This window comes from Pristiophorus japonicus, chromosome 20 (assembly GCF_044704955.1).
Source record: "Pristiophorus japonicus isolate sPriJap1 chromosome 20, sPriJap1.hap1, whole genome shotgun sequence".
Taxonomy (NCBI): Eukaryota; Metazoa; Chordata; class Chondrichthyes; family Pristiophoridae; genus Pristiophorus; species Pristiophorus japonicus.
Window position 1 is genome coordinate 95193911 of NC_091996.1, and position 142619 is coordinate 95336529.

At 51.0% G+C, this 142619-nt stretch overlaps 4 protein-coding genes across 7 annotated transcripts in view; 1 reads left to right on the forward strand and 3 right to left on the reverse strand.

The window, feature by feature from the left end:
- The window catches only part of slc16a13 (solute carrier family 16 member 13), a 23372-nt gene extending 17419 nt beyond the window's left edge, over positions 1 to 5953 (forward strand). For all 3 annotated transcript variants that reach the window (XM_070863207.1, XM_070863208.1, XM_070863209.1), the window contains 2 exons: positions 1 to 551; positions 3761 to 5953. The exon at positions 1 to 551 is cut by the window's left edge and continues 217 nt beyond it. In XM_070863207.1, the coding sequence (XP_070719308.1) occupies positions 1 to 551; positions 3761 to 4119 (910 nt within the window). In that variant the 3' untranslated portion in view covers positions 4120 to 5953. The remainder of the gene's footprint in view (positions 552 to 3760) is intronic.
- Positions 5954 to 25119: 19166 nt separating this feature from the next.
- LOC139233020 (monocarboxylate transporter 13-like) lies at positions 25120 to 42184 on the reverse strand. The gene is made up of 5 exons (XM_070863525.1): positions 41969 to 42184; positions 35885 to 36107; positions 33888 to 34031; positions 30479 to 31267; positions 25120 to 25398 (listed from the first exon to the last, which is right to left on the reverse strand). Exons 1-5 carry the CDS (start codon positions 42179 to 42181, stop codon positions 25199 to 25201), a joined length of 1569 nt encoding a protein of 522 aa, XP_070719626.1. The 5' UTR covers positions 42182 to 42184; the 3' UTR covers positions 25120 to 25198.
- A 32090-nt stretch (positions 42185 to 74274) lies between these two features.
- On the reverse strand, positions 74275 to 102448 carry LOC139232838 (monocarboxylate transporter 13-like). Its single transcript, XM_070863330.1, has 4 exons — positions 102237 to 102448; positions 99364 to 99418; positions 87897 to 88119; positions 74275 to 75152 (listed from the first exon to the last, which is right to left on the reverse strand). Exons 1-4 carry the CDS (start codon positions 102446 to 102448, stop codon positions 74275 to 74277), a joined length of 1368 nt encoding a protein of 455 aa, XP_070719431.1.
- Positions 102449 to 106652: 4204 nt separating this feature from the next.
- Positions 106653 to 142619, reverse strand: part of acap1 (ArfGAP with coiled-coil, ankyrin repeat and PH domains 1) — a 164448-nt gene continuing 128481 nt past the window's right edge. For both annotated transcript variants that reach the window (XM_070863210.1, XM_070863211.1), the window contains exons 13-23: positions 141831 to 141931; positions 128438 to 128546; positions 125474 to 125673; positions 123264 to 123333; positions 121845 to 121939; positions 121526 to 121725; positions 118682 to 118881; positions 115231 to 115340; positions 112472 to 112582; positions 110574 to 110635; positions 106653 to 107483 (exon numbers count right to left, since the gene is read on the reverse strand). In XM_070863210.1, coding sequence (XP_070719311.1) covers positions 107377 to 107483; positions 110574 to 110635; positions 112472 to 112582; positions 115231 to 115340; positions 118682 to 118881; positions 121526 to 121725; positions 121845 to 121939; positions 123264 to 123333; positions 125474 to 125673; positions 128438 to 128546; positions 141831 to 141931 — 1365 coding nt within the window. In that variant the 3' untranslated portion in view covers positions 106653 to 107376. The remainder of the gene's footprint in view (positions 107484 to 110573; positions 110636 to 112471; positions 112583 to 115230; positions 115341 to 118681; positions 118882 to 121525; positions 121726 to 121844; positions 121940 to 123263; positions 123334 to 125473; positions 125674 to 128437; positions 128547 to 141830; positions 141932 to 142619) is intronic.

A 142619-nucleotide genomic window follows, 5' to 3' on the forward strand; every position in this document is an offset into this window, starting at 1 on the left:
GCTGATCCGGCCCCTGACCCTGAGGGAGGACCTGGCGGCGTCGCCGGGGGAGGGCCACTCCCGGTGCGGCGCCTTCTTGGACCTGCTGGACCTGCCCCTGCTCCAGCACCGACCATTCCTCACCTTCGTGCTGGCCATCACCCTCATCAACACTGGCTACTTCGTGCCCTATGTCCACCTTGTGGCCCACGCCCGCTCCGCCGGCTTCGACGAGTACCAGGCGGCCTTCCTGATGTCGGCGGCCGCCGTCACCGACCTGGTGGCCCGCCTCCTCTCCGGCTGGTTCGCCGACCTCCGCCGGGTGAGGCTCGTCCACCTGCTGGCCTTCTGGACCTCGCTCACCGGCCTCAGCCTGGTGGCCATTCCCTTCGGCCACACCTACCCCGCCCTGATGTCGGTCGCCATCGCCTACGGCTTCTTCTCCGGCGCCCTGACGCCCGTGGTCTTCTCCCTGCTGCCCGAGATCGTGGGGATCGGCAGGATCTACGGAGCGCTGGGACTGTTGCAGATGCTGGAGAGCGTGGGGGGCCTGCTGGGAGCGCCCATGTCAGGTATGGCCAATTCTCTCTCCCCCCCCCCCCCCCCCCCCCCCACAACCCGGGCTTCGGGAGCTTCTCTTCGGAGCTGTAACAACAACTTATATTTATAGAGCGCCTTTAACGATCTTCGATGCTGGGGATGTTGGCCTGGTCGAGGACGCTAACGTTGGTGCGTCTGTCCTCCCGGGGGATTTGTAGGATCTTGCGGAGGCATCGGTGGTGGTATTTCTCCTGCCCCCAGAGCTGGCAAGATAGGAGTCCTGATCTCGCGTGAATTGAGGTGAAACATGAACAGCATTATATAAGATAAGAATCAGGAGCAGGAGTAGGCCGTTCGGCCCCTCGAGCCTGCTCCGCCATTTAATGCAATCGTGGCTGATCTGATCATGGACTCAGCTCCACTTCCCCGCCCCCTCCCCATAACCCTTTATCGTTTAAGAAACTGTCTATCTCTGTCTTAAATATATTCAATGTCCCAGCTTCCACAGCTCTCTGAGGCAGCGAATTCCACAGATTTACAACCCTCTGAGAGAAGAAATTCCTCCTCATCTCAGTTTTAAATGGGCAGCCCCTTATTCTAAGACCATGCCCCCTAGTTCTAGTCTCCCCCATCAGTGGAAACATCCTCTCTGCATCCACCTTGTCAAGCCCCCTCATAATCTTATACGTTTCAATAAGATCACCTCTCATTCTTCTGAATTCCAATGAGTAGAGGCCCAACCTACTCAACCTTTCCTCATAAGTCAAACTCCCTCATCTCCGGAATCAACCGAGTGAACCTTCTCTGAACTGCCTCCAAAGTATATCCTTTTCGTAAATATGGAAACCAAAACTGCACGCAGTATTCCAGGTGTGGCCTCACCAATACCCTGTATAACTGCAGGGTATGGGTGGGGAGGAGGGTTGTGGGGCTGGAAGAGATTAGAGAGATAGGGATGGGGGGAGAGGCCATGGAGGGATTTGAAAATAAGGATGAGAATTTTTTGTCGCGGCATTGCATAACCAGAAGCCAATGTAACTCGGCGAGCACAGGGGGTGATGGGTGAGTGGGACTTGGTGCGAGTTAGGACACGGGGGCAGCGAGCACAGGGGGTGATGGGTGAGTGGGACTTGGTGCGAGTTAGGACACGGGTCAGCGAGCACAGGGGGTGATGGGTGAGTGGGACTCGGTGCGAGTTAGGACATGGGGCAGCGAGCACAGGGGGTGATGGGTGAGCGGGACTCGGTGCGAGTTAGGACACGGGTCAGCGAGCACAGCGGGTGATGGGTGAGCGGAACTCGGTGCGAGTTAGGACATGGGGCAGCGGGTGATGGGTGAGCGGGACTCGGTGCGAGTTAGGACACGGGGGCAGCGAGCACAGGGGGTGATGGGTGAGTGGGACTTGGTGCGAGTTAGGACATGGGTCAGCGAGCACAGGGGGTGATGGGTGAGTGGGACTCGGTGCGAGTTAGGACATGGGGCAGCGAGCACAGGGGGTGATGGGTGAGCGGGACTCGGTGCGAGTTAGGACACGGGTCAGCGAGCACAGCGGGTGATGGGTGAGCGGAACTCGGTGCGAGTTAGGACATGGGGCAGCGGGTGATGGGTGAGCGGGACTCGGTGCGAGTTAGGACACGGGGCAGCGAGCACAGGGGGTGATGGGTGAGCGGGACTTGGTGCGAGTTAGGACATGGGGCAGCGAGCACAGCGGGTGATGGGTGAGCGGGACTCGGTGCGAGTTAGGACATGGGGCAGCGAGCACAGGGGGTGATGGGTGAGCGGGGCTCGGTGCGAGTTAGGACATGGGGCAGCGAGCACAGCGGGTGATGGGTGAGCGGGACTCAGTGCGAGTTAGGACACGGGGCAGCGAGCACGGGGTGATGGGTGAGCGGGACTCGGTGCGAGTTAGGACATGGGGCAGCGAGCACAGGGGGTGATGGGTGAGCGGGACTCGGTGCGAGTTAGGACATGGGGCAGCGAGCACAGGGGTGATGGGTGAGTGGGACTCGGTGTGAGTTAGGACATGGGGCAGCGAGCACAGGGGGTGATGGGTGAGTGGGACTCGGTGCGAGTTAGGACACGGGGCAGCGAGCACAGGGGCTGATGGAAGAGCGGGACTCGGTGCAGCCGAGTTTTGATCACCAAAACCAGGTACAGGAGTTGTGTGTGGCACGGGTATCAAGGGATGGCGAGCAAAGGCGGGTTACGGTCACAAGTTAGCCCTGATCTGATTGGATGGTGGAGCAGGCTCGAGGGGCCGAATGGCCGCCTCCTGCTCCTAATGAGGAGGCCCTAAGGCCCCTCGAGCCTGCTGTGCCGTTTAATTAGATCAGGGCTGAACTGCAAGTCAACTCCATTTATTCCTTCCTTGCTCCACAGCCCTTGAAGCCCTTACCCAGTTTTAAAAAAACCTTTCCATCTTTGTCTTGAAAGCTCCAATTAACCCCCAGCCTCAACAACCCTTTGGGGGAGAGAGTTCCACATTTCCACTCCCCTTTGTGTGAAGAAGTGCTCCCTGACATCAGTCTGTGCAACCTGCCCTTGTAATTTAACCCTTTCAGCCACAGTCATCATAGGCAGTCCCTCAGAGTCGAGGAAGACTCGCTTCCACTCAAAGTGAGTCCTTCGGTGGCTGAACAGTCCAATACGAGAGTCACAGTCCCTGTCACAGGTGGGACAGATAGACGTTGAGGGAAGGGGAGGGTGGGACTGGTTTGCCGCACGCTCCTTCCGCTGCCTGCGCTTGGTTTCTGCACGCTCTCCCTGATGCACTTCCTCCACTTAGGGCGGACTGGTCTTTGGCCAGGGACCTCCCAGGTGTTGGTGGGGATGTTGCACTTTATCAGGGAGGCTTTGAGGGTGGTCCCTTGTAACGTTTCCTCTGCCCACTTTTGGCTTGTTTGCCGTGAAGGAGTTCCGAGTAGAGCGCTTGCTTTGGGAGTCTCGTGTCTGGGGGATATGCGGACAATGTGGCCCTGCCCAGCGGAGCTGGTCGAGTGTGGTCAGTGCTTCGATGCTGGGGATGTTGGGCCTGGTCGAGGACGCTAACGTTGGTGCGTCTGTCCTCCCGGGGGATTTGTAGGACCCAGCGGAGACATCGTTGGTGGTGTCTCTCCGGCGACTTGAGGTGTCTGCTGTACACGGTCCACGTCTCTGAGCCATGTACAGTAGGACACCAAGTCACCGGTGCCCGAGGCAGATGTGCACTGATCTAACCCTTTCGTGTCGTTTCACTCCCCAGGCTGGCTGCACGACGCGACTGGCAATTATACGGCTTCGTTCGTGGTGGCGGGCGTCTTCCTGCTGCTGGGGAGCCTGGTCCTCTTTGCTCTCCCCAACGCCTGGTCCTGCTCCCTGCACCTGCCTGCCAGCCAGTCCCGGACGCAGGAGGCGGCGGAGGAACGCAAGCTCATGGCCGTCACCAAGGGGTCCGGTTTGGAGCTGCCGAGCCCCCCCACCGAGCCCGGCGCGTTGTCTCAGCCAACGCAGAGATTGCCCGAGCGTAGGGACGACCCGGATGCTGACGGCGGGAGTATCAGGGTGATGCCGAAATCGAGCTCGCTCCCCAACTCGAACCACGCCGCTGTGGCTGCCGATTGAGGCGGGACTTACGGCAAACAGTCTATTTAAACGGAGCCGCCGCCAACTACCACAAAAAACCGAGCCCGTGGCCAAAACTACAGCCAAGTCTCCCAATAAAAGCAGGCTTATTTCTCCCCACGGTACATCATCAGCGTAGGCAATTGCTCGGGGGTTGGGGATGACAAACTTCCACACTAAAAATGGGTACTCGGGTGACTGACTGAACTCATTTTAAGCGGTGGAAGATGCCTGTGCGTGGATTTTTTTTTTTTTTTTAAACGTGGGATAGCCCGTTGCACACCAGCCCCCACACGGGCTTGACGGAGCGAGGTCTGGGTCTTGTGGCAAGGGGGCGGGGCGGGGAGGGGGAAGTGAGTTACAGAATACACAATGATGTGCGTAAATCGATCCCACGTGCGATCTCCGGGGGAGGTGTGCCGAGGGGAGTAACCCCGGTCGTCTTCATTCTGGCCGGGACTTGCGGCGTTACGATCGGCCGCCAATGAAAAATGACCGACTCTTTCTCCCTCACCCCTCTTCTCGTGCCTTTTCTCTTCCCCCCCCCCCCCCCCTCCCCCCCAAAGCAACATCTCTTGTCAATCGCACGGGGCTGTGTTTGAGCGATGCCTTGGCTTTTATCGAGGGACGGTGTTAAGTGGCCCGGGCAGCCCACGGCCTGTCTGTGTGAGTCAGCTGGTCTCGGCCCACTCAGTGGGGCGTGTGTAGACCCCCCCCCCCCCAAGATCCCACCTCCCACCCACCCCACACTAGCAGCAGCCTTTGATGTAAATGCTGCTGGTTGGGTGTGTTTGAGCAGTGTAGTGTTGCCAAGCAATGACCTCCTGCCCCAAGGCCATGCCATGTTACCTCCTGCGCGTTCCACTCCCAGTTTGTGTTCAGGAATGTGCTTCAATGCCTGTGCTCTTCGAGAAACAGGACAGTCCACCCCTTTTTTTTTTTTATTGCTGTCATTCAGCTAAACCACCGCCCCCGCCCCTTGGCTCTCCCGACGACGATATCTCTTTGCTCGGGGAGGGGGGGCTCCCCCGAGCTAAGACACCAGCCGACACTGCCAACCCGTGCCAGAGTCTGCTGAACATCACCCTCCCCTCCCTCTCCCAGTCACAGAGAAACCATGAAATAACAATGCAGAAACTGGAATCTGGGAATCTCCTTTCGTTTTAATCCAAAGGTCCATTTTTTTTTTTCCTCGCTATTTTGACCCGCGCGCTCGTTCAAGACCAGAGATGTGAATTTGGGCGTCTAACATAATAGGAGCAGGAGCAGGCCATACGGCCCCTCGAGCCTGCTCCGCCATTTAATACGATCATGGCTGATCTGATCATGGACTCGGCTCCACTTCCCCGCCCGCTCCCCTTATCCCCTTGTCGTTTAAGAAACTCTCTCTCTATCAGTCTTAAATTTATTCAATGTTCCGGCTTCCACAGCTCTCCGAGGCAGAAAATTCCACAGATTTACAACCCTCGGAGAAGAAATTCCTCCTCATCTCCGGAGAGAGCGGGCATGACGGCTGGAGATGAGACCTTGCTTCCTGGGACCTCACCAGTGTTCAGGTTCTCTCTCTCTCTCTCTCTCTCTCTCTCTCTCTCACACTCCAGACTGCCGCTGGCTTTGTGCATTGGAACTCCGGAGTCGGGTTGAACTGTGACTTGGGCGGAGGGGGAGGGGGAGGGGGGGGATGGAGCTGATTTCAAAAGGGGCTTTTAGGTGGCCCCTCACAGTGCACTCTCAGGAATTTCCCCTGCTCCTGACCACCTCCCCCAAAAAATCCTGCCAGTTTGTTGCTGCATTTCACCAAAACTGAGAATGTTGAAAGAATTAAAAGAATGTTTGAATAGACTCGTCTCTCTCTCTCTCTCTCTCTCTCTGTTGAAACTTGGGCTGCTGCCACCCAACAAGGCCCCGGGTCTGACCGGGTCAGTTCGTCGAGGCCAGGGTGCCTCAATTGATCCTGGCGCAGCCGGGCCATGGGAAGAACAACCAGAGCTCCTGGCCGCTGCCCAGAGACGTGAAGACTGGCTACTTGGGTGAGGTTGCTGTCAGGGAGCTGTCCTGTGCCCCTGGGGTTCAAGTACAGGACCGGCGCGATCGAATCGAATGGCGGGATAGGCACGAGGGGCTGAACGGCCTCCCCCACTCCAGCGATGTGAGCACATAACCTAGATTGATAGTGCGGGGCTCCCTCAGCACTGCATGTGTCGAAGGGGCAGTACTGAGGGAGCGCCGCACTGTCGGAGGGGCCGTACTGAGGGAGCGCCGCACTGTCGGAGGGGCAGTACAGAGGGAGCGCCGCACTGTCGGAGGGGCAGTACAGAGGGAGCGCCGCACTGTCGGAGGGGCAGTACTGAGGGAGCGCCGCACTGTCGGAGGGGCGGCACTGAGGGAGCCCCGCACTGAGGGAACGCCGCACTGTCGGAGGGGCAGTACTGAGGGAGCCCCGCACTGTTGGAGGGGCAGTACTGAGGGAGCTCCGCACTGTCGGAGGGGCAGTACTGAGGGAGCGCCGCACTGTTGGAGGGGCAGTACTGAGGGAGCTCCGCACTGTCGGAGGGGCGGTACTGATTGAGCGCCGCACTGTCGGAGGTTCAGGTGAGACGTTAAACCGAGGCCCCGTCTGCCCTCTCAGGTGGACGTAAAAGATCCCATGGCCAATATTGGAAGAGGGAGTTCTCCCTGGTGTCCTTGACCAACATTAATCCCTCAACCACCATCACTAAAACAGGTGGGGCATATTGTGTTCCTAACACAGGGAGGTTAAAGTAACAGTGACCTCAGTCTTTAATAAGACACTCCAGAGTGAGGAACAGGCCTTACAGGGGATGAGCTCCCTGGTGGCGGAACATGGGAGTGCATGCTTTACAGATACACAACAGGGCACACACGATCTCCAGCGACCCAGGGCAATGGTTTACCCCAGCTACCGTTCACCCAGCACTCCGGCTGACTGCCTCGTGAATGGTCAGGATCCCTAATTACTTAATTACTTACCATTGCTTAATACCCTTTACCCAACAAAAATAAATTGATTTCAGTCTTGACAGCTTCAATTGACCCCCGGCCTCAGCAGCTTTTTGGGGGAGAGAGTTCCAGATTCCCACGGCCCTTTGTGTGAAGAAGTGCTTCCTGACATCACCCTGAACGGCCTGGCTCTCATTTTAAGGTGACGCCCCCCTTGTTCTGGACTCCCCCCACCAGAGGAATAGGTTCTCTGTATCGAACTTTCACGGGTAGTTTCCACGGTTACTGACTCATGTTGGGGAATGGGAAGGGGGCATAAAAGAAAGACTTGGATTTATATAGCACCTTTCACGACCACCGGATGTTCTGAAGCATTTTACAGCCAATGAAGTCCTTTTGGAGTGTAGTCACTGTTGTAATGTGGGAAACGCGACAGCCAATTTGTGCACAGCAAGCTCCCACACACAGCAATATGATAATGACCAGATAATCGACGAGATTCAACACCGCCTCAGTGTGCCAGTGAAGCCTTCAGCCGCCTGAGGAAAAGAGTGTTTGAAGACCAGGCCCTCAAATCTACCACCAAGCTCATGGTCTACAGGGCTGTAGTGATACCCGCCCTCCTGTATGGCTCAGAGACGTGGACCATGTACAGTAGACACCAAGTCGCTGGAGAAATATCACCAACGATGTCTCCGCAAGATCGAACAAATCCGCTGGGAGGACAGACGCACCAACGTTAGCGTCCTCGACCAGGCCAACATCCCCAGCATTGAAGCACTGACCACACTTGATCAGCTCCGCTGGGCGGGCCACATTGTTCACATGCCCAACACGAGACTCCCAAAGCAAGCGCTCTACTCAGAACTCCTTCACGGCAAACGAGCCAAAGGTGGGCAGAGGAAACGTTGCAAGGACACCCTCAAAGCCTCTCTGATAAAGTGCAACATCCCCACCGACACCTGGGAGTCCCTGGCCAAAGACTGCCCTAAGTGGAGGAAGTGCATCCGGGAGGGCGCTGAGCACCTCAAGTCTTGTCGCCGAGAGCATGCAGAAATCAAGCGCAGGCAGCGGAAGGAGCGTGCGGCAAACCTGTCCCACCCACCCCTTCCCTCAACCACTGTCTGTCCCACCTGTGACAGGGACTGTGGTTCTCGTATTGGACTGTTCAGCCACCTAAGGACTAATTTTTAGAGTGGAAGCAAGTCTTCCTCGATTCCGTGCAGCAGAGCTGGTCTCCAGTCGTCCTGGCTAACCCTTGCCACTGGACCAAGACCTCACTCTGTCAAGCCCGTGTGGTGGCTGGTGTGCAACGGCCACCCCACGTTAAAACAATCCACCCACAGGCATCTTCCACCCTTCAGGATGTAGTTTGGGATCCGGAATATTAGGTCCTTCATTGAAACACCTGTGAACTCATCCCTTTTTTGGCATGGAAGCAAGTCATCCTCGCTTCCAGGGACTGCCTCCGATGATGATATTTTTGTTATGTTGAATGAGAACATAAGAACATAAGAAATAGGAGCAGGAGTAGGCCATACGGCCCCTCGAACCTGCTCCGCCATTCAATAAGATCATGGCTGATCTGATCATGGACTCAGCGTCCCATAACCCCTTATCCCCTTATCGTTTAAGAAACTCTCTATCTCTGTCTTAATTTTATTCAATGTCCCGGCTTCCACAGCTCCCCGAGGCAGCAAATTCCACAGATTTACAACCCTCAGAGAAGAAATTTCTCCTCATCTCAGTTTTAAATGGGCGGCCCCTTATTCTAAGATTATGCCCCCTAGTTCTAGTCTCCCCCATCAGTGGAAACATCCTCTCTGCATCCACCTTGTCAAGCTCTCTCATCTTATACGTTTCGATAAGATCAATTCTCATTCTTCTGAATTCCAATGAGTAGAGGCCCAACCTCCTCAACCTTTCCTCAGAAGACAACCCCCTCATCCCCGGAATTAACCGAGTGAACCTTCTCTGAACTGCCTCCAAAGCAAGTATATCCTTTCGAAAATATGGAAACCAAAACTGCACGCAGTGTTCCATGTTTGGCCTCACCAATACCCTGTATAGCTGTAGCAAGACTTCCCTGCTTTTATACTCCATCCCCTTTGCAATAAAGGCTAAGATTCCATTGGCCTTCCTGATCACTTGCTGTACCTGCATACTATCATTTTGTGTTTCATGCACAAGTACCCCCAGGTCCCGCTGTACTGCAGCACTTTGTAATCTTTCTCCATTTAAATAATAACTTGCTCTTTGATTTTTTTCTGCCAAATTGCATGACCTCACACTTTCCAACATTATACTCCATCTGTCAAATTTTTGCCCACTCACTGAGCCTGTCTATGTCCTTTTGCAGATTTTTTGTGTCCTCCTCACACATTGCTTCTCCTCCCATCTTTGTATCGTCTGCAAACTTGGCTACGTTACACTCTGTTCTCTGTTAGTTAGCCAATCCTCTATCCATGCTAATATATTACCCCCAACCCCGTGAACTTTTATGAGTAACTTTTTATGTGGCACCTTGTCAAATGCCTTCTGGAAGTCCAAATACACCACATCGACTGGTTCCCCTTTATCCACCCTGTTCGTTACATCCTCAAAGAATTCCAGCAAATTAGTCAATCTACATGAACTAGCACACGGGGCTAGGGTTTAATGTCTCTTCGAAGAACGCCACTTCTGACAATGCAGCACTCACTCCAAGAGTGGGAATGTCGTTCCCACAACCTTCGCCCGACACATCAGAGTGCTGCCAACTGGGTACGGTTGACATGATACACAACCTCCCCCATATCAGCTCTGTTCCAGCGCATTCCATTTATCGGGATTACAGCCCAAGTAATAAAACACTGCAGATTGGCGAGTGCAAAGGTGCTTTTTCAAGGATAATATTTGCAGTGAAAAATATAGTTCCTCACTTTAAAAAAAAAACACCTTCCTCAGCTCTTCAATGGAACATCTGGGGAAGGTACAGCACAAGGGTTAGATACAGAGTAAAGCTCCCTCTACAGTGTCCCATCAAACACTCCCAGGGCAGGTACAGGGGGTTAGATACAGAGTAAAGCTCCCTCTACACTGTCCCATCACACACTCCCAGGGCAGGTACAGCATGGGGTTAGATACAGAGTAAAGCTTCCTCTATGTAAAGTCCTGTCCCCTCAGTACAGATTCACATGAGGCATGTAGTGAAGTCAAGGTCACTCTGGATCTGCACCTTTATTTCACAGCTCTGGAATGCTGCACTTGCCTGAGACCCGTCCTTATATACCTGTCTCTTGCAAGTGCACCCCTGGTGGTAAGGTATGCTGGTGGTTATAGGTCATATCTTATTACAGTCATGTATAGCATGTTAGGATACAGTTCTATATAATAATGTAAGATACATGACATCGCCCTCCCCCAAGGTCTTATTGTCTTTATAGGTTCAGTCTCTCAGGTGGTCTACGCTCTCGCATGGAGCGTCTGAGTTGTGGTTCAGTTATTTGCCTTGGTGTGGTTGTTGGTATCTCGCCTGGGCTGTCTGTTTCGATTGGTGTGATTGTTGTTGACTCGCCTGGGCTGTCTGTTGGGATTGCCCTTTCCTCAGGTTGTTCCCTCTGTCTGTCCACCAGGTTTGGTGCGAGTTCCACATTGTAGTCTGCCTCTGGTTCCGCAGTGTTGTTGGTAAATCTGCTTTTGACTTGGTCTACATGCCTCCAGCAGGTTTTGCCATTGTCTATTTGTACTATCAGTAGCCTGTTTCCTTCCTTGCCCATTACTGTCCCTGCAAGCCATTTGGGACCCCTGCCATAGTTTAGTACAAACACTTTGTCCCCTATCTCATTCCATCTCCCCCTCGAATTTCTGTCATGGTACTCAGTCAGCTTACGGCGCTTTGCCTCAATGATTTCGTGCATGTCTGGGAGGATTAATGAGAGCCTTGTTTTTAAAGTCCTTTTCATCAACAGTTACGCGGGGGGATCCCAGTCAATGAGTGCGGTCGAGATCTGTATGCCAGCAGCAGTCGCGACAGGCGACCCTGCAGCATGGGACCTTGGATTTTAAGCATGCCTTGTTTAATGATTTGCACTGGTCTCTCCGCCTGGCCGTTGGAGGCCGGCTTGAACGGTGCCGTCTTGACGTGATTTATGCCGTGGTCAATTATAAAGTCTTGGAATTCTGCGCTGGTGAAGCACGGACCATTGTCACTGACCAATGTGTCAGGGATTCCGTGCGTTGCAAACATGGTTGCGAGGCTCTCCACAGTGGTGGAGGTTGTGCTCGAGTTTAAAATGGTGTATTCGATCCACTTTGAAAATGCATCTACAACTACGAGGAACATTTTGCCCATGAATGGGCCCGCATAGTCTACGTGCACCCGCGACCACGGTTTGGTAGGCCAGGGCCAGGGGCTCAGTGGAGCCTCCCTGGGGGCATTGCTGAGTTGGGCACAAATGGTGCACCTTTGGACGCAGAGCTCCAAGTCCGCGTCAATACCAGGCCACCAGACGTGGGATCTGGCTATGGCCTTCATGAGAACGATCCCCGGGTGCTCGCAGTGGAGCTCCCGGACAAATGCCTCTCTGCCTCGCAGAGGCATGACTACTCGGCTGCCCCACATCAGGCAGTCTGCTTGTAGTGATAGCTCATGCATGCGCCTGTGAAAGGGTTTTAATTCCTCGGGGCAGGCATCGCGAGCCTCTGCCCAATCACCGGTTAGGACACATCTTTTTACTAAGGATAACGTGGGGTCACTGGCCGTCCAGGCTCTGATTTGGCGAGCCGTCATGGGCGAACCTGTGGACTCAAAGGCATTGATTGCCATGACTATATCTCAGTCCTGTTCGTCAGACCCTTCCGTGGTTGCCAGGGGTAGCCTGCTGAGCGCGTCGGCACAGTTGTCTGTGCCTGGTCTGTGCCTTATGGTATAGTCATAGGATGCCAGCATGAGTGCCCACCGTTGAATTCGCGCTGAGGCGTTGGCGTTTATTGACTTGCTCTCGGATAGGAGGGACATGAGGGGCTTGTGGTCGGTTTCTAACGCGAACTTGGCCCCGAAAAGGTATTGGTGCATCTTTTTGACACAGTACACGCACGCGAGCGCCTCCTTCCCTACCATTCTGTACCCGCGCTCCGCCCGCGAAAGTGACCTGGAGGCATAAGCTATGGGTTGTAATTTGCCCGCACTATTGACATGTTGCAAAACGCACCGACCCCATGCGCTGACGCATCACATGTGAGAACTAGCTTTTTACCTGGGTCAAAGAAAGTCAAAACACTGTTGGAACACAGAAGGTTGCGTGCCTTATTGAAGGCGCGTTCCTGGGCGTCCCCCCAAAACCAATCGCACCCCTTCCTGAGTAGCACGTGGAGAGGCTCCAGCAGCGTGCTTAAGTTCTGCATAAAGTTCCCAAAGTAATTGAGTAGCCCGAGAAAGGCGCGTAGTTCTGAGACATTCCGGGGCCTGGGTGCCAGGCGAATTGCTTCTGTTTTGGATTCTGTTGGTCGGATTCCATCAGCGGCAATCCTTCTGCCCAAAAATTCAACCTTGGGTGCGAGAAACAGGCACTTGGATTTCTTGACTCGTAGGCCTACCCGATCCATCTGCTTTAGTACTTCCTCCAAATTACGGAGATGGGAGTCAGTGTCCCTGCCCGTGATAAGTATGTCGTCTTGAAATACAACCGTCCCCAGGATGGACTTGAGCAGCCTCTCCATGTTGCGCTGGAATATGGCAGCTGCTGACCTGATGCCGAATGGGCATCGATTGTACATGAAAAGGCCTCGATGTGTGTTGATGGTGGTGAGTAGCTTGGATTCCTCGGTCAATACTTGCGTCATATACGCAGATGTGAGGTCTAATTTTGAGAAAAGTTTACCTGCAGCAAAATGTGGCAAATAAGTCCTCCGCTCTTGGCAGCGGGTACTGGTCCTGTAGGGAGACTCTGTTTATGGTAGATTTGTAGTCCCCACAGATTCGTACGGATCCATCAGGCTTCATGACTGGGACGATGGGACTTGCCCAGTCGCTAAATTCCTTCCCGCAGAAGCTAGTTCGTGTTCAATCTTTTCTCTCATCACATAGGGTACAGCTCTGGCCTTATGATGGACCAGTCTAGCATCCTGTGTGATGTAGATTTTGACTTTGGCCCCTTTGAAAGTGCCCACACCTGGCTGAAAGAGATGTTCAAATCGCTTTATAACTGTTGAGCAGGAGGTCCGTTCCTCTAATGACATGGCATGGACATCATCCCATTTCCGGTTTAGTTTTGCCAGCCAGCTTCTCCCCAGCAGTGCTGGGGGATCTCCGGGGACAATCCACAGGGGAAGTCGGTTCACTGTCCCTTTGTGTGTGACAGAGAGCATGGCGCTGCCGAGGACTGGTACGATTTCTTTGGTATAGGTCCTTAGTTTGGTGTCGACCCTTGTGAGTTTTGGTCTGTCTCTTTTATGCGGCCACAGTTGTTCAATTTGTTGAGCGCCCATGAGAGATTGACTCGCTCCCGTATCCAGCTCCATGTTGACAGATATCCCGTTGAGTAGGACCCTCATCATTATAGGAGGTGTCCTGTTGTAGGAGTAGCGGCCATTGATCGTGTTGACCCGCTGTACACCGGTGTCCCGGGTACTGTCCCCACCATCTTCTGGTCCGCTTTCCGACCCATCCGATTTGTATACCAGCCGAGCTGCCGTTTTTTTGCACATGCGGGCCAAATGCCCTGTATATTCACAATTTCTGCAAACAGCCTGCTGAAATCAACATCCCCTCGACCAGTGCCCACCCCCAAAACTCCAGCACAGACCTGTTCCATTGTTCAAAGTGTTTCCAAAGAATGAGCTGCATCTGGCTGATCTCTCTTGAGCTTCTCTCAGTTTGTAGTTGATTGCTCGCATTGTGGGTTGATGAGGTGTGAACGGCCATTCCTGTGGCCCTTGATGGCTTCTGTCTGCTATCGAGAACCTGTTCTCCCGGTTTTGTCTGTGTGTGGGGGTAGCAGCTTGTTTAGTGCTGTGAACTTCTTGTTCCAATATTTCATTAGTTGTCGTACCTGCATAGTAAATCAACCTCGTTTCTTCTTCCCCTACCAAGAATGTCTGTGCAACCAGTGCTGCTGCCTCTAAGGTCAGGTTCTTGGTCTCTATGAACTTTTGGAATATGCCTGCATGGCCTATTCCTTCAATGAAAAAGTCTCTCAGCATTTCTCTCCTCAGTTCATCGGAGAACTCACATAAACTAGCCAACCTCCGAAGTTCCGCCACGAAGTCGGGTATGCTCTGGCCCACACAGCGTCTGTAGTTGTAGAACCTGTGTCTGGCCACGTGTAGGCTGCTCGCTGGCTTCAGGTGGTCTCTTACCAGTGTGCTCAATTCTTCAAACGACTTGCTTGCTGGTTTCTCGGGTGCCAACAGATCCTTCATTAAAGCGTATGTTTTCGAGCCACAGCTGGTCAAGAGATGGGCTCTTCTCTTGTCTGCCTTATCGTCGCCTAACCAGTCTTTGGTTACAAAGCTTTGCTGGAGCCTTTCTATAAAGTCCTCCCAATTGTCTCCCGCATTGTACTTTTCATCTGTTCGCCATTCTGTGGATTCTGTAATCCCGTAACTTGTCGCCACTGTAAAGTCCTGTCCCCTCAGTACAGATTCACACGAGGCATGTAGTGAAGTCAAGGTCACTCTGGACCTGCACCTTTATTTCACAGCTCAGGAATGCTGCACTTGCCTGAGACCTGTCCTTATATACTTGTCTCTTGCAAGTGCACCCCTGGTGGTAAGGTATGCTGGTGGTTACAGGTCATATCTCATTACAGTCATGTACAGCATCTTAGGATACAGTTATATATAATAATGTAAGATACATGACACTCTACACTGTCCCATCACACACTCCCAGGGCAGGTACAGCATGGGGTTAAATACAGAGTAAAGCTCCCTCTACACTGTCCCATCAAACACTCCCAGGGCAGGTACAGCACGGGTTAGATACAGAGTAAAGCTCCCTCTACACTGTCCCCATCAAACTCTCCCAGGGCAGATACAGGGGGTTAGATACAGAGTAAAGCTCCCTCTACCCTGTCCCATCAAACACTCCCAGGGCAGGTACAGGGGGTTAGATACAGAGTAAAGCTCCCTCTACACTGTCCCATCAAACACTCCCAGGGCAGGTACAGCACAGGGTTAGATACAGAGTAAAGCTCCCTCTACACTGTCCCCATCAAACTCTCCCAGGGCAGATACAGGGGGTTAGATACAGAGTAAAGCTCCCTCTACACTGTCCCATCAAACACTCCCAGGGCAGGTACAGCACAGGGTTAGATACAGAGTAAAGCTCCCTCTACACTGTCCCATCAAACACTCCCAGGGCAGATACAGGGGGTTAGATACAGAGTAAAGCTCCTTCTACACTGTCCCATCAAACTCTCCCAGGGCAGATACAGGGGGTTAGATACAGAGTAAAGCTCCCTCTACACTGTTAGTCTGCCAATGATGGACACTGCTGTCTTCACGATCCTGTCCGTGTTGCTGTGGGGGATTGAGTTCCCAACACTCCAGGATTGCACTGGAATCTCCAGGAATTAGAAATGAAGGTCCAGGAAATTGCCAAGAGCAAAAACCCGAGAGAAAAACCACCGTGGCACTAAATACTGTGTTGTATTTTGTTAATTGTAAAAATATCAGACAATTGAGGGGGGTGGGGCGTGGAGGAAGGGATGTGTCACTGAGGGTCAAGAGTCAGCTAATGAGGCTGTTCGACTTCCGATTGGCCGCAGGAAGGCGGGATGCTGCGAGGGTGGGCGCGTCGGCCAATGGCGGGAGAGTGGGACGGAGGGGCGGTTGGAGGCAGGAGGTCACGTGATGAAACCTCCAGGAGTATGTCCGACCAGAGTTGGGGACCCAGTGGGGGCACTGAGCCCAATTCATCTGCACCACCCCGACTCCACCCCCTGCCCCGATCCCAGATCCATCCTCAGTGCCCTGCACTTGTTTTAATATTGCCGGTGCGGGACCCAGCACCCCAGGGTGCTGCCAAGCTCTGCAGAGGCTGATCCTCGCTGCCTGGAAGAGTGGTGGATGCAGAAACCCTCACCACTTTTAAGAGATGGTTGGATGGGGACTTAAAGTGCAGTAACCTGCAGGGTTACAGACCTAGAGCTGGTAATTGGGATTCGACTGGATGACCTTTTGTTGGACGGATCAGATATAATGCTAAGTAATTCAGGGAATAGAATACGGCCAGGGTGATCTCCTGGACTAGTGTCAATCACCTAGATGGTTCGGAGAGGAATTTTCCCAGATTTTGTCTCCCCAAATTGGCCTGGGTTTTTATCTGGTTTTGGCCTCTCCCAGGAGATCACATGGCTCCGGTTGGGGTGAAGTGTAGAATGTTTCAGTATAAGGGTTGTCGCAGTTGTGTGAGGCGGACTGGTTGGGCCGGGTGCTCTTTGCCTTTCCACCATTGTTCATTGTTCGTAGGTTTATATGTAACCTTCAGGGCCGCTGACCGAGGGCCGTGTGGCTCTTTGTCGGCCGGCGCGGACACCATGGGCCGGAATGGCCTCCTTCTGCGCTGTAAATTTCTATGTTTCTATCCAGGGCCTGTTGGTCGGAAGCCCCTGCCTCATGGGCCTCGGGCTGTCAGAAGACTGCAGTCACAAAAGGGGAGGTTTAATAGGGGCATTCAAAATCATGAGGGGGGGGGGGGGTCTTGAAAATAGTAAATAAGGACTGTTCCCGGGGCAGGAGGGTCGGTAACCAGAGGGACACAGATTGACGATAATCGGCGATGGAACCAGAGGGGGAGATGAGGAGAACGTTTTGACGCAGCGAGTTGTTGTGATCGGGAACGCGCTGCCTGAAAGGGCGGTGGGAGCAGATTCAATAGTAACTTTCAAACCGGGAATTGGATCAATACTTGACGGGGAAACATTCACCGGGCTGTGGGGAGAGAGCAGGGGGAGTGGGACTGATGGGATTGCCGTCACTCAGATGAGACACTAAACCGAGGCCCCGTCTGCTCTCAGGTGGATGTAAAAGATCCCACGGCCACTATTTGGAAGAAGAGCAGGGGGAGTTCTCCCCGGTGTCCTGGGGCCAATATTTATCCCTCAATCAATGTAACAAAACCAGATGATCCGGGTCATTAGCACATTGCTGTTTGTGGGAGCTTGCTGTGCGCAAGTTGGCTGCCGCGTTTCCCACATTACAACAGTGACTACACTCCAAAAGTACTTCATTGGCTGTAAAGCGCTTTGAGAGGTCCAGTGGTCGTGAAAGGCGCTATATAAATGCAAGTCTTTTTCTATAAATTTAATTTAATGCTAATTAACAAGGAGAGATTACACAGACAAGGTTTGTACTCCCTGGAATTTAGATGGTTAAGGGGTGATCTGATTGAAGTTTTCAGGATATTACGGGGAACAGAGAGGGTAGATAAGAGAGAGACTCTTCCCGCTGGTTGGGGAGTCTGGGACTAGGGTCCTGGTCTAGAAATTAGAGCCAGACCTTTCAGGAGTGAAATCGGGAAACACTTCTACACACACAGGGTAGTAGACGTTTGGAACTCTGTTGATACCAGAGCAGTTGCTACTGTTAAATCTGACATTGATCGATTTCTGTTAATCAAAGGTATTAAGGGATATGGGCCCAAGGCGGGTGGATGGAGTTAGGTCACAGGTCAGCCGCAATCTCACTGAATGGCGGAACAGGCTCATTCTTTCTCTTTCAAGGAGCCGGCATAGGCACGATGGGCTGAATGGCCTCCTCCTGTGCTCTCTCATTCCACGATGCAATGATTGTGAAGGGGAGGAGAGAATATACGGGCATCACAGCCTCCAAAGACAAGAGCAAGCTCCGAGTCGGGCAAAACCCGCTCCCTCTGTTTGATTTAGCCCGGAAAGCTTCCTGCAGTTGAAGCGGGGTTGAACATTAAACTGGCAGTGAGTGAGTTTGATGTTTTGTTTGAGGTTGTTGGGTGAGACAGGCAGCTCCTGGGCTCCACCTACAGGTGGATGGTGGTAGAGGCACTTATAGGAACATAAGAAATAGGAGCAGGAGTCGACCATACGGCCCCTCGAGTCTGCTCCGCCATTTAATACGATCATGGCTGATCTGATCATGGACTCAGCTCCACTTCCCCGCTCGCTCCCCATAACCCCTTATTGTTTAAGAACCCTGTCTATTTCTGTCTTAAATATATTCAATGTCCCAGCCTCCACAGCTCTCTGAGGCAGCGAATTCCACAGATTTACAACCCTCAGAGAAGAAATTTCTCCTCATCTCAGTTTTAAATGGGCGGCCCCTTATTCTAAGACCATGCCCCTAGTTCTAGTCTCCCCCATCAGTGGAAACATCCTCTCTGCATCCACCTTGTCAAGCCCCCTCATAATCTTACACGTTTCGATAAGATCACCTCTCATTCTTCTGAATTCCAATGAGTAGAGGCCCAACCTCCTCAACACTTAGAGTTAGCATCGGTGCCACTTGGCAGGGGGAGGGAGAGGAGAGATCAGCCTGCTCCTTGGTGACAGAGGTCGGAGTGGTGAGGGAAACGCTGGAGAACCCTGGACCGCAGGCTTTCTGAGAGGGATTCGCGCACTGCCTGTGCTTAAGCATTTTGACTTCCAGACATTTGACAAGGGGTCCTCATTGTGTGAGGCCACACCTGGAGTACTGCGTGCAGTTTTGGTTTCCGTATTTACGAAAGGATATACTTGCTTTGGAGGCAGTTCAGAGAAGGGTCACTCGGTTGATTCCGGGGATGAGGGGGTTGACTTATGAGGAAAGGTTGAGGAGGTTGGGCCTCTACTCATTGGAATTCAGAAGAATGGGAGGTGATCTTATCGAAACGTATCAGATTATGAGGGGGCTTGACAAGGTGGATGCAGAGAGGATGTTTCCACTGATGGGGGAGACTAGAACTAGGGGGCGTAATCTCAGAATAAGGGGCTGACCATTTAATTCTGAGATGAGGAGGAATTTCTTCTCTCGGAGGGTTGTAAATCTGTGGAATTCGCTGCCTCAGAGAGCTGTGGAAGCTGGGACATTGAATATATTTAAGACAGTGATAGACAGTTTCTTAAACAATAAGGGCATAAGGGAGCGGGCGGGGAAGTGGAGCTGAGTCCATGATCGGATCAGCCATGATCGTATTAAATGGCAGAGCAGGCTCGAGGGGCCAAATGGCCGACTCCTGCTCCTATTTCTTATGTTCTAAAGGAAGGTTCGGGGCCATGGAATAGTTGTTGTGTTGTCTACTAAAAGGACCTGCATTTCTATAGCACCTTTCACGACCTCAGTACGTCCTAAAGCGATTTACAGCCAATGAAGTACTTTTGAACTGCAGTCACTGTTGCAATGTGGGAAACGCAGCAGCCAACTTGCGCACAGCAAACTCCCACAAATAGCCATGTGACAATGACCCGGATAATCCGTGTTCAGGTGTTGGTCGAGGGGCAATTGGCCTGGGACACGAGGGAGAACTCCCCCTGCTCTTCTTCGAATAATGCCGCGGGATCTTTTACATCCACCTGAGGGGGCAGACAGCTCCTCGGTTTCACGCCTCAGTCGGGGAGATGGAGTAGCAGTACAACAACAACTTGTATTCATATAGCGCCTTTAAATTAGTGAAATGTCCCAAGGCGCTTCACAGTACAGGGGATCACAGCGAGTGTACCGCACAGGAAGAGGCCATTGGGCCCCACCGCTCCGTGCCGGGGTTTATGCTCCACACCAGCCCCCTCCCACCCCTCTACATCTCACTCCATCACCATATCCTTCTATTCCTGTCTCCCTCATGTGTTTATCCAGCTTCCCCTTAAATACATCGATACTATTCGCCTCAACCCCTCCCTGTGGCAGCGAGTTCCACATTCTCACCGCTCTCTGGGTAAAGAAGTTTCTCCTGAATTCCCCATTGGATTTATTGATGACTGTCTTAATTTGATGGTCCCTAGATAAATACCCCCCCACTAGTGGAAACATCTTCTCTATGTCTACCCTATCGAACCCTTTCAGAATTTTAAAGACCTCGATAGGGTCACCCCTCATCCTTCTCTTTTCAAGAAAAATGAGCCTGGGTCCTGTTCACCCTTTCCTGATCCACTCAGTTTCAATGTGGGTTAGAGCTCGGTTAACACTACACAGGGATTTATCCCTCAATCAACATCACTAAAACAGATTATCTGCTCATTGTCACATTGCTGTTTGTGGGAGCTTGCTGTGCGCAAATTATTTCCCACATTACACCAGTGACTACACCCCAAAAGTACTTCACCGTAAAGCGCTTTGAGACGTCCTAAGGCCTTTAAAGGCGCTACAGAAATGCAAGTTGTTTCTTTACTTTACTGAGGCCACGATAGAATAATCGGACATGATTGTAATAGACAGACCTGGAGTCTGGATGGAGTGCGATAGATGGGCCGAATGGCCTCATCTCACTCTGGATTTTTACTATCACTCACTTTGTGGGAACATCACACTTCCTTCCTGCCACACTTACTTCCGGCCGCACTTACTTCCTGTCACACTTACTTCCGGACATACTCACTTCCTGTCACACTTGCGTCCGGACACACTTACCCCCGGACACATTTATTTCCAGACACACTTATTTCCGGACACACGTACTTCCTGACATATTTACTTCCGGACACACATACTTCTCGCCACACTTACTTCCTGTCACACTTACCTCATGTTGTCAACTTCCTGTCACACTTACTTATGGTCACACTTACTTCCTGTTGTCAACTTCCTGTCACACTTACTTATGGTCGCACTTACTTCCTGTCACATTTACTTCTGGTCGCACTTACTTCCTGTCCGCACTTACTTCCTGTTAGTTACTTCCCGTCGCACTTACTTCCGGACACACTTACTTCCCGCCGCACTTAATTCCTGTCACTTTTATTTCCCGTCGCACTTACTTCCTGTCACTTTTATTTCCCGTCGCACTTACTTCCCATTGCACTTACTCCCGGACACATTTACTTCCGGACACATTTACTTCCGGACACATTTACTTCCTGTCACACTTACTTCTGGACATATTTACTTCCGGACACACATACTTCTTGGCACACTTAATTCCCGTCACACTTAATTCGGGACACACTTACTTCCTGTTGGCTACTTCCTGTCACACTTACTTATGGTCGCACTTACTTCCGGTCACTTTTACTTCCCGTTGCACTTACTTCTGGTCGCACTTACTTCCTGTCACATTTACTTCCGGTCACACTTACTTCCTGTTAGTTACTTCGCGTCACACTTACTTCCCGTCACACTTACTTCCTGTCACTTTTATTTCCTGTCGCACTTACTTCCGGATGCACTTGCTCCACGTTGGCTACTTCCTGTCACACTTACTTCCTGTCACACTTACTTCCTATCATGATTTATTTCCTGTCACACTTACTTCCCGCCGTACTTACTTCCGGTCACTTTTACTTCCCGTTGCACTTACTTCTGGTCGCACTTACTTCCTGTCACATTTACTTCCGGTCACACTTACTTCCTGTTAGTTACTTCGCGTCACACTTACTTCCCGTCACACTTACTTCCTGTCACTTTTATTTCCTGTCGCACTTACTTCCGGATGCACTTGCTCCACGTTGGCTACTTCCTGTCGCACTTACTTCCTGTCACACTTACTTCCTGTCACACTTACTTCCTGTCATGATTTATTTCCTGTCACACTTACTTCCCGCCGTACTTACTTCCGGTCACTTTTACTTCCCGTTGCACTTACTTCTGGTCGCACTTACTTCCTGTCACATTTACTTCCGGTCACACTTACTTCCTGTTAGTTACTTCGCGTCACACTTACTTCCCGTCACACTTACTTCCTGTCACTTTTATTTCCTGTCGCACTTACTTCCGGATGCACTTGCTCCACGTTGGCTACTTCCTGTCGCACTTACTTCCTGTCGCACTTACTTCCTGTCGCACTTACTTCCTGTCACACTTACTTCCTGTCACACTTACTTCCTGTCATGATTTATTTCCTGTCACACTTACTTCCCGCCGTACTTACTTCCGGTCACTTTTACTTCCTGTTGCACTTACTTCTGGACACACTGACTTCCCATCGCACTTACTTCCGGACACACTTGCTTCCTGTCACACTTGCTTCTGGCTGCACTTGCATCCTGTCACATTTAATTCCTGTCACACTTACTTCCTGTCGCACCGTGTTAATTTGACAGAGCAAAATTTGATTAGCAAAAGCGAAATACTGCGGATGCTGGAATCTGAAATAAAAACAGAAAAAGCTGGAAGTCTCAGTGGGTCAGGCAGCATCTGTGGAGAGAGAAGCAGAGTTAACGTTTCAGGTCGATGACCCCGCCCCAATGTTTTTTCTCTGTTATTTCCTCTTTTTCCCACGGCATCGGTTGATGATTTTCCATTTACACCCTATCTAGACTGATCTTTTGTTTCTTTACGTGTCCCGTTACCAACTCCCTTTGCCTCGCACCATCACTGCTTTTGTCTCTCAAACTTTCCCGCCTTCCACCCCATCACAGGTCTTCCCTTTAGTTCCCGCCCCCCGCCCCCTGCCCCTGCCACTTGCTTAAACACCAGTTCCATCTCTAACATTTTCCAGTTCCGACGAAGGGTCATCGACCTGAAATGTTAACTCTGTTTCTCTCTCCAGTGCCACAGCTCAGTGGGCAGCACACTCGCCTCTGAGTCAGAAGCTTGATAAAGTTAGGCTGACACTCCAGTGCAGTACTGAGGGAGCGCCGCACTGTTGGAGGGGCAGTACTGAGGGAGCGCCACACTGTCGGAGGGGCAGTACTGAGGGAGTGCCGCACTGTCGGAGGGGCAGTACTGAGGGAGCTCCGCACTGCCGGAGGGGCAGTACTGAGGGAGTGCCGCACTGTCGGAGGGGCAGTACTGAGGGAGCGCCTGCACTGTCGGAGGGGCAGTACTGAGGGAGCGCCGCACTGTTGGAGGGGCAGTACTGAGGGAGCGCCACACTGTCGGAGGGGCAGTACTGAGGCAACGCCGCACTGTCGGAGGGGCAGTACTGAGGGAGCGCCGCACTGTCGGAAGGGCAGCACTGAGGGAGTGCCGCACTGTCGGAGGGACAGTACTGAGGGAGCTCCGCACTGTCGGAGGGGCAGTACTGAGGGAGCGCCGCACTGTCGGAGGGGCAGTACTGAGGGAGCGCCGCACTGTCGGAGGGGCAGTACTGAGGGAGCGCCACACTGTCAGAGGGGCAGTACTGAGGGAGCGCCGCACTGTCGGAGGGGCAGTACTGAGGGAGCGCCGCACTGTCGGAGGGGCTGTACTGAGGGAGCGCCGCACTGTCGGAGGGGCTGTACTAAGGGAGCGCCACACTGTCGGAGGGGCAGTACTGAGGGAGTGCCGCACTGTCGGAGGGACAGTACTGAGGAAGCGCCGCACTGTTGGAGGGGCAGTACTGAGGGAGCGCCGCACTGTCGGAGGGGCAGTACTGAGGGAGTGCCGCACTGTCGGAGGGACAGTACTGAGGAAGCGCCGCACTGTTGGAGCGGCAGTACTGAGGGAGCGCCGCACTGTCGGAGGTGTAATTTTTCAAATGAGACATTAAACCGAGGCCCCGCCTGCTCTCTCAGGTGGATGTAAAAGATCCCATGGCACTATTGCGAAGGAGAGCAGGGGGAGTTCTCCCCGGTGTCCTGGGGTCAATATTTATCCCTCAATCAACATCACTAAAACAGATTATCTGTTCATTATTACATTGCTGTTTATGGGAGCTTGCTGTGCGCAAATTGGCTACCGCGTTTCCTAAATTACAACAGTGACTACACCCCAAAAAGTATTTGGCTGTAAAGTTCACTGAGACGTCTGATGGTCATGAAAGGCGTCTTTCTTTCTTTATGTTCGCATGATGCTGCCTGACCCGCTGAGTGTATCCAACGTTTTCAGAATTTGATTGGCTCGTTGATTTGCTGCATCCTCACTGTGAGCAATGCCAGGGGAGGTCTGCTTGTTATATAACATAAGCGAACAAACAGGCTCGCTGCTTGGGTCCCGGGCCGGCAAGCAGGGGCGAGCGACCTTGATCGATTACCCACTTCTCTGTTGCAAGTGTCTCATCATCGTAGGCAGTCCCTCCGAGTCGAGGAAGACTTGCTTCCACTCTAAAAATTAGTCCTTCGGTGGCTGAACAGTCCAATACGAGAGCCACAGTCCCTGTCACAGGTGGGACAGACAGTGGTTGAGGGAAGGGGAGGGTGGGACTGGTTTGCCGCACGCTCCTTCCGCTGCCTGCGCTTGGTTTCTGCACGCTCTCAGCGACGAGACTCGAAGAGCTCAGCACCCCCCCGGATGCACTTCCTCCACTTAGGGCGGAATGGTCTTTGGCCAGGGACTCCCAGGTGTCGGTGGGGATGCTGCACTTTATCAGGGAGGCTTTGAGAGTGGTCCCTTGTAACGTTTCCTCTGCCCACCTTTGGCTCGTTTGCCGTGAAGGAGTTCCGAGTAGAGCGCTTGCTTTGGGAGTCTCGTGTCGGGCATGTGAACAATGTGGCCCTGCCCAGCGGAGCTGGTCGAGTGTGGTCAGTGCTTCGATGCTGGGGATGTTGGCCTGGTCGAGGACGCTAACGTTGGTGCGTCTGTCCTCCCAGGGGATTTGCAGGATCTTGCGGGGACAGCGTTGGTGGTATTTCTCCAGCGACTTGAGGTGTCTACTGTACATGGTCCATGTCTCTGAACCATACAGGAGGGCGGGTATCACTACAGCCCTGTAGACCATGAGCTCGGTGGTGGATTTGAGGGCCTGGTCTTCGAACACTCTTTTCCTCAGGCGGCCGAAGGCTGCACTGGCGCACTGGAGGCGGTGTTGAATCTTGTCGTCTATGTCTGCCCTTGTTGATAAGAGGCTCCCGAGGTATGGGAAATGGTCCACGTTGTCCAGGGCCGCGCCGTGTCTGGTGTGGTGAGGGCCCCGGGGTGCCACACGGGATAAAATGAGGCCCCCCTGGACGTCGCAGGGAGCTTTCTAACGCGCGGGAATGTGGGAACGTGGGACCGGGAGTCCTCCAGCTGCCTTCCCGAATTGGCAAATGATCGCTGCCCCTCAAGCCCCCGCCCCCCCCCCCCTGCTCCCCCTTCTCCCCACACACAGCCCCCTATGGCCGGGTCCATCGGATCAGCTTCGGTCTGTCTCCAGAGCGGGGCGATCTCCGCTGGCCTGGCCGCTGGCGGGGTCGCCAGTCCGTCGCCCCGAGAATGTCGTCGCGCAGACGAAGAAGCTCGGCAGCAAGAGCAGGACCAGAGCTCCCGCCAGGATGAAGCCTCCCGCGGTCAGGAAGGAGACGTCGTAACTTCCCGTCAGGTCCTCCAGGAACCCTGCGTGGGGAGAGACGAGACACAATCACGAGAAGTCAGCACATTCACTGCTCAGACTTACCCGGAGGGGCAGTACCGAGGGAGCGCCGCACTGTCGGAGGGGCAGTACTGAGGGAGCGCCGCACTGTCGGAGGGGCAGTACTGAGGGAGCGCCGCACTGTCGGAGGGGCAGTACTGAGGGAGCGCCGCACTGTCGGAGGGGCAGTACTGAGGGAGCGCCGCACTGTCGGAGGGGCAGTACTGAGGGAGCACCGCACTGTCGGAGGGGCAGTACCGAGGGAGCGCCGCACTGTCGGAGGGGCAGTACCGAGGGAGCGCCGCACTGTCGGAGGGGCAGTACTGAGGGAGCGCCGCACTGTCGGAGGGGCAGTACTGAGGGAGCGCCGCACTGTCGGAGGGGCAGTACTGAGGGAGCGCCGCACTGTCGGAGGGGCAGTACTGAGGGAGCGCCGCACTGTCGGAGGGGCAGTACTGAGGGAGCGCCGCACTGTCGGAGGGGAAGTACTGAGGGAGCGCCGCACTGTCGGAGGGGCAGTACTGAGGGAGCATCGCACTGACGGAGGGGCAGTACTGAGGGAGCGCGCACTGTGCTGTCGGAGGGGCAGTACTGACAGAGCGCCGCACTGTCGGAGGGTCAGTACTGAGGGAGCGCCGCACTGTCGGAGGGATGGTACTAAGGGAGCGCCGCACTGTCGGAGGGGCAGTACTGAGGGAGCAACGCACTGTCGGAGGGACGGTACTGAGGGAGCGCCGCACTGTCCGAGGGGCAGTACTGAGGGAGCGCCGCACTGTCGGAGGGCCGGTACTGAGGGAACGCTGCACTGTCGGAGGGGCGGTACTGAGGGAACGCTGCACTGTCGGAGGGGCAGTACTGAGGGAGCGCCACACTGTCGGAGGGGCAGTACTGAGGGAGCGCCGCACTGTCGGAGGGGCAGTACTGAGGGAGTGCCGCACTGTCGGAGGGGCAGTACTGTGGGAGCCCCGCACTGTCGTAGGGGCAGTACTGTGGGAGCCCCGCACTGTCGGAGGGGCAGTACTGAGGGAGCGCCGCACTGTCGGAGGGGCAGTACTGAGGGAGTGCCGCACTGTCGGAGGGGCAGTACTGAGGGAACGCCGCACTGTCGGAGGGGCAGTACTGAGGGAACGCCGCACTGTCGGAGGGGCAGTACTGAGGGAGCGCCGCACTGTCGGAGGGGCAGTACTGAGGGAGCGCCGCACTGTCGAGGTGCCATCTTTCAGAGGAGACCTTAAATTGAGTTCTCGTCTGCTCCCTTAGGTGGATGCAAAAGATCCCATGGCCACTATTCCAGAGAAGAGCAGGGGAGTGCTCCCCGGTGTCCTGGGGCCAATATTTATCCCTCAATCAACATCACTAAGACAGATGATCTGGGTCATTATCACATTACTGTTTGTGGAAGCTTGCTGTGCGCAAATTAGCTTAAAAAAGGACTTCATTGGCTTTAAGTGTTTTGGGAGGTTGTGAAAGACACTGTAGAAATGCAGGTCTTATTTTTCACAGCGTACACTTCCCACAAAGTGCCACTGGACAGAGAACAAATGCAGTGATATCTGCCCCTCTCCCCTAACCTATGAGGAAACCCAGAACAATTATTGCAGGACAAAACAGGGATGGAACTGACAGCGTCCCCCTTGATGGCTCCGAGCTGCTCCTATTAAAGGCAGTGCGGGATCCATAGCTTTATAAACAGAGACACAAACAAGGAAGTGACGGTGTACAGTGCTGGTCACCACATTACAGGAAAGATGAGATCGCACTGGAGAGGTTACAGAGGAGATTTCCGAGGATGTTGCCTGGACTGGAGAATTTTAGCGATGAGAAAAGATTGGATAGGCTGAACAGCGATTTAATTGAGGTGTATACAATTTGAGGGGCCGAGGTAGAGTGGATGGGAAGGACCTAGTTCCCTTAGCAGGGGGTTCAACAAACCAGGGGGCATAGATTTAAAGTAATTGGTACAGGTTGAGCGTCCGAAATCTGGAAACCTCAGGACCGAGTCCGTTCCGGATTCCTGGTATTTCCGGATTTTTGGAACGCCTTTGCCTGGGCTGAGGTATGTGGAGTCTGGCAGCCGAGGCAAGGGGGAGTGGGGGGAGAGCCAGGGCTGGCCGGGGGGGGGGGGGGGGGGGAGGAGAAGGGGGGAACCAGGGCCGGGGGGGGGGGCGAAGTTGGGCCGGGGCGAGGTCGGGCCGCCGAGGCGTGGGGGAGTCCAGATTTCGGAACATTTCCTGGTTGCCGGATAACCCCGCCACGGATCGACCCGGTGTCCGGATTCCGAAACATTCCGAATTTTGGAACTCTGGATTTCGGACGTTCAACCTGTAGAAAGTATGGAGGGGATTTGAGGAGAAATTTCTTCACCCAGAGGGTGGTGGGGGTCTGGAACTCACGGCCTGAAAGGGTGGTCGAGGCAGAAACCCTCCCCACATTTAAAAAGTACCTGGATGTGCACCTGAAGTGCCGTAACCCACAGGGCTACGGACCGAGAGCTGGAGAGTGGGATTAGGCTGGGTGGCTCTTGGTCGGCCGGTGCGGACACGATGGGCCGAAATGGCCTCCTTCTGTGCTGTAAATTTATATTAAGTTATGGTAAATCTTTATAAAACAGTGGTTCGGCCTCAACTGGACTATTGTGGCCAATTCTGGGCACCGTACTTTAGGAAGGATGTCAAGGCCTTGGAGAGGGTGCGGAGGAGATTGACCAGAATGGTCCCCGGGGGATGAGGAACGACAGTGAGGTGGAGAGACTGGAGAAGCTGGGGTTGTTCTCCTCGGAGCAGAGAAGGTTAAGGAGAGATTTAATCGAGGTGTTCGGAATCACGAGGGGCTTTGATCGAGTAAATAAGGAGAGACTGTTCCCCGGGGCAGGAGGGTCGGTAACCAGAGGGACACAGATTGACGATAATCGGCGATGGAACCAGAGGGGGAGATGGGGAGTGCCATGTATCTTACATTATTATATATAACTGTATCCTAACATGCTATACATGACTGTAATAAGATATGACCTGTAACCACCAGCATACCTTACCACCAGGGGTGCACTTGCCTGAGACTTAACCTTATATACCTGTCTCAGGCAAGTGCACCCCTGGTGATAAGGTATGCTGGTGGTTACAGGTCATATCTTATTACAGTCATGTATAGCATGTTAGGATACAGTTATATATAATAATGTAAGATACATGACAGGGAGAGTATTTTTACGCAGCGAGTTGTTGTGATCGGGAACGCGCTGCTTGAAAGGGCGGTGGGAGCAGATTCAATAGTAACTTTCAAACCGGGAATTGGATAAATACTTGAAGGGGAAACATTCACTGGGCTGTGGGGAAAGGGCAGGGTGGGTGGGACTGATGGGATCGCTCGCTCACAGAGCCGGCACAGGAGAAATTAGCACGGGTGACCAAAAGCTTGGGCAAAGAGGTCGGTTTTAAGGAGCGTCTTAAGGGAGCAGAGAGAGGCGGAGAAATTTAGGGAGGGAGTTCCAGAGCTTGGGGCCCAGGCAACAGAAGACACGGCCACCGATGGTTGAGCGATTATAATCAGGGATGGTCAGGAGGGCAGAATTAGAGGAGTGCAGACATCCAGGGGGGGTTGTGGGGCTGGAGGAGATTACAGAGATAGGGAGGGGCGAGAGCCATGGAGGGATTTGTAAACAAGGATGAGAATTTTAAAATCGAGATGTTGCCGGACCAAGAGCCAATGTAGGTCAGTGAGCACAGGGGTGATGGGTGAGCGGGACTGGGTGTGAGTTAGGACACGGGGCAGTGAGCACAGTGGGTGATGGGTGAGCGGGACTGGGTGTGAGTTAGGACACGGGGCAGCGAACACAGGGCGTGATGGGTGAGTGGGACTCGGTGCGAGTTAGGACATGGGGGCAGCGAGCACAGCGGGTGATGGGTGAGCGGGACTGGGTGTGAGTTAGGACACGGGCAGCGAACACAGGGCGTGATGGGTGAGTGGGACTCGGTGCGAGTTAGGACACGGGGCAGTGAGCACAGGGGGTGATGGGTGAGCGGGACTCGGTGCGAGTTAGGACATGGGGGCAGCGAGCACAGCGGGTGATGGGTGAGCGGGACTCGGTGCGAGTTAGGACACGGGGCAGCGAGCACAGTGGGTGATGGGTGAGTGGGACTGGGTGTGAGTTAGGACACGGGGCAGCGAACACAGGGCGTGATGGGTGAGTGGGACTCGGTGCGAGTTAGGACACGGGGCAGCGAGCACAGCGGGTGATGGGTGAGCGGGACTCGGTGCGAGTTAGGACACGGGGCAGTGAGCACAGGGGGTGATGGGTGAGCGGGACTGGGTGTGAGTTAGGACACGGGGCAGCGAACACAGGGCGTGATGGGTGAGTGGGACTCGGTGCGAGTTAGGACACGGGGCAGTGAGCACAGGGGCTGATGGGTGAGCGGGACTCGGTGCGAGTTAGGACATGGGGGCAGCGAGCACAGCGGGTGATGGGTGAGCGGGACTCGGTGCGAGTTAGGACACGGGGCAGCGAGCACAGTGGGTGATGGGTGAGTGGGACTTGGTGCGAGTTAGGACACGGGGCCGTGTGCACAAGGGGGTGATGGGCGAGTGGGATTTGGTGCGAGTTAGGACACGGGGCAGTGTGCACAGGGGGTGATAGGTGAGTGGGACTCGGCGCGAGTTAGGACACGGGGCAGCCGAGTTTTGAATGACCCCAAGTTCACGTAGGGTAGAATGTGGGAGGCCAGCCAGGAGTGCGTTGGAATAGTCAAGTCTAGAGGTAGCAAAAGCATCGAATAGGGTTTCAGCAGCGGATGAGCTGAGGCAGGGGCGGAGACGGGCGATGTTCCCAGAGATGGAAATAGGCGGTCTTGGCGACGGTGCGGACATGTGGCCGGAAGTTCATCTCGGGGTCGAGTTTGCGAACAGTCTGGTTCATCCTCACGCAGTTACCAGGGAGTCATTGGCCAGGGAACGCAGTTTGTGGCGGGGACCGAAGCCAATGGCTTCGAGTCAACGTTGCCGTGGAAGATGGAAATAAGAGCGAGAGGAGGTGAAGAAAATACTAAACGAGAGCATTTTTTTTTTTACCTGATAGGGGAGGGCCGAGCAGTCCGCCAATACTCAGGCACATCAGAAAGAGCCCGGTGGCGTTGAGAATCCGGCCGATCCCTACGATGTCCGGGAGAGTGGAGAAGAAGAGTGGGGGAAGGGCTCCAGAGCAGAAGCCATAAAAGAGACCGAGCCCCATTAGACTGGCATAGGTCTGGCCCAGAGGAATGAGGAGAAGGCTGAATCCGGTGAGAACGCTCCAGAGGAATAACATGTGGATTGCCCGGATCAGCTTGAGATCAGCCACCCAGCCAGAAAACAGCCGCGCAACAATATCCGAGATGGCGGTGACAGACAACAGGAAGGCGGCTTCATAATCGCTCAATCCGAGGTTCTTTCCATGAGCCACCAGATGCACGTAGGGGACAAAGTAGCCCGTGGTCATCAGCGTCACGGCAAAAGTGTACACCATAAAGCCGCGGTGCAGGAAAAGGGTCAAATCAAAGGCCGAGGTCACTTTGCCCCAACACTCAGCGCCTTTCCGTCCGTCATTCGGACGCCCCCCTGAGGCAACGAGAAGGTCCTCTCGGAGCGTGATGGGTCTGAGCAGGGCCGCACAGACGCAGAGGTTCAACATCATCGCGGACAGGATCTGCAGGGCCCCGCGCCAACCATACTCGTCGATCAGGAGCTGAAACAGTGGGGAGAAGAAGAAAGACGCGACGCCCACTCCGGTAAAGGCCAAACCCGTCGCCAGGGCTCGGCGTCTCTTGAAGTATCTGGCGATGGTGGCCATTGTGGGGGCGAAGACCAAAGCCCAACCAAAACCTGGGGAGCAAAACAAGGGACAATGAAGGAGATGTTCTCCCTCAGTGTGAGGTCATTTCACGGCCTTCTACTCTAAACTTGCCAGGATCACAAGACTGGAACTTCTCACCTTCCTCGAACAAGCTACAGGGCATTTAAAATCCAATCACTGCTGTCCGATCTATTCCACCTTCTCAACATATCCGCAGCAGAGGGTTGTGGGGATCTGGAACTCGCTGCCTGGAAGAGTGGTGGATGCAGAAACCCTCACCACTTTTAAGAGATGGTTGGATGGGCACTTAAAGTGCAGTAACTGCAGGGTTACGGACCTAGAGCTGGTAATTGGGATTAGACTGGATGACCTTTTGATGGACGGAGCAGATATAATGGTAAGTACTGCAGGGAATCGAATACGGCCAGGGTGATGATCTGGAGTAGTGTCGATCGTCTAGATGGGTCGGAGAGGAATTTTCCCAGATTTTTTTCTCCCTAAATTGGCCGGGGTTTTTATCTTGTTTTGGCCTCTCCCAGGAGATCACATGGTTCCGGTTGGGGTGGAGTGTAGAATGTTTCAGTATAAGGGGTGTGTCGCAGTTGTGAGGCGGACTGGTTGGGCTGGATGCTCTTTGCCTTTCCGCCATTGTTCATTGTTCGTAGGTTTATATGTAACCTTCAGGGCTGTTGACCGAGGGCCGTGCGGCTCTTTGTCGGCCGGCGTGGACACGATGGGCCGGAATGGCCTCCTTCTGCGCTGTAAATTTCTATGTTTCTGTTTCCATAACTAAGACCGCCTATTTCCACCTCTGTAACATCGCCCGTCTCCACCCCCGCCTCAGCTCATCTGCTGCTGAAACCCTCATTTGTGCCTTTGTTACCTCCAGACTTGACTATTCCAACGTACTCCTGGCTGGCCTCCCACTTTCTACCCTACGTAAACTAGAGGTGATCCAAAACTCAGCTGCCCCGTGTCCTAACTCGCACCGAGTCCCGCTCACCCATCGCCCCCTGTGCTCGCTGCCCCGTGTCCTAACTCGCACCAAGTCCCGCTCACCCATCACCCCGTGCTCGCTGCCCCGTGTCCTAACTCGCACCGAGTCCCGCTCACCCATCACCCCGTGCTCGCTGCCCCGTGTCCTAACTCGCACCGAGTCCCGCTCACCCATCACCCCCTGTGCTCGCTGACCCCGTGTCCTAACTCGCACCGAGTCCCGCTCACCCATCACCCCCTGTGCTCACTGCCCCGTGTCCTAACTCGCACCGAGTCCCGCTCACCCATCACCCCCTGTGCTCGCTGCCCCGTGTCCTAACTCGCACCGAGTCCCGCTCACCCATCACCCCCTGTGCTCGCTGCCCCGTGTCCTAACTCGCACCGAGTCCCGCTCACCCATCACCCTGTGCTCACTGCCCCGTGTCCTAACTCGCACCAAGTCCCGTTCACCCATCACCTCCTGTGCTCACTGCCCCGTGTCCTAACTCGCACCGAGTCCCGCTCACCCATCACCCCGTGCTCGCTGCCCCGTGTCCTAACTCGCACTGAGTCCCGCTCACCCATCACCCCCTGTGCTCACTGCCCTGTGTCCTAACTCGCACCGAGTCCCGCTCACCCATCACCCCCTGTGCTCACTGCCCCGTGTCCTAACTCACACCCAGTCCCGCTCACCCATCACCCCCTGTGCTCACTGCCCCGTGTCCTAACTCGCACTGAGTCCCGCTCACCCATCACCCTCTGTGCTCGCTGCCCCGTGTCCTAACTCGCACCCAGTCCCGCTCACCCTGTGCTCGCTGCCCCGTGTCCTAACTTGCACCCAGTCCCGCTCACCCATCACCCCCTGTGCTCACTGGCCTACATTGGCTCCCGGTTAAGCAACGCGACCGAAGGCTGCGCTGGCGCACTGGAGGCGGTGTTGGACCTCGTTGTCGATGTGTGCCCTTGTTGACAGTAGGCTCCCGAGGTATGGAAAATGGTCCACGTTGTCCAAGGCCTCGTCGTGGATTTTGATAATCGGGGGGCAGTGCTGTGTGGCAGGGGCAGATTGGTAGAGGACCTTTATCTTGAATATACTCAAAGACTGAGCCTCCACAGCCCTCTGGGGCAGAGAATTCCAGAGATACACAACCCTCTGAGTGAAGAAGTTTCTCCTCATCTCAGTCCTAAATGGCCGACCCCTTATCCTGAGACTGTGACCCCTGGTTCGAGATTCCTCAGCCCGGGAGAAACACCTTCTCCTCATTGGGCAATCCCCCCATCCCTGGAATCAGTCTGGTGAACCTTCGGTGCACTCCCTCTATGGTAAGTATATCCTTCCTTAGGGAAGGAGACCCCAACTGTACACAATACTCCAGGTGTGGTCTCACCAGGGCCCTGTATAATTGCAGTAAGACGTCTTTACTCTTATACTCAAATCCTCTTGCAATAAAGGCCAACATACCATTTGCTTTCTTGATTGCTTGCTGTACCTGCACGTTAACTTTCAGTGATTGGTGTACAAGGACACCCAGGTCCCTCTGAACACCAACATTTCCCAATCTCTCACCGTTTGAAAAATACTCTGCTTTTCTATTTTTCCTGCCAAAATGGATAACATTCATCGAAGTTTCAAAGATTGAAAAGAAGGCCTTATATGAAACCCATTGGGCTGACCTGTCAGGAGTCCGATGGAGAGATACATGTGCAGAAGGCTCTGTCCGAACGAGGCAGTGAGCATCCCCAGGGAGGATAAAACCCCTCCGACCATCACCACCGGGCGGGCTCCATAGTGCATCCCAAATACACTCCCCACTGGACCTGTCAACACAAACAAAATGACAACTCTGGTCACTAAAACCTTGGCAGAAAAAATCAAAGAGCAAGTTATTATTTAAATGGAGAAAGATTGCAAAGTGCTGCAGTACAGCGGGACCTGGGGGTACTGGTGCATGAAACACAAAAGGTTAGTATGCAGGTACAGCAAGTGATCAGGAAGGCCAATGGAATCTTGGCCTTTATTGCAAAGGGGATGGAGTATAAAAGCAGGGAAGTCTTGCTACAGTTATACAGGGTATTGGTGAGGCCACACCTGGAATACTGTGTGCAGTTTTGGTTTCCGTATTTACGAAAGGATATACTTGCTTTGGAGGCAGTTCAGAGAAGGTGGGTTGACTTATGAGGAAAGATTGAGGAGGTTGGGCCTCTACTCATTGGAATTCAAAAGAATGAGAGGTGATCTTATCGAAACGTGTAAGATTATGAGGGGGCTTGACAAGGTGGATGCAGAGAGGATGTTTCCACTGATGGGGGCGACTAGAACTAGGGGCATGGTCTTAGAATAAGGGGTCGCCCATTTAAAACTGAGATGAGGAGGAATTTCTTCTCTTCGAGGGTTGTAAATCTGTGGAATTCACTGCCTCAGAGAGCTGTGGAAGCTGGGACATTGAATAAATTTAAGACAGAGATAGACAGTTTCTTAAACGATAAGGGAATAAGGGGGCGGGCGGGGAAGTGGACCCGAGTCCATGATTGGATCAACCATGATAGTATTAAATGGCGGAGCAGGCTCGAGGGGCCGTATGGCCTACTCCTGTTCCTATTTCTTATGTTCTTCTGTTCTAAAACCTTGTGAACAGATACAAAAAAATAATGAATAGGGCTGATGGATTGTTGGTCTTTATCTCGAGGGCTGGAATACACAGGGAAGGAGGTGATGTTACAGTTTATATAAAGCTCGGGTCAGACCCCGTCTGGAGTGAGGCACAAGCATGGTGGGAAGCCTTTTATACTGGTCCCTGCACACCTAGGCAGGTGACCCTCAGGTCTCCCACCGCAGTGCCCTTTGGTGATACACCTTATGTGACTATATAGTTAGTATACATGGTCTACATACAAGACAGGGGCAGACCAGAGCAAGCGGGCAGAACCTTACATTACAGAGCTTTCAAAACTGAAATTGGTAGTTATTTGTTGGGTGTAATGTCTGCCCGGTGAGCATGCTCACAGGTTTGTAAAGCTGTTGCATTGTGAGTGGCTTAGCCAGTCACGTGACGTTCACAAGACTCAATAAAACCCCAGCCAGTTGGGTTCGGGGGATCCACGATGGGGGCAGATGGTTGTGAGCCTGGTGGATGAACCGGTAATGTGTCGTGTGATTGTTAAACCTTTTGCTAATAAACCAACTAGTTCTTAATAGCAATGTGTTGCTATGGATTCTTAAGCAAAGAACCCGGGAAGCAAATACATTACCTTGGGTAAGGTTATTAAGGGTTACGGAATCAAGGTGGGTAAATGTAGTTAAGATACATTGAATAAATTTAAGACAGAGATAGACAGCTTCTTAACCGATAAGGGATTAAGGGGTTGTGGGGAGCGGGCGGAGAAGTGGACCCGAGTCCATGATCGGATCAGCCATGATCGTATTAAATGGCGGAGCAGGCTCGAGGGGTCATGTGGCCTACTCCTGCTCCTATTTCTTATGATACAGATCAGCCATGATCTCATTGAATGGCGGAGCAGGCTCGAGGAGCTGAATGGCCTCCTCCTGTTCCTATCTGTACCTCTGGACCACACTGATTGGGCCAATTTTTTCTCCGGCCCCACTTGGGAGGAGATGTTCTTCAACAATTCAGTTAACTTGGAGAGCAGCAAGATAGAAAACGGGAACTAACTGGCGAACTGTTGCATCGCCATGGCGATGGAGGAGATCCAGGAGACACGGCTGGACGACTCCTGGAAGTATTGGGTGAAGTGGATGAAGAAAACGCCGAAGGACCGGGTGACACCGACCAAAAGGCAGTTGTTGAGGAATCCGGCCAGGACCACCATCCACCCCCAGCCCCCGTCGGGCTGCACGCTGAAGACCGGCTCGGCCATCGCAGGCCGCGGCGAGACCTGCAGAGACAAGACAACACTGACCGGGTTAACAGGGAGACCCCTCAGGGCCATCGGTGTCCTGACCAGCAAATCACATTGTAGTATATGCAAGCAGTCTAATAATGACTCCACGAGATAAGGGTATAGTCCTTGAACTGTAGTGACCTTTGTCCTTTATTGCAGCTCCTAGAGTGAGGACACCAAGGGGTGAGCTCCCTTTTACACTGGGTTACCTGCAGTGTGCAGGTGACCCTTAGGTCTCCGGCAGTAGCACCCTCTGGTGGTACAGGTAAGGTGTATACAGGGTGAAGGTACATTCAGTGGTCTAGTGTCACAGGACATACATTAACATGCAGAATTACACGTCTTAATACTCTCCTCATAAACAACAAGAACTTGTATTTATAAAGCGCCTTTAACGTAGTGAATTGTTGGAAAATGTGAGGTCATCCACCTTGGGGAAAAAAAACAGTATAAGGGAATATTATTTGAATGGGGAGAAATTACAACATGCTGTGGTGCAGAGGGACCTGGGGGTCCTTGTGCATGAATCCCAAAAAGTTAGTTTGCGGCTGCAGCAGGTAATCAGGAAGGCGAATGGAATGTTGGCCTTCATTGCGAGAGGGATGGAGTACAAAAGCAGGGAGGTCCTGCTGCAACTGTATAGGGTATTGGTGAGGCCGCACCTGGAGTACTGCGTGCAGTTTTGGTCGCCTTACTTAAGGAAGGATATACTGGCTTTGGAGGGGGTACAGAGACGATTTACTAGGCTGATTCCGGAGATGAGAGGGTTACCTTATGATGATAGATTGAGTAGACTGGGTCTTTACTCGTTGGAGTTCAGAAGGATGAGGGGTGATCTTATAGAAACATTTAAAATAATGAAAGGGATAGACAAGATAGAGGCAGAGAGGTTGTTTCCACTGGTCGGGGAGACTAGAACTAGGGGGCACAGCCTCAAAATACGGGGGAGCCAATTTAAAACCGAGTTGAGAAGGAATTTCTTCTCCCAGAGGGTTGTGAATCTGTGGAATTCTCTGCCCAAGGAAGCAGTTGAGGCTAGCTCATTGAATGTATTCAAGTCACAGAGAGATAGATTTTTAACTAATAAGGGAATTAAGGGTTACGGGGAGCGGGCGGGTAAGTGGAGCTGAGTCCACGGCCAGATCAGCCATGATCTTGTTGAATGGCGGAGCAGGCTCGAGGGGCTAGATAGCCTACTCCTGTTCCTAATTCTTATGTTCTTATGTAAAGCGCTTCTTCATAGGAGTATTATGCGATAAAAATTTGACACCAAGCTGCATAAGTAGAAATGACGGCAGGTGACCAAAAAGAGGTCGGTTTTAAAGAACGTCTTAAAGGGGGAAAGAGAGGTGGGGAGGTTTAGGGAGGGAGTTCCAGAGCTTGGGACCCAGGCAGCTGAAGGCACGCCACCGATGGTGGAGTGATTATAATCAGGGATGGTCAGGAGGGCAGAATTAGAGGAGCGCAGACATGTCGGGGGGTTGTGGGACTGCAGGAGATTACAGAGATAGGGAGGGGCGAGGGCCATGGAGGGATTTGTAAACAAGGATGAGAATTTTGAAATCGAGGCATTACTTAACTGGGAGCCAATGTAGGTCAGCAAGGACAGGGGATGATGGGTGAGCGGGACTTGGTGCAAGTTAGGACACGGGGCAGTGAGCACAGGGGGTAATGGGTGAGCGGGACTCGGTGTGAGTTAGGACACGGGGCAGCGAGCACAGGGGGCGATGGGTGAGTGGGACTCGGTGCAAGTTAGGACACGGGGGCGGCGAGCACAGGGGGTAATGGGTGAGCGGGACTCGGTGCGAGTTAGGACACGGGGCAGCGAGCACAGGGGGTGATGGGTGAGCGGGACTCGGTGTGAGTTAGGACACGGGGGCAGCGAGCACAGGGGGCGATGGGTGAGCTGGACTGGGTGCGAGTTAGGACACGGGGCAGCGAGCTCAGGGGGCGATGGGTGAGCGGGACTCGGTGCGAGTTAGGACACGGGGCAGCGAGCACAGTGGGTGATGGGTGAGCGGGACTCGGTGCGAGTTAGGACACGGGGCAGCGAGTACAGGGGGTGATGGGTGAGCGGGACTCGGTGCGAGTTAGGACACGGGGCAGCCGGGTTTTGAATCACATATAGTTTACGTCGGGTAGAATGTGGGAGGCCAGCCAGGAGTGTGTTGAAATAGTCAAGTCTAGAACGCTCCAAACATCACTGGCCGGTTACTGAGTTGAATGCACGTCTTGTTCTGGGGTTAGGGATTAAAGGGCCGTGACCCCGGAGTACGCGGTTCAAAGGCCATGACCCCAAAGTACGGGGTTAAAAGGCCGTGACTCCGGAGTATGGGGTTAAAGGGCCGTGACCCCGGAGTATGGGATTAAAGGACCGTGACCCCGGAGTATGGGGTTAAAGGGCCATGACCCTGGAGTACGGGGTTAAAGGGCCGTGACCCCGGAGTACGGGGTTAAAGGGCCGTGACCCCGGAGTATGGGGTTATTGACCCCGGAGTATGGGGTTAAAGGGCCGTGGCCCTGGAGTATGGGGTTAAAGGGCCGTGACTCCGGAGTATGGGGTTAAAGGGCCGTGACCCCGGAGTACGGGGTTAAAGGGCCGTGACCCCGGAGTACGGGGTTAAAGGGCCGTGACCCCGGAGTACGGGGTTAAAGGGCCGTGACCCCGGAGTACGGGGTTAAAGGGCCGTGACCCCGGAGTACGGGGTTAAAGGGCCGTGGCCCCGGAGTACGGGGTTAAAGGGCCGTGGCCCCGGAGTACGGGGTTAAAGGGCCGTGACCCCGGAGTATGGGGTTAAAGGGCTGTGACCCCGGAGTACGGGGTTCCATCCCCAGTCTGAGCCGTGTTGACTGTGCTCAGCCTTGGGCTGCAGTCGGGACTACAACTGCCCTGACTGGGCCTGGGCTGGAGATGGGTTTCCTGCTCATGACCAATATCTAGGAGCCCGGCGGGAAAGTATGTGGGGGTGATGACATCGCTTGAGGGCGGGATTAGGCTGGCCTGCGATGCATCATCATCATCATAGCCAATCCCTCGAAACGAGGATGACTTGCTTCCACGCTGAAAAGGGATGAGTTCGCAGGACCTAATATTCCGGATCCCGAACTACATCCTGAAGGGTGGAAGATGCCTGTGCGTGGATTGTTTTAACGTGGGGTGACCGTTGCACACCAGCCACCACACGGGCTTGACAGAGCGAGTTCTTGGTCCAGTGGTAAAGGTTACTCAAGATGACTGGAGACCTGCTCACACATATCGCAGTCGAATATACTACGTCGGGATTTCGGGCGTGCTTTGGTAGTATGTCCCCAGAATCCCGATTCCCATCCAAACAGATGACATTCCTCAAATGTAAGGGCAATTATTGCTAATGCCTTTAGGAGCCAGCTCACAGTGTACGGACAAACGGACAATGACGGACAGGTAAAGACCCTCTGATCCATCCAGCCTGTCCCACACAATCGCCATACCTTGTGTATCACAACATATACACTCCACCCCACCCGGAACCATGTGATCTCCTGGGAGAGGCAAAAAAACAGATGAAAGAAACCTAGGAAGGGGGAAAAAATCTGGGAAATTCCTTTCCGACCTATCTAGGCGTTCGAAACGAGCCCAGGAGATCACTCTGGCCCTGAATTCCCTGCAGTACCTACCTTCTGCAAGAGGTGATCTTCGCCCCAGCCAGAAACAGGTCTAGCTCTCGCTCGAAAAAATTCAGCGAATCAGCGTCCACCGTACGAGACAGCAGCCTGTTCCAGCCTGACCTAGGTACCCAGTTAATCATTATTATTGGTGACATTGGTTCAGGGAGCAATGATGACCAGGATAGCGGGAGAACTCCCTGCTCTTCTTCAAATAGTGCCGTGTGATCTTTAACATCCACCTGCATACGCGGACCACATGGACCATTTCCCATACCTCGGGAGCCTCTTGTTAACAAGGGCAGACATTGACGATGAGATTCAACACCGCCTCCAGTGCGCCAGTGCAGCCTTCGGCCGCCTGAGGAAAAGAGTGTTCGAAGACCAGACCCTCAAATCCACCACCAAGCTCATGGTCTACAGGGCTGTAGTAATACCCGCCCTCCTGTATGGCTCAGAGACATGGACCATGTACAGCAGACACCCTCAAGTTGCTGGAGAAATACCACCAACGATGTCTCCGCAAGATTCTGCAAATCCCCCGGGAGGACAGACGCACCAACGTTAGCGTCCTCGACCAGGCCAACATCCCCAGCATTGAAGCACTGACCACACTCGACCAGCTCCGCTGGGCAGGGCCATATTGTCTGCATGCCAGACACGAGACTCCCAAAGCAAGCGCTCTACTCGGAACTCCTTCACAGCAAACGAGCCAAAGGTGGGCAGAGGAAACGTTACAAGGGACACCCTCAAAGCCTCCCTGATAAAATGCAACATCCCCACCGACACCTGGGAGTCCCTGGCCAAAGACCATTCCGCCCTAAGTGGAGGAAGTGCATCCGGGAGGGCGCTGAGCACCTCGAGTCTCGTCGCCGAGAGCATGAAGCCCAGGCTGGCCCCAGACCAAACTCAGACCATCAGACAGACCTCAGACACTTCGATCAGCCCCATGCTGAAATCAGACTAACTCCAGACTGGCATCAGACAGAGCTGGCCAATCTCAGACCAGCCTCAATCTGAGCATAATGAAGTCAATGGATAATCGGGTTTTAATAATAATTGTCGGTGTCACAGTCTACATCGTGAACAACGAGGAAAAAACCATTGTGCGGCAAAATAAATTCTAATTTTAGGTACAGGGCAAAGAGTCAATTAATTTGTAATCTTCATTGATTGTACTTTTTAAAAGTAATTGGAGGGAGGTTTAGAGGGGATTTGAGGAGAACTTTCTTCACCCAGAGGGTGGTGGGGGTCTGGAACTCACTGCCTGAAAGGGTGGTAGAGGCAGAAACCCTCACCACAGTTAAAACATACTTGGATATGCATCACTCCCTCAGTACTGCCCCTCCGACGGTGCGGCACTCCCTCAGTGCTGCCCCTCCGACAGTGCGGCACTCCCTCAGTGCTGCCCCTCCGACAGTGCGGCGTTCCCTCACTACTGCCCCTCCGACAGTGCGGCGCTCCCTCAGTACTGCCCCTCCGACAGTGCGGCGCTCTCTCAGTACTGCCCCTCTGACAGTGCGGCGCTCCCTCAGTACTGCTCCTCCGACAGTGCGGCACTCCCTCTGTACCGTCCCTCCGACAGTGCGGCGCTCCCTCAGTACTGCCCCTCCGACAGTGCGGCGCTCCCTCAGCACTGCCCCTCCGACAGTGCGCCGCTCCCTCAGTACCGTCCCTCCGACAGTGCGGCGCTCCCTCAGTACTGCCCCTCCGACAGTGCGGCGCTCCCTCAGTACTACTCCTCCGACAGTGCGGCGCTCCCTCAGTACTGCCCCTCCGACAGTGCGGCGCTCCCTCAGTACTGTCCCTCCGACAGTGCGGCGCTCCCTCAGTACTGCCCCTCCGACAGTGCGGCGCTCCCTCAGTACTGCTCCTCCGACAGTGCGGCACTCCCTCAGCACTGGCACCGGGGGGGTGTCGGCCTGGGTTTTTGTGCTCGGGGCCCTGGAGTGGAGACTCGAAGCCACAACTTTCTGACCCAGAGGCGAGGGTGCAACACACTGAGCTGCGGCCGACAGAGTAAATCGCTAAAGGGCCATTATTTGTGAGGAGATTGAGAGACACCCTGGCATTACCTGAAGCGGAGGTAATGCAAGGACTGCGAGCGGACCCTCTCCAAGCTCTCGCTGTGTTTTGGATTGGTGACAAGACACTTGAAAAGAAAACTAAAGACGGCAGCTGGTTGCGATGAACTTGTTCAAACTCCTTACCGATTGCAGTCCGGGAGCAGGGCTAGAATCAGCGAGACAGACAGCCTGAGAGTGCTGCGCTAACAGGCACCGTAAGCACAAGTGCTTTTGACAACAAACACGGGGAAACTGTTCCAAGGACGAGCAGAATGTGTCAATAGATTTTTGGTTGGGCGGAATAACCTGAATAAAGCTCAGGTTTAGGGAGCGTGTCCAAATCACTTCCATCATCATAGGCAGTCCCTTGGAATCGAGGAAGACTTGCTTCCACTCTAAAACTGAGTCCTTAGTGGCTGAACAGTCCAATACGAGAGCCACAGTCCCTGTCACAGGTGGGACAGACAGTGGTTGAGGGAAGGGGAGGGTGGGACTGGTTTGCCGCACGCTCCTTCTGCTGCCTGCGCTTGATTTCTGCACGCTCTCGGCGACGAGACTCGAGGTGCTCAGCGCCCTCCCGGATGCACTTCCTCCACTTAGGGCGGACTGGTCTTTGGCCAGGGACTCCCGGGTGTCGGTGGGGATGTTGCACTTTATCAGGGAGGCTTTGAGGGTGTCCCTTGTAACGTTTCCTCTGCCCACATTTGTCTCGTTTGCCGAGAAGGAGTTCCGAGTAGAGCGCTTGCTTTGGGAGTCTCGTGTCTGGGGGGCATGCGGACAATGTGGCCCTGCCCAGCGGAGCTGATCGAGTGTGGTCAGTGCTTCAATGCTGGGGCTTCAAAGCGAGGGTCTATGGAGCATCCTCTTCCGTTTCGGCTACCTCCAAAAGTTTGTCAACTTCCTCCGCCTGCTCCACGACAACATGCAGGCCGTGATCCTTACCAGCTGATCCATTGCAGACCCAATCCACGTCCGGACCGGGGTCAAACAGGGCTGCGTCATCGCCCCAACCCTCTTCTCAATCTTCCTCGCTGACATGCTCCACCCCCAAATCACCTCCACTGATACCGTGAGACGGGGAAATGAAAAATATTGAGGGTCGGAAGTGTGATCGATCAGTTCCGTGCCTCCTGTACTCGCCTTTCCCTTCCTCCATCCCCTAATTGCCCCGTGAGAAGGTGGTGGTGAGCCGCCTTCTTGAACCGCTGCAGTCCGTGTGGTGAAGGTGCTCCCACAGTGCTGTTCGGGAGGGAGTTCCAGGATTGTGACCCAGCGACGATGAAGGAACGGCCGATATATTTCCCCAGTCGGGACGGTGTGTGACTGGGAGGGGAACGTGGAGGTGGTGGTGTTCCCATGGGCCTGCTGCCCTTGTCCTTCTAGGCGGTAGAGGTCGCGGGTTTGGGAGGTGCTGCCGAAGAAGCCTTGGCGAGTTGCCGCGGGGCATCTGCTGAAGAAGAAGAATGGACATTTGGGTGAGGTCTAAGAGGGGCGGAGGATTATAGGAGGGTGGGGGAGGGGGTATTGGAGGGGGTATCGGAGGGTGGAGGATGGGTTATTGGGGGGGGGAGGTGTAATGAGAGGGCGGGGCAGTCACTCCCCCCACCCCCCCCACCGTTCCTCCAATCACACAATCATTCTCCCCCCCCCCCACCCCCGCGCTCCTCCAATCACAGTCACTCTTCCCCCCCCTCCTCCAATCACAGAATCACTCTCCCCCGCGCTCCTCCAATCACAGTCACTCTTTCCCCCTCCCCTCCTCCAATCACAGAGTCACTCTCCCCCGCGCTCCTCCAATTACAGTCACTCTTCCCCCCCTCCTCCAATCACAGTCACTCTTTCCCCCTCCCCTCCTCCAATCACAGAGTCACTCTCCCCCACGCTCTTCCAATCACAGTCACTCTTCCCCCCCCTCCTCCAATCACAGAATCACTCTCCCCCGCGTTCCTCCAATCACAGTCACTCTTTCCCCCCCCCCCTCCTCCAATCACAAAGTCACTCTCCCCCGCGCTCCTCCAATTACAGTCACTCTTCCCCCCCTCCTCCAATCACAGTCACTCTTTCCCCCTCCCCTCCTCCAATCACAGAGTCACTCTCCCCCGCGTTCCTCCAATCACAGTCACTCTTTCCCCCCCCCCTCCTCCAATCACAAAGTCACTCTCCCCCGCGCTCCTCCAATCACAGTCACTCTTTCCCCCCCCTCCTCCAATCACAGATTCACTCTCCCCCGCGTTCCTCCAATCACAGTCACTCTTTCCCCCTCCCCTCCTCCAATCACAGAGTCACTCTCCCCCGCGCTCCTCCAATTACAGTCACTCTTCCCCCCCCCCCTCTCCTCCAATCACAGAGTCACTCTCCCCCGCGCTCCTCCAATCACGGCGTGGCTTTGTTCCCGCGCCCTCCCCTGGCTCGAGCGTTTGCCGTTGAACTTGGCGGCTGGGCTCGCGCATGCCCCCTGGGTCCACTTGGCGCGCGGGGAGGCGGGGCTTAGCGCGCGCGGGGAGGAGGCGGGGCTTGGCGCGCGGGGAGGCGGGGCTTAGCGCGCGCGGGGAGGAGGCGGGGCTTGGCGCGCGGGGAGGCGGGGCTTAGCCCGCGCGGGGAGGAGGCGGGGCTTGGCGCGCGGGGCGGGCGCCGCTCCATCGGCCGTCCCGCCACAGCCCGGGGCAGTCCCGAGGTGGGGAAAGCTCGAGGGACCGGATCCCGGGGAGAGGTCCCGCTTCGGCCCCCGCCTCAAAAACAAAGGGAGCAAAACACCAATGTGAAGGAAAGAAAGAAAAAAACTGAGGGGGGAAAAAACAAGATGGAAAGCTGGTGGAGTGAAGCAGGACTGGGATGTGGAGCAAAGTGACAGCGAGCTTCCTCTCTTGTGACCCAATCCCGGGACCCCTGAGACCCAGAGACCGAATCCAGGGACCCCTGAGACCCAGAGACCGGATCCCGGGACCCCTGAGACCCAGAGACCGAATCCCGGGACCCCTGAGACCCAGAGACTGAATCCCAGGACCCCTGAGACCCAGAGACCGAATCCCGGGACCAGTGAGACCCAGAGACCGAATCCCGGGACCATTTATACCCAGACACCGAATCCCGGGACCATTTACACCCAGAGACCGAATCCTGGGACCCTGAGACCCAGAGACCGAATCCCGGGACCATTTACACCCAGAGACCGAATCACGGGACCATTTACACCCAGAGACCGAATCCCGGGACCCCTGAGACCCAGAGACCGAATCCCGGGACCCCTGAGACCCAGAGACCGAATCCCGGGACCCCTGAGACCCAGAGACCGAATCCCGGGACCCCTGAGAACCAGAGACCAAATCCCGGGACCATTTACACCCAGAGACCGAATCCCGGGACCAGTGAGACCCAGAGACCGAATTCCGGGACCCCTGAGACCCAGAGACCGAATCCCGGGACCCCTGAGAACCAGAGACCAAATCCCGGGACCATTTACACCCAGACACCGAATCCCGGACCCCTGAGACCCAGACACCGAATCCCGGGACCATTTACACCCAGAGACCGAATCCCGGGATCCCGGGACCCCTGAGAACCAGAGACCGAATCCCGGGACCCCTGAGACCCAGAGACCAAATCCCGGGACCATTTACACCCAGAGACCCAATCCCGGGACCCCTGAGACCCAGAGACTGAATCCCAGGACCCCTGAGACCCAGAGACCGAATCCCAGCCTTAGACTGACTCTGAGATGGGAATGGGAGAGCCTCAGTCTGGGGAATAGTCAACGCGGTGTAACCAGCTCCAGTGAACGCCAACGGTGGGCGATGGTGAAGATGTGACGGTGAAATCGGATGGCGACTGTTTGGGGCCTGGAGAGCGGTTATTGCCCGAAGCCTTTGCCAGGCACGGCCAATGATTTGGATGGACGTAGCGCAACACCCGGACCCGCCACAGTCCCGAAGTCCAATATCCGTGGTGTCCTTTTCCCGTGGAAGAAATCGGGCCGGGAGGAAGGATCCCAGAATGAACCAATTAGGAAGCCTTGTGATTGGTCTGTGCGGTAAGAGAAGCGACGGAGGATGCGCCTCGGGACAATGGTGTCGTCAATAGTGGTTCCAAAATTTGACCCTCAACGATCGAACTACTGGCCCCAGATCCTAATGCTAATCTCAAACTACAACCAGTAACTCCAACCCTAATCCTAACCCCAAAGGCTAACACCCTGACCCTAACCTCTAACCCCTGACCCCAACTCTAACCCCAATTTCTAACTCCGAACCCCATGCTAATCTCAAACTACAACCAGTAACTCCAACCCTAATCCTAACCCCAAAGGCTAACACCCTGACCCTAACCTCTAACCCCTGACCACAACTCTAACCCCAATTTCTAACTCCGAACCCCAACCTCTAACCCCTGACCCCAACCTCTAGCACCCTAACCCCAACCTCTAACCTCTGACCCCAACCTCTAACCCCAACCTCTAACGCCGAACCCCAATCACTAACCCCGAACCCTAACCCCAACCTCTAACCCCTGACCCCAAACCCTAACCTCTAAACCCTGACCCCAACCTCTAACCCTGAACCCCAAGCTCTAACCACTGACCCCGAACCCTAACCTCTAAACCCTGACCCAACCTCTAACCACTAACCCTGAACTCCAACCAGTAACCCTGAACCTCAATCCTAACCCCAATCATTAACCCCCCCAACCCCAATCCTAACCTTGGTGCAAAAAGGCTGCTTCCCGATGGGTGAATTTTGACCGACATTCCAGGCCAAGAAAGGCTGATGCTGAAATCAGCTTTGTCCATCGGCACAGGAAGAAGGGAGCGACGACCAGGGACTTTGCCGGCCCGATCTCGATCAAACCAACGGAACCCACGGGGCAGATGCGGCCCACAGGCTGCATTTTCAATGTCCCCATGTTTCAGGTTATAATGCCCCTGTCGTTATACAACAGTGAACCTCCCCTGAAGATTCAATTGGGTAGGCGTTCGATAAGGTGCCACATTGTTCACATGCCAGACACGAGACTCCCAAAGCAAAGCAAGCGCTCTACTCGGAACTCCTTCACGGCAAATGAGCCAAAGGTGGGCAGAGGAAATGTTACAAGGACACCCTCAAAGCCTCCCTGATAAAGTGCAACATCCCCACCGACACCTGGGAGTCCCTGGCCAAAGACCACCCTAAGTGGAGGAAGTGTATCCGGGAGGGCGCTGAGCACCTCGAGTCTCATCGCCGAGAGCATGCAGAAACCAAGCGCAGGCAGCGGAAGGAGCGTGCGGCAAACCAGTCCCACCCTCCCCTTTCCTCAACCACTGTCTGTCCCACCTGTGACAGGGACTGTGGTTCCTGTATCGGACTGTTCAGTCACCTAAGAACTTATTTTTAGAGTGGAAGCAAGTCTTCCTCGATTCCGAGGGACTGCCGATGATGATGTGTTTTGTTCCTGGCCTTTTCTCTGGTGTTGTTTCCATGACTACCTGTCACTCATCGAATATCTGCTTTGTGCGCACGCATTTAGCGCTTCGGAAACTGGCCTTCTGTCTAGTCTAGCGCTATCATGGACCTCGCTGTGTTCAGTATTGGTGATTACATTTCTACAAAGGTTTGGTCGGTATCAGTGTTTACAATGTCCACTAAAGATTTCTTACAGGCAGCATCCTTTCCATTGTGTTCTGTTTCTGTTCTGATTACAGTTTGTGTGGTTTTACATTTCCACAAAAGGTTTCTCAACAGTCTATATTGCTTCTGTTGTGTGGGGGTTTCTAGCACAGATTAACATTAAGCATTTTAAACAGGAGTCTCCAGGAGTTCTTGCATCTTACAGGAAGTTAGTATTTACAGCTTTGGTGTGTTACGCATTTTATACAGAATGTTTCAAAAGGTTAATCACAGAGTTCGATTTCATGGGCCTTACACTGGGTTCAAGCCCTACTAGGTACAGCAAGCAATTAAGAATGGAAATGTTATGTTGGCCTTTATTACAAGAGGATTTCAGTATACGAGTAAAGTCATCATACTGCAATTATACAGGGCCCTGGTGAGACCGCAGCTGGAGTATTGTGCACAGTTTGGGTCTCCTTACCTAAGGAAGGATATACTTGCCACAGAGGGAATGCAACGAAGGTTCACCAGACTGATTCCTGGGATGGGGGGATTGTCCTATGAGGAGAGATTGAGCAGACTAGGCCGATATTCTCTAGAGTTTAGAAGAAGGAGAGGTGATCTTATTGAAACATACAAAATTATTACAGGACTTGACAAGGTAGATGCAGGGAGGATGTTTCCCCCGGGCTGGGGAGTCTAGAACCAGGGGTCACAGTCTGAGGATAAGGGGTTGGCCATTTAGGACTGAGATGAGGAGGAATTTCTTCACTCAGAGGGTGGTGAATGTTTGGAATTCTCTGCCCCAGAGGGCTGTGGAGGCTCGGTCGTTGAGTATATTCAAGACAGAGATTAATCGATTTTTGGATATTAAGGGAATCGAGGGATATGGGGACGGTGCAGGAAAGTGGAGTTGAGGTTGAAGATCAGCCATGATCTCATTGAATGGCGGAGCAGGCTCGAGGGGCCGAATGGCCGACTCGTGCTCCTAATTCATATGTTCTTAACCTTAAAGTTAGAGCCTGGCCTTTCAGGAGTGAAATCAGAAGCACTTACACAAAGTTTAGTGGCTATCTGGAGCCGACTCCCTCCCAGGGCTGTGGACGCTGGGTGTCAATTGAAATGTTTAAGAGTGAGGTAGAATTTTGTCGAGTAAGGGTATCGGGGTATACGGATCAAAGGCGGATCGATGGAGTTAAGCTACAGATCAGCCAACATCGCATTGAATGGCGGGGAAAGCTCGAGGGGCTGAATGGTCTCCTATTCTGATAACCACTGAGCCTAACCCCAACACTGAACCCTGACCAACAACACTGAACCAGTCGCGGTGTCGATAGTTCCGGTGACATCACTGGTAAGGCCAATCCGCCAAGTTTATTGTTTTATTCATTCTCGGGACGTGGGCATTGCTGGAGGACGGCATTTATTGCCCATCCCTAATTGCCCCTTGAGAAAGTGGTGGTGAGCTGCCTTCTTGAACCGCTGCAGTCCTTTGTAGCGGTTTGGCACAACGGAGTGGCTTGTGAGGCCATTTCAGAGGGAGTTAAGCGTCAACCACATTGCTGTGGGTCTGGAGTCACGTATCGGCCAGACCGGGTAAGGGCGGCAGATTTCCTTCCCTAAAGGACATCAGTGAACCGGATGGGTTTTATGACAATCCCGTAGTTTCATGCTCACCATCACTGACACTAGCTTTTTATTCCAGATTTATTTAATGAACTAAATTTAAATTACAACAGTGACCACACTTCAAAAAGTACTTCATTGGCTGTGAAGCACTTTAGGATGTCCGGAGGTCGTGAAAGGCGCTATTTAAATGCAAATCTTTCTTCAATTCCCCAGCTGCCGTAGTGGGATTTGAACTCCTGTCTCCGGATCATTATACCAGGCCACTGGGTTACTGTTCCAGTAACATAACCGCTGTGCTACCATACGTAGCCCCTTGTATTGTCAATAGTCTCTCCAAATCGGGGAGCAGGTCAACCAAAGAAACCTTAAAGGGAAATACTTTATTTGATCAGTAAAGGTTACAGAGCAAAGCACTTGGGTTGCTATGGGAAAGAAGGGCTCCTCTTTTCCCCGCTTCTTGCAGTTTTCCACCTCACTGTGGAGTCCCTGGAGAGAATGCTTACACACGGACTTGCTCAGTCAGTTCGTATTATCGGGCAATCCGACCACGATTTCGTGAGTTTTCTCCGATTTCCTCCGCTCCTTCTGAAGGTTACGGTTGAAGGAATGTTTGCCAGAACGCCGGGAGAACTGCCTGCTCTTCTATTAATACAGCCATGGGATATTTAAAAAAGGAAATAACTTGCATTTATATAGCACCTTTAAGATCCTTGGGATGTTCCAAAGCATTTTCCGCCAATGATGTATTTTTTGAAGTGCAGTCACTGTTGCACTGCTGTAGAAAATTGAAGACAAAATCTAGGCTGACACTCTCAGTGCAGTACTGAGGAAACGATGCACTGTCAGAGGGGCAGTACTGAGGGAGCGCCGCACTGTCGGAGGGGCAGTACTGAGGAAACGCCGCACTGTCAGAGGGGCAGTACTGAGGGAGCGCCGCACTGTTGCAGGGGCAGTACTGAGGGAGCGCCGCACTGTCGGAGGGGCAGTACTGAGGGAGCGCCGCACTGTCAGAGGGGCAGTACTGAGGGAGCGCCGCACTGTCAGAGGGGCAGTACTGAGGGAGCGCCGCACTGTCAGAGGGGCAGTACTGAGGGAGCACAGCACTGTCGAAGGGGCAGTACTGAGCGAGTGCTGCACTGTCGAAGGGGCAGTACCGAGGGAGTGCCGCACTGTCGGAGGGGCAGCATTGAGGGACGCCGCACTGTCGGAGGGGCAGTACTGAGGGAGCGCCGCACTGTCGGAGGGGCAGTGCTGAGGGAGTGCCGCACTGTCGGAGGGGCAGTACTGAGGGAGTGCCGCACTGTCGGAGGTCGAGTCTTATGGAAGAAAATGGGTTGAACCGTGGTCCTGTCTGTTCTGTCAGGCGGATGTAAATGATCCCAGGGCGCTATTTTGACGAAGAGTAGGGAAGTCCTCCCTGGGGCCAATATTTATCCCTCAATCAACATAACAAAAACAGATTATCTGGGTCATTATCACATCGCTGTGTGTGGGAGCTTGCAGTGCGCAAATGTCTACTGTGTTTCCCACATTACAACAGTGACTACACTTCTAAAAGTACTTCATTGGCTGTAAGGTGCTTTGGGATGTCCTGAGGTTGTAGAAATGCAAGTCCTTTCTTATTTTTCCTTTAGATACAAGCTGTTGTTGGGTTCGGTCGGTGTCACTCCGGCACCTGCTTCAGCAGAGCTGCCTTCTCTCCACCAGATGGCAGTCTCCACCACAGATAGACTTTGAGCAGCATTTGTTCCGTGTTTATATTCATTTCGAATCATTCCTGGTTTTTGTCTGATGTACGGCAAGAACTGGCCACTTATCCTCAATTATACGGGTATAGAATATGGGAAAAAAAGCATACAGCATCCTGAGCTTCATAAATAGAGGCTGAGACTACAAAAGTGTGGGAATTATGATGAACCTGTATAAAACACTGGTTCGGCCTCAACTGGAGTATTGTGTCCAATTCTGGGCCCCGCACTTTAGGAAGGATGTGAAGGCCTTAGAGAGGTTACAGAAAAGATTTACGAGAATGGTTCCAGGGATGAGAGACTTCAGTTACGGGGATAGACTGGAGAAGCTGGGGTTGTTCTCCTCGTAGCAGAGAAGGTTGAGAGGAGATTTGATCGAGGTGTTCAAAATCATGAGGGGTCTGAACAGAGTAGATCGAGAGAAACTGTTCCCATTGGTGGAAGGGTCGGGAACCAGAGGGACACAGATTTAAGGCAATTGGCAGAAGAACCAAAGGCGCTATGAGGAAAAACGTTTTACGTAGCGAGTGGTTAGGATCTGGAATGCGCTGCCTGAGAGGGGGTGGAGACAGACTCAATCGTGGCTTTCAAAAGGGAATTGGATTAGTACCTGAAGGAAAAGAATTAGCAGGGCTATGGGGAAAGGGCGGGGGAGTGGGACTGGCTGAGGTGCTCTGGCAGAGAGCCGGCACGGGCTCAACGGGCCGAATGGCCTCCTGTGCTGTAACCGTTCTGTGATTCTATTGATTACCTTCCAGTGGAGAACAGGTTAAGTGGGGTGTTAATACGGATTCTTTTTCCCTCAATCTGTTTCAGCGAATACACTGACGCGAACACCTCTTTGCCTTTTCTGTAAAAGACCTTTATTGAAGATTCTCCGGCCGGGACTTGTCAAGACAAAGGGACACTCTCAATCAGAGCCTGTTTACCTTCCCCTGGACAAGTCCCTTTACAGTGCGAAAAGCACAGTAGTTATACATTTTCAAAACAGAACACATTTGATTAGCACTTGGTCTATCCAATCCCTTTCTTCCTCCTCCCCCGAGTATGTCCAATGGCAGGCAAGGAGGTCTCCTAATTAGAGCTGGCCCCGAGGTCAGCTTGTTTATAGCCTCATTAAATTCTTCTTCTTTATCAGTAAAACTTATTTCCCTCTTATCAGTAAAAAGCATTACGCTATTCTCCCCTCCTATCTAGGATTGCTTTCTTTCTTTGTGCTGCCTTGTGTCTTTCTCATGACCCATGTTTAACCTCAACTTCAACTCTTGGTAACCCCTTTTTTTTCTGTTGATTCTGCAGTTGTCTGCATCTTGACATTTCTTTAGCTATTTTCCCATGATTCCCTATCTCCATCCTTTTGCCACATTCTCTATCCATCTACCACATTCGCAACTCTTCTTTACACATTCTCATTCCCCCCTTTTATCATTCCATGATAACCCTGGTGCTTATTCCAGGAGTATCGCGTTTAGCCGTGCACATTCTCTTTCCTGATCCTCCTTGTTGTCTGTGAGTCCGCCTCGAACCTCTTCGCAAGGTCTTATCAATGTCTGTTTAGGTTCTCACATCGAATCCTGTCGGAATATTATTGAATTGATAACTTCTGGAGCCTTGGTACAAGGCCAAAGAGAGGCCTTTTACCTCCTTATGGGCCAGTGCAGGAACCAGCACTTTAACCCTTGTCCCGCTGGTACCCCTAATGCCAAATTTCTCTTAGAATTCCCCCCTTTTGGGCCTCGGCTATACACCAAGCTGGCCATATTTCCCAATAACTATCTCCCTGTAGGCAAGTTCCAGATAGGTTCGTTCACCTGGGTGGACATCTCCCAAGCTTCGGGACCTCCTGAAACCTTCCCACAGAGTTATATAAGGTAAGTCCTTCCTGTCGGACTGCTTAAATTTTCATCCCTTATGGCCTTAATCATAGTGCGTGCCCTGACTTATCGTTTGGCCTGTTTAATTCGTGCACATGTTAATCCCATCATGACTATCAGAACCAGACCCTGTATTACTACAAGTACATGTGATATTATTCTTATCCATGGGTGAATTTGAATATTAAGTCCAATGTCCCACAGCTTTGAGTACCAGGGCTGATCAGCCAGCATTACGTTAGTGTCTCTCTGTAAGTTGTCTATTTCTTCCATCAGCCGGACATACTGTCGTCTTTGATTCTGGATTCCTTGCACCAAACGTAATTGTTCCTCATTTAGTTCCGGTATCTGTTTGCCTTGCGGTTCCCATACCGCCTCTTCATACCCTTCTCGGAGGGTATCCGTGATTGTTCCGTGGATGATTTCCGTTGTCTCGGGATATATGTGGTATCCATTTACATCTATTTTTCCCATGGGCCTGAAACACAAGTTAGGGTTGGTGATGACAGAGGGGGTGACTCCTCCCCTGGTCTTAATCGTCGGGTTGGCTGCTCCTGAGCTCCATTCCCTTGTGGAGCAGCGATTGTTTCGGAATCGTGTTTGAGAGGAGTGATACTCAGCATGCATCCGTTTGTTTGGTGGAATCTGCAATCATCATTCGTCATTCGTGGCGTACCTCGACATAAAACCACTTGGTTAATTTTATAGCAGTCAGTTATATCAAAGACTTTGGTACTATTAATTTTAATCACCCGTCTGGCAGGCTGATGGTAATGTAACCGAGTTTGGTTTCTTACTTCACCAATATTATCGATCTGATATAAGGGGTCTCCCTTTGTTACATCATACTGTGGTATGGACAACACAAATCCGATCATATTCACCCGCCCAGTAATACATCTGAATTTCGGCACCCATGCGTGACTATTCCTTCGTACCTCGCATGTGTTATTCATTTTTTTATCTAGAGTCCAATTGTTAAGTATGTTGTTCGGAATCCAATCTGGTATGTCTCCATTCTGGAGTTGCTCCAAATTATGTTGTACCTCACTTAATATCCAGGCCCCATACCCGGAGCAAACTATCTCAGCCTATAATCGTTTACTTATATCTTACCCCATTGCATGGATCAATTTTATTGTCTTGGCATTTCGGCAATGTATGGACCACTTGTAACAGTTCCCCTTCCGCGCCATCTCCCAACCGCGCTTGTAGGGCTTGGTTATCCAAGTCCCTCCACACTAAACTACTCAAGACTACGCCATTAAGTTGTTAACCCGGTCGTATATTGCATACAGGCCTATGGAATTCATCGTCATAACCCCTGCCGCATAACCCGTGCCTAGTGTTTCTCGACCTTGCCCTGTTCCATTTCTGACATTAAATCTCAGGGTAGTGGGTTCCGGGCCTTCAAAGATCAGTTGTGCCAGGTTCTGGTATAGACTTATAGTTTAATTCCCGCAGAAGCTAGGAAAAATGATATCCATTAGGTTTAGGATAAGTAATCGCTGACGCACCCCAAATTATATCCTTTCTTTAGATTCTTTTATTACTAGCCCCCCTTTTTAGGTTGTATTCCTTCTTGTTTGCGCTGCGCATGATCAATACCGGCTTCTCCGTGTTATAACCGTGTCACGCTTCAGGACATACATCTTATATTCCAGAGACCTCCCTTGGTCTTTATTTTATCCCACTGGCCAGTTTCCCTAAACATTCTGGGGTCCCACCCCCTTTTTGCTCCGTTCTGTTCCCACCCTTCTGTTTCTCTTGCGGGGTGGATTTGGCTGCTTGTTTGCAGCTTGGTCCGCCCAGGCATGAGCTTCTAGAACTGAAATTCCGTCCAGTTGGATTTCTGCGCCCTTCCCCTTTTGGTCCTATGAACTTGCTCCTGTCCTCGGAATCTACTGGCGCCCATGGCATCGGCAGCCTGCTGCATTACAATCTTACTTAATACACTATACATAGCCATGCGTTAAAATAAGTTCTGTCCTTGCTCCAGCCCTTGGCTGCTGGGTTGCATATTTCGGCAGTCAAATTAAACCAAGCTAGTTCATGTAGTTGTGTCTTTCCTGCGTGTGCTATATCTCTCGTAGTCCATCTGTGTTATCCAGTGCTTGCGTGGGCCTTAAGGTTCCCAGTATCCTGAGTCTCCAGAGTCGAAGTAGCCGCTGCGGTCCCATCTCGGTAAGTGTTTTATCTGCAAATTTTAAACAGATAGCCTGGTCGTCACCAGGTGTTAGGTTCTGGTCTACTCCTCTTTTATCCATGCATGTTGCGGTCACTCTGTGAAATCGGAGGTAAAGTTAGGTTGGGTTTGTAGACTACACTTACCCACCGTGGGGTACATTGGCTCTATTGCCATAGGTGATGGTGCTATGGCTGCGCACTGCACTATCCGTCTGGCCCCATTTTAAAAAAAAAAAATCTCTTCCAACTTATTTATCTTAGCTTTTAACTCTTGAATTTGTTTTGTTTGAGTATCTTTCTTTTATTTGTATCAGGCGAGTGTTATTACATAGGCTAGTTCTGTTTTTATTTTTATTCTGACTATCGCACCATTTCCTCTGTTAGGTGAGTCTTTTTTATTCTATTAAGAAATCCAAATTAATAATGTCCAGTATAAAACAGCTGTAAATGGAAAGGGTTAATTCCTTTACAGGTTTGTAAGAAAGCCTGATGTCATTACGTGACTTCACGTAATCATCCGAAAAATTCTTTTTTTTTAAGTCTTTGTGCCTTCAAAACTTGCTTAGAAATTAGGAATCCGTTAAAACAGCAGAAATCCATTAGTAAAGCCGTCATAATAAAAGTCAGGAAAGACGGCATTTTAGAGTAAACTCCAATGTTTTCTTAACTTCTAATTGCCAAAGATTTTTTTTTGATTGATTTAAAACGAGACCACACATTTTTAATACTATTTTGTTTACTGAAATCCAATTTTCACACGCTGTGTACATTCTAACATTTCGTTTTATTTTACGGTCCCGTTCACTGGGCAAATCTTGTGTTTTTTTTACTCTCTCAGCATAAAATCTAAACATCCGTGCCAGTTCCATTTTCTATAAGAATGTTAACATTTATTAAGATTCTCTAATTCCCAGTTCTTTCTGTGCTGAGTTCGCATAGCTTAGATCTTTTCTCCTCGTTATTTTCAAAACCCTCCTGCTTGTTTAGACTGTTCGGGACTTTTCTTGATAAACAACGTCCATTTTGGAAATCTTTCAAACTGGAGTGAAACTTTCTCGTAATTTAAAATCATTATCAATGGAGAGTGTCTTTTACTACTTCAAATTCTTTTTTTCAATTAAACCAATATCTTTTTCACAGCCAATATCAACTAGTATTTAGTAAGTTATGTCTTTTTCCATCGCAAACACCCCCTTTTTTTTGTCAGCACCTATTTAGTACGTTACGTCTTTTTTTTGCAGATCTCCTTTCTTCAAATTAGGTTTTGTATCTTACACAGAGGGCTCGTGACTCCATAAATTTGTTAATTTAAAATCATTTGTTTACTTTCAAAGTGGCGTCTTTATCTTTTTCTTTTCTCCATAACTAGAATGGAGTCCAGCAATTAGGCTTTGAGGGCTGCTTTTCGTTATCTCAAAATGCTCCAGTTTCAAAGTCGTTAAAATGTCTCTTCTAAACTGCTAAAGCTTGCTGTTTTTAACATTTTTCAAAAGTCCCTTTTACACCTTCGCAGATAGCTCGCCACTCGCCCAGGAGTTTGACCTGATCCCTGAAGGTATTTCTAGATTGTTTCCAAGCCTTTTAGTTTTATATTTCCTTTTTTCTTTAAGAGATCAGATTTAATTTAATAATTTTTTTTTTGAATCCACCTCAGTATTTTGCTGTGCCTTCTCTGAATATCTCAAAATCCCAATTCAAGCTTTGTAATTTCAATCTTTATTTAAAACTTTTTTTTTTGAGCTAGAAGCTTTTTTTAAAAGGCATTCTTTATCTCATTCCGTGACTAAATTTATGTCTTTCAACCCAATGTAATCAATCATTGCATGTTTTCTTTCGACAAGTAAGTGAGCGTGTCAAATAAATTCTTTTTTTTTCAACCACCGGGACCATGTATTTTTTATCTTTTACTCAACAAACCTATCCTTTGTGCATTTCCTAGCTCCGTAACTTATCATCCGAATAAAACCACACCTGCGTTTCTAACTTAAAATGTCTTAAAACTTCCCACATACAGGACAACACTACAAAGGGTTGAAAAAACTTTCACTCTGTTTGGAGAAGTGGGTGGAGCTAAAATAAACAAACAGCTGCTCCACTTCTCCAAACAGGCTTTTTAAAAAAACATGAAAACATAAAAATTCATTCCGCAGTCAAAAAAATCACACAAGTACTCTCATTCAAAAACAGACATTCACAAAAGTCTCTTCATTCAACAAAGCTTATTAATTAATTTTTTTCTTTGGCCGGCTCTATTTTTGGATCCATGATTGCCCATTCCCGCATCGCCCCGCGGTAAAGAAATATTTTATCCTTACACAATTCCTTTTATCCTTACACAATTCCTCGCGTCGCCCCGTGATTTAGTTCTACACAATTCCTCGCGTCGCCCCACGATTTAGTTTTACACAATTTCCCTTTTCTTCCGTGTCGCCCCGCGGTTTTCCTATTCGCGTCGCCGCGCGATTGTCTATTTCCCTATCCCTCCGCGTCGCCGCATGGTTCGCGTCGCCGCGTGATTTAAGTCCAATCAGTGCCTAGACGGACTAAGTGCTATACAAAGTCAACGTCGTACCTGACTTGGACACTTATTTCCTAAGTTAAAAGGTATTCGCCAGATTGACCTGGATCTCGTTCAGATGCTACCTGAGAACCAGCGAGTGGCCAAACTTTCCTCAGACTTTTGGAACTGAAGGAAACTGAAGTGGTATTTTAAAGGGTACTCACTCCAGTGGCCACTTTCCTCCCGTCTCGTCCAAGGCTAGTCTGGCTCTTAATTCGAAAGCTTTCGGCAGCCGTCCGTTGAGATCCCACTTCTGACACCAAATGTTAATACGGATTTTTTTCCCCTCAATTTGTTTCAGCGAATACACTGACGCGAACACCTCTTTGCCTTTTCTGTAAAAGACCTTTATTGAAGATTCTCCCGCCGGGACTTGTCAAGACAAAGGGACACTCTCAATCAGAGCCTGTTTACCTTCCCCTGGACAAGTCCCTTTACAGTGCGAAAAGCACAGTAGTTATACATTTTCAAAACAGAACACATTTGATTAGCACTTGGTCTATCCAATCCTTTTCTTCCTCCTCCCCCGAGTATGTCCAATGGCAGGCAAGGAGGTCTCCTAATTAGAGCTGGCCCCGAGGTCAGCTTGTTTATAGCCTCATTAAATTCTTCTTCTTTATCAGTAGAACCTATTTCCCTCTTATCAGTAAAAAGCATTACGCTATTCTCCCCTCCTATCTAGGATTGCTTTCTTTCTTTGTGCTGCCTTGCGTCTTTCTCATGACCCATGTTTAACCTCAACTTCAACTCTTGGTAACCCCTTTTTTTTCTGTTGATTCTGCAGTTGTCTGCATCTTGACATTTCTTTAGCTATTTTCCCATGATTCCCTATCTCCATCCTTTTGCCACATTCTCTATCCATCTACCACATTCGCAACTCTTCTTTACACATTCTCAGGGGTATTTATGGTTTGGCTCCTGGAGTGGGCATGTTTCAGCTAAGCCCCCCCACTGTGTGTCAGAGTCTGAAGCTTGATATCTGTTGATGATTCACCAGCCCGCGGGTTCAATACCAGCACTAGGGCTGCTGAAACTCTCATCCATGCATTGTTGGCAGCTGTGACTCAGTGGGTAGCACCCTTGCCTCTGGGTCAGGGGGTTGTGGCTCCGGAGACTAAATCTATTCCACAGCCAACATCACTGAAAACAGATCATCAGCTCATTATCACATTTGCAGGATCTTGAACTACTTCAAAAAGTACTTCATTGGCTGTAAAGCGCTTTGGGACGTCCCGGGGTGCTACAGCAATGAAAGTCTTTCATTCTTCTTTGTTACCTCTAGACTCAAACTATTTCTATGTTCTCCCGACCGGACTCCCATCTTCCCCCCTCCTTAAACTTGAGCTCATCCAATACCCCGCTGCTCATATCCTAACTCGCACCGAGTCCCCTTCACCCATCACCCCCTGTGCCCTGACCTGCATTGCCTCCCAGTCCCTGAACTCCCCCATTTTAAAATACTCTTGTTTGTGTTCAAATCCCTCCATGGCCTCGCCCCTCCATATCTCTGTCACCTTCTCCAGCCCCACACCCCTCCGAGATCTCTGCGTTTCTCCAGCTCTTTAACCATTGCCCACCATCGGCGGCCATGCCTTCAGCTGCCTGGGCCGTAAGCTCTGGAATTTTCTCCCTAAACCTCTCCACCTCTCTCCTCATTTTAAGATGCTCCTTAAAACCTACCTCTTTGACCAAGCTTTGGCCACCTGTCGTAATATCTCCTTATGCTGCTCGGTATCAATTTTTGTTTGATTGTGCTCCCGTGGAGCGCGGTGGGACATTTGTCTACCTTGTGCATGAAACAAAAGGTTAGTATGCAGGTACAGTAAGTGATCAATGGAATCTTGGCCTTTATTGCAAAGGGGTTGGAGTATAAAAGCAGGGAAGTCTTGCTACAGTAATACAGGGTATTGGTGAGGCCACACCTGGAATACTGTGTGCAGTTTTGATTTCCATATTTATGAAAGGATATACTTGCTTTGGAGGCAATTCAGAGAAGGTTCACTCGGTTGATTCCGGGGATGAGGGGGTTGACTTATGAGGAAAGGTTGAGTAGGTTGGGCCTCTACTCTTTGGAATTCAGAAGAATGGGAGGTGATTTTATCGTAATGTATAAGATTATGAGGGGGTTTGACAAGGTGGATGCAGAGAGGATGTTTCCACTGATGGGGGAGACTAGAACTAGAGGGCATGATCTTAGAATAAGGGGCTGTCCATTTAAAACTGAGATGAGGAGAAATTTCTTCTCTCAGAGGGTTGTAAATCTGTGGAATTTGCTGCCTCGGGGAGCTGTGGAAGCTGAGACATTGAATAAAATTAAGATAGAAATAGAGAGTTTCTTAAATGATAAGGGGTTATGGGGAGCGGGCGGGGAAGTGGAGCAGAGTCCATGATCGGATCAGCCATGATCGTATTGAATGGTGGAGCAGGCTCGAGGGGCCGTATGGCCTACTCCTGCTCCTATTTCTTATGTTCTTAGGTTAAAGGCACTGTGTAAATGCAGGTTGTTGTTGCAGACTAGTCAGTGGGGGCTGGGATTCTGTGCACCAGATTCCAGACAATGCTGTTGGCCAGTGTGTCTGGTGTTCCTGGCTGGGCAAGCATCGGGAAGCTTCCTAGGGCTCAGTGATGGGAGTCGGCTGGTATTTGTTGGTTAAGCTCCAGTAGCACGCCTGCACACACTTGGGGCCTCTACACCTTGATCCTGCTAACCTGTGCCTATGCTGCCTGGATTTCATTAAATGGGGTTAAGAAAAGAAAGAACTTGCATTTATATAGCGCCTTTCACGACTGCAGATTGTCCCAAAGCACCTTACAGCCAATGAAGTACCTTTTTGGAGTGTAGTCACTGTTGTAATGTAAGGAACGTGGCAGCCACATTTTACACAGTCAGCACCCGCAAACTACAATGTGATAATGACCTGATCCCCTGCTCTTTGAAAAGTGGCTATGGGATCTTTTACTCACTCCTGAGAGGGCAGTCAGGGCCTCGGTTTAACGTCTCATCTGAAAAACGGCTCCTTCGACAGTGCGGCACTCCCTCAGTACTGCCCCTCCGACAGTGCGGCACTCCCTCAGTACTGCCCCTCCGACAGTGCGACGCTCCCTCAGTACTGCCCCTCCGACAGTGCGGCACTCCCTCAGTACTGGCCCCCCGACAGTGTGGCGCTCCCTCAGTACTGCCCCCCCGACAGTGTGGCGCTCCCTCAGTACTGCCCCTCCGACAGTGCGGGGCTCCCTCAGTACTGCCCCTCCCTCAGTACTGCCCCTCCGACAGTGCGGGGCTCCCTCAGTACTGCCCCTCCGACAGTGCGGCGCTCCCTCAGTACTGCCCCTCCGACAGTGCGGCGCTCCCTCAGTACTGCCCCTCCGACAGTGCGGCGCTCCCTCAGTACTGCCCCTCCGACAGTGCGGCGCTCCCTCAGTACTGCCCCTCCAACAGCGCGCCGCTCCCTCAGTACTTAGAAGTTGCAGCCTAGATTTTTTTGCTCGTCTTTGGAGTGGGGACCTGAACCCACAACCTTCTGACTCAGAGGCTAGGGTGCTACCCACTGAGTCACGGCGGACATCCTGCAAGAGACCGGTGTGCACTGTAATGGAACAGGGCCTGTCCCTTTGCGCTTCTCCCACTGCAATGTTTCAAAGTCTTGCAAACATCGGGAGGTTATTTCCACATCAGACAGGTGACTGATCAATGGTTTAATCATTTACATGAGGACTCACCCAACAGCTGTTGCGTGATGTGAGGGAGAGGTCAGAGCTGAGAGACCGTAAGAGAAAGGAAGGTCATCAAAAACAGAATGTGGATCAAGGATCTGGCCCTAATATGTCAGTTCAGCCGTGGCTCAGTGGGCAGCACTCTCGCCTCTGAGTCTGAAGATTGTGGGTTCAAGTCCCACTCCAGAGACTTGAGCAGAAAATCTAGGCTGCACTCCCAGTGCCAGGTCTGAGGGGGCGCCGCACTGTCGGAGATGCAGTACTGAGGGAGCGCCGCACTGTCGGAGGGGCAGTACTGAGGGAGCGCCGCACTGTCGGAGGGGCAGTACTGAGGGGGCGCCGCATTGTCGGAGGGCCAGTACTGAGGGGGCGCCGCACTATCGGAGGGGCAGTACTGAGGGAGCGCTGCGCTGTCGGAGGGGCAGTACTGAGGGAGTGCCGCACTGCGGAGATGCAGTACTGAGGGAGCGCCGCACTGTCGGAGATGCAGTACTGAGGGAGTGCCGCAATGCGGAGATGCAGTACTGAGGGAGCGCCGCACTGTCGTAGATGCAGTACTGAGGGGGCGCCGCATTGTTGGAGGGCCAGTACTGAGGGAGGGGCAGTACTGAGGGAGCGCTGCGCTGTCGGAGGGGCAGTACTGAGAGAGCGCTGCGCTGTCGGAGGGGCAGTACTGAGGGAGTGCCGCACTGCGGAGACGCTGTCTTTCGGATGAGATGTTAAAATGAAGCCCCGTCTGCCCCCTCAGGTGGATGTAAAAGATCCTATGGCACTACTTTGAAGACGAGCAGGGGAATTTTCCCGGTGCCCTGGGGCCAATATTTATCTCTTAATCAACATCACAAAAACAGATTATCTGGTCATTATCACATTGATGTTTATGGAAGTTGCTGTGCCCAAAAATGGCCACCACGTTTCCCACATTACAACAGTGACTACATTTCAAAATGTATATCATTGGCTGTAAAGTGCTTTAAGACGTCCGGTGGCCGTGAAAGGCGCTATATAAATACAAATCTTTCATAAGCCACTTGGAGTAGATGACATGGCCGGGCTGCGATCACCCCATTCCTGAAATAGGGGTACATTAAATTTCCCCACAAATCCCCTCTAAACCTTCTACCAATTACTTTAAATTTATGCCCCCTGGTTGTTGATCCCTCTGCTATGGGAAACAGGTCCGTCCTATCCACTCTATCCAGGTCCCTCATAATTGTATACACCCCAATGAGGTCTCCCCTCAGCCTCCTCTGTTCCAAGGAAAACAACCCCAACCTGTCCAATCTGTCCTCATCGCTAAAATTCTCCACTCCCGGCAACATCCTGGTAAATCTCCTCTGTACCCTCTCCAGTGCAATCACATCTTTCCTGTAATGTGGTGACCAGAACTGCACGGAGTACTCCAACTGTGGCCTAACCAGTGTTTTATACAGTTCAAGCATAACCTCCCTGCTCTTGTATTCTATGCCTCAGCTAATAAAGGCAAGTATTCCGTATGCCTTCTTAACCACCTTATCCACCTGGCCTGCTACTTTCAGGGATCTGTAGACCTACACTCCAAGGTCCCCTTGTTCCTCTACACTTCTCAGTGTCCTACCATTTAATGTGTATTCCCTTTCCTTGTTAGCCCTCCCCAAATGCATTTCCTCACACTTCAACCATTACCCTTTGCTTCCTGCCTTTGAACAAATTTTGGATCCAACTTGTCACTTTGCCCTGGATCCCATGGGCTTTTACTTTCGTGACCAGTCTGCCATGTGGGACCTTATCAAAGGCCTTGCTAAAATCCATATACACTACATCAAATTCATTACCCTCATCGACACTTCTTGTTACCTTCTCAAAAAATTCAATCAAGTTCAGTGTGTGAGACAAGGCAGCGCAGCCATTACTAAAGGCGAGGGTCTACTGCCGTGGCCGCCATCTTTTTTTTGTCAGCCGACTGCCAGTTTGGGCCGACAATTATGCCTCCGGGTTCAGCCGGGCCTACAACAGTTAGCCTGGCACCCCCTCTTGGGTGCCAGGCCGCGGGCCCGGCCGAAACCGTTCCTGGTGACCCAGTGGACCGAAGTTTTAAAATAGCGAAGGCTCTCCCCTTTAAGTGAAGGGGGGGGAGGGGGGGAACTGTGGTGACGCACACGCGCAGTGACATCATCACCGTTCCGCTGATGATTGACAGCGGCGGTGACTCTGCCCAGCCTCCACTTCCGCCCCTCTTGTGGTCAATCTTCTGCTCGCCGCCCCAATTCCGTCCCCGTTATGACCGACTTACATAAGAAATAAAAACATAAGAAATAGGAGCAGGAGTCGGCCATTCGGCCCCTCGAGCCTGCTCCGCCATTTAATATGATCATGGCTGATCCCATCATGGACTCAGCTCCACTTCCCTGCCCGCTCCCCATAACCCCTTATCGTTTAAGAAACTGTTTATCTCTGTCTTAAATATATTTAATGACCCAGCTTCTCTGAGGCAGCGAATTCCACAGATTTACAACTCTCTGAGAGAAGAAATTCCTCCTCATCTCAGTTTTAAATGGGCGGCCCCTTATTCTAAGATCATGCCCCCTAGTTCTAGTCTCCCCCATCAGTGGAAACATCCTCTCTGCATCCACCTTGTCAAGCCCCCTCATAATCTTATACGTTTTGATAAGATCACCTCTCATTCTTCTGAACTCCAATGAGTAGAGGCCCAACCTCCTCAACCTTTCCTCATAAGTCAAGCCCCTCATCCCCAGAATCAACCGAGTGAACTTGCGGTCCGCCTGGAAAAAAATTACACAGAGCTAAATTTCACAAAAGAGGACACCTCATGCAGCGCAAAGAGAAAAAAACTGTTAAAAACGGTAGGCGCCCCAGCTTTCTGGTGGGCCAGAATTTCTACCCTGAGATCCGTTAAATTGAGCAGAAGTGCTTTGTGTCAATTTGTTTAATCCAGATTTCTATGGTATGAATGTAGGGATCAGGGCAGGGAAGGAAAGATGGAAAAAATGGAAGAATGGATGAGGGCAGGAGTGTCGGACAGCATGGATTACTGTAAGCTGGGGATTCAAGTTTGCCAAGTGAGGACAGGAACACGTGAGAGGCCACCATGGTTGAACAGTACGTTGTCTTGACGCATACTGGCCACTTGGGCTGGCCATCCCTCGCGTACTGCACTGTGCTATGAGCTAGTTTCTTCAGGAGCGACAGAGAGGAAATTGAGGGGAGGGCAGGGGGATTAAGGATGAGACGGCAATCAAAAGGGGATGGAGTATAAAAACGGAGAAGTCTTGCTACAGTTATACAGGGTATTGGCGAGGCCACACCTGGAATACTGCGTGCAGTTTTGGTTTCCATATTTACGAAAGGATATACTTGCTTTGGAGGCAGTTCAGAGAAGGTTCACTCGGTTGATTCTGGGGATGAGGGGGTTGACTTATGAGGAAAGGTTGAGTAAGTTGGGCCTTTACTTATTGGAATTCAGAAGAATGAGAAGTGATCTTATCGAAATGTGTAAGATTATGAGGGGGCTTGACAAGGTGGATGCAGCAAGGATGTTTCCACTGATGGGGGAGACTAGAACTAGGGGGCGTGATCTTAGAATAAGGGGTCGCCCATTTAAAATTGAGATGAGGAGGAATTTCTTCTCTGAGGGTTGTAAATCTGCGGAATTTTCTGCTTCGGAAAGCTGTGGAAGCTGGGTCATTGAATAAATTTAGGACAGAAATAGACAGCTTGTTAACCGATAAGGGAATAAAGGGTTATGGGGAGCGGGCAGGTAAGTGAACCTGAGTCCGTGATCGGATCAGCCATGATCGTATTAAATGGCGGAGCAGGCTCGAGGGGCCGTATGGCCTACTCCTGCTCCTATTTCTTATGTGAGGGGGATTGTTTAAATGGACAGGGTATATTCATCCTCAGAACCCCATCAATCGACTGTTGCCTCAGGCTAGACTTAGTTCATACTCCAACATTAAGGGAACTTTTATCTAACTGTGATCATAATCAATCTTCCCTTTCATTTTTTTTGGATGTCTGGTCCCTTTAATTGTCTGCATGGCTCATTGAAATTTCCATGCCTGCGTGGTTTCTTCCGATGAAATCATAGGCAGTCCCTCGGAATTGAGGAAGACTTGCTTCCACTCTAAAAATGAGTTCTCAGGTGGCTGAACAGTCCAATACGAGAGCCACAGTCCCTGTCACAGGTGGGACAGATAGTGGTTGAGGGAAGGGGTGGGTGGGACTGGTTTGCCGCACGCTCCTTCTGCTGCCTGCACTTGGTTTCTGCATGCTCTCGGCGATGAGACTCAAGGTGTTCAGTGCCCTCCCGGATGCACTTCCTCCACTTAGGGCGGACTGGTCTTTGGCCAGGGACTCCCAGGTGTCGGTGGGGATATTGCACTTTATCGGGGAGGCTTTGAGGGTGTCCTTGTAATGTTTCCTCTGCCCACCTTTGGCTCGTTTACCATGAAGGAGTTCCGAGTAGAGCGCTTGCTTTGGGAGTCTCATGTCTGGCATGCGGACGATGTGACCCGCCCAGCAGAGCTGATCAAGTGTGGTCAGTACTTCGATGCTGGGGATGTTGGCCTAGTCGAGGACGCTAACGTTGGTGCGTCTGTCCTCCCAGGAGATTTGCAGGATCTTGCGGAGACATCGTTGGTGTAGTAATACCTGCCCTCCTGTATGGCCCAGAGACATGGACCATATACAGTAGACACTGGAGAAATACCACCAACAATGTCTCCGCAAGATCCCGCAAACGGGATGAGAGAGACTGACAACAGCAAACTGGTTAAGCAGGTTGGGCCTGTACTCATTAGCGTTTAGAAGAATGAGAGGTGATCTTATTGAAACATATAAGATTCTGAGGGGGCTAATCAGGGTAGATGTAGAGAGGATGTTTCCCCTCGTGGGGAAATCTAGAACTAGGGGTTATAGTCCCAGAATAAGAGGTCGTCCATTTAAATCGGAAATGAGGAAGAATTTCTTCTCAGTGGGTTGTGAATCTAGAATTCTCTGCCCCAGAGAGCTATGGAGGCTGGGTCATTGAATATATTTAAGGTGGAGATAGACAGATTTTTGAACGATAAGGGAGTCGAGGGTTATGGGGAGTGGGCGGGGAAGTGGAGTTGAGTCCATGATCAGATCAGCCATGATCTCATTGAATGGCGGATCGGGCTCGAGGGGCCGAATGGCTGATTCCTGCTCCTATTTCTTATAGCAATGTGTTGCTATGATTCCTGAAGCAAAGAACCCATGAAGCAAACACATTGCAGGCTCTACTTACCAAATAAAACAACCACGGTCGACAAAAGAGGTAAAAGATAACATAAAACTAAAGGAGAAAGTGCAAAGAATAGTGTAGTGTAGATCCAGGGGACGGGGAGATATACGCAGTGAGTTGTTGTGATCGGGAACGCGCTGCCTGAAAGGGCGGTGGGAGCAGATTCAATAGTAACTTTCAAACCGGGAATTGAATAAATACTTGACGGGAAAACATTCACAGGGTTGTGGGGAAAGAGCAGGGGGAGTGGGACTGATTGGATCGCTCGCTCACAGAGCCGGCACAGGCTCGATGGGCCCAACGGCCTCCTCCTGCGCTGTGTCATTCTATTAACTGCAGGGACTGTTATGATCGCGGAAAACACAGTGGGCAGCACTCTCGACACTGAGTCAGAAAGTTGTGGGTTCAAGTCCTGCTCGAGAGGTATTTCTCCCCGGTGTCCTGGGGCCAACATTTATCTCTCAAGCAACGTCACTAAAAAACAGATAATCTTGTCATTGCTGTATGTGGGAGCTTGTGTGTTTATTGGTTGCCGTGTTTCCTACATTACAACAGTGACTACATTTCAAAAACAGTGTTTCATTAACAGCACTGGCCTCTTGCATGCACCTGTAGCCAAGATGCAGACAACTGATGGCGGTTGATGAATATTCTGTCACCTGAGGGCTTGTGTGTCTGAGAACGTTCTGAGAATCAACTGGAGAAATCGAGCAAAAGGAGGACTTGGCAGTGCCAAAGGGTCCAATCTTCAACTTCTCACTCCTCATCTTCTGAAAGCACTTGCTGCTTGCTGCGACACAGTCCTGCAGACACCCTCCAGTTCTACACCGCGACTTTTACTCCGGCATGAGCCGGGACGGTGTGCTGTCATGCTGGTCGGCCATGGAATGCATCACACAAGAGCCTGATTCCATCCACAACCAACCTCCATAGAAGTGCAAGTTCCAGCAGGAATCAACGAGAGTGATCAGGAGCTTGGAACCCTCTCTAACCCAGGTGTCACTGGGCAGTGATCAGGAGCAGGAACCCTCTCTAACCCAGGGGTCACTGGGCAGTGATCGGGAGCAGGAACCCTCTCTAACCCAGGTGTCACTGGGCAGTGATCAGGAGCAGGAACCCTCTCTAACCCAGGGGTCACTGGGCAGTGATCAGGAGCAGGAACCCTCTCTAACCCAGGGGTCAGTGGGCAGTGATCAGGAGCTTGGAACCCTCTCTAACCCAGGTGTCACTGGGCAGTGATCAGGAGCAGGAACCCTCTCTAACCCAGGGGTCACTGGGCAGTGATCAGGAGCAGGAACCCTCTCTAACCCAGGGGTCAGTGGGCAGTGATCAGGATCAGGAACCCTCTCTAACCCAGGGGTCACTGGGCAGTGATCAGGAGCTTGGAACCCTCTCTAACCCAGGTGTCACTGGGCAGTGATCAGGAGCAGGAACCCTCTCTAACCCAGGGGTCACTGGGCAGTGATCAGGAGCAGGAACCCTCTCTAACCCAGGGGTCACTGGGCAGTGATCGGGTGCAGGAACCCTCTCTAACCCAGGGGTCACTGGGCAGTGATCGGGAGCAGGAACCCTCTCTAACCCAGGGGTCACTGGGCAGTGATCAGGAGCAGGAACCCTCTCTAACTCAGGTGTCACTGGGCAGTGAATTGGAGCAGGATCCCTCTCTAACCCAGGGGTCACTGGGCAGTGATCGAGAGCAGGAACCCTCTCTAACCCAGGGGTCACTGGGCAATGATTTGGAGCAGGAACCCTCTCTAACCCAGGGGTCACTGGGCAGTGAATTGGAGCAGGAACCCTCTCTAAACCAGGGGTCACTGGGCAGTGATCGAGAGCAGGAACCCTCTCTAACCCAGGGGTCACTGGGCAGTGATCAGGAGCAGGAACCCTCTCTAACCAAGGGGTCACTGGGCAGTGATCAGGAGCAGGAACCCTCTCTAACCCAGGGGTCACTGGGCAGTGATCGGGAACAAGAACCCTCTCTAACCCAGAGGTCACTGGGTTGTGATCGGGAGCAGGAACCCTCTCTAACCCAGGGGTCACTGGGCAGTGATCGGGAGCAGGAACCCTCTCTAACCCAGGGGTCACTGGGCAGTGATCGGGAGCAGGAACCCTCTCTAACCCAGGGGTCACTGGGCAGTGATCAGGAGCAGAAACCCTCTCTAACCCAGGGGTCACTGGGCAGTGATCGGGAGCAGGGACCCTCTCTAACCCAGGGGTCACTGGGCAGTGATCAGGAGCAGGAACCCTCTCTAACCCAGGGGTCAGTGGGCAGTGATCAGGAGCAGGAACCCTCTCTAACCCAGGGGTCACTGGGCAGTGATCAGGAGCAGGAACCCTCTCTAACCCAGGGGTCACTGGGCAGTGATCAGGAGCAGGAACCCTCTCTAACTCCAAGTTTGGAGATGGCACTAAGCTGGGTGGCAGTGTGAGCTGTGAGGAGAAGGCTAAAAGGCTAAAAGGCTGCAGGGTGACTTGGACAGGTTAGGTGAGTGGGCAAACGCGTGGCAGATGCAGTATAATGTGGATAAATGTGAGGTTATCCACTTTGGTGGCAAAAACATGAAGGCAGAATATTATCTGAATGGCGGCAGATTAGGAAAAGGAGATGCAACGAGACCTGGGTGTCATGGTGCATCAGTCATTGAAAGTTGGCATGCGGGTACAGCAGGCGGTGAAGAAGACAAATGATATGTTGGCCTTCATAGTTAGGGGATTTGAGTATAGGAACAGGGAGGTCTTACTACAGTTGTACAGGGCCTTAGTGAGGCCTCACCTGGAATATTGTGTTCAGTTTTGGTCTCCTAATCTGAGGAAGGATGTTCTTGCTATTGAAGGAGTGCAGCGAATGTTCACCAGATTGATTTCCGGGATGGCAGGACTGACATATGAGGAGAGACTGGATCGACTGAGTCTGTATTCACTGGAGTTCAGAAGGATGAGAGGGGATCTCATAGAAACATATAAAATTCTGACGGGACTGGACAGGTTAGATGCAGGAAGAATGTTCCCAATTTTGGGGAAGTCCAGGACCAGGGGACATGGTCTAAGGATAAGGGGTAAGCCATTTAGGACTGAGATGAGGAGAAACTTCTTCACTCAGAGAGTTGTTAACCTGTGGAATTGCCTACTGCAGAGAGTTGTTGATGCCAGTTCATTGGATATGTTCAAGAGGGAGTTAGATATGGCCCTTAAGGCTAAAGGGATCAAGGGGTATGGAGAGAAAGCAGGAAAGGGGTACTGAGGTGAATGATCAGCCATGATCTTATTGAATGATGGTGCAGACTCGAAGGGCCGAATGGCCTACTCCTGCACCTATTTTCTATGTTTCTAACCCAGGGGTCACTGGGCAGTGATCAGGAGCAGGAACCCTCTCTAACCCAGGGGTCACTGGGCAGTGATCAGGAGCAGGAACCCTCTCTAACCCAGGGGTCATTGGGCGATGATCAGGAGCAGTAACCCTCTCTAACCAAGGGGTCACTGGGCAGTGATCAGGAGCAGGAACCCTCTCTACCCCAGGGGTCACTGGGCAGTGATCAGGAGCAGGAACCCTCTCTAACCCAGGGGTCAGTGGGCAGTGATCAGGAGCAGGAACCCTCTCTAACCCAGGGGTCACTGGGCAGTGATCAGGAGCAGGAACCCTCTCTAACCCAGGGGTCATTGGGCAGTGATCAGGAGCAGGAACCCTCTCTAACCCAGGGGTTACTGGCCAGTGATCAGGAGCAGGAACCCTCTCTAACCCAGGGGTCACTGGGCGGTGATCAGGAGCAGTAACCCTCTCTAACCAAGGGGTCACTGGGCAGTGATCAGGAGCAGGAACCCTCTCTACCCCAGGGGTCACTGGGTAGTGATCAGGAGCAGGAACCCTCTCTAACCCAGGGGTCAGTGGGCAGTGATCAGGAGCAGGAACCCTCTCTAACCCAGGGGTCAGTGGGCAGTGATCAGGAGCAGGAACCCTCTCTAACCCAGGGGTCACTGGGCAGTGATCAGGAGCAGGAACCCTCTCTAACCCAGGGGTCAGTGGGCAGTGATCAGGAGCAGGAACCCTCTCTAACCCAGGGGTCAGTGGGCAGTGATCAGGAAGTTTCAAAAGGGAATTGGATAAATACTTGAAGGGGAAAATGTATAGGCACGGTGGGATGAATGGCCTCCTGTGCTGTATCATTCTACGATTCCATGAACGAGTACAGGGATCATATCACCATCATAGGCAGTCCCTCGGAATCGAGGAAGACTTGCTTCCACTCTAAAAATGAGTCCTTAGCTGGCTGAACAGTCCAATACGAGAACCACAGTCCCTGTCACAGGTGGGACAGATAGTCGTTGAGGGAAGGGGTGGGTGGGACTTGTTTGTCGCACGCTCCTTCCGCTGCCTGCGCTTGGTTTCTGCATGCTCTCGGTGACGAGACTCGAGGTGCTCAGCTCCTTCCCAGATGCACTTCCTCCACTTAGGGTGGTCTTTGGCCAGGGACTCCCAGGTGTCAGTGGGGATGCTGAACTTTATCAGGGAGGCTTTGAGGGTGTCCTTGTAATGTTTCCTCTGCCCACCTTTGGCTCATTTGCCGTGAAGGAGTTCTGAGTAGAGTGCTTGCTTTGGGAGTCTCGTGTCTGGCATGCGGACAATGTGGCCTGCCCAGCGGAGCTGGTCGAGTGTAGTCATTGCTTCAATGCTGGGGATGTTGGCCTGGTCGAGGACGCTAACATTGGTGTGACTGTCCTCCCAGGGGATTTGTAGGTTGGAGCCTGTAACCTCCCATTCCAAGGTGAGCGAATCGACGGACTGTGACACCGCAACACGCTCAGTGCTCTCGATGGGGGGAGGCCACCTGTGCATAGCAGTCACTATCCCAACGTTCCTATGGTCCGCTGCTCAGCTCCTTCCCTACCTGTTTGCCGGACACGAGACCTTGATTCTCTGGAGCAGGGTGCTCTCCGTCCATTCCGTGTCCGTCAGTAGCTTTGCCAGTCCTCCACTCAGAAAGGGTCATCGAGCGGACAAAGAAGCTCGGCAAGAAGAGGAGGACGAGAGCTCCCGCCAGGATGAAGCTGCCTGCGGTCAGAAAGGAGATGGTGTAACTTCCCGTTCGATCCTCCAGAAACCCTGAGTGGGAAGAGATGAAACAGTGACTTAAATATTTATTTCACTCCCAGAGCTCCAGCTGTAGTAAATTACTTTCTTGCAATTAATATTCACATCATCATCATCATAGGCAGTCCCTCGAACGAGGATGACTTGCTTCCATGCCAAAAAGGGATGAGTTCACAGGTGTTTCAATGAAGGATCTAATATTCCAGATCCCGAACTACATCCTGAAGGGTGGAAGATGGCTGTGCGTGGATTTTTTAACGTGGGGTGGCCGTTACACACCAGCCACCACACGGGCTTGACAGAGCGAGGTCTTGGTCCAGTGGCAAGGGTTAACCAGGACGACTGGAGACCAGCTCTGCTGCACGGACCCAGTGCGCGCTCACATATCACAGTGTGGGCCCGTGCTGCCCCTGGGCCCTTGCCTCTTCTGGGCCCCGAATTCACGCCTCCCCTGATCACGACCCACTACGATCTCGCCGCTCCTTCGCCCCGACCCCGCCGCTCCTGCTGTATCTGCCCATGCTCCAACCATGACCTTGATGAAGTCCCTCTTCGCTGCCGTCGCCCTCCTGCACCAGCTCGCGCTGTACCTTGCCGTGGTACACTGCCGTGCTGACCAGGGGCCGCCGCTCGCCGCTCCGTCTATGCCCCCGACCTGCCGCTGATGGCCTCTCGCAGGTCGGCATCCATTCTCTTAATTTTGCAATTTAACGACAAGTCGCCCCGCTTCAGGGGCCAGGCCTGTGTAATGAAAGGATTGACGATCTTTGGCACGATCCGAGAGTCCACTAGTCACAGGTTCTCCATGAGAATTTTTGTTGCTTTCTCTTTCCCCGAGCTTCAATCTCTGACATGTCAGAACTCTTGGCTCCTTTCCATTGACTGTCAATAAAGGAATATTGGCACAAACCAGTCAGCCCAGCAAAGTTGTGAAATGTTCTATTTTACCAAGCAGGACCCAATCTATGGTTTCAAGTTAGGCTACGACTTTATGATGGCATCCCATCTTTTGAGTGGCCCATTTATTATTATTAGCAGAAAACTGAGCGATGCACTGATAGGAGTGAACACTTTCTATTTCAGGCATGCTGTGTCAGCATCACAAAACAACACATTCAACAACAACTTGCATTTATATAGTGTCTTTAACGTAGTAACACATCCCAGGTGCTTCACAGGAGCGATTATCAGACAATATTTGCCACCGAGCCACATAAGGAGATATTAGAGCAGGTGACCAAAAGCTGGGTCACAGAGGTCGGTTTTAAGGAGCGTCTTAAAGGTGGAGAGAGAGGCAGAGAGGTTTAGGGAGGGAGTTCCAGAGCTTGGGGCCCAGGCAACAGAAGGCACGGCCACCAACAGTGGAGCGATTATAATCGGGGAGGTGCAAGAGGGCAGAATTGGAGGAACGCAGAGATCTCAGAGGTTGTTGGGCTGGAGGAGATTACAGAGATAGGGAGGGGCGAGACCGTGAAGGTACAATTGTGTCAACATTGTTATTTTTATTCACTCATGAGATGTGGGCGTCGGTGGCAAGGCTGGCATTTATTGCCCATCCCCTGATTGCCCATGAGAAGGTGGTGGTGAGCTGCCTTCTTGTGTTGACAACTGAGTGGCTTGCCAGGCCATTTCAGAGGGCAGTTGAGGGTCTTGGTGAGACCGCACCTGGAGTATTGTATGCAGTTTTGGTCTCCTTACCTAACAAAGGATATACTTGCCATAGAGGGAGTGCAGCGAAGGTTCACCAGACTGATTCCTGGGATGGCAGGATTGTCGTATGAGGAGAGATTGGGTCGACTGGGCCTGTATTCACTAGAGTTTAGAAGAATGAGAGGGGATCTCATTGAAACATATAAAATTCTGACGGGGTTGGACAGACTGGATGCGGGGAGGATGTTTCCCCAGGCTGGGAAGTCTAGAACAAGGCATCACAGTCTCAGGATACGGGGTAGGAAATTTAGGACCGAGATGAGGAGAAATGTTTTCACTCGGAGGGTGGTGAACCTGTGGAATTCTCTACCACAGAAGGCTGTGGAGGCCAAGTCACTGAATATATTTAAGAGGAAGATAGCTAGATTTCTAGAAACAAAAGGCATCAAGGGGTATGGGGAAAAAGCAGGAATATCGTGTTGAGATAGAGGATCAGCCATGAGTCCTCGAGTCACATATAGGCCAGACCGGGTAAGGACGGCAGAGTTCTTTCCATAAAGGACATTAGTGAACCAGATGTTTTTTTTAAACAACAATCCAGTAATTCCATGGTCACCACATTCCTGATACTAGCCTTTTATTCCAAGTTTATTTAATGAACTGAATTTAAATTCCTCAGCTGGCATGGTGGGATTTGAACTCATCTTTCTGGATCATGAGCCCAGGTCTCTGGATTACTAGCCCAGTAACATAACCACTATGCTATTGCACCTTGTTGGACCACATTGTTCCGCTCTACTTCACAGAGCCTTCAATACTTTTCTGACTGCAATCTTTCAGATGAGACGTTAAACCGAGGCCTCATCTGCTCTCTCAGGTGGTCGTAGAAGATCCCACGGCACGATTTCGAAGAAGAGCAAGGAAGTTATCCCTGGTGTCCTGGGGCCAATATTTATACCTCAATCAACATAACAAAAACAGATTATCTGGGTCATTATCACATTGCTGTTTGTGGGAGCTTGCTGTGCGCAAATTGCCTGCCGCGTTTCTTGCATTACAACAGTGACTACACTCCAAAAGTACTTCATTGGCTGTAAAGCACTTTTGAGACATCTGGTGGTCGTAAAAGGCGCTATATAAATGCAAGTCTTTCTTTATATCTAATCCAGTAGATGGTAGCCTACATTACCTGATAGGGGAGGCCCGAATAGTGCGCCAATACTCAGGCACATCAGAAAGAGCCCGGTGGCGTTGAGAATCCGGCCGATCCCTACGATGGCCGGGAGAGTGGAGAAGAAGAGTGGGGGAAGGGCTCCAGAGCAGAAGCCATAAAAGAGACCGAGCCCCATTAGACTGGCATAGGTCTGGCCCAGAGGAATGAGGAGAAGGCTGAGTCCGGTGAGAACGCTCCAGAGGAATAACATGTGGATTGCCCGGATCAGCTTGAGATCAGCCACCCAGCCAGAAAACAGCCGCGCAACAATATCCGAGATGGCGGTGACAGACAACAGGAAGGCGGCTTCATAATCGCTCAATCCGAGGTTCTTTCCATGAGCCACCAGATGCACGTAGGGGACAAAGTAGCCCATGGTCATCAGCGTCACGGCAAAAGTGTACACCATAAAGCCGCGGTGCAGGAAAAGGGTCAAATCAAAGGCCGAGGTCACTTTGCCCCAACACTCAGCGCCTTTCCGTCCGTCATTCGGATGCCCCCCTAAGGCAATAAGAAGATCTTCTCGGAGCATGATGGGTCTGAGCAGGGCCGCACAGACGCAGAGGTTCAACATCATCGCGGACAGGATCTGCAGGGCCCCGCGCCAACCATACTCGTCGATCAGGAGCTGAAACAGTGGGGAGAAGAAGAAAGACGCGACGCCCACTCCGGTAAAGGCCAAACCCGTCGCCAGGGCTCGGCGTCTCTTGAAGTATCTGGCGATGGTGGCCATTGTGGGGGCGAAGACCAAAGCCCAACCAAAACCTGGGGAGCAAAACAAGGGACAATGAAGGAGATGTTCTCCCTGTGGACGCTGTTGTGCAGCTCAAGGCATGTGTTGTCAATGATTAGATTTTAGATCTAACTTCCTCCTCCGATGGTTTACATACGAACAAAACATGGAAAATTGATGGGCAAGTTGGTCCATCAAACCTGCCCCACATCTTACAATAGCTAGAGCATCGCAATCAAATCTTTTTCCTACCCCTCTTTCCGCAGCCATGTAATCACCTTGGAAAGACGAAAAACCCAGCGCCCAGAAGGGGAGAAAATACTCTCTAACCCCATCAGGTGATGGAAACCAAACAATGCGATCACAGGAACCAAGTGTTACCTATGAAGCCACTTACCTGCTGGAAGGGGAGGAAAACTGATACCCGAACTGAATTGTAGGGCTCATCTGTATTAGGAGGTTATGAGGGATCATAAGTAGCCAATAATGCATTGACCCTGAGCACAGACTGATAGAAGATGAAAACATACACACAGTACTGAATAACACACCCACCAAGGGCAGTGGAGAGTCAACAGTCTAGAAAGATAGCAAACCCTGGGAAGCAAGGTCAATTCACACGTCATGAGGAACTGAGGCAACGTGGACACCACTCAATAACACTCTGCGGGAGGGTGACATATGATGGGAGATGGACAGGCGGGGGAGAGTCACTCGGAGCCAATCTGAGCAGTCGGCCAATCAGTAGTTTTGTAGGAGGGTCGTACACCTCGAAAAATGTATAACTGTAATTGTAAAACCTTTGTTCTAGGAAGTGTTCGTCGGAACATTCCCGAGCATGCTTGAATAAAAATTGGTTGAACCAAAGTTTTCGTCGGAGCGATTTCGTGATCGCTATACGGGTGGGGATATGGCGGGTGTCAATTCCTGATATCAGGGAGTCCACCTTTAAGAAGAGAAGTCTTTTTACCCCAACACCTTCTATGTGATCTGTGCCCCAGTTAAGAACTGGTCCAGTTCCCTCTCGAAGGCGATGCAAAGTATCGGCACCCACCACACCAGCTGGCAACGCATTCCAGTTCCTAAATGAATCTCTTCAATGCAGTTCATGTCTGCTCTGAGGGAACGGGAACTGAGGAAGTTATGATGTACCTTTATAAACCTGGTTCAGCCTCAAATGGAGTGCGGTGGCCAATTATGATCACTGCACTTTAGGAAGGGTGTGAAGGCCTTGGAGACAGTACAGTGAAGATTTACGAGAATGGTTCCAGGGATGAGGGACTTCAGTGACGTGGAGAGACTGGAGAAGCTGGGGTTGTTTTCCTCAGAGCAGAGAACGTTAAGAGGAGATTTGATCGAGGCGTTCAAAATCATGAGGGGATTAGATAGAGTAGATAGAGATTGTTTTGATTGGGGAAGGGCCGAGAACCAGAGGGCACAGATTTAAGGTGGTTGGCTTAAGAACCATAGACGATATGAGAAAAAACTTTTTTACGCAGCGAGTGGTTAGGATCTGGAATGCGCTGCCTGAGGGGGTGGTGGAGGCAGACTCAATTATGGCTTTCAAAATGGAATGGGATAAGTACCTGAAGGTAAAAAAACATTTCAGGACTACGGGGAAAGGGCGGGGGAGTGGGACTAGCTGAAGTGCTCGATAGGCCGAATAGCCTCCTTAAGAACATAAGAAATAGGAGCAGGAGTCGGCCACCTGGCCCCTCGAGTCTGCTCTGCCATTCAATATGATCATACTGATCTGATCATGGACTCAGCTCTACTTCCCTACCCGCTCCCCATAACCCTTTACTCCCTTAGCGCTCAAAAATCTGTCTATCTCCGCCTTAAATTTATTCAATGACCCAGCCTTCACAGTTCTCTAGGGCAGAGAATTCCATAAATGTACAACACTCTGAGAGAAGAAATTCCTCCTCATCTCCATTTTAAATGGGTGGCCCCTTATTCTGAGACTATGCCCTCTAGTTTTCGTTTCCCCCACGAGTGGAAATATCCTCTCTGCATCCACTTTATCGAGCCCCCTCATTAGCTTGTATGTTTCGATAAGATCACCTCTCATTCTTCTGAACTCCAATGAGCAGAGGCCCAACCTACTCAAACTATTTTCATAAGTCAACCCCCTCATCTCCGGAATCAACCTAGGGAACCTTCTCTGAATAGCCTCCAATGCAAGTATATCCTTCTTTAAATACGGAGACCAAAACTGTGCACAGTACTCCAGGTGTGGCCTCACCAATACCCTGTACAGCTGTAGCAAGACTTCTCTGCTTTTATACTCCACCCCCCTTGCAATAAAGGTCAAGATACCATTGGCCTTCCTGATCACTTGCTGTACCTGCATACTAACCTTTTGTGTTTCATGAACAAGTACCCCCAGGTCCCTCTGTGCTGCAGCACTTTGCAATTTTTCCCCATTTAAATTTTAATTTGCTTTTCTATTTTTCCTGCCAAAGTGGATAACCTCACATTTTCCCACATTATACTCCATCTGCCAAATTTTTGCCCACTCACTTAGCCTGTCTATATCCCTTTGCAGATTTTTTGTGTCCTCCTCATAATTTGCTCTCCCACCCATCTTTGTATCATCAGCAAACTTGGTTACATTACACTCGGTCCCTTCATCCCTTCATTAATATAGATTGTAAATAGTTGAGGCCCCAGCACTGATCCCTGCGGCACCTCACTAGTCACTGTTTGCAATCACTGTTTGCCAACCGGAAAATGACCCATTTATCCTGACTCTCTGTTCTCTGTTGGTTAGCCAATCCTTTATCCTTGCTAATATATTACCCCCACCCCCGTGAACTTTTATCTTGTACAGTAACCTTTTATGTGGCACCTTATCAAATGCCTTCTGGAAATCCAAATACACCACATCCGCTGGTTCCCCCTTATCCACCCCACTCGTTACATCCTCAAAGAACTTCAGCAAATTTGTCAAACATGATTTCCCTTTCATAAAACCATGCTGACTCTGCTTGATTGAAGTATGCTTTTCCAAATGTCGTGCTACTGCTCCCTTAATAATGGACTCCAGCATTTTCTCAACGACAGATGTTAGGCTAACTGGTCTATAGTTTCCTGCTTTTTGTCTGCCTCTTTTTTTAAATCCTTCTGTGCTGTAATTATTCGATGAATGTCCGATGCATTGAAAGACCAACACATGGCTTGGGTTCAATTCCCTTGGACTCTGAGTTCCCAATCTTGCCTGCCATGTTACGGGGATGCAAGAAGATGCTAGGGTCTTACAGAAAGTTGTGGAAAATAGATGTAGATTACACAAACTCGGTTAATGGATGATTTGATCGAAGTTTTCAAGATATTGGCCCAGAAATTCCAGCCTCCCTGGGTCTGTATGGAGACCCGGGAAGGCATCGGAAAAGCCGGTTTTCGGCACGCAATGCACATGCGCTGAAAACTGGCTTTTCCGATCTGTCAAGTTTCTGGCTTGACAGATCCTCCTCATCTCGGGAGCCAGGACATTCCCATGGCAGAGATTGGGCTATTTGCCCGTCTCTTGCCCAGCGAACGTCCTTAAAACTCTTGCACATAGCCTACTTTTACCAGTGTAAGAGTTTAAAAACATATCAAAAAATATATTAAAATAAAATTTTAAAATACATATTTATGTTAAAAACCCTTCCCACTCAGGTAATGTTATTTTAAACCATAATTAAAACTTTTTAAAAAATCGGCAAATACTTTTTTTGTTTCAAAAATATTTTTATCAACTTTAATTTCTATAGTGTATTTATGTGAGGTGGTTTTTTAAAAAGTTTTATGTAGTGTTTGGGATGTTTCTCATTCATAATGTTAGGAGCTTCGGACTTATGAAACTCCTGTTACTCTGAATGAGAATATACTGCTTCTGATTGACTGCCCAGAGCCATGTGACTCGAGCTTCAGGCCTGCACACATCCTGACATGCACGTGCTACGACATACAGTCAGGGGAGGCCTCCGGACCGGGAACTCGCGTGGGCCCAGCAGTTTCAGGTAGGGGGGCTTCTTTGTTCTAAAATCTATTCAAACGCCTACGGGAAGGAGAAACCGGGATTTCTGGGCCGTTATGGGGAGCAGATAGGATAGATCGCGAGAAACAATTTCCGCTAGAACTAGAGGGTCATAGAATCATAGAATGGTCGGAGAAATGATAGAAATATTTTTGCTTCAGCTACCTATCCAACTCCCTTTTGAAAGCCACGATTGAGTCTGCCTCCACCACCCTCTCAGGCAGCGCATTCCAGATCCTAATCACTTGCTGTGTAAATAGGTTTTTCCTCGTGTCGCCTTTGGTTTTTCTGCCGATCGCCTTAAATCTGTGTCCTCTGGTTCCTGACCCTTCCACCAATGGGAACAGTTTCTCTCGATCTACTCTGTCTGGACCCCTCATGATTTTGAACACTTAGAGCCAGACCTTTCAGGAGTGAAATTAGGAAACACTTCGACATGCAAGTGCGGTAGAAGTTTGGAACTCTCTTCCGCAAACGGCAATTGATGCAGGGTCAATTGTTAATTTTGAATCTGAGATTGATAATTTTTTGTTAACCACAGGTATTAAGGGATAAGGGGCAAAGACGGGTATATGGAGTTAGGTCGCAGATCAGCCGTGATCTCATTGAATGGCGGAACAGGCTTGAGAGGCTCAATGGCCTACTCCTGTTCCTGTGTTCCTAGAAGTAGAGTTGGCTCAGGCCCATCTAGCTAGTCTCGAACCTGTTGATACAACTTGCCCATTCCGCCCCTTGAATACAATGTGTGTATGTCTGAGCTCTGACATGGACCACAGAGGCCATCTCAGCCAAGTTTGATATCCAGGTATGCACTGGAGGGTGATCAGAAGCAGGAACTCTCGTTAATTTCCTTTCACTCTAGGGCCCACTGAACACCATTTGCACCCCCCCAAAAGTCTTTCATGGCTGAGATAACCCCGGTCTGGACTAGCGATGAAACCTGGAACTCCGAATCTGTATAACTCAGATAAACTTGCCTGCTCAGTTGCACGGAGCGGATACAAGTTTGACAAAGAGCAAGTTGCTGACAGTGGATCTCGGTGAATGGGCCTGAATGACGAGTTGAAGCATTTGGAGCAGAGTGCCTTTCCTCATTACTATCTGCTGGTTTCAGCTCAAACTCACGTTGACTATTGTTGAAGTAAACATTTCTACCCATTCAGCACCATCCCTTACACACTTGCTTTGGAGGCAGTTCAGAGAAAGTTCACTAGGTTGATTCCGGAGATGAGGGGGTTGACTTATGAGGAAAGGTTGAGGAGGCTGGGCCTCTACTCATTGGAATTCAGAAGAATGAGAGGTGATCTTATCGAAATGTATAAGATTATGAGGGGGCTTGACAAGGTGGATGCAGAGAGGATGTTCCCACTGATGGGGAGACTAGAACTAGGAGGCATGATATTAGAATAAGGGTCCGCCCATTTAAAACTGAGATGAGGAGGAATTTCTTATCTCAGAGAGTTGTAAATCTGTGGAATTCGCGGCCTCAGAGAGCTGGGGAAGCTGGGACATTGAATAAATTTAAGACAGAGATAGACAGTTTCTTAAACGATAAGGAGATAAGGGGTTATGGGGAGCGGGCAGGGAAGTGGACCTGAGTCCATGATCAGATCAGCCATGATCTTATTGAATCTACTCCTGCTCCTATTTCTTATGATCTTATGTAGGGGAAGCAACCTTATATCAAACCCTAATACAAAAGCAAAGTACTGCGAGTGCTGGAAATCTGAAATAAAAACAGAAAACTGGAAACACTCAACAGGGCAGGCATCATCTGCGGAGAGAGAATCAGGCGTAATGTTTCAGGTTAACGACCTTTCATCAGAACTGGAAAAAATTGGAGATGTCGCAGGTTTTAAACAAGTGCAGAGGCAGGGAAGTGGGGGGAGGGGAGGGGAGGAAAGAACAAAAGGGAAGGTCTGTGATAGGGTGGAAGGCAGGAGAGATTAAACGACAAAAGGGGCGATGGTGCGAGGCAAAAATAAATGGTTATGGGGCAAGTAAAGGAACAAAGGATGGGTCTAGAGAAGGTGTAAATGGGAATGGCAGAATCAGCACCTGCTGCCATCCGAAAAAATGGGAGCAGAGGTTACGATCTGAAATTGTTGAACTCAGTGTTGAGTCTGAAAGGTCATCAACCTGAAACGTTAGCTCTGTTTCTCTCGCTACAGATGCTGCCTGACCTGCTGAGTGCTTCCAGCATTTTCTGTTTTTATATCTTATATGAAACCCATTGGGCTGACCTGTCAGGAGTCCGATGGAGAGATACATGTGCAGAAGGCTCTGTCCGAACGAGGCAGTGAGCATCCCCAGGGAGGATAAAACCCCTCCGACCATCACCACTGGGCGGGCTCCATAGTGCATCCCAAATACACTCCCGATTGGACCTGTAATTGAAAATACGAACCCTGGTCAGTGAGGTTCCCGATGGCTCCGTGGGTTAATGTACCACAGAGAGAAAAGGTCTGTCTGGCCTCCCGTTCCAAAACCCTCTGTAAACAGCAGGTCGCCCAAAACCCTGCTGCCTGTGTCCCATGCCGCACCAACTCCTTTCCTTGCTGAGTTATATTCAGCCAAAGACCGTCTTAAGTGGAAGAAGTGCATCTGAGAGGGCGCTGAGCACCTCGAGTCTCATCGCCGAGTGCGTGCAGAAATCAAGCGCAGGCAGCGGAAGGAGCGTGCGGCAAACCAGTCCCACCCTCCCGTTCCCTCAACCACTGTCTGTCCCACCTGTGACAGGGACTATGGCTCTCGTATTGGACTGTTCAGCCACCTAAGGACTCATTTTTGGAGTCGAAACAAGTCTTCCTCGATTTCGAGGGACTGCCGATGATGATGATGGTGATATTGATTCCAATATCTCCAATTTTAAACTCTCCTCCTGCAGTCTAACCCCTTCAGTTCTCCCTATCGAACATCTACGCCCCTCCTGCAAACTTTCTATTCCTCTAACTCTGGCCTGTTATGCAACCCAATTCTTCACCCCATCATTAGTGTCCAGGCCTTCAGATGTCTCACGTTCACGCTATGTGTCACACTCTAGAATCCCCTCCCTGCGACTCTCCACCTCCCTCAAAACCCCCCTCTGTGACCAAGCTTTTGTTCACCCTCCTGATATCTCCTCCTTTATTCAGCATCCACTGATTTCTGGTTATATCTCTTTGGATCTTTTTTTTTCTACATCAAAGGCACTATTTAACTGTAAGCTGCTGTTATTGTCGCTGATTCAATCCCCAGTTAATGCTGAGTTAGCCAATTCCAACCTGGGTTTGCCCTACCACAGCCCTACAATCCTCCAAGATCTCTGCGTTCTCCAATTATGGCCTCTTGCGCATCCCCCGATTTTCACCGCTCCACCATTGGTGGCATTGCCTCCAGCTGCCTGGACCCCGAGCTCTGGAATTCCCTCCCTAAACCTCCCTCTTCTCCTTTAAGATGCTCCTTAAAACCCACCTCAGTTCAGAGAGGGGCTTTTGAGCTCAGAATTACTGAAATTTACTCCCTGAGCACTGCACTGGGAGTGTCAGCCTAGATTCTTGTGCTCAAGTCTCAGGAGTGGGACTTGAACCCACAACCTTCTGAAGATAGCTGTCATGTATTCAACCAGCATTGTAACCCATGTATAAACTGACCTAAGTTGTACACCGTGAGAACATTGACCACTAGGTGGGAGACACTCCTAACCTGGACCTTCAGGTATAAAAGGGGAAGCTCCACCCACCTTCATCACTTGAGTGCAAAGGAATAAAGGACATGTCACAGACTGACCTTCTCTCAAGCATGGGCCTCGTGTGCATTTATACTGTGTAGTAAGGATGTATCAATGGCGACGAGGATGGGATTTAAACCACGCGAGCATGGCCACTAGCAGAACAGACGAGAGGTACTGTGTTAAGGAATGGTTGGGACAGAGATTCAACATTGTTAAAGCAGCACACAGTTCTCCAGGCAGACAAGGGCAGTCAGGCATGCCCCAACATGTAGTCGAACCCAGAGGGGGAGTTCGACAGAGACAATGGCAAGCTGAACGGCGATTCACGCCATTGCAAGGGACAATGCGTCCAGTAATGGGGCCATCAACACCTGTTAATGGTGCACTCAAGGACAATAACAGGGGCAGTCAGGGACGATCGACTGGCAAGGGACCTTTTGTTTCAAACCGCAACTCATGCTGGAGGCGTGGAGGCATACACTCAGCCGGAGTTTGCAGAGATGAGCAAAATACCTGCAGAAATTACAGAAATGGACACTGGGGGAAATCGCTGGAAGCTGAAGTTCAGCGAGTTCATGTGGAGCACGTATACAGTTCATACACCAGGACGCCACCGATAATGATGAAAGTGCTCCTCAATGGCATCCCAGTATCAATGGAGTTAGACACGGGTGCCAGCCAGTCCCTGATGGGTATCAAACAGTTCGAAAAGTTGTGGGCAACAAGGCCAGGAGGCCAAAATTATCGCCGATTGACGCACAGCTACGGACTTACACAAAGCAGATCATTCCGGTGCTAGGCAGCGCCACGGTAGTCGTGACCCACAAAGATTCGGAGAACAGGTTGCCACTCTGGATTGTCCCAGGGGACGGTCCCTCACTACTGGGGAGGAGTTGGCTTGCTGTCATGAACTGGAAATGGGGAGATGTCAATGCAATTTCCTCTGTGGAGCGAGTATCATGCTCACAGGTTCTGGACAAATTTGACTCATTATTTCAACCCGGCATTGGCACTTTCATGGGGGCCAAGGTAGTGATTCACATAAACCCGGACGCCAGACCAGTACACCACAAGGCCAGAGCAGTGCCGTACGTGATGCGGGAAAAGATAGAAGGCAAATTGGACCGCCTGTTGAGGGAAGGCATCATCTCGCCAGTCGAATTCAGTGACTGGGCGAGCCCGATTGTGCCAGTGCTCAAGGCGGATGGGTCGGTCAGGATATGTGGCGATTACAAGGCCACCATCAATCGGGTATCAGTCCAAGACCAGTACCCGCTACCGAGAGCGGAGGACCTCTTTGCTACGCTATCCGGTGGCAAACTTTTTTCAAAATTGGACCTGACCTCAGCTTACATGACCCAGGAGCTGGCGAGTGAGTCGAAGAAGCTGACCACCATCACGACACACAAGGGGTTGTTTGAGTACAACAGATGTCCGTTCGGGATTCGCTCGGCCGTCGCGATCTACCAACGAAATATGGAAAGCTTCCTCAAGTCGATTCCAGGGACGGTGGTTTTTCAGGACGACATCCTCATTACGGGTTACGATACTGAAGAACACCTCCACAACCTGGAGGAGGTGCTACGCAGACTGGACCGGGTAGGTCTGCGACTGAAAAAGGCGAAGTGCGTCTTCCTAGCTCCAGAGGTAGAATTCCTGGGGATGAGGGTAGCAGCAGACGGGATCAGCCCAACTGCATCCAAGACGGAAGCGATCCAGAGAGCACCCAGACCCCGTAACACGACGGAGCTGCGTTCGTTCCTGGGGCTCCTGAACTATTTTGGTAACTTTCTTCCCAAATTGAGCACGCTGCTAGAGCCGCTACACGTGCCCCTACACAAAGGTCGCGAATGGGTCTGGGGGGACAGCCAGGAAAGGGCTTTTAATAGAGCACGCAATTTGTTACGTTCCAACAATCTGTTAACGCTATATGACCCATGTAAGAAACTTGTGTTAACGTGCGATGCGTCGTCCTATGGTGTCGGGTGCGTGTTGCAGCATGTCAATGCCAAGGGTCAGTTACAGCCGGTAGCTTATGCCTCCAGGAGTCTGTCCCAGGCAGAAAGGGGCTATGGGATGGTAGAAAAGGAGGCACTCGCATGTGTATATGCGGTAAAGAAAATGCACCAGTACCTGTTTGGCAGGAAATTTGAGCTGGAGACAGATCACAAACCCCTAACGTCCCTTTTGGCCGACAACAAGACCATAAATGCAAACGCATCGGCCCGCATACAGAGGTGGGCACTCACGTTAGCTGCCTATGACTACACAATTCGGCACAGACCGGGCACTGAAAACTGCGCCGATGCACTCAGCAGGCTCCCACTAGCCACCACTGAGGGGGCTACCGAGCATGGTGCTGAGATGGTCATGGCTGTTGAAGCTTTTGGAAGCGAAGGTTCACCCGTGACAGCCCGTCAGATTAAAGTCTGGACAAATAGAGATCTGCTATTGTCTCTAGTCAAGAAATGTGTCCTGAATGGGGACAGGGCAGCCACGTACAGGGCATGCCCTGAGAAATTTAAACTATTTCACAGGCGCAAGGATGAACTCTCGATTCAGGCCGATTGCCTACTGTGGGGAAACCGCGTAGTCATGCCCCAGATGGGCAGAGAGGTGTTCATCAGAGAACGCCACAATGGGCACCCGGGTATTGTCACGATGAAGGCAATTACCAGGTCACACGTTTGGTGGCCAGGGATAGACGCAGATCTGGAACTTTGTGTTCGCAGGTGCAACACGTGTGCCCAGCTGGGCCATGCGCCCAGGGAAGCCCCCAAGCCTTGGTCACGCATCCATGTGGACTACGCAGGTGCTTTCATGGGGAAAATGTTTTTGGTTATAGTAGACGCCTACTCCAAATGGATCGAGTGTGACATTTTAAATTCAAGCACATCCTCTGCCACGGTAGAAAGTCTACGGGCAATGTTCGCCGCCCACGGTCTACCGGACATCTTGGTCAGTGACAGTGGCCCGTGCTTCACAAGCACTGAATTCCAGGACTTCATGGCAGGCAATGGAATTAACCATGTTAGAACGGCACCGTTCAAGCCGGCCTCAAACGGCCAGGCAGAACGAGCAGTGCAGATAATCAAACAGGGGATGCTCAGATTCCAAGGGGGTTCCCTACAAACCCGCTTATCACGCCTCCTGTTGGCCAATAGATCTCGACCACACTCGCTCACAGGGGTTCCACCCGCAGAGCTACTAATGAAAAGGACGCTCAAAACCCGATTATCCCTTATACACCCCACCATGAAAGAAATTGTCGAGAGCAGGCGCCAGTCACAATATCACTACCATGACAGGAATGCGAGGGCGCGAAGTATTGATGTAAATGATCCTGTTTTTGTCCTCAACTACGCTGCAGGGCCCAAATGGCTCGCAGGCACTGTGGTTGCCAAAGAGGGAAATAGGATTCTGGTAGTTAAACTTACCAATGGACAAATCTGCCGCAAACATGTGGATCAAACAAAAAGGAGGTTCAGCAACCCCATAGAAGAAGCAGAGGAAGAACACGATATAGAGTTCGCTCCACCACAGGTGACCGAACACCGGAACCAAAGGGAGGAGAGCCCAGTCACTGTGGGCAGTCCGGACAGGCCTGAGGCACTGCAAACAGCAGACACTCAGGCCAGCGCCCAACAACCGGAGCCCCAACTTAGGCGCTCTACAAGGGAGCGTAAACCACCAGAGAGACTCAACCTGTGACCCAATAAGACTTTGGGGGGGGAGGTGATGTCATGTATTCAACCAACATTGTAACCCATGTATAAACTGACCTAAGTTGTACACCGTGAGAACACTGACCACTAGGTGGGAGACACTCCTAACCTGGACCTTCAGGTATAAAAGGGGAAGCTCCACCCACCTTCATCATTTGAGTGCTAAGGAATAAAGGACATGTCACAGACTGACCTTCTCTCAAGCATGGGCCTCGTGTGCATTTATACTGTGTAGTAAGGACGTATCAATAGCAATTCTGGATTTTTTAAATTTGACACCAGTAAAATATAATCCCCCCCTGCCCTCAATTTTCACCCCGTGTGTCCTGAAGGTGATGACTTTTTGGGTGATGGATACAGATACCCCAATAAACCTTCTAAATTGTGACTTCTGGAAGACTGGTCAGTATTGGAGGACATCACCACTTTGTCATCCTTCACCATCGACTTTTTGGCAGGAATCACAGGACAGCAATCAAGTGCAGGAGCCTGGATGGTTCTCCCCTCCTTCCTACATAAGAAGATAAGAAATAGGAGCAGGAGTAGGCCAAATGGCCCCTCGAGCCTGCTCTGCCATTTAATAAGATCATGGCTGATCCGATCATGGACTCAGCTCCACTTCCCCGCCCGCTCCCCATAACCCCTTATTCCCTTATCATTTAAGAAACTGTCTATCTCTGTCTTAAATTTATTCAATGTCCCAGCTTCCACAGCTCTCTGAGGCAACGAATTCCACAGATTTACAACCCTCAGAGAGGAAATTCCTCCTCATCTCAGTTTTAAATGGGCGACCCCTTATTCTACGATTATGCCCCCTAGTTCTAGTCTCCCCCATCAGTGGAAACATCCTCTCTGCATCCACCTTGTCAAGCCCCCTCATAATCTTATACTTTTCGATAAGATCACCTCTCATTCTTCTGAATTCCAATGAGTGGAGGCCAAACCTACTCAACCTTTCCTCATAAGTCAACCCCCTCATCTCCGGAATCAACCTAGTGAACCTTCGCTGAACTGCCTGCTACTCCAGGGGCACTGACTGACTCTCACCGTAGCCCGGTTTGAGATCAGCAAATCAGCGCAAACCAGGTTTTACATAAAAATAGGAGCAGGAGTTGGCCATACGGTCCCTCGAGCCTGTTCCGCCATTTAATACGATCATGGCTGATCCAATCATGGACTCAGCTCCACTTCCCCGCCCGCTCCCCATAACCCCTTATTCCCTTCTGGGACCTTTCTGTGTAACCATCTCAGTGCCATGCCACACAGTGCAGGTTCCCAGTGAACCAAAGGGAGTTCCACAATTAGAGATTTGTTGGGTTAGAGGTTATAGCATCAAACTAAACGTCTAGAAGGAAAGGGACTGAGAAATGCTTACTTGCAAACTGTTGTGTGGCCACTGAGATTGAAGTGATCCAGGAGATACGGCTGGACGATTCCTCATAGTATTGAATGAACTGGATGAAGAAGACCCCTAAAGAGCGTATAATTCCGAAGACCAAACAGTTTTTCAGGAATCCGGCTAGGACGACCACCCAACCCCAGCCTCCATCTGGTGGCTCGCTGTAGACAGGCTGGGCCATACTGGGCTGGTGGTAGACCTGTGTCAGGCGACGAGAAGATGAAAGAGTTGATATGGAGGCATAAAGAAAGACTTTCACAACCACAGGACGTCCCAAAGCGCTTTACGGCTAATTAAACTATTTTGCAGTGCAGTCACTGCTGTAATTGGGAAGAGCGGCAGCCAATTTGCGCACAGCAAGCTCCCACAAACAGCAAGGAGATAATGACCGGATAATCAGTTTTGGTGATGTTGGTCGAGGGATAAATATTGGCCCAGGAAACCAGGAAGAACTCCCCTGCTGTTCTTCAAAATAGTGCCGTGGGATCTTCTCCGTCCACCTGAGAGAGCAGACAGGACCTCGGTTTAGCTTTACATCCGAAAGATAGCACCTCCGACAGTGCAGCGCTCCCTCAGTACGGCCCTTCCGACAGTGCGGCGCTCCCTCAGTACTGTCCCTCCGACAGTGCGGCGCCCCCTCAGTACTGTCCCTCCAACAGTGCGGCACTCCCTCAGTACTGCCCCTCTGACAGTGCGGCGCTCCCTCAGTACTGCCCCTCCGACAGTGCGGTGCTCCCTCAGTACTGCCCCTCCGACAGTGCGGCGCTCCCTCAGTAGTGCCCCTCCGACAGTGCGGCGCTCCCTCAGCACTGCCCCTCCGACAGTCAGCCTAGATTTTTATGCTCAAGTCCCTGGAGTGGGATTGTGAAGCCACAACCTTTTGACTCAAGAGGCAAGGGTGCTGCCCACTGAGCACAGACTGGGCATTGAACCTGGCCCTTCCTTGCTTGCATGGCTCAGTACCACCCAGCATGGTGTAGACACTCACCAAGGACTAGAGGGTGGGCGTCGGGGCCCCGGTTGTTGTTCCTCTTAGCTGCCCACACAGATTATGCAGAGTTTGCCTAAAAATGTCTAAAAGCTGTGTGTGTGCTGCAGTGCACTCAAACCTGCCGCACTGTCGGAGGGGCAGTACTGAGAGAGCGCCGCACTGTTGGAGGGACAGTACTGAGGGAGCGCCGTACTGTCGGAGGGGCAGTACTGAGGGAGCACCGCACTGTTGGAGGTGCAGTACTGAGGGAGCACCGCACGGTCGGAGGGGTAATGCTGAGAGAGCGCCGCACTGTCGGAGGCGCAGTACAGAGGGAACGCCGCACTGTCGGAGGGGTAGTACTGAGGGAGCACTGCACTGTCGGAGGGGCATTACTGAGGGGAGCACCGCAATGTCGGAGGGGCAGTACTGAGGAAGCGTGCACTGTTGGAGGTGCAGTACTGAGGGAGTGCCGCACTGTCGGAGGGGCAGTACTGAGGGAGCGTCGCACTGTCGGAGGGGCATTACTGAGGGAGCGCCGCACTGTCGGAGGGGCACTACTGAGGGTGTGCTGCACTGTGAGGTGCTGCCTGTCTGAGGAGACGTTTAATCGATGAGAAGGCCGCTATTTATCCCACCGCCAACTTCACTAAAAACAGTTTAGTTGGTTATTTATATTGTTGCACTTCTGGGTGCTTGCTGTGCGCACATTGGCTGCTTTTTCCAATGTTACGCCAGTAACTGCACTTTAAAAGTGGCTACGAAGCGCTGTGGGATGTCCTTAGGTTGTGATAGGCGCCATATAAATGTAAGTTCTTTCCTTTTCTTTAAAAGCCCTCAGCTGTTCATGCTGCAGCAATCACGACCCCATGTTTTCCAATTTTCTCCTATCCTTGAGCCACTGACTCGAGCTAGGGGAACAATTCCCCAAACACCAGCCGCCCTCCAGAACATAAGAACACAAGAAATTGGAGCAAGAGTCGGCCCTCGGGCCCCTCGAGCCTGCTCCACCATTTAATACGATCATGGCTGATCATTGGCCTCAACTCCACTTTCTCGCCCAATCTCCATATCCCGTGATTCTCTTAAGAGTCCAAAAATCTATCGATCTCAGCCCTGAATATACTCAACGACCGAGCTTCCACAGCCCTCTGGGGCAGAGAATTCCAAAGATTCACCACCCTCTGAGTGAGGAAATTTCTCCTCATCTCAGTCCTAAATGCCGGCCCCTTATCCTGAAACTATCCACCCTGGTTCTAGACTCTCCAGCCAGGGGACTCAACCCCTCAGCATCTACCCTGTCAATCCCCCTCAGAGTCTTGTATATTTCATTGAGATCGCCTCTCATTCTTCTAAACTCCAGAGAGCATCTGTAGTATATGCAAGCACTCTAATAATGACTCCACGAGGTAAGGGTATAGTACTTGAACTGCAGTGACCTTAGTCCTTTATTGCAGCTCCTAGAGTGAGGACACCAAGAGGTGAGCTCCCTTTTATACTGGGTTACCTGCAGTGTGCAGGTGACCCTTAGGCCTCTAGCAGCAGCACCCTCTGGTGGTACAGGTATAGTGTATACAGGGTGAAGGTGTATTCAGTGGTCTAGTGTTACAGTACATACATTAACATGCATACATGATAGTATCGGCCCAATCTATACAATCTCTCCTCATAGGACAACCTTCTCATCCCAGGGATCAATGTAATGAACATCCATTGCACCGTCTCGAAGGCAAGTAGTACTCCAGATGTTGTCTCACCAATTCCCTGTACAATTGTAGCAAGTCTTCCTTACCCTTATACTCCAAACCCCCTTGCAATAAAGGCCAACATTCCATTTGCCTTCCTAATTGCTTGCTGTACCTGCATGCTCGCGTTCTGTGTTTCCTGTACGAGGACACCCAAATGGGTACTTTTCAGAATGGCAGGCAGTGACTAGTGGGGTACCGCAAGGTTCTGTGCTGGTGCCCCAGCTGTTTACATTGTACATTAATGATTTAGACGAGGGGATTAAATGTAATATCTCCAATATTTGCGGTAGACACTAAGTTGGGTGGCAGTGTGAGCTGCGAGGAGGATGCTATGAGGCTGCAGAGTGACTTGGATAGGTTAGGTGAGTGGGCAAATGCATGGCAGATGAAGTCTAATGTGGATAACTGTGAGGTTATCCACTTTGGTGGTAAAAACAGAGAGACAGACTATTATCTGAATGGTGACAGATTAGGAAAAGGGGAGGTGCAATGAGACCTGGGTGTCATGGTACGTCAGTCATTGAAGGTTGGCATGCAGGTACAGCAGGCGGTTAAGAAAGCAAATGGCATGTTGGCCTTCATAGCTAGGGGATTTGAGTACAGGGGCAGGGAGGTGTTACTACAGTTGTACTGGGCCTTGGTGAGGCCACACCTGGAGTATTGTGTACAGTTTTGGTCTCCTAACTTGAGGAAGGACATTCTTGCTATTGAGGGAGTGCAGCGAAGGTTCACCAGACTGATTCCCGGATGGCGGGACTGACATATCAAGAAAGACTGGATCAACTGGGCTTGTATTCACTGGAGTTCAGAAGAATGAGAGGGGATCTCATAGAAACATTTAAAATTCTGATGGGTTTAGACAGGTTAGATGCAGGAAGAATGTTCCCAATGTTGGGGATGTCCAGAACCAGGGGTCACAGTCTAAGGATAAGGGGTAAGCCATTTAGGACCGAGATGAGGAGAAACTTCTTCACCCAGAGAGTGGTGAACCTGTAGAATTCTCTACCACAGAAAGTTGTTGAGGTCAATTCACTAAATATATTCAAAAAGGAGTTAGATGTAGTCCTTACTACTAGGGGGATCAAGGGGTATAGCGAGAAAGCAGGAATGGGGTACTGAAGTTGCATGTTCAGCCATGAACTCATTGAATGGCGGTGCAGGCTCGAAGGGCCGAATGGCCTACTCCTGCACCAATTTCCAAGTTTCTATGTTTCTATCTCTGAACACTGCAGTGTATTTGCTTCATAGATTCTTTGCATAAGAATTCATAGCAATACCTTTCTATTAAGAACTAGTTGGTTTCTTAGCAACGATTTAACAATCACACGACACATTACCAGTTCATCCACCAGGCTCACAACCACCTGCCCCATTGTGGATCCCCCGAACCCAACTGGCTGGGGTTTTATTGAGTCTTGTGACCATCACGTGACTGGCTAAGCCACTCCCAACTCAACAGCTCCACAACTGTTTTAGTTGCACCTGTAAATCAAATACCCCTTTATTAAAGTGGCACCAAAACCGACAAATGAACCAATTAAACTTTAGACATTAAACAGATCAAATTAAAATTTGGTTACTGGGGGTGATGATGCACTCCAATCCCTCTGGTGCCCACCTGTTGCGAAAGGCCACGAGCGTATCGGTGGACACCGCGTACTCCATCTCCAGGGACACCCTGGCTTGGATGTAACCGTGGAAGAGAGGCAGGCAGTCGGGCTAAACAATCCCCTCGACTGCCCGCTGCCTGGACCGGCTGATGGCCCCTTTGGCCAGGCCCAGGAGTAGTCCCCTGAGGAGGCCTTCCGCACAGGGTGTCCAAAGATCAGGAGCGTGGGACTGAAATGCAACCAGAATTTGAGGAGCAGCCCCTTTAAATATTGAAACGGGCTGCAACCTCACACATTGCACATACACATGGAACACGGACTCCTCCAGACCTCAGAAATTGCAGGCGGCCTGGGAGTCCATGAACCGACTTAAAAACCTATTGCACGGGACTGCCCCGTGCAAATCAACAGCTCCACAAACCTGTGAGCATACTCACAGGTACATACCAGACCAACATCCCCAGCATTGAAGCACTGACCACACTTGATCAGCTCCGCTGGGCAGGGCCACTTTGTCCACATGGCAGGCACGAGACTCCCAAAGCAAGCGCTCTACTCGGAACTCGTCCACGACAAACGAGCCAAAGGTGGGCAGAGGAAACGTTTCAAACACACCCTCAAAGCCTCCCTGATAAAGTGCAACATCCCCACTGACACCTGGGAGCCCCTGGCCAAAGATCGTCCTAAGTAGAGGAAGTGCATCCGGGAGGGCACTGAGCACCTCGAGTCTTGTCGCCGAGAGCATGCAGAAACCAAGCACAGGCAGCGGAAGGAGCGTACGGCAAACCAGTCCCACCCATCCCTTCTCTCAACGACTATCTGTCCCACCTGTGGCTCTCGTATTGGACTGTTCAACCACCTAAGGACTCATTTTAAGAGTGGAAGCAAGTCTTCCTCGATTCCGAGGAACTATCTATGATGATGCATACATTACACTCACCATTTAAACATTCTGTTTTTCTATTCTTCCTACCAAAGAGAATAACCTCACATTTTCCCACCTCATGTAAGCAAGAGGCCATTCTTCATGTGTGACTGCTTAACCACAACACACTGGATCCTGGTCTCCAGCCGCCTCTCTGTCCACACATTCACCATTGCACTCTGGGTCATTAGATCGGGATCAGGAGCAGGCACCCCAGTCAGTTGTTCTTTTGTCTAACCCAGGGGCACTAGGGGACTCTGCTCCTCTGGCGCGAGGCCGGCTACCAACACCACCTGAATAAAGAAGCTGACACCTTCTGGGTCTACATGGCTGAGTTTGATTCTGCGTTCATCCACTGATTCTCCAGTTGAGCCTTATCACCTGGGCGTCACACCTCAGAATGTAAGCAAAAATTCGGAGGGGAGCGGGCAGGTCGAAGGGCCTCCTCGTAAGACTGCTCCTGGGCATGACCAAGGGGGGCATCAGCTGGTCCAGGCAGCGGGCGGTCGAGGGGGTCGATCAGCCCGACTGTCTGCCTCTCTTCCGCGGTTACATCCGAGCCAGGGTGTCCCTGGAGATGGAGCACGCGGTGTCCACCGGTACGCTCGCGGCCTTCCGCGAGAGGTGGGCGCCGGAGGGACTGGAGTGCATCGTTACTCCCGGCAACCAAATTTTAATTTGATTCTATATGTTGTAAAGTTTAATTTGTTTTAATTGCCGGTTTTAGTGTCCCCCTCCCCTTTTTATAGGGGCCACTTGTAAAATATATGGTTTTAATCCCCCCCCAAAAAGAAATCATAAAAAAAACAACAAAAAAACCCCCAAAAATGTTTAAAAAAAGGGGCAGTTGAAAAGTGTCTGGAGTGCCCCCAGATCGGGGGGCACTTGATTTAATGTTTATTTTGTTTACTTCAAAAGAGTTGTAAGCAAAAATTCGGAGGGGAGCGGGCAGGTCGGAGGGCCTCCTCGTAAGACTACTCCTGGGCACGGCCAAGGGGGCCATCAGCCGGTCCAGGCAGCGGGCGGTCGAGGGGGTTGATCAGCCCGACTGCCTGCCTCTCTTCCGTGGTTACATCCGAGCCAGGGTGTCCCTGGAGATGGAGCACGCGGTGTCCACCAGTACGCACGCGGCCTTCCGCGAGAGGTGGGCGCTGGAGGGACTGGAGTGCATCATCACCCCCGGCAACCAAATTTTAATTTGAACCACGTAATGTCTAAAGTTTAATTTGTTTAAGTTTGTTGGTTTTAGTGCCCCCCCCCCCCCACCCCACCTTTAATCAGGGGGCACTTGATTTAATGATTTATTGTTTAAAGGTACAACTCAAATAGTTGTAAGCAAAAATTGCCGCAATCTCACCTTAGATCATGCGTTTCTGTTACGTACTTGACAAACAGGTTTCTTGTTTCTGTAACGATATTTTACCACAAGCTTCCTCAGGTTATGAGCTTGATGATCTGTGCTCTGCAATATAAGACCCAGTGAAGCAAGCAATGTTTCGAGGCTATTAACAGCTGGATTAAGAGTTTTACATTTTCCAATTGGTTGGCCAATAGCTTTTAACACAGCTCTGGGCAGCACATTCCACAAACAAGAGAGAGTGTGTTATTAAATGTGAATGTTGTCACCAGGAGCGATTAATCTATCCTCTCTATGGGAACCTATGCAGGGAGACAGAGCGAAATAAAATGGAGGCAGAAGCAAAAGATAGAAAGGAGAATAGTAAAAGTGGAGGGCAGAGAAGCCCAAGGCAAAAAACAAAAAGGGCCACATTACAGCAAAATTCTAAAGGAGCAAAGTGTGTTAAAAAGACAAGCCTGAATGCTCTGTGCCTCAATGCGGGGAGTATTCGGAATAAGGTGGACGAATTAACTGCGCAGTCAGCAGTTAACGGATATGATGTAATTGGCATCAGAGAGACATGGCTCCAGGGTGACCAAGGCTGGGAACTCAACATCCAGGGGTATTCAACATTTAGGAAGGATAGGCAGAAAGGAAAAGGAAGCGGGGTAGCGTTGCTGGTTAAAGAGGAAATTAATGCAATTGTAAGGAAGGATATTCGCCTGGATGATGTGGAATCTGTATGGGTGGAGCTGCGGAATACCAAAGGGCAGAAAACGCTAGTGGGAGTTGTGTACAGACCACCAAACAGTAGTAGTGAGGTTGGGGACAGCATCAAACAAGAAATAAGGGATGTGTGCAATAAAGGTACAGCAATTATCATGGGCGACTTTAATCTACACATTGATTGGGCTAACCAAACTGGTAGCAATGCGGTGGAGGAGGATTTCCTGGAGTGTATTAGGGATGGTTTTCGAGACCAATATGTTGATGAACCAACTAGAGAGCTGGCCATCCTAGACTGGGTGATATGTAATGAGAAGGGACCAATTAGCAATCTTGTTGTGCGAGGCCCCTTGGGGAAGAGTGACCATAATATGGTAGAATTCTTCATTAAGGTGGAGAGTGACACAGTTAATTCGGAAACTAGGGTCCTGAACTTAAGGAAAGGTAACTTCGACGGTATGAGATGTGAATTGGCTAGAATAGACTGGCAAATGATACTTAAAGGGTTGACGGTGGATAAACAATGGAAAACATTTAAAGATCACATGGATGAACTTCAGCAATTGTACATCCCTGTCTGGAGTAAAAATAAAACGGGGAAGGTGGCTCAACCGTGGCTAACAAGGGAAATTAAGGATAGTGTTAAAACCAAGGAAGAGGCATATAAATTGGCCAGAAAAAGTAACAAACCTGAGGACTGGGAGAAATTTAGAATTCAACCGAGGAGGACTAAAGGTTTAATTAAGAGGGGGAAAATAGAGTACGAGAGGAAGCTTGCAGGGAACATAAAAACTGACTGCAGAAGCTTCGATAAATATGTGAAGAGAAAAAGATTAGTGAAGACAAACGTAGGTCCCTTGCAGTCAGATTCAGTTGAATTTATAATGGAGAACAAAGAAGTGGCAGATCAATTGAACCAATACTTCGGTTCTGTCTTCACGCAGGAAGACACACATAACCTTCCGAATGTACTAGGGGACAGTGGGTCTAGTGAGAAGGAGGAACTGAAGGATATCCTTATTAGGCGAGAAATTGTGTTAGGGAAATTGATGGGATTGAAGGCTGATAAATCCCCGGGGCCTGATAGACTGCATCCCAGAGTACTTAAGGAAGTGACCCTAGAAATAGTGGATGCTTTGGTGGTCATTTTCCAACAGTCTATCGACTCTGGATCAGTTCCTATGGACTGGAGGGTAGCTAATGTAACACCACGTTTTAAAAAAGAAGGGAGAGAGAAAATGGGTAATTATAGACCGGTTAGCCTGACATCAGTAGTGGGGAAAATGTTGGAATCAATCATTAAGGATGAAATAGCAGTGCATTTGGAAAGCAGTGACAGGATCGGTCCAAGTCAGCGTGGATTTATGAAAGGGAAATCATGCTTGACGAACCTTCTGGAATTTTTTGAGGATGTCACTAGCAGAGTGGACATGGGACAACCAGTGGATGTGGTGTATTTGGACTTTCAAAAGGCTTTTGACAAGGTCCCACACAAGAGATTGGTGTGCAAAATCAAAGCGCATGGTATTGGGGGTAATGTACTGACGTGGATAGAGAACTGGTTGGCAGACAGGAAGCAGAGAGTCGGGATAAACGGGTCCTTTTCAGAATGGCAGGCAGTGACTACTGGAAAAACACAGGGCTCAGTGCTGGGACCCCAGTTACTTACAATATATATCAATGATTTGGATGAAGGAATTGAGTGTAATATCTCCAAGTTTGCAGATGGCACTAAACTGGGTGGCGGTGTGAGCTGTGAATGGGCTACTAGGAGGCTGCAGGGTGACTTGGACAGGTTAGGTGAGTGGGCAAATGCATGGCAGATGCAATATAATGTGGATAAATGTGAGGTTATCCATTTTGGGGGCAAAAACACAAAGGCAGACTATTATCTGAATGGTGGCAGATTAGGAAAAGGGGAGGTGCAACGAGACCTGGGTGTCATGGTACATCAATCATTGAAGGTTGGCATGCAGGCACAGCAAGTGGTGAAGAAGGCAAATGGTATGTTGGCCTTCATAGCTAAGGGATTTGAGTACAGGAGCAGGGAAGTCTTACCGCAGTTGTACAGGGCCTTAGTGAGGCCTCACCTGGAATATTGTGTTCAAATCTCCTATTGTCTCCTAATCTGAGGAAGGATGTTCTTGCTATTGAGAGAGTGCAGCGAAGGTTCACCAGACTAATTCCAGGGATGGCTGGACTGTCATATGAGGAGAGACTGGATTAACTGGGCCTTTATTCACTGGAGTTTAGAAGGATGAGAGGGGATCTCATCGAAAGTGGACAGGTTAGATGCGGGAAGAATGTTCTCGATGTTGGGGAAGTCCAGAACCAGGGGACATAGTCTTAGAATAAGGGGTAAGCCATTTAGGACTGAGATGAGGAGAAACTTCTTCACTCAGAGAGTTGTTAACCTATGGAATTCCCTGCCGCAGAGAGTTGTTGATGCCAGTTCATTGGATATATTCAAGAGGGAGTTGATATGGCCCTGACGGCTAAGTGAATCAAGGGGTATGGAGAGAAAGCTGGAAAGGGGTACTGAGGTGAATGATCAGCCATGATCTTATTGAATGCCGGTGCAGGCTCGAAGGGCCGAATGGCCTACTCCTGCAACTATTTTCTATGTTTCTATGTTTTTATGTTTCTCTCAATGGAATTAGAAATTAAATTGAGCTGATAAATTGATGAGGCAATAATCAGTGTATTGTAGCATATAGAGACTCTGTACAGTTCCGCTATGTATCTTGGCCCAGACTTTCCTGGAGCAGGGCATTTTGTGATTGGGCCGAAGAGTTAGATTTTTTCCCACACACTTTTAGCTCAAAATTCCCTCCCCCCCCCCCGATAAGGTACAGGATATGTGGGCTGATAACAGCGAGTGCAACAGGGCATCTTTGTACCTCGGTAAACGACTGGGTTGACTGACTACCTCTGTAAATCAGTGAGGTTTGAGACAGAAACCCATCATCATCATCATAGGCAGTCCCTTGGAATCGAGGAAGTCTGCTTCCACTCTTAAAATGAGTCCTTAGGTGACTGAACAGTCCAATACGGGAACCACAGTCCCTGTCACAGGTGGGACAGACAGTGGTTGAGGGAAGGGGAGGGTGGGACTGGTTTGCCGCACGCTTCTTCCGCTGCCTGCGCTTGGTTTCTGCATGCTCTCGGCGACGAGACTCGAGGTGCTCAGCGCCCTCCCGGATGCACTTCCTCCACTTAGGGCGGACTGGTCTTTGGCCAAGGACTCCCAGGTGTCGGTGGGGATGTTGCACTTTATCAGGGAGGCTTTGAGGGTGTCCTTGTAACATTTTCTCTGCCCGCCTTTCGCTCGTTTGCTGTGAAGGAGTTCCGAGTAGAGTGACAGAAACAGAAGGACGGCAGGAGAAGGAAATCGGATGAATTAGAGTCAAATCAGCTGGAGAATTAGAAATAAAGAGAGGGAAGGAAAGATTAGATTAAGAGAGAGAAAAAAAGCTGAGGTAAAAAAAAGTAATAAATTAAAACATTTAGGGCTAAAATTTTGTTTGCTTAGGGCCCACCCTTTAGCCCCCGACAGGGGCACTAACGGTTTGCCAAGCTTTTACCAAGCGAGCACGCGCTGGTGGGGCCTCCCGCGACCTTACCTGGAAGTTTACCGGCAGCGCTACGAGTTAGCGCTGCGCACTCTAGCATCGCCCACTTGGTCAATACGTGTGCCATGCACCTGTAAGGGTACACCTATTTTTCTTGGAACAAGGCACAGGAAGAGGCCACGAATAAACTGTTTTACAGTAAAACTTTTGGACTACCCGGGAGGGGAAAAGGCACCAGCCTGAGGCAAGTGGTGACTCATAATCCATTAAAAGCAATCTCTGTTGGTCAAGGACTAAACTTGGTCATGCATACAGACAAAGAGATTGATATTATCTATGCGAGGAGCCCCGGAGTTGATTGGCTGCAGGGGGTAAAACAGTTCACCCCAGAGACTACAAGTCTGCAAGAAACCAGGACTACAAAGGACCCTACGAAATGCACATTTTTGGATAACGGGGCATTAAGGATAAGGTGTTATCTTTTGCACTGTCGACTCCGTGTGCAAGTTATTAGCCACTCAAACTCATCACCGCAGCCAGTTAAACAAATCACCGCATCGATCCAGACATATTCATTGGACCCCGGCCCAGCCGGGAACTTATTCATACTATGGATATAAATATGCGAAAACAGAAACACAAGAAGACGAAGAACAAACAGAGAGACAGAAGGAGAGGAACGGGAACAGCTGCAGAAAACGGATAGAAGAACCAACCGGTCACAGAACCAAGAAGGGCGATTGCATGTCTTCAGTCGATTTCTCTCAGAAGTCTAGTCCTGTAGTTTTAGTTAGTTTTTGTTGCATAATAAAACTGACACTGGGTTAAGCCTAAATTTTGTGCCACGTGTTGTCCTTTCCCACTAAAAGTTCCGAGATCTAAGAATCAGAGTAGAGTGTAAAACAAACACCCTACAGCCTTTCTGAGAGGGGCAATTTTGGTCCCCAAGGCTTCTAATCTATAAGGGCCCGGAATCGGTGAAAGACAAGGCCCGCCCAAGTGCCGCCCAAAGGCCCGCCGATGGCCGCCGAGAGACCGGGTGGTACTTTGCCGGGAAGATTCCTCTAAAAGAGGTGGCAGTACCGTCCAGCAGCAAAGGCTCTTGCCGCCCAAGTGCCATCGAGGATGGAGTCGGGGCCCAGGGAGGGTGGAGGAGCTGAAAATAAAAATCATTGCAAAGAAAAACCCACCGGAACACCTTCAGGGGACCCTGTCCGAGTAAGTCGCTGTAAATGGTTTATTTTTGAAAGATGTTCACTAACCTTTTTTTTGCAGGTCTTTGTACTTACCGCCGGGGTTAGACCTGCCTCCACGCGGCGGTCCTTTCCTCTGCTGACTCCCGCCAACTCCCGCCCGCACATAAAATCTGGCATCTCGGCGGGCGGGAGGCCACTTGCGCTACTTGGCCGCCAGGGGCCGTCAGCGGGTGGTTCCCGACGGTGCTCTCCTCCCCCCCGCTCCAGCCCAAGTGGAAACTGGCACAGAGGGGAGACCGGAGGCAAAACTCGGCGGCAGTCGGCGGCATTGGGCGGTAAGGCCACCGATATCGGGGCCATAGTCTATTGCTTTAGATTTAACTCTCATCTGTTAGAATTAGGCAAAAGTAATGTTAGATTTTATCTTATTGGAACTCTTGTTGGCCTCAAGGTACTGAGTTGCGCCATCAACCATGGAAACAGATAACAAGCCCAGAAAAGAACTTGTCCTGAGGCGAAAAATGAGATAAGTGCAGCCCAAGACCTGTGCCTGGACAGGGAACTCACTGTGCCTATGAGTGTATAGATTTCTCCGTAGTTCCGGTTTTTTGGGGCACATCCTAGTGGATTTGGGTCAGGACGTTCTCAGTGTGGAAGGGCTAGGAAGGACACCAGACAGATGCAGATGTGTATGTGAGCAGAAGGTACAGAGGTAAGGTATAGGTACCCAGAAGAGGTGACTTTGGGGCCCAGGAGAGGCGAGGGCCCAGGGGCAGCACGGACCCAGCCCACACTGTGCGATATGTGCGCGCACTGGGCCCGTGCAGCAGAGCAGGTCTCCAGGCGTCCTGGTTAACTCTTGCCACTGGACCAAGACCTCGCTCTGTCAAGCCCGTGTGGTGGCTGGTGTGCAACGGTCATCCCACGTTAAAAAAATCCACGCACAGGCATCTTCCACCCTTCAGGATGTAGTTCGGGATCTGGAATATTAGGTCCTTCATTGAAACACCTGCGAACTCATCCCTTTTTGGCATGGAAGCAAGGCATTCTCGCTTCGAGGGATCGCCTATGATGATGATAGAGGAATGGGGCGCACCTACTACCCAAAGGACAATAATATAATTCGCAATTGTACTTTGTAAACTGCATGTATTACGTCTCATTTCTGCTTCAATAAGAGTCATATCTGTAAGCAACAGTCAGCTTCGAACAGACAGTCCAGAATGACTTCAAATTTATTACACATTCTACAATCAGATTCAGCGTCTCGACATGGGAGCTTGCTGTGCGCAAGTTGGCTGCCGCGTTTCCCACATTACAACAGTGACTACACTCCGAAAGTACTTCATTGGCCGTAAAGCGCTTTGGGACATCCGGTGGTGGTGAAAATCATTGGCCCTGAAATTGGGATCGGAGGCTTCCCGCGGGCAATTGCCTCCGACCTGAAACATTTCTACAAATTTATCTGGTGGTCCGGGAGGAACGCGGGATTCCATGGGAAGGCGTGGGAGACCTTCTCTCCCCGCGCTGCAGAACGCCCACCTGTCCTCCGAGTTCCCACGGAGGACAGTCATGTGTGCAGTCATGTGTGACTGCTCAACCAATCAGGTACAGTATTCCACAGCTTTCCCATTAATAGCAACGGGAACTCTGTATCTACCTGTTCTCATTGATATTAATGAGAAAAAAACACACTAAACACACATAAATTTTGTTTCTCCAAATTTTTAAAAAGTTTTTTAAATTATGGTTAAAAATAAATGTAATGTAGTTGTCAGGGTTTAAAAAAAAATGTGTTTTTTAAATTTAATTTAATTATATTTTTGTATGTTTTTAAACTCTTACGCCTGTAAAAGTAGGCTATTTTAAGGACATTTGCTGGGCAAGATATGGGTAAGTCCCGCAATCTTGCCCGTGCAAATGTCCTCGCTCCCGAGATGCGGAGGATCTGTCGAGCTCCAGCTTGATAGATTGGAAAAGACGGTTTTCAGCGCATGCGCATTGCGTGCTGAAAACCGGCTTCTCCGATGCCTTCCCGGGTCCGTAGACACTCCGTACGGACCTTGGGAGGCCAGGATTTCCAGGCCTTTCTTACATTGGAGAGTAGACACACACGCTGCCCACCAAGCTCTGCTTGTCAAAACATTGACCACAGATCTGCGGTGTCCCTGGCACTCTCCGTCCTTGCAACATTACGGTCTTGTACATACCTCTCTCCTCTCCCTCTTACACAACTTTCTGCATTCTGTTTGAATTGTGGCCCCGTAGCTTGCTCCAGCCTTGCATCCGTGCAGCTTGTTCTGTTCTGTTCCAAAAAACAGCGGTTGCGTATAAAACGAGTTTGACGTTTGTGACCAGCTCTTCACAGTTATTTATTGAGATGCCTCGGTTGCCTGTAGGCTGTATGACTTTGAAGATCAGCTCGTGATTGGCAGTTCCCATGACCTCTAATTGGATGCGTGGTCACATATAATCTTAGATTACAGAGTCTATACAAGAATTTACAATCTATATTAATGATTTGGATGAAAGGACCGAGTGTAATGTAACCAAATTTGCTGATGATACAAAGATGGGTGGGAAAGCAAGTTGTGAAGAGGACACAAAGACAGGCTAAGTGAGTGTGCAAAAATTTGGCAGATGGAGTATAATGTGAGGTTATCCACTTTGGTAGGAAAAATAAAAAAGCAAATTATTATTTAAACGGAGAGAGATTACAAAATGCTGCAGTACAGAGAGACCTGGGGGTACTTGTACATGAAACACAAAAAGTTAGTGTGCGGGTACAGTAAGTGATCAGGAAGGCAAATGGAATGTTGGCCTTTATTGCAAAGGGGATGGAGTATAAAAGCAGAGAAGTCCTGCTACAACTGTACAGGGTATTGGTGAGGCCACATCTGGAACACTGCGTACAGAATTGGTCTCCTTATTAAAGGAGGGCTATACTTGCATTGGAGGCAGTTCAGAGAAGGTTCGTGAGGTTGATTCCTGGGATGAAGGGGTTGCCTTATGAGGAAAGGTTGAGCAGGTTGGGCCTGTACACATTGGCGTTTAGAAGAATGAGAGGTGATCTTATTGAAACATTTAAGATACTGAGGGGGCTTGACAGGGTAAATGCAGAGAGGATGTTTCTCCTCGTGGGGGAATCTAGAACTAGGGGGGCATAGTCTTAGAATAAGGGGTTGCCCATTTAAAACGGAGATGAGGAGGAATTTCTTCTCTCAGAAGGGTGGTGAATCTGTGGAATTCTCTGCCCCAGAGAGCTGTGGAGGCTGGGTCATTGAATATATTTAAGGTGGAGATGAGGCAGATTTTTGAACGAAAGGGGAGTCGAGGGTTATGGGGAGCGGGCGGGGAAGTAGCGATGAGGCCAAGATCACCTGATATTATTGAATGGTGGAGCAGGCTCAAGGGGCCAGGTGGCCGACTCCTGCTCCTATTTCTTATGTTCTCAAAAGGAGGCCATTCAGCCCACTGTGCCTGTGTCAGCTCTTTGAAAGAGCGATCAAATCAGTCCCACTCTCCCTGCTCTTTTCCCACAGCCCAGCAAATTTTTCCTTTTCAAGTATTTATCCAATTCCCGGTTTGAAAGTTACCATTGAATCTGCTCACACCGCCCTTTCAGGCAGCACGTTCCCGATCACAACAACTCGCTGCGTAAAAACATTCACCCCATCTCCCCCTCTGGTTCCATCGCCGATTATCGTCAATCTGTGTCCCTCTGGTTACCGACCCTCCTGCCCCCGGGAACAGTCTCTCCTTATTTACTCCATCAAAACCCCTCATGATTTTGAACACCTCGATTAAATCTCCCCTTAACCTTCTCTGCTCCAAGGAGAACAACCCCAGCTTCTCTCGCATCGAGAATCATTTATAAGCACCCACCTCTCCCCATTGCGGTGTCAGGACCGATTCCTTTAAACAGAAAGGGAATAAAGGAGTTGACACTGAGAGACACACAGTACCAGATGGTTGTGAATCATTCCCTTTTACCTGCTCTATGCTGTGCATGTACAAGAGCTAATGTAATATCTGGCACCAAGCTCATGGTCTACAGGGCTGTAGTGATACCCGCCCTCCTGTATGGCTCAGAGTCATGGACCATGTACAGCAGACACCACAAGTCGCTGGAGAAATACCACCAACGATGTCTCCGCAAGATCCTGCAAATCCCCTGGGAGGACAGACGCATCAACGTTAGCGTCCTCGACTAGGCCAACATCCCCAGCATCGAAGCACTGACCACACTCGACCAGCTCCGCTGGGCAGGCCACATTGTTCGTATGCCTGACACAAGACTCCCAAAGCAAGCGCTCTACTCGGAACTCCTTCAGGGCAAGTGGGCCCCAGGTGGGCAGAGGAAATGTTACAAGGACACCCTCAAAGCCTCCCTGATAAAGTGCAACATCCCCACCGACACCTGGGAATCCCTGGCCAAAGACCAGTCCGCCCTAAGTGGAGGAAGTGCATCCGGGAGGGTGCTGAACACCTCGTGTCTCGTCGCTGAGAGCATGCAGAAACCAAGCGCAGGCAGCGGAAGGAGCGTGCGGCAAACCAGTCCCACCCACCCTTACCCTCAACGACTATTTGTCCCACCTGTGACAGGGACTGTGGTTCTTGTATTGGACTGTTCAGGCACCTGGGAACTCACTTTTGGAGTGGAAGCAAGTCTTCCTTAATTCAGAGGGACTGCCTATGATGATGATGCTGTTTGTGGGAGATTTGGGATATTAAACAAATGTTACAAAAAAGCTTCAGTGTGGATGCCGGTAGCTAACAGTAGGTACAGAGCTTGAAGGACAGACTAGGATTTCTACAGCGCCTTTCACGATCTGAGGAAGTCCTACAGTGCTTTGCAGCCAATTAAATACTTTTGAAGTGTAGTCACTGTTGTAACGTAGGAAACGTGGCTGCCAATTTGCGCACAGCAAGCTTCCAATGTGACAATGACCAGAAAGTCTGTGATGGAACAGTGTAGAGGGAGCTTTACTCTGTATCTAACCCCGTGCTGTACCTGCCCTGGGAGTGTTTGATGGGACAGTGTAGAGGAAGCTTTACTCTGTATCTAACCTCCTGTACCTGCCCTGGGAGTGTTTGATGGGACAGTGTGGAGGGAGCTTTACTCTGTATCTAACCCCCTGTACCTGCCCTGGGAGTGTTTGATGGGACAGTGTGGAGGGAGCTTTACTCTGTATCTAACCCCCTGTACCTGCCCTGGGAGTGTTTGATGGGACAGTGTAGAGGAAGCTTTACTCTGTATCTAACCTCCTGTACCTGCCCTGGGAGTGTTTGATGGGACAGTGTAGAGGGAGCTTTACTCTGTATCTAACCCCCTGTACCTGCCCTGGGAGCATTTGATGGGACAGTGTAGAGGGAGCTTTACTCTGTATCTAACCCCCTGTACCTGCCCTGGGAGTGTTTGATGGGACAGTGTGGAGGGAGCTTTACTCTGTATCTAACCCCCTGTACCTGCCCTGGGAGTGTTTGATGGGACAGTGTAGAGGGAGCTTTACTCTGTATCTAACCCCCTGTACCTGCCGCTATCCTGACTTGTTGCCTAGGTAACTATAGAACATTTTAATCAAGGCAAACACATAAACCACACTTAAAAAAAAAAAGTTTATTTTTCTTTCAAAACCTCAAGCAAAGCTCTATTTTATATAAATATATCATTACAAATTAATCTTTCAATGTAGACTATATCACAATTTAAAATTTTGCCTGAGACCCATGATAAATTCTATTTGATCCCAGAAATTAATTTCTGCATCTGACAGATTCTGCTTTTGGCATGAAAATTGCCCCTGACTAGATTCTGAATCAGATCTGTACAAGGTCAGCAGCTGGAGATATCTGGGAATTAACGGGAGTCGGAATTGAAACTTTATCTGCTGCACCCCATAAGATCACGGGAACACTCCAGAGCTGCATCAGGATGTAGCTGAGGATGAGAATGTTTTATTCATTCACGGGATGTGGGTGTCACTGGCAAGGCCAGCATTTATTGCCCATCCCTAATTGCCTTGGAGAAGGTAGTGGTGAGCCCTGCTAGGCCCTTTCAGAGGTTGTTGACTGTGAGGTGGAGCATGGCAGCAAGGAAGATTGAAAAGAGGGTTCAGGCGATTACACAGCCCTGTTTGACCCCGGTCCGGACGTGGTTTGGGTCTGTAATGTACAGTAGAAACTTCAAGTTGCTGGAGAAATATCACCAACAATGTCTCCGCAAGATCCTACAAATCTCCTGAGAGGACAGACGCACCAACATTAGCGTCCTCGACCAGGCCAACATCCCCAGCATCGAAGCACTGACCACACTTGATCAGCTCCGCTGGGCGGGCCACATTGTTCACATGCCAGACACAAGACTCCCAAAGCAAGCGCTCTACTCGGAACTCCTTCACAGCAAATGAGCCAAAGGTGGGCAGAGGAAACGTTTCAAGGACACCGTCAAAAGCCTCCTTGATAAAATGCAACATCCCCACCCACACCTGGGAATCCCTGGCCAAAGACCAGTCCGCCCTAAGTGGAGGAAGTGCATCCGGGAGGGCGCTGAGCACCTCGAGTCTCGTCGCCGAGAGCATGCAGAAACCAAGCGCAGGCAGCGGAAGGAGCGTGCGGCAAACCAGTCCCACCCTCCCCTTCCCTCAACCACTGTCTGTCCCACCTGTGACAGGGACTGTGGCTCTCGTATTAGGCTGTTCAGCCACCTAAGGACTCATTTTTAGAGTGGAAGCAAGTCTTCTCCGATTCTAAGGGACTGCCTATGATGATGTTGATTTAAGAGGGGCAGTTGAGAATCAACCACATTGCTGTGGGTCTGGAGTCACATATCGGCCAGACCGGGTAAGGGGGCAGATTTCCTTCCCTAAAGCACAGTAGTGAACCCGATGGGGTTTTTAACGAGAATCCAGTAGTTTCAGGTTAGATTTTTAATTCCGGAATTAGTTAACTGAATTTAAATTCCCCAGCTGCCGCGGTAGAATTTGAACTCCTTTCTCTGGATCAGTAGTCCAGGCCGCCGGATGACCACTTTGCTACCGTTCCCGTGAATGTGGAGCTGCACTGTCTGGGGGTCTGGGGAGACAGGTGTGATCCGTCGCGATTGAAGCACAGTGTGGATGGAGGGAGAAAACAGATGGTCCCCCTCGGCACTCGAAAGCGAGCAGGGGCTTCTCGTCATGACGTCCAACCGTCTGAAACGATTCGCCCGATTTGTGCTTGACAATCTTTCTTGCTTTCCCGCTCTGCTGCACTGTACGATTCAGTATGGGAGAAGGGGGGTGAGGTGAGGTGGGGGGGAAGGGGGTGATATTGTGGGGGGAGGCCACTCTCAAGGGTGTCTCTGACTGGTTGCCTGCTGTACGGTGACATTAAAGCGTCGAGGTTCGGAGCTCGTGGCTCTTGCGTTTCAACTTCTCCGGGTTATTGGAGGCCATGTGTGAGAAATCCCGGAAGATGTCGTTGTACGTTTCGTCTCCTGAAAGAAAAGAAAAACACGCAGGATCAGAAAGGGTCGACACCCGACTGACCCACAGCCCTCAGCATCAATCACATCGACAGCCCGTAGGGATTTAACATAAGAACATAAGAAATAGGAGCAGGAGTTGGCTATACGGCCCCTCGAGCCTGCTCCGCCATTTAATACGATCATGGCTGATCTGATCATGGACTCAGCTCCACTTCCCCGCTCGTCCCCTTATCCTCTTATCGTTTAAGAAACAGTCTACCTCTGTCTTAAATTTATTCAATGTGTCAGCCTCCACAGCTCTCTGAGGTAATGAATTCCACAGATTTACAACCCTCTGAGAGAAGAAATTTCTCCTTGTCTCAGTGTTAAATGGGCGGCCCCTTATTCTAAGATCATGCCCCCTAGTTCTAGTCTCCCCCATCAGTGGAAACATCCTCTCTGCATCCACCTTGTCAAGCCCCCTCATAATCTTATACATTTCGATAAGATCACCTCTCATTCTTCTGAATTCCAAAGAATAGAGGCCCAACCTACTCAACCTTTCCTCATAAGTCAACCCCCTCATCCCCGGAATCAACCGAGTGACCCTTCTCTGAACTGCCTCCAAAGCAAGTATATCCTTTCGAAAATATGGAAACCAAAACTGTATGCAGTATTCCAGGTGTGACCTCACCAATACCCTGTATAACTGGAGCAAGACTTCCCTGCTTTTATACTCCATCCCCTTTGCAATAAAGGCCAAGATTCCATTGGCCTTCCTGATCACTTGCTGTTCCTGCATACTAATCTTTTGTGTTTCATGTACAAGTACCCCCAGGTCCTGCTGTACTGCAGCACTTTGCAATCTTTCTCCATTTAAATAATAATTTACTCTTGATTTTTTTCTGCCAAAGTGCATGACCTCACACTTTCCAACATTATACTCCAGAAGGTTGGTGGGTAAATCGCCCGCTGCACACGCTACTGTGTTGCTCGAAAGCAGGGGCACCAGATTCCGTCACAGGCCTATGTCGAACTAGCTGATCGGCCACAGTAGCCCTCAACATCCCTGGGTTGGGGTAGAGGAGAGTTGCAACCAGCTCAGACCGTGCCTCCCAAAAGGGGCTGGATTGAGCTTGGCTATCATGCCCCCCACGGTTGGATAGCACACTTGACTCTCATTGTCTGGCGTCGTGCACAGAGGATGTCCAACGTGTGAGAGGAGTGGAGGGGAGAACACTTCGCAGTCACTACAACACAAAGATTGCAAGGCTGCTTTATTTTATTCATGGCCGTGCTTATTTGTACTAACAAAATGGCCACTGTATCTCTGATTGGCTCTCCGTTATCACATGACCTATTGCCGAGTGGTCCGCTTGGAGGATAAGCCACACCCTGATGTTTCTCTGGAATGTCTAAATGCAATCGCCCAGCCCAAGTTCTGACTGACTTTGCAAATTGTAATTTGATCCATTCTGACTTCTGAAGCCATAGAGGATAGATCTCCACCAACTCAGCAAAAGCCTCCCAAGTTCCAGCCGAAGTCCCTTACCCCAGTGCGTGCATGACCTTACTCCCCCTCCCCCCGCCATAGATGGGGCATTGCATGCGGATTGTTATCAGGTTTATTGGGTATGAAGTGAATAATGACTGTATCGTGGCCTCCACCCCAACGATGTCCCTTGTAACACACGCACCGAGCTTTCCGAGAAATCGGATGAGGGTGTAAAGGGGGTTGAAAGATCGTGATCCGTCTTCCGTGTTCCCTCTCTCCCCTCTGATCCCCCCCACCCGTGTCCCCCTCTTCTCCACCACCCAGTCTCTCTCCCTCCCCATGTCTCTCTCTTCCCCCCCCACCCCATCTCTCTCCCACCCGTCTCTCTCCCGCCCCGTGTCTCTCTCTTCCCCCACTACCCTGTCTCTCTCCCTCCCCGTGTCTCTCTCTTCCTCCCCCCCCCACCCCGTCTCTCTCTCTCCCCTCTCTCTCCCCATGTCTCTCTCTTCCCCCGCCCCACAGGCTCTCTCTCTCTCTCTCTCCCCACTCCCGCCCAGTCTTTCTCCCTCCCCGTGTCTCTCTCTTCCCCCCCACCCCGCCTCTCTCCCTCCCCATGTCTCTCTCTTCCCCCCACCCAGGCTCTCTCTCTCTGCCCTCCGGCTCTCCCCCAACCCGTGTCTCTCTCTCTTCCCCCCGCCCACCGCGTGTCTCTCCCTCCCCGTGTCTCTCTCTCCCCCCACCCAGGCTCTCTCTCTCCCCTCAGGCACTCTCTCTATTCCTCCCCACCCCCCCCAACCCCGGCCAGGCTCTCTCTCTCCCGCTCCAAGCTCTTTCTGTCCCCCCCCAGTCCCCCAGGTTCTCTCTCTCTCTCTCTCTTTTCACCGCCCCCTGGCTCTCTCTCTACCCCCCCCCCGGTTCTCTTTCCCCCGGCCACCCCACCACTTCCGGTTCGGGGACACAGGCGTAGAAGGATGAGAAAAGCGTTGGTACAAATTGTCACTTTGTTTATTCATTCACAGAATGTGGGTGTCACTGGCAAGGCCGGCATTTATTGCCCATCCCCCTAATTGCCCCTTGAGAAGGTGGTGGTGAGCCGCCTTCTTGAACCGCTGCAGTCCGTGTGGTGAAGGTGCTCCCACAGTGCTGTTAGAGGGGGGAGTTCCAGGATTGTGACCCAGTGACGATGAAGGAATGGCCGATATATTTCCCAGTCGGGATGGTGTGTGACTGGGAGGGGAACGTGGAGGTGGTGGTGTTCCCATGCGTCTGCTGCCCTTGTCCTTCTAGGCGGCAGAGGTCATGGGTTTGGGAGGTGCTGCCGAAGAAACCTTGGCGAGTTGCTGCAGTGCATCTTGTAGACGGTACACACTGAAATAATCCCCGTGGTAAGTGGCCTTAGACATAGGTTAGAGATCAGAGGTCAAAGTGTGTAAGGAGCATTTCTGTGAAAAGTGGCAGAGTGCAGGGCCCCGAATATTCCCCCCGGGTTTTCTTATTACAGCCTAAGAAATGAAACAACACAGTGGCGCCCCGATCTAAGTGGGCTTTTCACGGCACTCAATATATGTGCAGTGAATTAGACCCCTTGACAGATGGCAATTGGGATCAGAAGCAGCGATACTGACCTGACTGTCCAAAGACTCCCTCTGTTTCCCGCATCTCCTCGTTCATCTTAGCCAGTCGAAGTCTGGAAATTCAATGTATAGATCAGTTGCGTTTACACAGTGGAGTCCATCGCGTAACACTCCCTCATCTAGTATCGCAAAATTGCACCGCACAGAGCGAAGCCATTCAGCCATCGTGCCAATCCATGCCTAAGAGCTATCCAATTAGAACCACTCCCTTGCTCTTTCTCAATAGTCCTGAATATCTGTCTTTTTCAAGTAAAGAAAGAATTAGCATTTCTGTCGCGCCTTTCATGGTCATGCAGTACGGACAGTCACAGCAGGAGGGGCGAAGGAGCGGCAAGAGTCTGTAGAGAGATGTGATCAGGGCCCAGGAGAGGCGAGAGTTCGGGGCCCAGGAGAGGCGAGGGCCCAGGGACAGCACGGGCCAGCCCACACTGCGATATGTGGGCGTGCTGGGTCCGTGCAGCAGAGCTGGTCTCCAGTCGTCCTGGTTAACCCTTGTCACTGGACCAAGACCTCGCTCTGTCAAGCCCGTGTGGTGGCTGGTGTGCAACGGCCACCCCACGTTAAAAAAATCCACCCACAGGCATCTTCTATTCTTCAGGATGTAGTTCAGGATCTGGAATATTAGGTCCTTCATTGAAACACCTGTGAACTCATCCCTTTTTTAGTGTGGAATTGGGTCATCCTCTCTTCGAGGGACTGCCTATGATGCTGGTGATGATGAACCAAACAGTGCAGGAGGTTTGCGTTTCCATCCCCAGTCCACACTGAGTTTGTACGTAGTGGCATTTCAGGTGCTGCAACTGATCAAGGACACCCTCGGACTACAGAGCAAAAAATCAGTCAGAGTTTCTGCCTTCCTGTCACTATCCAGTAAAGCAAAGAAAGAACTTGCATTTCTATAGCGCCTTTCACGACCACCGGACGTTCCAAAGCGCTTTACAGCCAATGAAGCACTTTGTGAGGTGTGGTTACTGTTGCAATCTGGGAAACACAGCAGCCAATTTACACACAGCAAGCTCCCACTGCAATGTGATAATGACCCAGAACATCTGTTTCAGTGATGTTGTTGGTTGAGGGATAAATATTGGCCCCAGGACGCCGGGGAGAACTCCCCTGCTCTTCTTCGAAGTAGAACCGCGCAATCTTTTACATCTACCCGAGCGAGCAGACGGGGCCTCGGTTTAACGTCTCATCCGAAAGACGGCACCTCCAACAGTGCGGTGCTCCCTCGGTACTGCCCCTCCAACAGTGCGGGGCTCCCTCAGTACTGCCTCTCCGACGGTGCGGCGCTCACTCAGCACTGCCCCTCTGACAGTGCGGGGCTCCCTCAGTACTGCCCCTCCGACAGTGCGGCACTCCCTCAGTACTGCCCCTCCGACAGTGCGGCACTCCCTCAGTACTGCCCCTCCGACAGTGCGGCGCTCCCTCAGTACCGCCCCTCCGACAGTGCGGCACTCCCTCAGTACTGCCCCTCCGACAGTGCGGGGTTCCCTCAGTACTGCCCCTCCGACAGTGCGGCACTCCCTCAGTACTGCCCCTCCGACAGTGCGGCACTCCCTCAGCATGCACTGGAGTGTCGGCCTAGATTTTTGTGCTCGAGTCTCTGGAGTGGGACTTGAATACACATGACCTTCTGACTCAGAAGCGAGAGAGTGCTACCCTCTGAGCCACGGCCGACACTAATTGTAAATCTGTGCAGACATCAGCTCGCTGTGAACGCATATCCTGTCAACACTCACCGCCTGGGAGCGCGCTTGCAGAATGAATCCTTGGGTGAGAAACCCGGCGGCGTACGGGAGCTGTGAGACCACAGCCCAGCAAACGTCAGTGCTTTGGAGAGGTAGGGAATGGAGAACGAGAAAGCTAACCAGAATCTTACTGGCACTTACAGCGTGACAATGTCTGCATTTGCAGTATCGATGGCAATCGTAATCGGATTCTTGCCGTTTTTATCCACTGCAGTTTGACTTGCTCCTCGTTTCAAGAACAGACACACGAGACTGTAATAAAACACAGATTGCAATCGTAGAATCATAAAGTAGTACATTACAGAAGGAGGCCGTTCAGCCCGTCGAGTCCGTGCTGGCTCTTTCGAAGAGCGATCCCGTCAGCCCCACTGCCCCCCGCTCTTTTCCCACATTCCTGCAATTGTTTTCCTGTTTCAAGCAATTATCCAATTCCGTTTTGAAGGCTACTATTGAATCTTTTTCCACCGCCCTTTCAGGCAGCGTGTTCCCGACCCTAACCGCTCGATGCGTAAAGCAGTTTTTCCTCGTGTCGCCTCTGGTTCTTTTGCTAATCACCTTAAATCTGTGCCCTCTGGTTATCGAAACAGTTTCTCTGTCTAAACCCGTCATGCTTTTAAATACCTCTACCAGATCTCCTCGGCTTCTCTGCTCCAAGGAGAACAACCCCAGCTTCTCCAGTCTGTCCATGTAACTGTAATACCTCATCTTATGCACTCTCTCCAAAGCATTCATGTCCTTCCTAAAGTGTGCCGTGCCCAGAATTGGATTCCAGCTGGGGCCGAACAAGTATTTTATAAAGATTTAGCGTAACTTCCCGGCTTTTGCATTCTATGCCTCTATTTATAAAGCCCACACATGCAAATCACGTAATGAACACACATATCATGAAGCTGGCAGTGGCGTGACCACATTAACTTGCATTTATATAGTGCCTTTAATGTCGTAAAGCATGCCAAGGCTCTACACAGGAGCGTAATCAAACAGAAATTGACACCAAGCCACATAAGGAGATATTAGGACAGGTGACCAAAAGCTCAGACAAAGAGGCCGGTTTTAAGGAACGTCTTAATGGAGGAGAGAGAGGTGGAGAGGTTTAGGGAGGGAGTTCCAGAGCTTGGGGCCCAGGCAGCTGAAAGCACAGCCGCCAATGGTTGAGCGATTAAAATTGGTCCGCCCCTGACATGTGTGAGAACACCACCGCAGGTCGGGGCTATAAATAAATCTGGAGCGCCAGGCCCTGCGACATCGTGGGCGAAGGTGCAGCGAATGAGGGTATGGGGCCCAGAAGAGGCGAGGGCCCAAGGGCAGCACGGGCCCAGCCCACACTGCGATATGTGCGCGCACTAGGTCCGTGCAGCAGAGCTGGTCTCCAGTCGTCCTGGTTAACCCTTGCCACTGGACCAAGACCTCGCTCTGTCAAGCCCGTGTGGTGGCTGGTGTGCAACGGCCACCCCACGTTAAAACAATCCACCCACAGGCATCTTCCACCCCCTCAACTGGAGTTCAGCACTGGAACATCGGGTCCTTCATTGAAACATCTGTGAACTCGTGTGGAAGCAAGTCATCCTCGTTCGAGGGACCGCCTATGATGATAAAATTGGGATGTGCCAAGTCCAGAATAGAAGGAGCACAGATATCTCGGAAGGTTTTGGGCCGGAGGAGTTTACAGAGATGGGGAGGGGGCGAGGCCGTGGAGGGATTTTACAGCAAAATAATAGCGAGAAGGTTTGAACGGCGTAGCCTGCAGAGGACAATGTCTGGCCACTTACCCCAATGATTAGGTTGCAAAACAAAGGAATGAAGACACAAACAGAGCTATTTACAGCAACTGTCTGTTGCCACCTTGTTTACGGAGTAATTACACCTCGACAACTGAAAAATACAACAACCCAGAATTGCAGCTCATCACAAAGTCGGGAGTGGAACTCGGCAGAGTCACGTCAGACCAAGCCTTCCTCCAACGGGTCGCTTCACACTTGGGTCGGTAGCTTAATTCGGTGTCAAATTTTTTATCTCGTAACACTCCTGTGAAGCGCTTTGGGACGTTTCACTACGTTAATGGCGCTATATAAATACAGGTTGTTGTAGTATCTAACCCGTGCTGTACCTGACCTGGGAGTGTTTGATGGGACAGTGTAGAGGGAGCTTTACTCTGTATCTAACCCCCTGTACCTGCCCTGGGAGTGTTTGATGGGACAGTGTAGAGGGAGCTTTACTCTGTATCTAACCCCGTGCTGTACCTGCCCTGGGAGTGTTTGATGGGACAGTATAGAGGGAACTTTACTCTGTATCTAACCCCCTGTACCTGCCCTGGGAGTGTTTGATGGGACAGTGTAGAGGGAACTTTACTCTGTATCTAACCCCCTGTACCTGCCCTGGGAGTGTTTGATGGGACAGTGTAGAGGGAGCTTTACTCTGTATCTAACCCCGTGCTGTACCTGCCCTGGGAGTGTTTGATGGGACAGTGTAGAGGGAGCTTTACTCTGTATCTAACCCCCTGTACCTGCCCTGGGAGTGTGTGATGGGACAGTATAGAGGGAACTTTACTCTGTATCTAACCCGTGCTGTACCTGCCCTGGGAGTGTTTGATGGGACAGTATAGAGGGAGCTTTACTCTGTATCTAACCCATGCTGTACCTGCCCTGGGAGTATAGTATAAAATGCTGCAAACTCACAGAAAAAAAGTTTATGAACCGGGTAGAAAAGAATAGCGGACAAGAGGCAGGAAATCCTGGTCCTTTCACTGCGGATTCAATACCCTTACTTCCCTACTGATTTAGGATTGGCTGCGGTTCCTTTGTGAAGGAAGTCAATGAATATCAGTCTATTTGTTGCTATCTAATTAAGGGGCACGGTTCATTCTGCGGAATTAGGTGCTTGTGGTACCATGCCCGCCTTACCCGGTGTGCCCGTGGATGGTGGCGTGGTGCAGCGGACCGCGACTGTGCACATCCATCTGGTTGACGTGGGCGCCATTCTGTAGCAGGAATTCGCAGGCCACCAAGGAACCCTGGGTCGCAGCGGGGGGGCCGACGAGCAGAGAGGCACAAAGAGGGAGCAAAAGATAAAAAAATCAAGGGTTAGTCCAGTTCTCTGGGTCTGCAGTCACATTGGTCAAAGATTGCGCGGAACGGGTTCTCCGCGGGGCTCGCTCAGCCTTCTCGACTAAAGGAAAAGAAAAAGACTTGCATTTATATAGTGCCTTGCACGACCACCGGACGTCCCAAGGCGTTTACAGCCAATGAAGTGGTGTGACTATTTACAATCTATATTAACCACTTGGAAGAAGGGACCGAGTGTAACGTAGCCAAGTTTGCTGACGATACAAAGATGGGAGGAAAAGCAATGTGTGAGGAGGACACAAAAAATCTGCAAAAGGACATAGACAGGCTAAGTGAGTGGGCAAAAATTTGGTCGATGGAGTATAATGTTGAAAAGTGCGAGGTCATGTACTTTGGCAGAATAAAAAATCAAAGTGCAAGTTATTATTTAAATGGGGAAAGATTGCAATGTGCTGCAGTACAGCGGGACCTGGGGGTACTTGTGCATGAAACACAAAAGGATAGTCTGCAGGTACAGCAAGTGATCAGGAAGGTCAATGGTATCTTAGCCTTTATTGCAAAGGGGATGGAGTATAAAAGCAGGGAAGTCTTGCTACAGCTGTACACGGTATTGGTGAGGCCACACCTGGAATACTGCGTGCAGTTTTGGTTTCTATATTTATGAAAGAATGTACTTGCTTTGGAGTTCAGAGAAGGTTCACTAGGTTGATTACGAAGATGAGGGGGTTGACTTATGAGGAAAGGTTGAGCAGGTTGGGCCTCTACTCATTGGAATTCAGAAGAATGAGAGGTGATCTTATCGAAACGTGTAAGATTATGAGGGGGCTTGACAAGGTGGATGCAGAGAGGATGTTTCCACTGATGGGGGAGACTAGAACTAGGGGGCATAATCTCAGAATAAGGGGCCGCCCATTTAAAACTGAGATGAGGAGGAATTTCTCTCTCAGAGGGTTGTAAATCTGTGGAATTCGCTGCCTCAGAGAGCTGTGGAAGCTGGGACATTGAATAAAATTTAAGACAGAAATAGACAGTTTCTTAATTGATAAGGGGATAAGGGGTTATGGGGAGCGGGCAGGGAAGTGGAGCTGAGTCCATGATCGGATCAGCCAATATCATATTAAATGGCGGAGCAGGCTCGAGGGGCCGTATGGCCTACTCCTGCTCCTATTTCTTATGTTCTTATATAAGTACTTTTTGAAGTGCGGTCACTTGTTACAATGTCGTAAATACGGCAGCCAAATTTCACACAGCAAGGTCCCACAAACAGCAGAGTGATAATGACCTAGATAATCTGTTGTTGTGATGTTGATTGAGGGATAAATATTGGCCCCGGGGAGAACTCCCCTGCTCTTCTTCGAAATAGTGCCCACCTATCGTTTACATCCACGTGAGAGGGGATTTGCTCTTGTATCAGCTGCAGCGCAGTGGGTTGCATTCTCGCCTCCGAATCAGATTGTCGTGGGTTCGCGCTCAACAGCAGATACTTGGGCAAGCAAGCCAGGCTGATGGTCCTGCATAGACCTGAGGGGCTGCTGCCTACAACACTGCCGTCTTTCGGATCAGATGTTAAACCAAGGCCCCGTCTGCCCTCTCAGACCCCACAGCCACTATTGGAAGAAGAGCAGGGGGAGTTGTCCCAGTGTCCTTGCCGACACCTGTCCTTAAACCAACATCACTAACTAGTCATATAGTTTCTCTAATCTCTCCTATCTTCCAGCCTATCACGGACCTTCCCCTTTTGTTCTTTCTTCCCCTCCCCCTTTCAGTGCTTGTTAAGAATCTGTTCCTTTCGAACATTCGCCAGTTCTGACGAAGGGTCATCGACCCGAAATGTTAACTCTGTTTCTCTCTCCACAGATGCTGCCTGACCCGCTGAGATTTCAAGCATTTTCTGTTTTTATTCCAGGTTCACTAGGTTGATTCCGGGGATGAGGGGGTTGACTTATGAGGAAAAAACATAGAAACATAGAAAGTAGGTGCAGGAGTAGGCCATTCGGCCCTTCGAGCCTGCACCATCATTCAATATGATCATGGCTGATCATTCACCTCAGTACCCCATTCCTGCTTTCTCTCCATACCCCTTGATCCCTTTAGCCGTAAGGGCCACATCTAACTCCCTTTTGAATATATCTAACGAACTGGCCTCAACAACTTTCTGTGGTAGAGAATTCCACAGGTTCACAATTCTCTGAGTGAAGAAATTTCTCCTCATCTCGGTCCTAAATGGCTTACCCCTTATCCTTAGACTGTGACCCCTGGTTCTGGACTTCCCCAACATTAGGAACATTCTTCCTGCATCTAACCTGTCCAGTCCCGTCAGAATTTTATGTTTCTATGAGATCCTCTCTCATTCTTCTAAACTCCAGTGAATATAAGCCTAGTCGATCCAGTCCTTCCTCATATGTCAGTCCCGCCATCCCGGGAATCAGTCCGGTGAACCTTCGCTGCACTCCCTCAATACACTTCAAAAAGTAATGAATCAGACGTGAAGCGTTTTGGGATGTCCTGTGGTTGCGAAAGGCGCTTTCTCTAGCAAAGGGTCATCATGGGCACGAGGGGCCAAATGGTGGCCTCCTCCTGTGCTGTAAACCTTCAGGGTTTCTGTCTGGACCAATGCAACATAATCCCCCCTCAGTCCCAAATCCCAATGATCTTGTTGTTTACAGCCAACAAGCTATTCGAGGCGACCTTGGGAATGTAAAAAGTTAGGCAGTGTCAGCTCTTGTTCATTCTTTCCACATCGTGCCAGGGAAATGATTAAATTGGCTGCACTACAAAGGTTTGTTTTTTAAATCCTTGCTTTATCAGGCTCTGGTGTGAGCAGCACAAACCATTGAGGCAGACAATCCGTGCGTTGATTAGGGGCTGAACTGCACCGAGAGGATTAATCATTCTGTGCGGAGGGTTAACTTACTGCAATTATATCATGGGCAGTCCCTCGGAATCGAGGAAGACTTGCTTCCACTCTAAACATGAGTCCTTAGGTGGCTGAACAGTTCAATACAAGAGCCACAGACTCTCACAGACAGTGGTTGAGGGGAAAGGTGGGTGGGACAGGTTTGCCGCACGCTCCTTCATAGTCTTTTTATATTCAAGACAGAGATCGATAGATTTTGGGATATTAAGGGAATCAAGGGGTATGGGAAGCGGGCGGGAAAGTGGAGTTGAGGTCGAAGATCAGCCATGATATTGAATGGCGCAGCAGGCTTGAGGGGCTGAATGGCCGACTCCTGCTCCTAATTCTTATGTTAACGCTCCCTGCGCCGAACGGAAGGAATTCCCCTTTTACCGGAGTCACTGCCTGGATGAGTGGAGTTTTATTCTCGTCTGACGCGTTGACCCAGTTGACATCAGCCCCGTGTGCCAGTGCGTCGGCCATGACCGGGAGGTTTTGGAGTGCGGCCGCTCGGTACAGCAGTGCACCCGGGTGGAGGTCCCGCAGCTCCTCGCTGCTCTCGGAGCCCGGGGGGCTCGCTTTCTGACTCACGTCTGCAATCGGGGAAACACAAAAAAAAACAAAACCGAGAAATTGTGCGTCAAGTCAACCAGATCCCGAGATTACAATCGACAACGCGCATCAACACAGCTTCACACAAGAGGAATCAGACAGAAACAAACCTGACAGGGGGGTGGAGGCAGATTCAATCGTTTCTTTCAAAAAGGGGGAATTGGATAAGTACCTGAAGGAAAAAAAATTAGCAGGGCTACGGAGAAAGGGTGGGGGGAGTGGGACTGGCTGAAGTGCTCTTGTAGAGAGCCGGTGTACGTATGCTCTTGTGAGTATGCTCACAGGAGTTGGGAGTGGCTTAGCCAGTCACTTGGCGTTCACAAAATTCAATAAAACCCCAGCCAGTTGGGTTCAGGGGATCCACAATGGGGCAGGTGGGTGAAAAGGAGCGGCGAGCAGCTGCCACTTCAAGGTACAGCGCGAGCTGGTGTAGGAGGGCGACGGCAGTGAAGAGGGACATCATCAAAGTTAATGTCGCTGATTGGAACATGGGCAGGTGCAGCAGGAGGGGCGAGGTCAGGGCAAAGGAGTAGCGAGAGATTGTAGAGGGTCGTGATCGGGGCCTAGGAGAGACGTGAGTTCGGGGCCCAGAAGAGCCGAGGGCCCGGGGCAGTACGGGCCCAGCCCACACTGCGATATGTGAGCGCACTAGGTCTGTGCAGCAGAGCTGGTCTCCAGTCATCCTGGGTAACCCTTGCCACTGGACCAAGACCTCGCTCTGTCAAGCCCGTGTGGTGGCTGGTGTGCAACGGTCACCCCACGTTAAAAAAATCCACACACAGGCATATTCCACCCTTCAGGATGTAGTTCGGAATCCGGAATATTAGGTCCTTCGTTGAAACACCTGCGAACTCATCCCTTTTTGGCACGGAAGCAAGTCATCCTCGCTTCGAGGGAGCGCCTATAATGATGATGATAATGGATGAATCGGTAATGTGTCGTGTGATTGTTAAACCTTTGTTAATAAACCAACTCGTTCTTAATAGCAATGTGTTGCTATGGATTCTTAACCAAAGAACCCGTGAAGCAAATACATTACAGGCAGCACGGGCTCGACGGGCTGAATTATATTTACGAAAGGATATACTTGCTTTGGAGGCAGTTCAGAGAAGGTTCACTCGGTTGATTCCGGAGATGAGGGGGTTGACTTATGAGGAAAGGTTGAGGAGGTTGGGCCTCTACTCATTGGAATTCAGAAGAATGAGAGGTGATCTTATCGAAACGTATAAGGTTATGAGGGGGCTTGACAAGGTGGATGCAGAGAGGATGTTCCCACTGATGGGGGAGACTAGAACTAGGGGGCATAATCTTAGAATAAGGGGTCGCCCATTTAAAACCGAGATGAGGAGGAATTTCTTCTCTCGGAGGGTTGTAAATCTGTGGAATTCGCTGCCCCAGAGAGCTGTGGAAGCCGGGACATTGAATAAATTTAAGACAGAGATGGACAGTTTCTTAAACGATAAGGGAATAAGGGGTTATGGGGAGCGGGCAGGTAAGTGGACCTGAGTCCATGATCAGATCAGCCATGATCGTATTAAATGGCGGAGCAGGCTCGAGGGACCGTATGGCCTACTCCTGCTCCTATTTCTTATCTTCTTATGAATGGCTTCCTTCTGTGCTGTAACTATTCTATGATTCGAGAGGGACCTCCCAGATTTGGGTGGATGATGACATTGACTGAGGTGAGGAGACTCGAGTATCACTGGCGGATTGGAGTGATGGAAAACAGTTGAACCTGAACCTGCCATCGAGGGTGTCATGTATCCAGACATGTTTACTGCTTGTACTATTACACATGATATGCCAGCAGAGAGCACTATTATGGGAAACATGTACACCAGCTGTATGGTCACTAAGGTGTGCCACCAGGGGGCACTGCAGTGGGAGACTTATAGGTTACCTGTACAGGTGTGCCAGGCCTAGTATAAAAGACAGGCCACCAGGTGTGATCATCACTCTGGAGTTATAGTAAATGGAGTAAGGTCACTACAGTTCAAGTGCAATACATTGCCTCGTGGAGTCATTATCAGAGCATCTAAAGACATAACAGAGGGAGTGTAGCGAAGGTTCACCAGGCTGATTCCTGGGATGGCAGGACTGTTGTATGAGGAGAGATTGGGTCGACTAGGCCTGTATTCACTCGAGTTTAGAAGAATGAGAGGGGATCTCATTGAAAGGTATAAAATTCTGACTGGGTTGGACAGACTGGATGTGGGGAGGATGTTTCCCGGGGCTGGGAAGTCTAGAACAAGGGGTCACAGTCTCAGGATACGGGGTAGGAAATTTAGGACCGAGATGAGGAGAAATGTTTTCACTCAGAGGGTGGTGAACCTGTGGAATTCTCTACCACAGAAGGCTGTGGAGGCCAAGTCACTGAATATATTTAAGAGGGAGATAGATAGATTTCTAGACACAAAAGGCATCAAGGGGTACGGGGAAAAAGCAGGAATATGGTGTTGAGATAGAGGATCAGCCATGATCATATTGAATGGCGGAGCAGACTCGAAGGGCCGAATGGCCTACTACTGCTCCTATTTTCTATGTTTGTATGTAACTCAGTCGCAGGAGTTTGAAGTGACCGTGAGGTTGGTCCATTCCCAGGAGTCAGGTATTTAATGATCTTACCTGGGCTGAGGGGCAATGTTTTCCCTCTCGGCTTCAGGAATGGTTTGGGTGGTTTTTCCGGTTTCTGGGCTTTCTCCAGTGTATTGGTATGCTGGTTCCGCTTTAAGCTCCACCGACGCAGCCTGATGCCACTCTCTGGGAATTTCTGGATGAATTTCTTCTCCACGTACTTGGCCTGAATCCAGGCTTCCTTCTCCTGTCTGTGTGAGGAGGAGAGCAGTGATAGAGGCCGTCTTTTAGTCTGGCCGGTACATTTCTACTTTCAGGATTTCAACAAACAGGACCCTCCCTGAGTTGACCCCACACTGGCGTTCCTTACCGGGGAGATCCAGGGTGAGGCTTTTTCACCGTCATCTCGTCAATCCGAGCTTCGTAGATCTGATTAATGTTGGAGTTCCCCAACTCACACATCAGCTGTTTGTGAGAAAGACAGGGAGAGTGAGGGAGGGGATGGAGACTGAGGGGGAGGGGGAGAGTGATGGAGGGGATGGAGAGCGAGGGAGGGAGAGCGAGGGGGGAATTCAAGCGGGGCAGGGTGAGGGGAGAGGCAATCAATGAACGTACAGAGATTGAGAGGAGACAGAGCGAAGAGGGAGGGGAGAGTGAGGGAGAAGGGGAGAGGTGGGGAAAGGGGAGAGAGGGGTGAAAGGGGAGATAGAGGGAAGGGGAGGGAGAGGGGAAAAGGGGAGTGAGAGGGGGGAAAGGGAGAGAGAGAGGGAAGGGGAGAGAGAGGGAAGGGGAGAGAGGGGGAAGGGGAGAGAGGGGAAAGGGGAGAGAGGGGAAAGGGGAGAGGGGGGAAAGGGAGAGAGGGGGGAAGGGAGAGAGGGGGGAAAGGGAGAGAGAGGGGGAAGGGGAGAGAGAGGGAAGGGGAGAGAGGGGGAAGGGGAGAGAGGGGAAAGGGGAGAGAGAGGGAAGAGGAGAGAAAGGGGGGAAGGGGAGAGAGAGGGGGGGAAGGGGAGAGAGAGGGGGAAGGGGAGAGAGAGGGGGAAGGGGAGAGAGAGGGGAAAGGGAGAGAGGGGGGAAGGGAGAGAGGGGGGGAAAGGGAGAGAGGGGGAAGGGGAGAGAGAGGGGGAAGAGGGGAGAGAGAGGGGGAAGGGGAGAGAGAGGGGGAAGGGTAGAGAGGGGGGAAAGGGAGAGAGAGGGAGAAAAGGGAGAGAGAGGGGGGAAGGGGAGAGAGGGGGAAGGGTAGAGAGGGGGGAAAGGGAGAGAGAGGGGGGAAGGGGAGAGAGAGGGGGTAGGGGAGAGAGAGGGGGAAGGGGAGAGAGGGGGGGAAGGGAGAGAGGGGGGAAAGGGAGAGAGGGGGAAGGGGAGAGAGAGGGGGAAGGGGAGAGAGGGGGAAGGGTAGAGAGGGGGGAAAGGGAGAGAGAGGGAGAAAAGGGAGAGAGAGGGGGGAAGGGGAGAGAGGGGGAAGGGTAGAGAGGGGGGAAAGGGAGAGAGAGGGGGGAAAGGGAGAGAGAGGGGGAAAGGGGAGAGAGAGGGGGAAAGGGAGAGAGAGGGGGGAAGGGGAGAGAGAGGGGGAAGGAGAGAGAGAGGGGGGAAGGGGAGAGGGGGAAGGGGAGAGGGGGAAGAGGAGAGAGAGGGGGAAGAGGAGAGAGAGGGGGAAGGGGAGAGAGAGGGAAGGGGAGAGGGGGGAAGGGGAGAGAGAGGGGGAATGGGGAGAGAGGGGGAATGGGGAATACCATATGCAGAATACTTCGTGCCGTTGTGTGGTACCATACCGACCTCGCACAGTTCTCACCTTCAACAATTCAGGCTCCCAGGAATCAAGAGTCAGTGAACGGACTTTGGAAAAATGGACACCTAGACTCCTGTGGGATACAAGGCAAACAAAGTTAGCTCTCACTCGCTCAGCGCTCACTCCCAGGGCCCAATCCTGGCGCTCATTCCCCGGGACCCTTGTTCCCAGGGCTCCTGGGTCACTGGGTGAATAACGACCCCACTCTCCGTGACCCTCCCCCCGCGCTGTCCATCAGTGTTCCTGAACCTCAGCCGCTCTCCCCCTCACCGCTATTCTGACTGACCATTGTAGAATTAAGAGAGTCTGGAACAAGGGGGCGTAACCTTCAAATTAGAGCCAGGCCGTTCAGGGGAAATCGGGAACTCTCTTCCCCTGAAAAGCTGTTGAGGCCGGTGGTGGGTCAATTGATCATTTCACAATTGAGATTGATCGACTTTTGTTGGTAAGGGTATTAAGGAATGCGTAACCAGGCAATGTTCCCTAAAATTGATTGTTTGCACCGTGTGACCCCTTTAAAGGGCCAGTCAGACGTCAACGCACGCTTGTACTTTGTCAGTTTATAAGCCGGCTCACCCTGGAGCACTGCATGATAACGCACAATTTAGATTAAGTTAGTTGGACTCCAAAGAAATCAGGACTGTCCAGTTAGTACAGTTTAAGAAGCTTCATAGAGTTGTGTAAGAATTATATCTAGATTGGAGATAACGTGTCTAGGCTTCAGCTGTTACTTTGGTAAGGGGGAATATTTATCACCCTGCAAAATTGTCTTATCTTCTCCGTTATCACAGCTCACATTTCAGGGAGAGTGTATGTGGCGCGACATTGCCACCCAGTGGTGTAGCGCCATTATCATCATCATTGGCAGTCCCACTGCGATATGTGTGCGCACTGGGTCCGTGGAGCAGAGCAGGTCTCCAGTCGTCCTGGTTCAACTATTGCTACTGGACTATACCTCGCTCTGTTGAGCCCGTGTGGTGGCTGGTGTGCAACGGCCACCCCACGTTAAAAAAATCCACCCACAGGCATCTTCCACCCTTCAACTGGAGTTCAGGACTGGAACATCGGGTCCTTCATTGAAACACCTGTGAACTCATCCTTTTTGTTGTGGAAACAAGTCATCCTCGTTCGAGGGACCGCCTATGATGATGATGATGAGTGTTCAGTGGCCGTCTAGCTCTAATAATAGGCCACCTCTGAGTAAGAGCTTTTGAAACCAACTAGCTATATGTGCACCTTCTCTAAAAACATGCAGGAATTACATAATTAACTGGCCGCCTTATTTCCAGCAGGATCCCATGCAGGTATCCACTGTTCCTTGATTCTGATTCCAAGGCTGCCTCCGTACCAGGCTATTCTCATAAAGATTTGGCCGGTGAAACCCTTTCTCAGCCTCCTGCCATCAGACTTTGGGTAGCGGGACAGAAAAGAGTCAGGGCCGGTCTCTTTGAACCCCGGTGCCAGAGCCGAGAGGCGTTTGACCAGCCGTACTGCGCAGTGCTGTAGACACCTCAAGTTGCTGGAGAAATACCACCGGAAATGTCTCCACAAGGTCCTACAAATCCCCTGGGAGGACAGACGCACCAACGTTAGCGTTCTCGACCAGGCCAATATCCCCAGCATCGAAGCACTGACCACACTCGACCAGCTCCGCTGGGCGGGCCACATTGTCTGCATGCCTGACACGAGACTCCCAAAGCAAGCGCTCTACTCGGAACTCCTTCACGGCAAATGAGCCAAAGGTGGGCAGAGGAAACATTACAAGGGACCACCCTCAAAGCCTCCCTGATAAAGTGCAACATCCCCACCGACACCTGGGAGTCCCTGGCCAAAGACCAGTCCGCCCTAAGTGGAGGAAGTGCATCCGGGAGGGCGCTGAGCACCTCGAGTCTCATCGCCGAGAGCGTGCAGAAACCAAGCACAGGCAGCGGAAGGAGCGTGCGGCAAACCAGTCCCACCCTCCCCTTCCCTCAACCACTGTCTGTCCCACCTGTGACAGGGACTGTGGTTCCCGTATTGGACTGTTCAGTCACCTGAGAACTCACTTTTAGAGTGGAAGCAAGTCTTCCTCGATTCCGAGGGACTGCCTCTGATGAGCGTGCAGTGACACGGTGAAGTGAGACCTGGCCAACAAAACCCGCGTTCAGTGCTCCGCGGGCGCTCCGCGTTGTCTGGGCTGGTGTCCCGCCGCGACCCCTCTCTGGCCCCGTTACCTGTGTATCCCGGAGCATTCGATGCATAGGGTGATGCCCAGGTTGATGCTGGCCCACTCCGGCAGTTGCTCGCTGCAGTCACAGCACTGAGCGTTCCCAGGGATGCTTTGCACCTGCTCCAGGCCCTTCTCCTTTCCCGGTCTAGCTTCGCCGGGGAAATCGAAGGCTCCTGTTGACAACGACGAAGTCCGTTCCAACTTCTGTAAAAGGCCGTCGAGCAGAACTTTAACATAGGCAGCTCACCGCTACAAAAAACAGCTCTTAAAAGCTGGAGTCCGCAACTTGGAGGGGTGCAAGGTGTGTGTGAGACCACACCTGGAGTACTGCGCGCAGTTTTGGTCTCTTTGAGGACGGACATACTTGCCTTAGAGGCAGTACAACAAACGTTCACTCGATTAATCCCCGGCATTGGGGGATCCTCCGATGAGGAGAGATTGAGTCGATTGGGCCTGTGTTGTCTGGAGTTTAGAAGAATGAGAGGTGATTTCATTGAAACATTTAAGATTCTGAGGGGAATTGACAGGGTAGATGCAGGGAGGATGTTTCCCCCGGGCTGGGGAGTCTAGAACCAGGGGTCACAGTCTCAGGATAAAGGGTCGGCCATTTAAGACTGAGATGAGGAGAAACTTCTTCACTCAGAGGGTGGTGAATCTTTGGAATTCTCTGCCCCAGAGGGCTGTGGAGGCTGAATCGTTGATCATTGCCGCAAATCCCTTGATTCACTTAATATTCAAGGCAGAGATCAATAGATCGACGGGAAAGTGGAATTGAGGTCGAAGATCAGCCGTGATCTTATTGAATGGCGGAGCAGGCTCGAGGGGCCGAATGGCTGACTCCTGCTCCTAATTCTTATGTTCTTATTAAAGGGCTACGATTAGCTTCAGTGCCCCTGGGTTAGAGAGGAGTGAAAATCAGCCAGGGCTCCTGTTCCCAATCACTGCCCAGTAATCCCTGTGGGAAAGTACAGTTGTGAGATGTCAAGCAAGCAACAATCTGCCTTGGCTGTGATACAACTTCATGATTGAATATCATGCCCGCAATCACTGTCTAGATATGTTAAGCAAGAACATTTGGCTGAGATATTGGACTGTACCCCAGTGAGAGTCAGTGTGTGTGGGACCCGTACCCCAGTGAGAGTCAGTGTGTGTGGGACCCATACCCCAGTGAGAGTCAGTGTGTGTGGGACCCGTACCCCAGTGAGAGTCAGTGTGTGTGGGACCCGTACCCCAGTGTGAGTCAGTGTGTGTGGGACGATTACCCCAGTGAGAGTCAGTGTGTGTGGGACTGTAACCCCAGTGAGAGTCAGTGTGTGGGACCCATACCCCAGTGAGAGTCAGTGTGTGTGGCACCCATACCCCAGTGAGAGTCAGTGTGTGTGGGACCCGGACCCCAGTGAGAGTCAGTGTGTGTGGTACTGTACCCCAGTGAGAGTCAGTGTGTGTGGTACCTGTACCCCAGTGAGAGTCAGTGTGTGTGGGACCCATACCCCAGTGAGAGTCAGTGTGTGTGGGACCCATACCCCAGTGAGAGTCAGTGTGTGTGGGACCTGTACCTCAGTGAGAGTCAGTGTGTGTGGGACTGTACCCCAGTGAGAGTCAGTGTGTGTGGGACCCATACCCCAGTGAGAGTCTGTGTGTGGGACCCATACCTCAGTGAGAGTCAGTGTGTGTGGGACTATACCCCAGTGAGAGTCAGTGTGTGTGGGACCTATACCTCAGTGAGAGTCAGTGTGTGTGGGACTGTACCCCAGTGAGAGTCAGTGTGTGTGGGACCCGTACCCCAGTGAGAGTCAGTGTGTGTGGGACCCGTACCCCAGTGAGAGTCAGTGTGTGTGGGACGATTACCCCAGTGAGAGTCAGTGTGTGTGGGACTGTAACCCCAGTGAGAGTCAGTGTGTGGGACCCATACCCAAGTGAGAGTCAGTGTGTGTGGGACCCGTACCCCAGTGAGAGTCGGTGTGTGTGGGACCCATACCCCAGTGAGAGTCAGTGTGTGTGGGACCTGTACCTCAGTGAGAGTCAGTGTGTGTGGGACTGTACCCCAGTGAGAGTCAGTGTGTGTGGGACCCATACCCCAGTGAGAGTCGGTGTGTGTGGGACCCATACCCCAGTGCGAGTCAGTGTGTGTGGGACCTGTACCTCAGTGAGAGTCAGTGTGTGTGGGACCCATACCCCAGTGAGAGTCAGTGTGTGTGGGACCTGTACCTCAGTGAGAGTCAGTGTGTGTGGGACTGTACCCCAGTGAGAGTCAGTGTGTGTGGGACTGTACCCCAGTGAGAGTCAGTGTGTGTGGGACTGTACCCCAGTGAGAGTCAGTGTGTGTGGGACCCATACCTCAGTGAGAGTCAGTGTGTGTGGGACTGTACCCCAGTGAGAGTCAGTGTGTGTGGGACCCGTACCCCAGTGAGAGTCAGTGTGTGTGGGACTGTACCCCAGTGAGAGTCAGTGTGTGTGGGACCCGTACCCCAGTGAGAGTCAGTGTGTGTGGGACCCGTACCCCAGTGAGAGTCAGTGTGTGTGGGACCCGTACCCCAGTGAGAGTCAGTGTGTGTGGGACCCGTACCCCAGTGAGAGTCAGTGTGTGTGGGACCCGTACCCCAGTGAGAGTCGGTGTGTGTGGGACCCGTACCCCAGTGAGAGTCAGTGTGTGTGGGACTGTACCCCAGTGAGAGTCAGTGTGTGTGGGACCCGTACCCCAGTGAGAGTCTGTGTGTGGGACCCGTACCCCAGTGAGGGTCAGTGTGTGTGGGACCGTACCCCAGTGAGAGTCAGTGTGTGTGGGACCCGTACCCCAGTGAGAGTCAGTGTGTGTGGGACTGTACCCCAGTGAGAATCAGTGTGTGTGGGACTGTACCCCAGTGAGAGTCAGTGTGTGTGGGACTGTACCCCAGTGAGAGTCAGTGGGTGGAGTGGGTTGAGTTGGAGGCTAAGACAATATGTTGGCCTTTGATGAGCGCGACAGTACCGAATAGTTGTCCTCTCGTCTCTCGTTGAAAGCCGTCGCGATGCTGGACTGTACGGCCAGGATCCAGGTTTGCTGGTGTTTCTCCGAGTCAGCCTGCAGCATGCAGCTCCTGCAGCAAACACAAGAAAGCGGTAAAAATAGGGAACCTGGTTCAAGGCTGCAGGCATCGAACGTTGCAGGTAAACAGCTTAATATTTCAAACCATCGAGTGCAATGTGTCAGTGCAGCATTAGGGAACATTTCTGCACAGGTACAGGGGGTTAGATACAGAGTAAAGCTCCCTCTACACTGTCCCATCAAACACTCCCAGGGCAGGTACAGGGGGTTAGATACAGAGTAAAGCTCCCTCTACATAGTCCCATCAAACACTCCCAGGGTAGGTACAGGGGGTTAGATACAGAGTAAAGCTCCCTCTACACAGTCCCATCAAACACTCCCAGGGCAGGTACAGGGGGTTAGATACAGAGTAAAGTTCCCTCTACACAGTCCCATCAAACACTCCCAGGGCAGGTACAGGGGGTTAGATACAGAGTAAAGTTCCCTCTACACTGTCCCATCAAACACTCCCAGTGCAGGTACAGGGGGTGAGATACAGAGTAAAGCTCCCTCTACACTGTCCCATCAAACACTCCCAGGGCAGACACAGGGGGTTAGACACAGAGTAAAGCTCCCTCGACACTGTCCCATCAAACACTCCCAGGGCAGGTACAGGGGGTTAGATACAGAGTAAAGTTCCCTCTACACTGTCCCATCAAACACTCCCAGTGCAGGTACAGGGGGTGAGATACAGAGTAAAGCTCCCTCTACACTGTCCCATCAAACACTCCCAGGGCAGACACAGGGGGTTAGACACAGAGTAAAGCTCCCTCGACACTGTCCCATCAAACACTCCCAGGGCAGGTACAGGGGGTTAGATACAGAGTAAAGTTCCCTCTACACTGTCCCATTAAACACTCCCAGGGCAGCTACAGGGGGTGAGATACAGAGTAAAGCTCCCTCTACACTATCCCATCAAACACTCCCAGAGCAGGTACAGCACGGGGTTAGATACAGAGTAAAGCTCCCTCTACACTGTCCCATCAAACACTCCCAGGGCAGGTACAGGGGTTTAGATACAGAGTAAAGCTCCCTCTACCCTGTCCCATCAAACACTCCCAGGGCAGATACAGGGGGTTAGATACAGAGTAAAGCTCCCTCTACACTGTCCCATTAAACATAGAAACATAGAAACATAGAAAATAGGTGCAGGAGTAGGCCATTCGGCCCTTCGAGCCTGCACCGCCATTCAATGAGTTCATGGCTGAACATGCAACTTCAGTACCCCATTCCTGCTTTCTCACCATACCCCTTGATTCCCCTAGTAGTAAGGACTTCATCTAACTCCTTTTTGAATATATTTAGTGAATTGGCCTCAACAACTTTCTGTGGTAGAGAATTCCACAGGTTCACCACTCTCTGGGTGAAGAAATTCCTCCTCATCTCGGTCCTAAATGGCTTCCCCCTTATCCTTAGACTGTGACCCCTGGTTCTGGACTTCCCCAACATTGGGAACATTCTTCCTGCATCTAACCTGTCTAACCCCGTCAGAATTTTAAACGTTTCTATGCGGTCCCCTCTCATTCTTCTGAACTCCAGTGAATACAAGCCCAGTTGATCCAGTCTTTCTTGATAGGTCAGTCCCGCCATCCCGGGAATCAGTCTGGTGAACCTTCGCTGCACTCCCTCAATAGCAAGAATGTCCTTCCTCAGGTTAGGAGACCAAAACTGTACACAATACTCCAGGTGTGGCCTCACCAAGGCCCTGTACAATTGTAGCAACACCTCCCTGCCCTTGTACTCAAATCCCCTCGCTATGAAGGCCAACATGCCATTTGCTTTCTTAACCGCCTGCTGTACCTGCATGCCAACCTTCAATGACTGATGTACCATGACACCCAGGTCTCTTTGCACCTGCCCTTTTCCTAATCTGTCACCATTCAGATAATAGTCTGTCTCTCTGTTTTTACCACCAAAGTGGATAACCTCACATTTATCCACATTATACTTCATCTGCCATGCATTTGCCCACTCACCTAACCTATCCAAGTCGCTCTGCAGCCTCATAGAATCCTCCTTGCAGCTCACACTGCCACCCAACTTAGTGTCATCCGCAAATTTGGAGATACTACATTTAATCCCCTCGTCTAAATCATTAATGTACAGTGTAAACAGCTGGGGCCCCAGCACAGAACCTTGCGGTACCCCACTAGTCACTGCCTGCCATTCTGAAAAGTCCCCATTTACTCCTACTCTTTGCTTCCTGTCTGACAACCAGTTCTCAATCCATGTCAGCACACTACCCCCAATCCCATGTGCTTTAACTTTGCACATTAATCTCTTGTGTGGGACCTTGTCGAAAGCCTTCTGAAAGTCCAAATATACCACATCAACTGGTTCTCCCTTGTCCACTCTACTGGAAACATCCTCAAAAAATTCCAGAAGATTTGTCAAGCATGATTTCCCTTTCACAAATCCATGCTGACTTGGACCTATCATATTACCTCTTTCCAAATGCACTGCGATGACATCCTTAATAATTGATTCCATCATTTTACCCACTACCGATGTCAGGCTGACCGGTCTGTAATTCCCTGTTTTCTCTCTCCCTCCTTTTTTAAAAAGTGGGGTTACATTGGCTACCCTCCACTCCATAGGAACTGATCCAGAGTCAATGGAATGTTGGAAAATGACTGTCAATGCATCCACTATTTCCAAGGCCACCTCCTTAAGTACTCTGGGATGCAGTCCATCAGGCCCTGGGGATTTATTGGCCTTCAATCCCATCAATTTCCTCAACACAATTTCCCGACTAATAAGGATTTCCCTCAGTTCCTCCTCCTTACTAGACCCTCCGACCCCTTTTATATCTGGAAGGTTGTTTGTGTCCTCCTCAGTGAATACCGAACCAAAGTACTTGTTCAATTGCTCCGCCATTTCTTTGTTCCCCATTATGACTTCCCCTGATTCTGACTGCAGGGGACCTACGTTTGTCTTTACTAACCTTTTTCTCTTTACATATCTATAGAAACTTTTGCAATCCGTCTTAATGTTCCCTGCAAGCTTCTTCTCGTACTCCATTTTCCCTGCCCTAATCAAACCCTTTGTCCTCCTCTGCTGAGTTCTAAATTTCTCCCAGTCCCCGGGTTCTCTGCTATTTCTGGCCAATTTGTATGCCACTTCCTTGGCTTTAATGCTATCCCTAATTTCCCTTGATAGCCACGGTTGAGCCACCTTCCCTTTTTTATTTTTACGACAGACAGGAATGTACAATTGTTGTAGTTCATCCATGCGGTCTCTAAATGTCTGCCATTGCCCATCCACAGTCAACCCCTTCAGTATCATTCGCCAATCTATCCTAGCCAATTCACGCCTCATACCTTCAAAGTTACCCTTCTTTAAGTTCTGGACCATGGTCTCTGAATTAACTGTTTCATTCTCCATCCTAATGCAGAATTCCACCATATTATGGTCACTCTTCCCCAAGGGGCCTCGCACAACGAGATTGCTAATTAATCCTCTCTCATTACACAACACCCAGTCTAAGATGGCCTCCCCCCTAGTTGGTTCCTCGACATATTGGTCTAAAAAAGCATCCCTTATGCACTCCAGGAAATCCTCCTCTACCGTATTGCTTCCAGTTTGGTTAACCCAATCTATGTGCATATTAAAGTCACCCATTATAACTGCTGCACCTTTATTGCACACACCCCTAATTTCATGTTTGATGCCCTCCCCAACATCACTACTACTGTTTGGAGGTCTGTACGCAACTCCCACTAACGTTTTTTGCCCTTTGGTATTCTGCAGCTCTACCCATATAGATTCCACATCATCCAAGCTAATGTCCTTCCAAACTATTGCCTTAATTTGCTCCTTAACCAGCAATGCTACCGCACCTCCTTTTCCTTTTATTCTATCTTTCCTGAATGTTGAATACCCCTGGATGTTGAGTTCCCAGCCCTGATCATCCTGGAGCCACGTCTCCGTAATCCCAATCACATCATATTTGTTAACATCTATTTGCACAGTTAATTCATCCACTTTATTGCGGATACTCCTTGCATTAAGACACAAAGCCTTCAGGCTTGTTCTTTTAACACCCTTTGTCCTTTTAGAATTTTGCTGTACAGTGGCCCTTTTTGTTCTTTGCCTTGGGTTTCTCTGCCCTCCACTTTTCCTCATCTCCTTTCTGTCTTTTGCTCACAGGGCAGGTACAGGGGGTGAGATACAGAGTAAAGCTCCCTCTACACTATCCCATCAAACACTCCCAGGGCAGGGTCAGCACGGGGTTAGATACAGAGTAAAGCTCCCTCTACACTGTCCCATCAAACACTCCCAGGGCAGGTACAGGGGGTTAGACACAGAGTCAAGCTCCCTCTGCACTGTCCCATCAAACACTCCCAGGGCAGTTACAGGGGGCTAGATACAGAGCAAAGCTACCTCTACACTGTCCCCATCAAACACTCCCAGGGCAGGTACAGCACGGGGTTAGATACAGAGTAAAGCTCCCTCTACACTGTCCCATCAAACACTCCCAGGGCAGGTGCAGAACGGGTTTAGATACAGAGTAAAGCTCCCTCTACACTGTCCCATCAAACACTCCCAGGGCAGGTACAGCACGGGGTTAGATACAGAGTAAAGCTCCCTCTACAACTGTCCCATCAAACACTCCCAGGGCAGGTACAGCACGGGGTTAGATACAGAGTAAAGCTCCCTCTACACTGTCCCATCAAACACTCCCAGGTACCAGGTACAGGGGGTTAGATACAGAGTAAAGCTCCCTCTACACTGTCCCATCAAACACTCCCAGGGCCGGTACAGCACGGGGTTAGATACAGAGTCAAGCTCCCTCTACACTGTCCCATCAAACACTCCCAGGGCAGGTACAGCATGGGTTAGATACAGAGTAAAGCTCCCTCTACATTGTCCCATCAAACACTCCCAGGGCAGGTACAGCACGGGGTTAGATACAGAGTAAAGCTCCCTCTATACTGTCCCATCAAAAACTCCCAGGGCAGGTACAGAGGGTTAGAAACAGAGTAAAGCTATCTCTACACTGTCCCATCAAACACTCCCAGGGCAGGTACAGCACGGGGTTAGATACAGAGTAAAGCTCCCTCTACAACTGTCCCATCAAACACTCCCAGGGCAGGTACAGCACGGGGTTAGATACAGAGTAAAGCTCCCTCTACACTGTCTAATCAAACACTCCCAGGGCAGTTACAGGGGGCTAGATACAGAGTAAAGATCCCTCTACACTGTCCCATCAAACACTCCCAGGGCAGGTACAGCACGGGGTTAGATACAGAGTAAAGCTCCCTCTACCCTGTCCCATCAAACACTCCCAGGGCAGGTACAGCACAGGGTTAGATACAGAGTAAAGCTCCCTCTACACTGTCCCATCAAACACTCCCAGGGCAGGTACAGCACGGGGTTAGATACAGAGTAAAGCTCCCTCTACAACTGTCCCATCAAACACTCCCAGGGCAGGTACAGCACGGGGTTAGATACAGAGTAAAGCTCCCTCTACACTGTCCCATCAAACACTCCCAGGGCAGGTACAGCACGGGGTTAGATACAGAGTCAAGCTCCCTCTACATTGTCCTCTCAAACACTCCCAGGGCAGGTACAGAATTTGTTCGATACAGAGTAAAGCTCCCTCTACACTGACCCCATCAAATACTCCCAGGGCAGGTACAGCACGGGGTTAGACACAGAGTAAAGCTCCCTCTATACTGTCCCATCAAAGACTCCCAGGGCAGGTACAGCATGTGTTAGATACAGAGCAAAGTTCCCTTTACACTGTCCCATCAAACACTCCCAGTGCAGGTACAGCCATGTTAGATACAGAGTAAAGCTCCCTCGACACTGTCCCATCAAACACTCCCAGGGCAGGTACAGGGGGTTAGATACAGAGTAAAGCTCCCTCTACACAGTCCCATCAAACACTCCCAGGGTAGGTACAGAACGGTGTTAGATACAGAGTAAAGCTCCCTCTACACTGTCCCATTAAACACTCCCAGGGCAGGTACAGGGGGTTAGATACAGAGTAAAGCTCCCTCTACACTGTCCCATCAAACATTCCCAGGGCAGGTACAGGGGGTTAGATACAGAGTAAAGCTCCCTCTACCCTGTCTCATCAAACACTCCCAGGGTAGGAACTGGGGGTTAGATGCAGAGTAAAGCTCCCTCTACACTGTCCCATCAAACACTCCCAGGGCAGGTACAGCACGGGGTTAGATACAGAGTAAAGCTCCCTCTACAACTGTCCCATCAAACATTCACAGGGCAGGTACAGCACGGGGTTAGATACAGAGTAAAGCTCCCTCTACACTGTCCCATCAAACACTCCCAGGGCAGGTACAGGGGGTTAGATACAGAGTAAAGCTCCCTCGACACTGTCCCATCAAACACTCCCAGTGCAGGTACAGGGGGTTAGATACAGAGTAAAGCTCCCTCTACACTGTCCCATCAAACACTCCCAGGGCAGGCACAGGGGGATAGACACAGAGTAAAGCTCCCTCTACACTTTCCCTTCAAACACTCCCAGGGCAGGATCAGGGGGTTAGATCCAGAGTAAAGCTCCCTCTACACTGTCCCATCAAACACTCCCAGGGCAGGTACAGCACGGGGTTAGATACAGAGTAAAGCTCCCTCTACACTGTCCCATCAAACACTCCCAGGGCAGGTACAGCACGCGGTTAGATACAGAGTAAAGCTCCCTCTACACAGTCCCATCAAACACTCCACGGGTAGGTACAGGGGATTAAATACAGAGTAAAGCTCCCTCTACACTATCCCATCAAACACTCCCAGGGCAGGTACAGGGGGTTAGATACAGAGTAAAGCTCCCTCTACACTGTCCCATCAAACACTCCCAGGGCAGGTACAGGGGGTTAGATACAGAGTAAAGCTCCCTCGACACTGTCCCATCAAACACTCCCAGTGCAGGTACAGGGGGTTAGATACAGAGTAAAGCTCCCTCTACACTGTCCCATCAAACACTCCCAGGGCAGGCACAGGGGGATAGACACAGAGTAAAGCTCCCTCTACACTTTCCCTTCAAACACTCCCAGGGCAGGATCAGGGGGTTAGATCCAGAGTAAAGCTCCCTCTACACTGTCCCATCAAACACTCCCAGGGCAGGTACAGCACGGGGTTAGATACAGAGTAAAGCTCCCTCTACACTGTCCCATCAAACACTCCCAGGGCAGGTACAGCACGCGGTTAGATACAGAGTAAAGCTCCCTCTACACAGTCCCATCAAACACTCCACGGGTAGGTACAGGGGATTAAATACAGAGTAAAGCTCCCTCTACACTATCCCATCAAACACTCCCAGGGCAGGTACAGGGGGTTAGATACAGAGTAAAGCTCCCTCTACACTATCCCATCAAACACTCCCAGGACAGGTACAGCACGGGGTTAGATACAGAGTAAAGCTCCCTCGACACTGTCCCATCAAACACTCCCAGGGTTGGAACTGGGGGTTAGATACAGAGTAAAGCTCCCTCTACACTGTCCCATCAAACACTCCCAGGGCAGTTACAGGGGGCTAGATACAGAGTAAAGCTCCCTCTACACTGTCCCATCAAACACTCACAGAGCAGGTACAGGGGGTTAGATACAGAGTAAAGCTCCCTTTCCACTGTCCCATCAAACACTCCCAGGGCAGGTACAGCACGGGGTTAGATACAGAGTAAAGCTCCCTCTACACTGTCCCATCAAACACTCCCAGGGCAGGTGCAGCACGGGATTAGATACAGAGTAAAGCTCCCTCTACACTGTCCCATCAAACACTCCCAGGGCAGGTACAGGGGGTTAGATACAGAGTAAAGCTCCCTCTACACTGTCCCATCAAACACTCCCAGTGCAGGTACAGGGGGTTAGATACAGAGTAAAGATCCCTCTACACTGTCCTATCAAACACTCCCAGGGCAGGAACAGGGGGTTAGACACAGAGTAAAGCTCCCTCTGCAATGTCGCATCAAACACTCCCAGGGCAGGTACAGGGGGTTAGATACAGAGTCAAGCTCCCTCTGCACTGTCGCATCAAACACTCCCAGGGCAGGTACAGGGGGTTAGATACAGAGTAAAGCTCCCTCTACACTGTCCCATCAAACACTCCCAGGGCAGGTACAGCACGGGGTTAGATACAGAGTAAAGCTCCCTCTACACTGTCCCATCAAACACTCCCAGGGCAGGTACAGGGGGTTAGATACAGAGTAAAGCTCCCTCTACACTGTCCCATCAAACACTCCCAGTGCAGGTACAGCACGGGGTTAGATACAGAGTAAAGCTCCCTCTACACTGTCCCATCAAACACTCCCAGTGCAGGTACAGCACGGGGTTAGATACAAAGTAAAGCTCTCTCTACACTGTCCCATCAAACACTCCCAGGGCAGGTACAGTACGGGGTTAGATACATAAGGACGTTAGAATTAGGAGCAGGAGTCGGCCATTCGGCCCCTCGAACCTGTTCCGCTATTCAATGAGATCATGGCTGATCTGCGACCTCAACACTTTCCTGCAATATCCCCATATCCCTGGATTCCCTGAATATCCAAAAATCTATCGATCGCTGTGTTAAATATACTCAGCGACTGAGCCTCCAGAGCTGCCAGGGGTCGAAAATTGCAAAGTTTTCACCACCCTCTGAGTGAAGAAATTCCTCCTCATCTCAGTTGCAAATGGCCGACCCCTTATCCTGAGACTGTGACCCCTGGTTCTCGACTCCCCAGCCCGGGGGAAACATCCTCCCTGCATCTACCCTGTCAAGCCCTGTAAGAATTTTGTAAATTTCAATGAGATCACCTCTCATTCTTCTAAACTCCAGAGAATATAGGCCCAGTCTGCTCAATCTCTCCTCATTGGACAATCCCCCCATCCCAGGAATCAGTCTGGTGAACCTTTGTTGCACTGTGGCAAGTATATCGTTCCTGAAAGGGTGCTGAAAAGATTTACGAGAATGGTTCCAGGGATGAGGGACTTTTGTGACATGGACAGACTGGAGAAGCCGGGGTTGTTCTCCTTGGAGCAGAGAAGGTTGAGAGGAGATTTGATCGAGGTGTTCAAAATCATGAGGGGTCTGGACAGATTAAATCGAGAGAAACTGTTCCCATTGGTGGAAGGGTCGGGAACCAGAGGGACACAGATTTAAAACGATTGGCAGAAGAACCAAAGGCGACACAAGGAAAAACCTATTTACGCAGCGAGTGGTTAGGATCTGGAATGCGCTGCCTGAGAGGGTGGTGGAGGCAGACTCAATCGTGGCTTTCAAAAGGGAGTTGGATAAGTACCTGAAGGAAAAGAATTAGCAGGGCTCCGGGGAAAGGGTGGGGGAGTGGGACTGGCTGAAGTGCTCTTGCAGAGAGCCGGCACGGGCTCGAGGGGCCGAGTGGCCTCCTGTGCTGTAAGCATTCTCCGCTATGATCCACTGCCGTACCCAACGTTCTGGTGGATAGTCACTGAGCAGAGTGTCAGATGGTGTCTGGTTTCTCAACGCTTACTTAGTTATACTGTGACAGGAAGCAGCAGCTCTCTTTCACCATCAGTCCCTTCCTGTTTCATGCTGAAAGGAACTGTTTCTGACTGTTTGTACACAACAAGGGACTGATTTTGGAAGATTCGGTGTCATCATCATCATAGGCAGTCCCTCGGAGTCGAGGAAGACTTGTTTCCACTCTACAAGGTAGTCCTTAGGTGACTGAACAGTCCAATACGAGAGCCACAGTCCCTGTCACAGGTGGGACAGACAGTGGTTGAGGGAAGGGGAGGGTGGGACTGGTTTGCTGCACGCTCCTTCCGCTGCCTGCACTTGGTTTCTGCACGCTCTCGGTGATGAGACTCGAAGTGCTCAGCGCCCTCCCGGATGCACTTCCTCCACTTAGGGCGGTCTTTGGCCAGGGACTCCCAGGTGTCGGTGGGGATGTTGCACTTTATCAGGGAGACTTTGAGGGTGTCCCTGTAACGTTTCCTCTGCCCACCTTTGGCTCGTTTGCCGTGAAGGAGTTCCGAGTAGAGCGCTTGCTTTGGGAGTCTCGTGTCTGGCATGCGAACAATGTGGCCTGCCCAGCGGAGCTGGTCGAGTGTGGTCAGTGCTTCGATGCTGGGGATGTTGGTCTGGTCGAGGACGCTAACGTTGGTGCGTCATGTTGAATGGAACTGTTTCTGACTGTTTGTACACAACAAGGGTCCGATTTTGGAAGATTCGGGGTAGGTAGGTGGGGGTGTGGTTATCTTAAACTATTCTTGAGCGACTCGAGAAGCTGGGGTTGTTCTCCTTAGAGCAGAGATGGTTAAGGGGAAATTTAATAGAGGTGTTCAAAATTATGAGGGGTTTTAATAGAGCAAATAAGGAGAAAGTGTTTCATTCGCAGGAAGGTTTATAAACAGAGGGACACAGATTTAAGATAATTTCCCGAAGAACCAAAGGGGGAGATGAGGAGAATGTTTTTACGCAGCGAGTTGTTGTGATCGGGAACGCGCTGCCTGAAAGGGCGGTGGGAGCAGATTCAATAGTAATTTTCAAACCGGGAATTGGATAAAAAGAAACAAAGACTTGCATTTATATAGCGCCTTTCACGACCACTGGACGTCACAAAGCGCTTTACACCCAATGAAGTACTTTTGGAGTGTAGTCACTGTTGTAATGTAGAAAACGTGGCTGCCAATTTGCGCACAGCAAGCTCCCAATGTGATAATGACCCAGATCATCTATTTTTGTTATACTGATTGAGGGATAAATATTGGCCCCAGGACACCGGGGAGCACTCCCCTGCTCTTCTTCGAAATAGTGCCATGGGATCTTTTACATCCACCTGAGAGCAGACAGGGCCTCGGTTTTAACATCTCATCCGAAAGGCGGCACCTCTGACAGCGCCCCCTCAGTATTGCCCCTCCGACAGTGCGGCGCTCCCTCAGCACTACCCCTCCGACAGTGCGGCGCTCCCTCAGTACTGCCCCTCCGACAGTGCGGCGCTCCCTCAGTACTGTCCCTCCGACAGTGCGGCGCTCCCTCAGTACTGCCCCTCCGACAGTGCGGCGCTCCCTTAGTACTGCCCCTCCGACAGTGCGGCGCTCCCTCAGTACTGCCCCTCCGACAGTGCGGCGCTCCCTCAGTACTGCCTCTCCGACAGTGCGGCGCTCCCTCCGTACTGCCCCTCCCACAGTACGGCGCTCCCTCAGTACTGTCCCTCCGACAGTGCGGCGCTCCCTCAGTACTGCCCCTCCGACAGTGCGGCGCTCCCTCAGTACTGCCCCTCCGACAGTGCGGCGCTCCCTCAGTACTGTCCCTCCCACAGTACGGCGCTCCCTCAGTACTGCCCCTCCGACAGTGCGGCGCTCCCTCAGTACTGCCCCTCCGACAGTGCGGCGCTCCCTCAGTACTGCCTCTCCGACAGTGCGGGGCTCCCTCAGTACCGCCCTTCCGACAGTGCGACGCTCCCTCAGTACTGCCTCTCCGACAGTGCGGGGCTCCCTCAGTACCGCCCTTCCGACAGTGCGACGCTCCCTCAGTACTGCACTGGAGTGTCGGCCTAGTATTGCAATTGTTTATCCTCCACACATAAGGATAGGACCGTTAAAGACAGAAATATAAGAGGATCATATAAACCTTTGAAAATGTCAAAATTGTCAGGGCTACAGGGAAAGAGTGGGTGTGAGGGTAGTGGGATTAAGTGGATAGCTCTGTCAAAGAGTTGGTTCGGGCACAATGGACTGCAATTTTATTGGAAATCTGGAACTCTCTTTCCCCAAAAATGCTGCGGATGCAAAATTGGAGCTTTCAAGGCTGAGATTGCTCAAGTTGTGTTGGATATCGAGGGATATGGAGCCACGGTGGAGTTCAGGTGCGGTTATAAGAACATAAGAAATAGGAACAGGAGTCGGCCGTTCGGCCCCTCGAGCCTGCTCCGCCATTTAATCCGATCATGGACTTCGGTCCACTTCCCTGTCCGCCCCCCATAACCCTTTATCCCCTTATTGGTTAAGAAACTGTCTATCTCTGTCTTAAATTTATTCAATGTCCCAGCTTCCACAGCTCTCTGAGACAGCGATCTAATTGAACGGGGAAGCAGGCATGAGAGGCAGAATGGCCATATTCCTGTAGATAACACAGAGTCACGCACTGCCACCAAACACTTAAAATAAAATAAAAGCATTATTTTCTTTAGTTTTACTGCGGAACAATTTTGTTTTTATGGCGCTCCTCGGGACATTTTAGTATGTTAAAGGCGCTGTCTAAATGTATAAATGTGCTTGGCTGAAAACAAACCTGACCATGGGAGGGTTGTGGGCAATGGTTTCAGCTTGACATCTGGTGGCAATCCGCGTGTCAGTACTGTTTGACTTGCATCATGTGTAGCACAAATCTGATGGGGAGTCATGGGATAAATCTCTATCCCACTTGTGATGTTGAACATGACTCATTTGTGACTTAGTTACATTTGTTTAACCCATGCTATATCCGCTGTCACCCTGGAATCTTCAGTTATCCCCCCTCCATGCGAATATCCTTATTAGAAGAACATAAGCAATAGGAGCAGGAAATAGCCTCTTCGAGCCTGCTCCACCATTTCATACGATCATGGCTGATCCGATCATGGACTCAGCTCCACCTCCCTGCACGCTCCCCATAACCCCTTAATCCCTCATCGGTTAAGAAACTATCTATCTCTGTTCAATGTCCCGGCTTCCACAACTCTCTGAGGCAGCGAATTCTACAGATTCACAACCCTCTGAGAGAAGAAATTCCTCCTCATCTCAGTTTTCAATGGGCGGCTCCTTATTCTAAGATTATGCCCTCTAGTTCAAGTCTCCCCCATCAGTGGAAACTTCATAACCATAATGGGGCTTGACAGGGTAGATGCAGGGAGGATGTTTCCCCCGAGCTGGGGAGTCTAGAACCAGGGGTCACAGTCTCAGGATAAGGGCTCGGCCATTTAGGACTGAGCTGAGGAGGAATTTCTTCACTCAGAGGGTGGTGAATCTTTGGGATTCTCTGCCCCAGAGGGCTGTGGAGACTCACTTGTTGAGTATATTTAGGGCTGAGATCGATAGATTTTTGGACTCTCGGGGAATAGAGGGATCGGGCGGGAAAGTGGAGTTGAGGTCGAAGATCAGCCATGATCGTATTGAATGGCGGAGCAGGCTCGAGGAGCCGAATGGCCTGCTCCTGCTCCTATTTATCTTACGTTCTAATTCTGAAAATAGGAAATGAGGGACTGGGTATCATCCTGTGCACGGCATCAAAAAGGCATCAACATCCCTGGCCCCGGTGTGACTGAGAAGCGCGCGCCCCGCCTGCCCAGTGTCCTGAGCCGTGCATTGGCTGTGAAGGCAGATTCACACTCACTTCGAGGGGGATACTACTTCAAAGCAGAAGCGTCTCTCGTTGTCTGCACCGGTCTTAACTGTACACAGGCGAAGATCTTCCACCACCACTGTCAGATTGTCCTGCAACAGAATCACAGAATCACAGAACGGTTACAACACAGGAGACCATTGGGCCCGTCGAGCCTGTGCCGGCTCTCTACAAGAGCATCTCAGCCAGTCCCATTCACCCCGCCCTTTCCCCGTAGCCCTGAACAATCTTTTCCTTCAGCTACTTATCCAACTCCCTTTTGAAAGCCATGATTGAGTCTGCCTCCACCACCCTCTCAGGCAGCGCATTCCAGATCATAACCACTCATAAATAAGCTTTTCCCTCGTGTCGCCTTTGGTTCTTCTGCCAATCGCCTTAAATCTGTGTCCCTCTGGTTCTCAACCCTTCCACTAATGGGAACAGTTTCTCTCAATCTACTCTGTCTAATCCCCTCATGATTTTGAACTCAGATCAAACCTCCTCTCAACCTTCTCTGCTCTAAGGAGAACAACTCCAGCTTCTCCAGTCTCTCCACATCACTGAAATCCCTCATCCCTGGAACCATTCTCGTAAATCTTTTTTCTGTACCCTCTCTAAAGCCTTCACATCCTTCTTATAATAATGAATTGAAAATATAGCTTCATTCAACTAATTATCAGTTTCAAGAACCACACACAATTTCAAACCTCTTTCTATTCACCGTGGAATCCGAATGGATTCATTCATAGAATGACCTTGAATCTATAGCACAGAAATGGGCCATTCGGCCTAACTGGTCTG

Coding starts and splice junctions, on each gene's coding strand:
- LOC139232838 (XM_070863330.1), bottom strand. CDS start 102,448: ATGGGAACTGCCAATCACGAGCTGATCTTCAAAGTCATACAGCCTACA. Junction 99,419..102,236: donor AACAGAATGCAGAAAGTTGT/GTAAGAGGGAGA, acceptor TTATATCCATAG/TATGAATAAGTTCCCGGCTG. Junction 75,153..87,896: donor GGCCACACAACAGTTTGCAA/GTAAGCATTTCT, acceptor ACATGCCTTGAG/CTGCACAACAGCGTCCACAG.
- LOC139233020 (XM_070863525.1), bottom strand. CDS start 42,181: ATGATGATGGAAGTGATTTGGACACGCTCCCTAAACCTGAGCTTTATT. Junction 34,032..35,884: donor GGCGATGCAACAGTTCGCCA/GTTAGTTCCCGT, acceptor TTGTGTTGACAG/GTCCAGTGGGGAGTGTATTT. Junction 31,268..33,887: donor CTCCATCGGACTCCTGACAG/GTCAGCCCAATG, acceptor TTTGCTCCCCAG/GTTTTGGTTGGGCTTTGGTC.